This window comes from Hyperoodon ampullatus (genome assembly GCF_949752795.1).
Source record: "Hyperoodon ampullatus genome assembly, chromosome: 6".
Lineage (NCBI taxonomy): Eukaryota > Metazoa > Chordata > Mammalia > Artiodactyla > Ziphiidae > Hyperoodon > Hyperoodon ampullatus.
In genome coordinates, this window is record NC_136919.1 from 63,629,435 (window position 1) to 63,773,613 (window position 144,179).

The window sequence follows — 144,179 nt, forward strand, 5'->3', positions numbered from 1 at the left end:
TGGCAGCAATCAAACTTAAACGATGGCTAACAGTACATTTATGGCCAGAGGAGAATGGTTTATTGGCTTTTCAGAGAAAGTATTTAAGTAAGCATTGGGCTGTCACATTCACAGGAGAGTGGAGCAGGAATATTCAGGTGGTCAGAACTCAGTAGGAAGAAACTGAGCCATTAGGCATGCCTTGGTCAAAATGAAAAAGAACATTATTTTAAAATAATGTGTGTACATTCAGAATGGAGATGCCATCTTGAAACTGGTGCATTGTTCAATATTCAATGCTAAAATGATTTCAAATTGGTAATTACCATATTACCTGGAATGGCACAGGTAGTGGTGATCGAATCCTGTGTAATTTCTCTAGAACAAGAAGGAATAAACTGAATGATTGAATACAAAACTAATCACGAGAGACCAAGGTAGAAGGAACAGTCTTTCTGAAGTCAGGCTGAGCTCAGCTAAAATCCAAGTTTGGCCATTTGCTAGCTAGGTGATTTTGGACGAGTTACTTTACATCTCCCGGCTTATTTCCTCATCTGTAAAATAAGGACAGTGTAAATTCCCTTAGGGAGGTTTGAGAAAGGATTTTTTTCCTGATAAACTTAATTTTTTTAGTTTTTATTGAAATATAGTTGATTTACAATGTGTTGGTTTCAGGTGTACAGCAAAGTGATTCACACACAGACATACACATATATATGTTTTCTTTTTTAGATTCTCTCCCATTAAAGGTTACTACAAGATACTGAGTACAGTTCCCTATGCTATACAGTAGGTCCTTGTTGGTTATCTATTTTATATATAGTAGTCTATATATGTTAATTCCAAAGTCTAAAATTATCCCTCCCCCACTTTCCCCTTTGGTAACCATAAGTTTATTTTCTGTGTCTGTGAATCTGTTTCTGTTTGATAAATAAGTTCATTTGTATCATATTTTAGATTCCACATATCTTACGGTATTTGTCTTTCTCTGTCTGACTTATTTCACTTAGCATGATAATCTCTAGCTCCATCCATGTTGCTGCAAATGGCATTATTTCATTCTTTTTTATGGCTGAGCGATATTCCATTGTATTGCCAAGCACAAGACTGGCATATAACAAGTACTTAAAATATTCTTGTTTCATCTTTTCTTTTACTTTCTCTTTACTAATTTTCCATGGAAACAGAAAACCATCAACAGCATGCACTTGTTTCTGGTCTATGTTGCTTACATTTATATACATTGGTAAGTGATTTGATTAAATTTCTCTAGCGTTATTCGCAGCCAAATCGTGCCTAAATCATTTATAATAGTTGTACATGTATCTTTAATTATCACAACAGAAAAGATGTCTGGGAAAGCAAATTCCACAATTATCATCTGGACACAGGATTCTGCTACCTTACTGTCACAAATATTTTCAATATTATAAGACAGATGTTCTTTTGTCTTCATTTAATCACATTTTTCCTCCTCTCATTGGTATTGATGTTGGTCAGTAGATCCTCAAACCATATAATCTTTCTCTGTTTTTTTCTTCAACAACTTTCAAATGAGAATGATAGAGATCACCTCATTCATTCAAACAGAGGCCATCAGAGTATTTGTGGAAATTTCAGGTACTTACTTGATGGCCATCTTGTTTATAAAGTATGCGGACTCAAAATTCAACATAGTTTCAATAAGGAATTAAAATGAAATTTTAGCTATAGGAATAGCACTTTTAGTATTTTTGTGACTACTGATGTGTAAGACTATCTCCACCTATAAGAAAGGTGTTAGCTGCTGTAGAAAAGCAATGGAAACAGAGAGAAGAAAATCAGCTTGACTCAAAACTACAAACGTATACTGGGCTCAAGGAGCCAATGAGTATTCCTGAGTTGGGGAGATAAATTACCAGAATCCTACTTTCAGAAAATGATTCTGAAAAAAAAAGTCTAAAATTCCTCAGGTCAGGCAGAGCCTGATGCATTGTGAGCTCTAGCTAAAATATCAGGAGCTAGAATCAACCTGAAATTAATTTTTTAATGTAGAAATTGCAGTTTGATCCAAAAGTGGATTGATATATCCTAAAAGGACAAAATTCTAATGTATATGATGGAAAGAAGTGTGGTAAGGCACCACTTCTTCTTCAGGTTCCTTCTCTTAGAATTTTGCCTCTTCTCTCTCTTATCTCCTCACCTCTTCTCTTTCTCATGAGATTGTTTGTTTGAAGTGTCTCTGAATTACTGCAGCAGAGAAGCTGAAAACTCTTGGAAACAACAATACTGTTGTTTGATGGGTGCCTCTGGTTGGTCTGACTTCAGGTCCACCAAATTTAACATCCGAGACACTGCAGCCTGAATTGGGGAGATCTTACTTTCGTGTGGGCTCTGCAATGCAGGCAATACCTGATGTCGGGAAGGGAAAATAAGCAGACATAAATGACCAAGTTTATTTTGGCAGGATGTGCAAAAACACAGACTAAATGCCCAGCCAATCTGATAGGGTTAGGAGAAGTCCCTATCATTTTTACAGTGACCCAAAGGAAATAGGAACCTGACATGTAGGAAGCAAGAGAGGAAAAAAAGAGAGGTGGAGAGGTAGCAAAACATGTGTACTCAGCGGTGCAGAAAAATATTGCTTTATGTGGACTTGTAGAGCCTTGGTTTGAATTAGTCACTGACCAAAACGCTCTAGTCAGAAAGCTAACTCTTTTACATCATAATTTGGTTGAAGTTCTCTGCTACTGAAATAAGCCACAAACTCCTCACAGGGTTTGTAGGCAAAGTTCCTTTTTCAACAATGATTATGTTCAAAGACAAACATGAGCATCAGACTCAGGGAGGAAATCTAAATGTCAATCAGGTCAATCCATTCATTTTACAGATGAGAAAATCCAAGTTCAGAGAAGGTAAATGCTACCTTCTCTCCTGCTTTGCTAGCTGGAGCCAAACAAGGTGCAGAATCCAGGAGTACTGGTTCTCACTTTAGAACAGATTCCTGTTCTCACTTTAGAATAGATTCCCATTTTCACTTTAGAATAGCTTCCCCTTCACACATCTTCCACTCATACTGCACACGTCAGTCGCCTAGTTTCCCCTCCCATTCTTCCCCTTCTCTCTTTTTACTGAAACAGAGATTTAAGAGCATTTCCCAGGAACCTCCAATTATTTTTTTTTTCTATTTTTGAATTTTATTTTATTTATTTTTTATAAAGCAGGTTCTTATTATCTATTTTATACATATTAGTGTATACATGTCAATCCCAATCTCCCAGTTCATCTCACCACCACCACCCCTCCCCTCCACTTTCCCCCCTTGGTGTCCATATGTTTGTTCTCTACATCTGTGTCTCTATTTCTGCCCTGCAGAACGGTTCATCTGTACCATTTTTCTAGATTCCACATATATGCATTACTATACAATATTTGTTTTCCTCTTTCTGACTTACTTCACTCTGTATGACAGTCTCTAGATCCATCCACGTCTCTACAAATGACCCAATTACATTCCTTTTTATGGTTGAGTAATATTCCATTGTATATATGAACCACATCTTCTTTATCCATTCATCTGTCCATGGGCATTTAGGTTGCTCCCATGACCTGGCTATTGTAAATAGCATGGCAATGAACATTGGGGTGCATGTGTCTTTTTGAATTATGGTTTTCTTAGGGTATATGCCCAGTAGTGGGATCGCTGGGTCATATGGTAATTCTATTTTTAGTTTTTTAAGGAACCTCCATACTGTTCTCCATAGTGGCCGTATCAATTTACACTCCCACCAACAGTGCAAGAGGGTTCCCTTTTCTCCACACCCTCTCCAGCATTTGTTGTTTGTAGATTTTCTGATGATGCCATTCTAACTGGTGTGAGGTGACACCTCATTTTAGTTTTGATTTGCATTTCTCTAATAATTAGTGATGTTGAGCAGCTTTTCATGTGCTTCTTGGCCATCTGTATATCTTCTCTGGAGAAATGTCTATTTAGGTCTCCTGCCCATTTTTTGATTGGGTTGTTTTTTTAATATTGAGCTGCATGAGCTGTTTATATATTTTGGAGATTAATCTTTTGTCCATTGATTCTTTGGTAAATATTTTCCCATTCTGAGGGTTCATTTTGTCCTGTTTGTAGTTTCCTTTGCTTTGCAAAAGCTTTTAAGTTTCATTAAGTCCCATTTGTTTATTTTTGTTTTTATTTCCATTACTCTAGGAGGTGGATCAAAAGAGATCTTGCTGTGATTTATGTCAAAGAGTGTTCTTCCTATGTTTTCCTCTAAGTTTTATAGTGTCTGGTCTTACATTTAGTTCTCTAATCCATTTTGAGCTTACTTTTGTGTATGGTGTTAGGGAGTGTTCTAATTTCATTCTTTTACATGTAGTTATCCAGTTTCCCCAGCGCCACTTATTGAAGAGACTGTCTTTTCTCCATTGTATATCCTTGCCTCCTTTGTCATACATTAGTTAACAATAGGTGTGTGGGTTTAGCTCTGGGCTTTCTATCCTGTTCTATTGATCTATATTTCTGTTTTTGTGCCAGTACCATATCATCTTGATTACTGTAACTTTCTAGTATAGTCTAAAGTCGGGGAATCTGATTCCTCCAGCTCCGTTTTTTTCCCCTCAAGACTGCTTTGACTATGTAGGGTATTTGTGTCTCCATACAAATTTTAAGATTTTTTGTTCTAGTTCTGTAAGAAATGCCACTGGTAATATGATAGGGGTTGCATTGAACCTGTAGATTGCTTTGGGTAGTATAGTCATTTTCACAGTATTGATTCTTTCAATCCAAGAACATGGTATATCTCTCCATCTGTTTGTGTCTTCTTTGATTTCTTTCATCAGTGTCATATAGTTTTCTGAGTACAGTTCCTCTATCTCCTTAGGTAGGTTTATTCCTAGGTACTTTATTGTTTTGTTGCAATGGTGAATGGGATTGTTTCCTTAATTTCTCTTTCTGATCTTTCGTTGTTAGTGTATAGGAATGCAGGAGATTCCTGTGCATTAATTTTGTATCCTGCAACTTTACCAAATTCATTGATTAGCTCTACTGGTTTTCTGGTGGCATCTTTAGGATTCTCTGTATATAATATCATGTCATCTGCAGTGACAGTTTTACTTCTTCTTTTCCAATGTGGATTCCTTTTATTTCTTTTTCTTCTCTGATTGCCATGGCTAGGACTTCCAAAACTATGTTGAGAGTGGCCAGAGTGGACATCCTTGACCTGTTCCTGATCTTAGAGGAAATGGTTTCAGTTTTTCACCATTGAGAATGATGTTTGCTGTGGGTTTGTTGTATATGGCCTTCATTATATTGAGATAGGTTCCCATTATCCCCACTTTCTGGAGAGTTTTTATCATAAATCGGTGTTGAACTTTGTCAGAAGCTTTTTCTGCGTCTATTGAGATGATCATATGGTTTTTATTCTTCAATTTATTAATATGGCGTATCACATGGACTGATTTGCATATATTGAAGAATCCTTGCATCCCTGGGATAAATCCCATTGATCATGGTGTATGATCCTTTTAATGTGTTGTTGGATTCTGTTTGTTAGTATTTTGTTGAGGAGTTTTGCATCTATATTCATCAGTGATATTGGTCTGTAGTTTTCTTTTTTTTGTAGTACCTTTGTTTGTCTGTTTTTGGTATCAGGGTGATGGTGGCCTCCTAGAATGAGTTTGAGAGTCTTCCTTCCTCTGCAATTTTTTGGAAGAATTTGAGAAGGATGGGTGTTAGCTCTTCTGTAAATGTTTCATAGAATTCACCTGTGAAGCCATCTGTTCCTGAACTTTTGTTTTTTGGAAGAATTTTAATCACAGTTTCAATTTCATTACTTGTGATTGGTCTGTTCATACTTTCTACTTCTTCCTGGTTCAGTCTTGGAAGGTTATACCTTTCTAAGAATTTGTCCATTTCCTCCAGGTTGTCCATTATATTGGCATTGAGTAGTCTCTTAGGATGCTTTGTATTTCTGCGGTGTCTGTTGTAACTTCTCCTTTTTCATTTCTACTTTTATTGATTTGAGTCCTCTCTCTCTTTTTCTTGATGAGTCTGGCTAATGGTTTATCAATTTTGTTTATCTTCTTAAAGAACCAGATTTTAGGTTTATTGATCTTTGCTATTGTTTTCTTTGTTTCTATTTCATTTATTTCTGCTCTGATCTTTATGATTTCGTTCCTTCTACTAAGTTTCGGTTTTGTTTTTTCTTCTTTCTCTAGTTCATTTAGGTGTAAGGTTAGATTGTTTGAGATTTTTCTTGTTTCTTGAGGTAGGTTTGTATTACTATGATCTTCCCTCTTAGAACTGCTTTTGCTGCATCTCTTAGGTTTTGGATCATCATGTTTTCGTTGTCATTTGTCTCTAGGTATTTTTTGATTTTCTGTTTGACTTCTTCCGTGATCTCTTGGTTATTTAGTAATGTATTGTTTAGCCTCCATGTGTTTGTGTTTTTTACATCTTCTTCCCTGTAATTGATTTCTAATCTCATAGCACTGTTGTTGTAAAAGATGCTTGATATGATTTCAGTTTTCTTAAGTTTACCAAGGCTTGATTTGTTACCCAAGTTGTGACCTATCCTAAAGAATGTTCTGTGTGCACTTGAGAAGAAAGTGTAATCTGCTGTTTTTGGATGGAATGTCCTATAAATATCTATTTAATCTATCTGTTCTATTGTGTCATTTAAAGTTTGTGTTTCCTTATTTATTTTCTGTCTGGATGATCTGTCCATTGGTGTAATTGAGGTGTTAACATCCCCCACTTTTATTGTGTTACTGTTGATTTCCTCTTTTATAGCTGTTAGCAGTTGCTTTATGTATTGACGTGCTCCTATGTTGGGTGCATATATATTTATAATTGTTACATCTTCTTCTTGGATTGATCCCTTGATTATTATGTAGTGTCCATCCTTGTTTCTTGTACCATTACATAGACATTTATTTTAATGTCTATTTTATCTGATGTGAGTATTCCTAGTCCAGCTTTCTTTTGATTTCCGTGGAATATCTTTTTCCATCCCGTCACTTTCAGTCTGTATGTGTCCTTAGGTCTGAAGTGGGTCTCTTGTAGACAGCATATATAAGGGTCTTGTTTTTGTATCCATTCAGCGAGCCTGTGTCTTTTGGATGGAGCATTTAATCCATTCACGTTTAAGATAATTATCAATATATATGTTCCAATTACCATTTTCTTAATTGTTATGGGTTTGTTATTGTAGGTCTTTTCCTCCTCTTGTGTTTCCTGCCCAGAGAAGTTCCTTTAGCATTTGGTGTAGAGGTGGTTTGGTGGTGCTGAATTCTCTTAGCTTTTGCTTGTCTGTAAAGCTTTAGTTTCTCTGTCGAATCTGAATAAGATCCTTGCCGGGTAGAGTAATCTTGGTTGTAGGTTTTTCCCTTTCATCACTTTAAGTATACCATGCCACTCCCTTCTGGTTTGTAGAGTTTCTGCTGAGAAATCAGCTGTTAACCTTATGGGAGTTCCCTTGTATGTTATTTCTCATTTTTCCCTTATTGCTTTCAATAATTTTTCCTTGTCTTTAATTTTTGTCGGTTTGGTTACTGTGTATCTCGGCGTGTTTCTCCTGCCTGGTACTCTCTGTGCTTCCTGGACTTGGATGGCTATTTCCCTTCCCATGTTAAGGAAGTTTTAGACTATAATCTCTTCAAATATTTTCTTGGGTCCTTTCTCCCTCTCTTCTCCTTCTGGGAACCCTATAATGTGAATTTTGTTGTGTTTAATGTTGTCCCAGAGGTCTCTTAGGCTGTCTTCATTTCTTTTCATTCCTTTTTCTTTATTCTGTTCTATGACAGTGAATTCCACCATTCTGTCTTCCAGGTCACTTATCTGTTCTTCTGCCTCAGTTATTCTGCTATTGATTCCTTGTAGTGTATTCTTCATTTCAGTTATTGTATTGTTCATCTCTGTTTGTTTGTTCTTTAATTCTTCTAGGTCTTTGTTAAACATTTCTTGCATCTTCTCGATCTTTGCCTCCACTCTTTTTCCGAGGTCCTGGATCGTCTTCACTACCATTATTCTGAATTCTTTTTCTGCAAGGTTGCCTATCTCCACTTCATTGAGTTGTTTTTCTGGGGTTTTATCTTGTTCCTCCATCTGGTACATAGTCCTCTGCCTTTTCATTTTGTCTGTCTTTCTGTAAATGAGGTTTTCCTTCCACAGGCTGCAGAATTGTAGTTCTTCTTGCTTCTGCTGTCTGCCCTCTGGTGGATGAGGCTATCTAAGAGGCTTGTGCAAGCTTCCTGATGGGAGAGACTGGTGGTGGGTAGAGTTGGGTGTTACTGTGGTGGGCAGAGCTCAGTAAATCTTTAATCCACTTGTCTGCTGATGGGTGGGGCTGGGTTCCCTCCCTTTTGGTTGTTTGGCCTGAGGTGACCCAGCACTGGAAGCTACCGGGCTCTTTGGTGAGGCTAATGGCAGACTCTGGGAGGGCTCATGCCAAGGAGTACTTCCCAGAACTTCTGCTGCCAATGTCCTTGTACCCCCCCCACACACCTCTACAGGAGACCCTCCAACACTATCAGGGAGGTCTGGTTCAGTCTCCTATGGGGTCACTGCTCCTTCCCCTGTGTCCTGATGTGCACACTACTTTGTGTGTGCCCTCCGAGAGTGGAGTCTCTGTTTCCCCCCATCCTGTTGAAGTCCTGCAATCAAATCCCACTAGCCTTCAAATTCTGATTCTGTAGGAATTCCTTCTCCCATTGCTGGACCCCCAGCTTGGGAAGCCTGACGTGGGGCTCAGAACCTTCACTGCAGTGGGTGGACTTCTGTGGTATAAGTGTTCTCCATTTTGTGAGTCACTCACCCAGCAGTTATGGGACTTGATTTTATTGTGAATGCTCCCCTCCTACCGTCTCATTGTGGCTTCTCCTTTGTCTTTGGATGTGGGGGGTATCTTTTTTGGTGAGTTCCAGTGTCTTCCTGTTGATGATTATTCAGCAGTTAGTTGTGATTCCGGTGGTCTCACAAGAGGGAGTGAGCACACGTCCTTCTACTCTGCCATCTTGAATCAATCTCTCCAGTTATTAATTATTAGAAGTTGGCCACCATTCTGTACACTCTATCTTCTCCAAGTAGTGAAATCCGACTCAAGTGGAATATATGCAAATTACATTGACTTGATCTTACAACCATCTGCCATCTTGTATTTCATACCCTTTGGTAAGGAAGTTACCCTAGAGTGGTATGCATCGTTACTGTACACACAAGTGCTATTCTGGTTTCCCACTTCACCTCCGGTGAACAATAATACTTGACACTTAATAATAGTGTCATAATAACAGCAACAAATAATATTCTTATGATTCAATTCAACTCACAATTTCAGGAACTTCAGCCCTTTTTTAATATCTCCCCCTCTCCCAGGTATTTCTGGAATTCTCCAATGAGTACATGTATGTGACATATGGAGTTCATACTACCCACTCTCCTTCATTCATTTTAATTTGGGAGAAGTTGTCACTCAGCCCCTCTGAGTGGCTCCAAACTCCAACTTCTGTAGCTGATCTCTATTGAAACTTCTGGGTCTGCTGGACCAAACTTGCCAAGGCCAGCCCAGTGCTAAAGCTACCACGTACTCCCCACCACCCCCTAGCTCTGTTCCATGTTCTCTCAGTGTCCTCCCAACTGAAAATTTTTTGTTGAAACAGCTCTTTCAGTTTGCTACTGACAGAGTAGCAAACAATCTAGGGACATACACCATGCTGCCTTTGGAATCTCCCAGACTAATCTCCTGGGATGTGTTGCTCTTGGATTCAAGTTGTCTGCTTCTAATGTCTCTTCCCTTAAGATGATTTATTTAGCAGAAGTTTTATTTTTGGCCCTTTTTGCAGCTAAGATTCCCAACAGACATATCCTGTAGCTATATAAGTTATGATGTTTCATCTCCATAAGATATGATGGAATCCAAAGCACACAAAGATTGTGTGGGGCAAAGACAAAAGGGCCAGTGAGGGCTGAAATGCAGCCCACACTCCACTCACCGAACTACGCAACCTAAGATATGTTTGCACCAAACTACGCAACCTATGTCTACCTAAGATATTATCTTTTTCTAATTTACTTATTGGCTATGGCCCTGCTTGAATTCTTAGACTGAGGCTTCAAATAGGAACTCCTGTTATATGGAGAGCAGGGACCATAACTTATATTTCTTTTGTATAGACATCATCATATGGCTGAGCAATGAGCATAGGAGTTACTTTACATGTATATGCTAGATAAAATCTATGAGGAGGCTGATGGTTCCTACCTAGGTAAAATCTCTGGCCCTGGCAGTCTTAGAAAACAATATGGAGATAAGAAAAGTAAAGGGTTCTTTAGAGTGCAAAATGCTGGCTTTCTCTCAATTTCTAAGATCAAACTCAAACCCCATGGCATTTATTTCCTCTTCCTGTACTGAATCATTGATACAGCATTGTGGTCAGGACCATATTCTGGTATTCTTCTATCAGGCAACCTTATTCCTCCAGGCATTAAGTGTTCCTAGAGCAGTACCATATAATTCCATGCCCCTCCTTCCTTAACGTGTAATCATTTCACAAAATAGAGGTGTTTTTCACAATTCAATATAAAATTCTAGTGCTGTTGTGATTGTTGATAAGACAGCAATGAGATGGGAAGGGTCCGATGACTTCCCCATAGTGAAAGCCAGAATTTCAGAACACCGAGTGGTCCAGCTCCTATTCCCTTCTTCCTCCGGTCTGTTGGGCAGTGCTAGCTAAGTAGTGAGGACTATCAGAATTCAGAATTGCATCTTCAATTGTTTGACGGTAAACAGTATCTTACTGTATGTACTCAGCAAACCTTCACTTTCATCTTCTTGTTTTTTGAAAATCTATACTTCACTCCCCCCCAAAGTTTTTCAGTTTACTGTCAAAGTTCATTGATTCAGCAACTTGCCCTTCCCAAAGTCTTGGAACCCACATACAAAGATTAAACCCTGCTGCACAAAAAGTCAGACAATCCAGCCATGGAGCTGAAGTGGTTCCCACCCTTCACACTTGCCACACCCCATCAGCCAACAATAAATCCCCTCCCAACATAAAAGTCCTCTCTCCCCCACTCACTCAAGAGTAAATCCCCTGTTGGCAGAAAGCCAGACTGAACAGATGTGTCTGCCACCACTTCCTGGGGTGGGGTCAGGCCGCACCAGCTTTGATCAACGAAAAGGAGGAATTTCTAGTGTCAAAGACCCTCTGCAGAGAATGCCCCAGGGCCCACTGCAAGAAGTAAAGGGACCCAGGATTAAAAAGCAAGGAGGAGCATCCCAACAGGGCAAAGCAGCACAAAAGACTCGTGCATCCAGAGAGGTGATGTCTTGGTCATTCTTCTCAGTTCTTGGACAGTAGTCCAAGTGCAAATAAATCCGCCTCTCATGGCTAGAAGCTGTCTCTAAAGAAAGGAAATGCCTTAGTGATTTTGAGTTTAGTCCACCCTATTATTTAATCATTCTTGCTAGTTAAAGACATACAGGAAAGACTCTTAACCCTTAACGCAACTCAAAGATGTGTTACAGTAGTATTAATTTGTATTAATATTTGACCAGACCTGAAATATCTCCATAAATCAATATGCTGGCTCATGTGAGGGACCATCACTGTTTTCACTTTCCACTTTCTACTAGGGTCATGTTTCACATTCTCCAGATGAGCCATTCAGGTTGGTCATATCTGAGTGCTTCACTGGGAACTAAAACTCGAGAGCGTTCAAAAAGTATTGCAACATTACTCACAGAAACTGAAGGAAACTTTTACGGTGAAACAGATAGCTAGTGGGAAGTAGCCGCATAGCACAGGGAGATCAGCTCGGTGCTTTGTGACCACCTGCAGGAGTGGGATAGGGAGGGTGGGAGGGAGATGCAAGGAGATACGGGGATATATGTATATGTATAGCTGATTCACTTTGTTACAAAGCAGAAACTAACACACCATTGTAAAGCAATTATACTCCAATAAAGAAGTTTAAAAAAAATTTAAAAACATTTTGCTCGGTCAGCCAAGATTTGCTATCCACTGCCACTGAGGAAATCTGTCCATCAGTGAATACTGTTTGTGATTTATTCCAAGTAGGAATCCATATTGCATTCTGTTTTGGAGATTTTGTTAATCAGAGTTGGCGAAGTATTTTAACAAAAAATTCCAAAACTCACCCACCAATGTCTGTTGCTTGCACACTTTGCAGACCTGTGCAGGTTGGGGAGCATGGGAAAAAAGGGACTCTGCTCCAAGCAGAAGCAGATTCTTTCCCTCCAGTAGCTCTGCCATCAGGCTTGGAGTCCTTTACTGATGCTGTGAATCTGGCAGAGTATGAGGGAAGACAGAGAACAGGAGCATTGCACCAACACTTTTATGGGCTCAGCTTGGAGGAGATTGGTGCACCTCCCTTTCACTCAGGCTGCTTTGGCCTTTGTAACTGCAAGGGAGCCTGGGAAATGTAATAGAGTTATGTGCCTAGTAAAAAAGAAACATTACAGGTTAACAGTTGCTACACAATTAAATCTTACTGTGGGTCAAAATTTGCGGTAAGAATTTGTGCAATGAGAGAAGGGAGCCTTTTCATTCTCAAGAAAAAGGTCTGTCTATTCTAGTTTACAAAATGCAGCATACAGCCTTTTCTTGACAATATGGTTTTTCAGCATTGATTTGTTTTCAAAATTTCAGATGGTAGAAGTTGCAGGTAGAAGTAAAACTGAGCAGTCATACACATACACACACACGCACACGCATACACACACACACCCATCCTATGACCTTGCCTGAAGTATAAACCCAAAAGCCTGCATTTACCTTCATACATTTAACTTTTACTGGCATTTGAAGAGCTTTGAAGGCAAGGTCAAGTTTTTCTTTTTTAATTAATTATTATTATTATATATTTTTTGGCTGCATTGGGTCTTCATTGCTGCACTCAGGCTTTCTCTATTTGCGCGAGCGGGGGCTACTCTTCGTTGTGGTGCGTGGGCTTCTCATTGCAGTGGCTTCTCTTGTTGTGGAGCACGGGCTCTAGGCATGCAAGCTTCAGTAGTTGTGGCACTCAGGCTCAGTAGTTGTGGCTCTCAGGCTCTAGAGCACTGGCTCAGTAGTTGTGGTGCATGGGCTTAGCTGCTCCGCGGCATGTGGGATCTTCCTGTACCAGGGCTTGAACCCGTGTCCCCTGCATTGGCAGGCGGATTCTTAACCACTGAACCACCAGGGAAGCCCAAGGTCAAGTTTTTCTAACTCCACATTATTTTCTATATATTTTATTTTATTTTATTTTATTTTTATTTTTTTTTTTTTTTTTTGTGGTATGCGGGCCTCTCACTGTTGTGGCCTCTCCCGTTGCGGAGCACAGGCTCCGGATGCGCAGGCTCAGCAGCCATGGCTCACGGGCCCAGCCGCTCCGCGGCATATGGGATCCTCCCAGACCGGGGCACGAACCCGTATCCCCTGCATCGGCAGGCGGACTCTCAACCACTGCGCCACCAGGGAGGCCCTCTATATATTTTAATAAACAAGTCTTGTTCAGTTGTTTATAGCTACTGTCTTTGATTTAAAATGCAAAAGGTTTAGGGGATCGTGGAGGATGGAGATGGGTACATATAGGGATTAAGCTTCATTTTTGAAAAGTACTACTATCTTGAATGTTCAGAAGTGTACAACATGTGCAAGAGAATGCATATTAATGAGTGCTGGTGTGCTTTGGGTTGAGATGTCCCTCCTTTGGGACAGGTGCAGTGTGAGAAATACTATGAGAAAGAAGAATGAGGGAAAAGAGGTTTCAAAAGTGTTGTTGTTCCTTCTCTCTCCATTTTCCCTTCCCTTTCCTTCTCTTCTCTGAGGCAAAGATCAGCAAGTCAATCAAGGAAACAGGCTGTGACACGGAGGAGCAGAAATGGCCATTGTGGTTGGAAGACTGATTACATTGAGTAAATAAGCAAAATTGAGCAAATAATTCAATATATTGAGGATAGTGATACACACATAGATGTATGTCTGTGACAAATACATACACACATAGATATAGAAACAAAGATGAATGAGGGGACGTATTTACATAATATGTATACATATATATTTATATTAAATGTATATATTTATACATACATTTCTTAATTCTGTCCACTGAGAGGGCATAGAAACAGTGGCATCCCAATATAAAATACAGTGCGTATACTAAGCATCTAGATCTTAGCTTTCCTATACCTACCTCTACTAAAAAGGAGTAGGGCTCCTTTAAGAAATTGTAATTTCCAGGATTGGGATAGGAAAGCATAAAATAAGCCTGGAACATGTGGTTTCTCCAGAAAATTGGGAAATGTTCAATAAATGATGGGAACATATCAAAAGGACATAGAAGTTCAAATAAGGACCTAAAAAGTGTAAATACATAAATAAATCAATGGGGGGTTGAGTGGGGAGAGTAAGCTCTTCCTTACTGTGAATGCCAGTAAATAAATGTAAAAGGAAGAATGTAATTAGAGAATCACCTCTTGAGAAATATCACAGCAGGGGTTGATTCAGACAGGAGTCTTCAGAATATGCTAAAGCTGATGGGTGGAGATTTGATGAGGCACAGAATGTTGGCATAATCTCATGATACTTCCTTATCATATATTAGTAGTCCATTTGTAAAGCACAAAATCTAGAATTTAATTTGGAGAAAGTTGACAAGAACTAGTATAATGAGGTGACCACAGTTAAGATCCCCAGAGATGGGTATGTTGGAATGGTGTGCCTCCTCTTTTGAGGGACTACGAAGAGAACAGCATCACTTCCATGATTTCCTGTCAAGAAAACATGATCTGGGTCTGGTCATGAGAAGTAGCAGATGAACCCAGGCTGAGAATGAAGATATAAAATCGAAAATCTGTACTCTTTCAAAGTATCAAGGCCATGAAAAACAGGGAAAGACTGAGGAAGTGGTCCAGACTGAAATATCTGAAGACACAGAATAACTAAATCCTGAAGTATTTCTGGATAAGATCCTGGAACAGAAAGGAAAATATGGTATTACTGGGGCGATAGCGGAAATGTAAATGGCCCCATGGAAGGATGGTAGTGTTGTATCAGAAATGTAGATTTTCTGATTTGGAGTGTTGTATGCTAGTTATTTAGGGGAACGTCCTTGTTTGGGTAACACATCCTAGAGTGTTTCAGGGTTATGGGGTATCATCTTACAGTATACTTCGGAAAAGTTAAAAATAAACTAATGATAATGTGTAGATAAGTGACTGATTATGGAAATGCAATAGTATGTTAACATTTGGGGAAGCTGGGTGAAGCGGTTACAGAAGTTTTCTGTACTATTCCAGCAAATTTTTTTAAGTCTGACAGTTTTTTCAAAGAAATAACGAACCAAAAATAAAAGGAACCTTCTCCATTTAAAGTAAAGTGTCTGTGAATCTCAAATTGGGTACACTTTGATATTTTTTAGTAACTCCAATTAAAATGTAAATTGCTTCTAATTATTTTTGTGGCCAGACCATGTTTTATATATGCAGTTCCATTTCAAGATTGGACTCATAGAATCCAAGCTTTCATTCAAGTTATAATATCCAACTTTTATGAAGTGCAAACTAAGCTTTTATTTAGTGATAATATCTAACTTTTATCGAACATAAAAATGCTTTACCTGTATTATTTCATTATAGCCTTATGATAACCCTATGGTTAGTCACTGCTTTTGTCCCCCTTTCCTAGATAAACAAACTGAGATATATTAGTTAGGATTAGGTTTGGCTGCACATTACAGGAAAGATCAAAATGACAAAAGCTTACGCAAATTTGAAGTTTATTTTTCTCTCATCTAAAAGACGCCTGAAAATATGCTGTCCAGGGCAAGTCATGCCCCGCCCCCGCACTTCTTTCTTTCTGTTCTTCTTTCTTCAGTAAGTGATTTCCATACCTAAAATCAGCTCATGACCCAAGCTGGCTGCTAGAGTTTCAGTTTCATTTGCATTTCCAGGCAAGAGTAAGGAAATGAAGTAGAAATCAAGGGCACTGCTTTCTTTCCTTCTAGTTAGTGTTGCCCAGAAGTCCCAAAGATCATTCTGTCATGGCCCAAATTGCCACATGATCACACTTAGCTACCCAGTAGCTTGGTTCATGTCATGTTTCTGCTGAGCACATTGCTCTGAATTCCGTGAAGAATTCTACTGATGGTGGGAGGCAGCTAGCAATCTCCAAAGAGAGTATTTATCTCAGGTCCCCCAGCTAGTAAACTGAGGAGCTTCGGTTATCGAAGTCCAAAGCTTGAGCATTTCACAGGATGATAAACTGCTCAGTCCTGCGGGAGCTGGCACCCTCCTGCAGGTAGCAGTGGTCTCTGCATGGTCAGCAGTAATTGCTGAACTGACATTGGCCCTCAATACGGCTTCAGGGTCATCAAAGGCCTTAGTCCAACATCACCACAGGAGCCAGAATTAGAAAGGAAAAAACTACATGAGTACTGTGTGGGAAGTGAGAGGACTCTATACCTGACTGTACATGAAACATTCTCAGTAATAATTGGTCAGGAGATCCCACAACAGGGAGTGAGGATTGGAGTTCTGAGGCTGTCATGGCCTCTCTTATTCCCCTGTATCCTGAGGAGTGATCTGTGATGCATGGGAAATCTGTAGATGCAGTGGAAATCTTCAGAATATTTTCTCAGTGTCTGAGTGGGTTGAAGGGAGATAAAGAGGTGGATGGAAATTATTTGGACTTATCCTTCCTTCTCACACTTTTCCCTGTACACACAAAACACTCTTCCCATAGTTACAGTAGTCTCACTTTCCTTGGAATAAATAACGGACATCTGTACCTACTCCTGCATTCTCTAGAAAGTAAAGTTTTTTACCTCTCTTCCAAAATCCTTTAGAAGTCTCTATGGGAGGCTACCAGATGCTAGTTGCCTAAAACTAGACAGCAAGTTTGGTCCTATCAAATTATCTGGAGGACAGTGAAGACCCTGTCTGAAGTTCTACTCTGCATGCCACTGTGCCCCCAAGGAAACAGGAGACAACTGACTAGTTGCCAGAAATGGCAGTAGATGATATTTTACCCCTCGAGCTTGGGGATAAAAAAAAGTTTTGACACTTTCTTTATTCACTGTCTGTATAATTTCTCTTTCATAATGAAATCTTTTTAAGCCAGAGGAGGGAAAATAAATTCTCCCCAAATATTCCAAAGTAAAATTGCTTTTGGCTATTTCCAAACCTAAAAGAATCAGCCAAAACAATTTCAAGCAAATCTTTTTTTTTTTTTTTTTTTTTTTTCCTTTTTTTTGCGGTACGCGGGCCTCTCGCTGTTGTGGCCTCTCCCGTTGTGGAGCACAGGCTCCGGACGCGCAGGCCCAGCGGCCATGGCTCACGGGCCCAGCCGCTCCACGGCACGTGGGATCCTCCCGGACCGGGGCACGAACCCGTGTCCCCTGCATCGGCAGGCGGACTCTCAACCACTGCGCCACCAGGGAAGCCCGCAAATCTTTTTGAAAGCACAATAACAACAACAACAAATTTCCCCTGAGTGTGATGTTGTGAAGGTCAAGGTCTAACCTGATGTAAACAAAAACATCTCAGTAGAATAGAGTTAGAGGTTAAATAAATGTTTCTAACAACAGGGATTTAAAGCAGCACCATTAAAAATAGATTCTGTAGCCTGTAAAAAAAGAGAAGAAGGTAATGACTGCCTTTAATCTTTTCTCTGAGTTCTGAATGAGAAATACAGATTCAGAAACTCACTCTGGAGACAAAAGAAGGATAGATTTATAACTAGAAATGTGAATGAAAATATCTGTACAGCAAGTAAGGAAAATACTCCATTTAAAGCACATTATGTCCTAGTCATTTTGATAGAGAGTAAAGTCCTTAAAATTTTATTTTTAAAATATATTCATCTTTTTCCAAGTCATATATGTCATTAATGAAAACACGTATAACCAAAAAATAAAAATCCCTCCTAAATCCCAATACCCATTAAATGTTCATTGTTACTGATATCTTAGAGTATCTGTTTCTTTTTTTTTTTTTTTTTTCGGTACGCGGGCCTCTCACTGTTGTGGCCTCTCCCGTTGCGGAGCACAGGCTCCGGACGCACAGGCTCAGCAGCCATGGCTCACGGGCCCAGCCGCTCCGCGGCATGTGGGATCTTCCCAGACCGGGGCACGAACCCGCATCCCCTGCATCGGCAGGCGGACTCTCAACCACTGCGCCACCAGGGAAGCCCGAGTATCTGTTTCTTTTCTGTGCATATTCACACATATATTTTTAATTTTTTCTAATTTGTATCATATTGCAAAAACTACTCAGTAGCACCTTTTCTCACTTAGCAAGTCAAAAACAGCATTAATCTGTATCACTAAATATTGTTCTAAAGCATGTTTTTTAAAATTGCTGCAGATTATTCTTTGTTATGTCCATACATAATTTCTTTCTTTCACAACTCTTTTATTTTCACCTGAATACATACTATTTTCAATTTTCTGTTATTATACTCAGGCCTGCAGTTTACTTTTTACATTTTTCTACATGAATATTTGTGTAAATCCCAGATTCTTTCCTCAGGATAGTTTTTTAGAATGAATTACTGGACCAGGTAGCAAGAACATATTTAGGGATTTGGAAGCCTATTTCCAAAATGGCATCTGGAAGAGTTGTACTGATATCATTCTCACCAGCAGGGTGAGTGCCCGTCTCTGCCCTCACAGATATACATGTGGATAGATCATTTTATGTATACCTCCATTTTAATAAGGGAAATGTCTTTATTTCCCTAATTTCTAATACAGTTAAATATTTTTCATATACTTAGAGTCATACTTTTCTTTTTTGGTTCATTGCCTTTTCACGTTCTTTGACTGTTTTCTCACAGTCTACTTGTATTTTTATCAATCTGTTAGGACTCACATATTCAAAGTGGTGAATATTTTTGCCAGTTTTTAATTTGCCTTATTATTTTGTTTGTGATTATTTTGTTGTCTCTGCTGTTATACAGAAAGCTTAAATTTTTACGTAGTCAAATCTATTAATCTTTTCATTAATATGCTTAAATGTTTATAAAGGCCTATCCTATTCCCAACTGGGTAAGTGTTCAGTCTTGTTCAGTTGTAGCTTTTAAATTTAGATTACATTATAGCTGAAAGAATTACAACATAAGACTAGCTTAGGGATTTTTATGTGATAATACAGTCCACTCGGTGGGGACATAGTCAAGTGAAATAGCCAAAATGTCCAGGCTTCTGTATGCAGAGGGGATTTCTGACACTGTAATACAGGAAATAGAATGGAGTAAAAGATTTATGGGCAATGGGGGAAATCATCCCTTTCAGCTGAAAGTCAGAGTGGTCTTTATGACTGTTCTCATAGGCAGCCCATAAGATCTGAGAAATAGGATCCCTTCTCAAGGAACAAGCCACTTCAGTAGATGCTGGTAGAAAGTGAATTCTGCACATATGTGCAAAGGCAAATAGAAGCAATTACAGCTGTGTAAGAAGTTGGTGAAGCAACTATATTTCAAGGCTGAGCTTTGAGTAATTGCTTTTAAAAAGGCAGAGGAATTGCCTCACTTGCTATAGACACCCTGACAGAGGAACACAACATTTAGATCAGAGTGGAGTCACAGAGCAAGAAAGACACAAATACCAGGGGAATTTTTTTTATAGGACCAAGGAAGAGATAGAGAGATTTTGCAGCCACATTTGGCTAGCAATTTTACCAGCTCTTAGTGGGTTATGGCTGTGCTGTCTTTCAACCTGGTTTGTTAAAATTTTGCTCAAGCTTAAACTTTAGGTTATAGCATTCATCCTCAATTGGTTTTTCTGTTGTTTTACAATCTCTCTAGATCAAAGATCTCACTCAAATATTGTGAAAGGCAGCATTCTAACCTGCATGGTCTGTGTGACAACTGTGATCTAGAATTAGGTACCCAGAGTGGAAGCACTAGGTAGAAATCTCCTTTCAGGAAAGTGCAGAGGCAACGCTGATTACCATCTGGGGGTGTCATGCATACCTGACAGTAGAACGGGACTCCCCTGGACTGGGTTGTGATCAGGCAGAATCACTAGTTATGTGAAGACAATATTGTCGGAGAAAATTATCAAGATAGCATAGGGTACATATAGGGTAGTTACTGAAAGCTCAAGCATAGGTCTCAGAACTGGCTTTAAATAAAGCCTTCCCACCTTCTAGCTGCTAAACCTTGTGCAAGTCATTTAATTTCTCCGAGTGTCAGATTCCCAGTCTGTAAAATGATGTTAATATTCTCAACATCATAGAGTTGAAGTGGGGATTCAAGGAGATAATGTATATTAAGTATTTAATCTCCCAGTCACAGAGCCACATTTATTTATTGGCTCAGTAAACTGTTCCTGTCCTTATAAACAGCAAACAAGGAAAATTAATAATGTGTTTCTAGAATAGTCCCTACATAAAAATGCAAGTAAAATGATTATAACCTAATACCTGCCTATAAACTATAATTGATTATTATCCCACCAATTAGTATCAGTGAAATTTTAAAGGACAAAAGAAATGCATGTAAGAGTAAAAACTCTAATGCAACATGGCATTACCAAATTAGTGAGAAAACAGAAACATAATATTGCAAATCATTAGCAATCTCATCTAAAGATTGGTTACTCATAAGGTTGGTTAAAACCTTCTATCATTATACAGCAAAACCAGATATAAATTCACTTATGGAGCCCTTATCATGTCCTAGGAGTTATGATAACTGTTCTCATTTAAATGATCTCATTTAACCTTACATTTTATTACAAAAGGAAACTGAATCACTAGGGATTTAAGAAAACTGTAAAATCAAACAGCCAAGTAAAGAGTTAAACTGGTATTTTCACTAGGCCTTCTCATTTTCAAGGTTGACATTCTATTCATACACCATGAAGCAAATAGGAATTAATCTGTTGCAAACTGCCCAAACTCACAGCTTTCCTTGCAAGTTTATCTGGAAAAAGAAAAACATATAAGCATACCCACACAGTCAGAAACTAATTTCAAAGCTTTGGCTTTATACAGCCAGAGGAGGAGTCATTCATTAAGAGGTATTTGGAATTTTTAGTTTGTTTTTTGTTTTGTGTTCATGAAAGACTTGAGGAGTTGGGAGGGATCAAAAGAAGGGAATTGGTTATAATAATATGGTAACTTGCAGATCATAAGGCTAGTCAAAAAATTTTTGTTAAGGACTGATTGAAAAATCTGAGAATTAATGGAGAAGTGTGAGTTTGACATAAGAGTTCCTGTTGGATATTTAGGAGAATAAAAGAAATATCTAAAACTTTCCAAGGGCCACTTTGGCCTGTTCTAGAGAACCTTGGAGTAGCAAAGCCCGCTGGGTGCTTTACTCAGAATCGGGAATGTGCTATGGGTGGAATGAGACAGATGGAGGGCTAGACCAAGAGTGTGTGATGGGGCAGAATGGAGTTTCCTTAAGCTAAATAAGGAAGTCACAGACCTGAAGGCAGCCCATCAATATTTGGATGCACCCAGGAGAGGATGCCAACAGATTGCAAAGGCTTTAAACTGTCTGGGTTCTGGTTCTCAAACTATGAGAATGATCATGTCATGTACAATGTTAAATACCATCATTCATATTGTAATGCCTAAAATAATTTTGTGGAGTGGTGAGAGAGTGTGGATGTATCCGTAAGAGCAAAGAGACCCACCTCATATTCACACACTTTTTCTGGGTCCTGTATAGCAGCAGTCCTCTACAGGACTGCCTGTCACAGTGCCCCTTGGCTGAGACAGGACACAAGGAGGGAGAAAGTCTACCAGTCTAGCAGAAATAAGGCAAACTTCTTTTCCCCAAATATTTTTTGAAGGCAGGTCACCTTTTTGAGGAAGGGTAAATTGAGAATTGATTTATTTAACAGAAAGCTGACTACTACTGACTACAAATAATTCTGCCGCCTTCTAGATTTGAGAAATGCCACCTGCCAATTTAGTGCCCAGGAGGGAGTTTTTACAGCAATTACTGTTAATGGGAAATAAAGTTCATTTTCAAAATTGCAAACTGAAAGGAGCAGTTGAAAGTTGGATTCTGGTTTTCCTGAACTACACAGTGTTTTTCTCCCTCATAAAAGACAACAAAGTTGACCCTCTGGTCCCACTGAACCTAAAAGGCCATCTCAGGGAAAACAGGACGTGGTTGAGAACAATGACATCTCTGCAAACCGCAGGCAGAGCCAGCAGACGAATAAAGCCCTGGTGTTTTTCAGAAAGTCGGAAGAAAAGCATGGATTCAAAAGGAAAACAATGACTGTGGAAATACTGTTGTTACTTTTGCCCACAAACCAAAATTTCCACCTTCCTCCTCATACTGGTCCGTTTTCACCTGAATATAATGCCTAGGAATGACCTTCTCTGTATCAGATGCCCTCTTGCCCATGCTCTGAAGCCCACTATGTGGTTTTTATGTCCTTCGTCATTATTGGGATCTTTTAGATGACAAGTTTGTTCAAAACTTCTCAACAAGGAATCCCTAGTCATATGAATCACAGAATGTGTGTATGTATATATGTATGTATATCATATATATATATACATATGATATATGTACATATGTTTTCAACCATAAGCATTGAAATTCAATAAGCTAGGAAGAATAACTGGGGGGGGGGAAGAATTATGACCAGCTCTCCAAAACAATTCATATTTGGTCTAAGACACTTTATAGCCAGAGTTGAGATTTCTGCTAAAATACCGAAATCTGTGAGTAGGAGATATTTTGCAGTTTTCACAATTGCTGTCACAATGAGAGCACCTATGAAAATGAACAAGAGAAAAGATCAGTTTCAATCAATAAAGCAATAACAATGCATTAAGATATTTGTAACACTCAGCCCGTTCCTCCTGCAACATTTCCTTTCAACGTCCTTAATCTAGGTACAAGGATTTTTAGAATTTCAAGCAGTTGTAAAGGAAGACATAATCATTTAAACCTAACTAATTTAGAGGAACATTAGCTCAAGAGCAAAATATGAACCACAGTCTATTAAATTTACTATTTCTGCTATTCATCAGTTTCACTGATCGTTACACATAAATACAATAAAAAGGCAATAGCTGAGGCACTTAAACTACATGAAAGAGAAAAATGAATCTATGTCATTTTTCAAGAGTTGATTTTTAAAAGTTCTTTTTCTTCCTTACTGGCCCCCTTTTGTATCACATTTAAAAAATAATTAGAAATGGTAAAAGTCGATATAAAGGTCCAGATCCCTGCGTGTGAATAAGCTATTCATGAAAAAGTTGGCTTGCTCCTTTTAATGGTCACCAAGTACTTAACAGACACTCCTGTTAAATTTGTGAGGAAAATGATGAATATCTCTTCTTAGATCATGGGGATGCTTAGGCTGCTGGTCCCATAATTTCCTATTATATGATCTTCATCTTCATTTGAATCTTGCATTTTTAAAAAGTTGTTTTAATGTTTCTAAACACAAAAGTACTAAGTTATAAGATCCTTGAGGGCAGGACCTAAGTTTATTCATCTTGTTTTTCTCCCTAATGATTCACAAAGTGACCCATATCATTAAAACTGCTTAATAGTTGACAGATGAGAGCTTTAACCTTTGCCCAAAATAGTACCTTTTTTGTCTGATTCTTGATTTTGACTTGACACGTTTTCCTTTATATTTCCAACTTAACTTGCTTTACTTGGGTAACTAAAGAGCAGCTTACTAAGCCAGAATGGCATCTCCCGATAATGAGTTTGGTTATCCAAGAACACCCCTAATTTTGAATTATGTTTTGCTCTTTACCTTATTTAATGTTATGTTCCATCTTGGCACTTGAATATCCTGTCTGTATTTTGCTAAAGTGATGTTGCTGACGTAGGTAGAAAACCCTTGAAATTTATGTGTTCTGCAATTTCTTACATTTTGTTGCTGGAACACCTTGAAATCCTCTGATTTTGTACAGAAACTGTCAACATAAGGGACAAACTGGTGATTTATAGATAGAAATGTGAGTCAAAATTTCTATGTTGCCAAGCTGCTCATTTTAAAAACACAGTGAATTACAGGAGAAGTAAATCCACAAAACTGGAATGCTTCCCCTCATTTCTCCAATGAGTGATAAGCAACGTTCCTCTTCAATGAATAACTTTTGTTTATCTCATTGATCATTTGCACTGAAAAATGTCTCATCCAAGTTTCTAGTCATCTCTTTCTTTAAAAAGAAATAATTATAGTAATCTTTGGATGATATTGCATATTAAATACCTGATTCTTTCTTTTGCATTTTATGACAGCTTCTAAAATTATATGCCAATTGGTACTGATGTTCTGGTTTTGGAGAATAACAGCTCAAAGAAAATACGAACTCGATCCAAATTGAAATTATTTTAAAAGCTACATTATATAATAATGCTCGGGATATAAATGCTAGCTAAAGAAAGGGAAGTTATGCTTACCTTCTTTGTAAAAAAAGATCAAAAATTTAACTTAGGACAATGAACAAAAAATCTAAAGAACTATCATGAGAAGATAACATCACACCCACCCAGCTGTAGACTAAAGCCAGTTTTCCATCAGAAGATAACATGGACCTCCACAAAAGTAGAAACAGAAATTTACTGTCTTTCTCAATATTTCCCCTTCTTATACTGCCATAATCTCTGACTTTCCTTGTCTTCATTCCAAAAACAACAACCAAGTAATAAAAGCAGAAGTAGCACAAATTTCCTCTCCATTATCTAAGGCTCAGATCCATTCTTTCCTCTTCTGTAATATCTCTCTTGACTTCTGTGACCCATACTATTATTTTTTCAACTCTCGTTTCACATTTCAGCAGTGATATGCAGCTTAACACTAGCTTTTGGACTACTTTTTTCCTTCTAACTGAATTGTACATTGTCTAATATTAACAGCTAACTGTTTGCCTGTTTTACATGTGTCAACTCTTTTAATGCTCATACAACTCTATTAGTATTACCATTTTAGAAATGAAAAACAGCCTCAGAGAGATTAAGTAACCTGTTCAAAGTCACAGTCGGCAAAAAGTAGAGCTAGGATTTGGGTACTGGGTTTATATCCCTAAGCAGAATGCTGTACTCTCTCAAAAACATTTCTACCTGGAAACAACTTAAACCTCATTGATACCTAAGACAGTGCTCCCTGGTAGTAGGGATTCCAGGTATCCAGATTCTGGTAAAGAAGAGAGACTTAGTTGGATTTAATCATAGACATTTATTAAATTTGTGCCTCTGATTTAATTTTGGAAGGCAGAGTAATACCTTGGAAAATATGCTGTCATTTTCTGGGACCTTTCAAGATCGTTTTGCCAAATGGGGATGGAGGATAACGAGCAAGAAAGGTAAAGGATCAGGCGGGCAGAGATGCCTGTAGCTACAGACCAAGCATGATGTACAGCCAGCTGCCATCTTTTCAGACCTGGACACTCTAATACCTAAATTGGGATCTGCTTTTGACTTAAAATGACTGTGACACTGCCTGTTACTAAGAATGAGCAGACAAGTTATCAGCCTGTCAAAGTAGCCAGTCCACAGCCAAAAAAGGATTACTCTCACTACATAAAGTATAGAGGGTGGATGAGGAATAAAAATACAGTTTTATATGGATTGTAATCTACACAGTTGAACATACTGGTTACTCATATTCAAATACATGTTTGTGACTTTATTTTATTGTATTAACCCTATTACCGTCCTCTGGAATTAATGCTTTACAGAATGGATTTTGAAAAATGCTGTTAATTTTGTAAATGAGAGAGGTGTTAGGAGGATAAGATGAGGTAGTACGCCAAGAGGGAAACTCAGATTTTTTGAGGGCGTGTTGTGTAGAGTGCTCTCTGGCCAGTGATTTACATGGTTTGTTCTGATCTAGGTCTCAAAAGAAGCCTATAAAATAGATATTACCCCACTTTGAAGAGAAGGAAACTGAGGAGGACATTTTACCCTCAAAGTTTACTATGTACTCGCCAGTTTATCTTTTAATTTCCACTTTTCGATTACTGTTAAGCTTTGGTATTATTACCCTTATTTTTATAGTTGATGAAATTGAGACTTAGGTCACATATCTTATGCAATCTAGATTTGAACTAGATTCAAATCTAGTTCTAATTCCAACATCTGTGTTCTTAATTGAATGATTTAAATCCTTGAAATTAATTTAACTAAAAGAACATAAGTCATTCAATAATATTTCTAGTCTAGCGAAAGTTGTTCTCATGGCCCAGGGGCCATAGGGAAAAGAATGAAAATCAGCTCTGTGCTAATATCCAACTGCCTAGATGACATCTCTGTTTATCTAAGTAACATGTCTGAAGCTGGATTTTTGATATTTTCCCTTAAATCTGCTCTACTTACAACTTTCCTCACTTTGGCTGATGGAAAATCTATTCTTCTACTTGCCCAATCTAGGAAAAGCCGGGAATCACACCAGTTAACAAAGAGAATATAATATAAACAGTTGTTAACTGGATATAAAGTTGTTAACTGAGTAACTGAAAAGGCAAAAAGTGGTATAATGGACGTAGAAAGGGCAGGAAGCAGCAACCGTGGCGGGGGAACAGAGGAGAGAGGTTGGAAATATTAACACTTAGTAGCTCAGGCCTCTAAGGAGAGGCCCTGACCAGCAGGTTCCTCTGAGAGAGTGTGAGAAGGCTAGTTCTGTGAGCGCTAGAAAAGCTACAAACTGCTCTAAGGGAAGAGACTGCTGGGTTGCAGAAGCATTGCTGCAAACAGGAAGCAGACAGGAAGCCACAGGAAGCCAATAGGAAGGAACAAGTCCCTTCTTTCCCTTCTGCTCTGGCAGACCCCAGAGTCTAACAGGGGGAAAAAGCAGAAAGGTGGTTCATAGTTTCCCAGCCCCAGTATCACAAAGCCAAATACAAGAAGGGTGAGTTTGGAGTTGAGAGTTAATAGCTTATTAACTGGCACACCCATTTAAAAAGTGAATCAGATCTTGCCTTCCTTTGCTGAAAATCCTGCAAGGGCTCACTCACCATTTTCCAAAAGTGAAAGCCAGAAGCCTAACAGTGACCCACGGGGCCCTGCATGAATTGCTCCCAGATCTCTGTCCTTACCTCCAACTCCTCCATTCCTCATTCCCTCTGCTCCAGCCACTCTGCTCTGGCCTTCTTGCTCTTTCTCAGACATACTTAACATGGTACCATCATAATGGCCTTTCCTCAGCAGTTCCCTCTACCATTCTGGAATGTTCTGCCCCAGAGATCTGGATGGCTAACTCCCTCACCTTCTTCAAGACTTTGATCACATCTTACCTTTTCAAAGAGACTAGTGCTGACAGCCCTACTTAAATACAACACTCTGCCCTCCCACCCCCACCCTGTGTCCCAATTCTGTGACCCTCTTCTGTGTTTTCCTTATTTTAACAGCACTCATCACCTTCTATCGTATTGTATGAGTTAACCTAAATACTATGTTTATTGTTACAGCCTTTTTCTTGACTGCTATCATGTAAGCTTCATAAGAGCAAGGATCTTTGTTTCTTCACTCATAGAGCTCAGGCATCTAGAACAATGCCTAGCACATAGTAGGCACACATTAAATATTTATCAATATGAAAAGATTTCACTTTAGTCAGCTATGTAGAATTATTCATGGGAATGAGAAGAATGATTAAATTTTGCTGTCGTTTCCTTTTTAAGTACAAAGGACTGTGTTTTGCCTACCCTGATAGGCAGATCAATTTGCTTTTCTTGGGTTAAGCCTTGCAGAAGATGGAAAATAGTGCTAAAGTACAGCCATTTAATAAGGGGAGGTGGCCTAGAATAAAAAATTCCTCTCAGATAACCATGAAGTTGTTGCTTTACAGGCAAATAATTGAGTCGATTGCTCAGCAGAATATATGAACATAAAATAACAATTGCACTGTTGAGATATTAAAAACCAAGTCCATATTTTCACTTACACATTCCTCATTATTTTCCATAAGTCCAAAGGGACCAAGTTTTAGAGGACTTTTTTTTTTCCAGCCTGAATAAGGGAGCATTTCAAATAATAAACTGGTAGGTATGTAGCTTTATAATATTTCAGTAACCTGAACCAATATGTTTTATGTACTTTTTCTCAGTGCATACTGTATTTCACAATAGAGGAATAAAAAAATGTTTTAAAAATCATAGACAGCAGGACTTTCATGAAAATAGAAAACAAAACTGAGGTCAACACCTGATATCATTGTGCTTTGTGGATATTATTTATCCACCCGATAAATGGACTTGACAATCGCGAGTCCCCTAGCCCTTCCACCTCTGGGAGTTCTGGTGTGACGGTTTTGCTCGACCCCAGGGAGGGTGAGCCGGGGATGTTAGGAAGGCCCAGGCAGGAGGGCAGGGCTGTTTTGGAAGGGCGGGCAGCGAGGAGACAAAGGCGCTGCAGTGTTCCCTCTCAGACAGGACAGGATCAAACTCCCTCTGAGTGATTAGCCTCTGGGGTCCCCAGCAATAACAGACTCAGGCTGGTTCTTAAAACAAAGTAACAGCTTTCACCAAGGCAATAACTTCTGGCCTGTGTGAGCCCTGGGAACTTCTGCTTCCCAGAGTCCTCTGAAAGCCTGATTGGCCACAACCTCATGAAAAATTTAAAAAACAAAACAGAACTCTTCCTCAAGCCTTTGGAATAAGGAATAGATGATCCTAGAGGGCAGATGGGACACTCCTGGACAGCCCTGCGTACTTGAAAGCAAGACCAGAGGAGAAACTGCAGAGACAGAGGAGGCGATAACTTGCTGACTGAGCAGTGACAAAGCACTCACAGGAAGGGAGAGGCCCCGTTCAGCCCAAAGGCAAAATAAACTGACAACAGGGCCAGGAAGACGGACTGAGAGAGAAGTTAAAATCGGCATACCAGGAGCTGTCTCAGCAGGCCCGGGCAGAGAAAAATCAAGCCTCGTCACAAATTCATATTGGATAAAGATCGTCCGTATCTCCATTGAACAGGAGAAATGAATGAGAACCATAAAAATGCTGCACATAATCCTATCTGGGTCACCTACCGTAGCATAGCATGTACATATCAGAGGTGGATGTCAGTATTGGAAAAAAAAAAAAAGAAAATTCCACAGAGTATTCTCTTCCCCTACAAGAGGAACTCAGTGGTTTCCTGAACCATCCCACTTTACTGAAATTAATAATTTCCTTTCTACTCCCTAGAATCCAGGAGCCCCTCACCCCGTCTTTCCTCATCCTGTGTCTAAGATACATTAGGAAGAGGTTACATGGAATGGCCCTGGGAGGTAAAATTATAAAGAAAAGCTAGTCTTTATTGCCCTCCATAGCCTCCCTCCTTCCTCCCATCTCTATCTTTTTCTGCTACACACACACACACACACACACACACACACACACACACCACCTTTTGGGGCTCCATTTGCCCTTCTTGGTTCCCAGCAAAAGTTACTTCCTTAGATATAAGGAAGAAAGGAAAGGCCTATCTAAGCACATTGTTTTGAAATTTTGAATACATGAATCCCAACCTTTTAGAGATAAGTACACATCTATTCTCCATTTCAAGCTGGAAAACCACATTTGGAAGAAAATCTGCTGAGAGCATGAGAAGCGCAGTAGCTTCTTCCTTTCTAGCAGGCTCCAGCTTCTCCTTCCTAATGGTAAATATGTTTTGCAAACTTGGTAACTTTCAGACAAAAATCCTTTCCCAACAGAAATGTTCATTGGCAGCGGAGAATGTGGTCCTGAGAACAATTGCATCTGTGATTTTGGTTGCAAAACTGCTTCAGGCCATTCCTCAAAAGCTAATCTGCCGTAAAACTGTTAACATGGCCATTACCCTCAAAACATATTGCATAAACTCCATTTTGGATACTTTTGCTTTTGAAATATCTCCTACCCAGAATGCTCTCTTCTGAATTCTTGATTTATTTAAATTATGCCCCTTCCTTCAAATTTGAATCCAAGGTTTATCTCTTCATGAAGCTCAGTCACTGCAGCTGCATAGTTAACAGGTTTGGGGGGAAAACTAACCACCCATAATAATACTCTTCTCTGGGAACTCCACTATCCATATCCCCTGCTGAAGTTCAAGTTTGTTCTACCCGATCCATTTTTCTAGTCACAGTAAACTCAACCAGAGGTGAAAAACCTGCCCTAGCCAGTCAATTCATTTGCTGCCTAGAATGAGTTAGGCGACTAACTTTCACTCTGTCTTGAGTTTGAACCAAAAGACACGGAAACAGAGACTTCAGTCAAGCGTGCTTCTAAATTTTAATATTTCTTCTCATTCCCCAGGAAAATTTTATGGAGCTTTAGTTTCCATAATTTCCATAATAAAGACATTGGTTAGGTTTTAACTTTTCCAAATATAAAGTTTTTTATTGAAATATGAAAGATGGATATTTAAACTGCCCATGCCCTTCTTCTCCAACGCTAAAGATTGAGATACGCATGTCCCATCTGGAGTAGACATGCTTCCTCAGTTGAGGATCAGGGCTGCAGTTGGCAAATGGGAATAACCTATCCGTAAGATCAAATAAACTTGAGGTCACCATGTTGGACCATGTGTAAGCAATGAAAGCCAGTCTAGTGAAAGAGTACACAGACGGTATCAAGATAACTAGAGCTGAAATAAAGCATGCAGAGCCTGAGAGATGGAGTAAGGACATTATGTGACCCTTGGGAGACCCAGAACTGATTCTGCTTCTTACATCTACCCAGCTCCAGCTTACAGGAGAGCCAACTATTTTTTGATTCCTGTGTTTGGAAGCTTGCCTCACCATAGACTCTCCCTTTTCCTTGGCAGAGAACTAAAACGTTTCTGTTCCTTGAAGTCAAACCAGGCTTAATTTAAGGGACCAATAATAAGTGATCTGATCTTCAAGTTATTATAGCAACAGATCTAAAATCCACTGTCCTTTGACTAGAGTAATTTTGGACTCTTGCTGATTTTAACTATGTGTACATTTTGTCTAAACATACTATAACTTAAAGTATGAGATTTTAAAGTGATAATGACACATTAGATGAAGCATAGCTTTTTTGTATGGTATTTATTTTTTCTTCTTTTTTGATGTCTCACAAACATTTAGTATACATAAGGCAGATAATGCGGTCATAAGTGTTTGTGAACTGAAACTGTGCAGTCATCGTATGTATGGTTATTGAATAACATTCTTGGATGAGAGAAAAAAGATTATGACCTGCCTTTTTAACATTTAATAAGTGGAAGTAAGTGAGCATTTCACTAATTTGCCATGCTCACACTAAAACTATGCAACAATAATAAAAACTAAGCATTCATTCTAACCTTTAAAAATACCTTGGACGGAAAGCTAGGGAAATGTTTGGGAATCTTTCAGAAATCAAATAAATAATCAGTGGAAAGGCCAAAATTTAAATTCAACTGTCCTTACAATAAATCTAGTAATGTCTCCAACATTCCACAAAACAATCTTTATTTTGAAACAAGCCAAACTTGGTCCAGAGATATTGTGTTATTCTACATTACAATGTGGTTCCTGAAGTAGCCACTCACAGACTATTCTCCTAATAGGCAAGTGTTCAACATCTAATGCCAGGATGCCAAGGGTTGATCTGTGGATATCAGTGATGTCACTGTAGATGTTTTGTTTGTTTGTTTTGTTTATTTATTATTTTAATTTTATTGGAGTATAGTTGATTTCCAATGCTGTGTTAGTTTCTGCTGTACAGCAAAGTGAATCAGTTATATGTAAACATATATCCACCCTCTTTTAGATTCTTTTCCCATATAAGCCATTACAGAGTATCGAGAAGAGTTCCCTGTGCTATACAGTAAGTCCTTATTAGTTATCTATTTTATATATAGTAGTGTGTGTATGTTACAGCTGAACTTATTCACTGTAGTTGTTTTAATGGGCTCCTGGGGAGAAAAGAAGCCATGCCAGTTAAGACTTAAACAGGGCATAAATCACCCCGCTCCTTAATTTTTCCCCTTTTTTGAGCTATCTTCTGAGGATAATATGCTTTGTGTATGATCCTAACAGATGAGAAGGAGGCATTTTCTTTCTTTAAGTGTTTTTTTAAAATGTCTGTCTTACCTCCGTCCCTAAACACCTCCCTTCACGTTCTTCCTCACCATACACACACTTCTGTTTGATCCTTCATTCTCTTCTAAATGTTTCAATATCCGTATCATGTAGTAATTATTTTCCTTTATAATCTGTTAAATGATCAACATCAAAAAGCATTTTCTGAATAAAGAGTTATTTATTTTGGGTGTACAAAAGGCTTGATATTGGGCTGTCTGAAGGCTACTTCATCAGGGTACTTGGGTTAAGCCAAGATGCAGTATAGTGTGTCTACATTCAAATCTTGACTCTCCCATTTATTTGATATATGATATTGGGCAAGCTATAAACTTTAAGCTTCAGTTTCTGTATCTGTGAAATGGGGATCACAATGGTACCTGCCTCCTAGGAATATTGTGAAGATTAAATAAATTTATGCCTAGAGACAATGTAGAACAGTATTTGGCAAATAAGAGAAATTCATAATATGTTCAGCTATTATTATATTATTTAGCTACTAGAGCTTAGTTGGAAGTCTTCTAAAAACTGAAACAAAAAATAAAAAGATACAAATTTAATACTTTTAGTTTGGTTCCCCTTCCTTTAACTCTCATCCTGATCATTTTATTTGACTTTTAGATGAGCTAAGTAAATAGCTTCCTGCTAATTGAGATGCAAAATGATTAGGATTCTTCCTGATACCGATGACATGTTTTTGTTACTATGGACTAGCAGTGGCCTTACTAAACAAAACAGGTCCTACTATCTAATTATTAGCAGAAAGAATCATTTAAGATTAAGTATACTAAAACCAAAATTATCAGCTTCAAATATATTCTCTGGCATTTAATTGGCTTTTATCCAAAAATTTTATATGAGGTCCAATTATTCAATTACCCAAAGGCATAGTTTTCAATTAGTTAATAATAGAGGTCTCACAAATATCTAAATTGATTAAAATTTGACATGTGCTTATGTATCACTGATTTTTTTTCTCTATCGGTGGTAGCTGGTAATCATACCCATTTTTAATATTTTGTATCTAAAAATGTATTATGATAACATAATATGGCATATAAATATAGTCTCCATTGCTATCCTTTCATAAAAATGTTGAGCCTTCCTATAGACATTCCTCTGATGTGGAGTGATCATCCACTTTGGCCTGTTTTGGGAGTAGACTCACTAATTTTCCTTACCCACATCCCTTTCAACTGACTGTCAAATCTTATGGTTCTCCTCTCTCAATTGTCACCATAGAATATTCTTGCCAGGGATTACAGCCTTGCATTCTCTGCAAGCCCCTTTGAGAGAAATAATATTACTCTGAAGGTTCCAAATGTTATTCTTAGATTGAGCCAGATTATCAGAAGTATGTACCAGAACTGCTTTTTCACTGTAATGCCAGCAGACTATACTGAGAAAGAGAGGCTTTGAATTACGGTCTTTGGAAGCAATAACATTATTTGGGTGTTGGTGAGGACCTTGTCTATTATATCCATTATATCCACAAAAAGACAAAAAAAACTTCTGGTTGTAATGTAATTGTTTTCTCTGTCCCCTATGAGGTTACCAATTCATTGTAGACAAATTAGTTATTTAGGGTCAGTCAAAACTCATGATTTTTGGCTCCAGGTAAGGGGTCTAAATAAAAATCCTTCCCTGTAAGAGCTTTTTTTTTTTTTCTGTCAATTCCAATCTAATTTATCTAAAACATTTCTTAAAGCTCAAGTGTCTTACAAGCACCATCTAATGGGCTTCACTGTTTGGTTTCTTTGGCTTATCATAAGTGCTGATAACTTCTTGTGTACATTAACTAATAGGCCTCTTTCAAGGTATGCTGACATTTAGCTTAGTGTTAAATGGTTTTTAATGAGTTCCACCACAACCCCCTCCATCCTGCGTTTCTGCAAATGAAGCCCATTTTCTCTGTAATATGGAGAACTAATGGTACTGTGCATTCCAATGAATGAACCAAGTCTGGATCCTAACTGGATAACATCAAACAAAATTACTATCACGAAGACAAAACATTCTCACGGTTGACGAATTTTTTTTTTCACTTTTTAACCAGATAGTTGGCAACCCATAGACCTAGCCTCTGTGTCAAAGTATTTATTCCAAATGATGTGAAGAGTTTAATAATTATTTGAGAAACTGGATCTTTGGGACAATTCAGTCAAATTCTGTTTACTTGGAGTGTTACATAGATTTTATTAAAGATTTGGGGATGGTGGTGGTATTTATCAGCCCACATTTTCTCAACAAATGCCTCAGTTCTCCCATTCACATTTTTCCTTCATCTCATGGAGACTTCTCAGGACCTAAACCAAGTGAGAAGAGAGGATAGCAATTATTTGGCCAAGTTGGAGAGTAAAAAGTCTATACTCTAGGCAATCAAGCCAAATGAATGACTTGTTTTATGTCTTAGGGGCATGTGTGTAAGTGTGTGTGTGTGTGTATGAGCATGTGCGTTTGCACACATGTGGTCCTTCCTTTCTTCGAAATTTGGATGGATGTATATTGACTTTCCATTTCAGTCCTTCATGTTGAACCCAAAACACCTGATATCAGGTAGTCCTCAGCTCCAGGGATGTCTTGTTCTCTCAACCAACAGGTCTCTAGGAAGGTGAGAACAAGACCAACAAGAACAAAGGCACCATCTCTTCTTTCTGTTGCATTGTGTCTCCTTCTTTCCTGACACTTTCCTTGATTTCAAAATGTCCCAATTCACTGCATGCCTGTTCCAGGAAGGGGGAAAAAAGTGAATAAAAATAATGTACCATGTATAATATCTTTAAGAAATTCACATAAATATTTTACAGACTGTACAGTAAATAATGTATATGTTTAAAAAGGCAATGTAAATATATTATAGACTGCAGACTAACTGTTAAGGTCAAAATGAAATCACTATGTTTGGAGAAATACAGTATGCCCTAAATGGTACCACACAATTTTACTGTAACTTAGTGCAGTGCACTTCATAAATCACTGCATTCTGTGCATTACCTGGGAGTCAAGAATCCCAGTGGCCAACGGCACTCCTCCCACCTCTCTCTACTGCTTTGAAAGACTCCATCTCCCACCTTGCCTCTGAAGGCCCTGCTTTGAACTATGGCAGTGATCAATACCTGCTCCTTGAGAAACTAAACCAGGGCATGTGCATGAATTCACCCAGATCGCCTAATTTTCATGAGGAGAGTGGTGAGAAAACTGATGAGGAAGGGACAGAGAAAACACCCAATGAATTCCAGATGTAACCTGAGTTGCTGCATATTTTTTCAGGTGGCCCAAGACACATCATTTTGGTTTCCTAAAGCCCACTCCTTGTGAGTCTTGATTGGCCAGTCCAGGGTTCAGTTATACATCAATGCCCCTGTGATGCTTAAATATTATAATATTTACCAGATTGTGTGAAAAAGACACAGGTATGTTCTGAAAGATGGGTAATCCAAATATCAAAATCTTCAGAGGAAGGGTAAAATCGTGTCAGGCAACTCTTTTTCCAGCTAACTGAAACAATGAGAATCAAGAATAATGTGGTAATCTAAGTATAATGAAAATGTTTCTACAGTTAGTTACTGAAAGAGCAGAAGAGGAGCCTTGCCCCCTTTAGGGTTTTCAAAACGCTGCAGTAATAATGTCTTTGAGAGAGAAATACTCCAAACCTCTAACAGAAATGAAAACAAATATATAAAAAAGAAACCTATAGGTTTAAAGATTATATGTAGAGCTCTTTGATTAGTGAGTCAAATAATAAGAAACAAAGGAGACCTAAAGTGGCAGAACTCAGAAAAGAACTCAAGAATGATGGGAAAGAAGACATAAACTAGAAACCACAGCACATTAAGGCTGTTAAACAATATTAAAAAGAATCAAACTGAAATGCCATAATGTGGGGAGTTGGTGGGGGAGAGAAGGGGGATAAGAGCAAAAGACAGCCAAATGGAGGAGATTGGTTCAAGATGGCGGAGTAGAAGGATGTGCGCTCACTCCCTCTTGAAAAAGAACTGGAATCACAGCTAACTGCTGAACAATAATTGACAGGAAGACAGTGTAACTCACCAAAAAAGATACACCCCACATCCAAACACAAAGGAGATGCGAAATGAGACGGTAGGAGGGGCACAATCACAATAAAATCAAATCCCATAACTGCTGGGTGGGTGACTCACAAACTGGATAACACTTATACCACAGAAGTCCACGCACTGGAGTGAAGGTTCTGAGCCCCACGTCAGGCTTCCCAATTTGGGGGCCTGGCAACAGGAGGAGGAATTCCTAGAGAATCAGACTTTGAAGGCTAGTGGGATTTGATTGCAGGACTTTGACAGGACTGGGGAAATCAGAGACTCCACTCTAGGAGGGAACACACAAAGTAGTGTGCACATCAGGACCCAGGGGAAGGAACAGTGACCCCATAGGAGACTGAACCAGACCTCCCTGATAGTGTTGGAGGGTCTCCTGCAGAGGCAGGGGGTGGCTGTGGCTCACCACTGGGACAAGGACACTGGTAGCAATAGTTCTGAGAAGTACTCCTTGGTGTGAGCCCTACTGGAGTCTATGATTAGCCTCACCAAAGAGCCAGGTAGCCTCCAGTGCTGGGTCACCTCAGGCAAAACAACCAAAAGGGAGGGAACCCAGCCCCACCCATTAGCAGACAAGCAGATTAAAGCTTTACTGAGTCCTGCCCACCAGAGCAACACCTAGCTCTACCCATCATCAGTCCTTCCCAGCAGGAAGCTTGCACAAGCCTCTTAGATAGCCTCATCCACCAGAGGGCAGACAGCAGAAACAAGAACTAAAATTCTGCAGCCTATGGAAGGAAAACCTCATTCACAGAAAGATAGACAAAATGAAAAGGCAGAGGACTATGTACCAGATGAAGGAACAAGATAAAACCCCAGAAAAACAACTCAATGAAGTGGAGATAGGCAACCTTCCAGAAAAAGAATTCAGAATAATGGTAGTGAAGATGACCCAGGACCTTGGAAAAAGAATGGAGGCAAAGATCGAGAAGATGCAAGAAATGTTTAACAAAGATGTAGAAGGATTACAGAACAAACACCTAGTAGAATTAAAGGACACAAAAACAGAGATGAACAATACAATAACTGAAATGAAAAATACACTAGAAGGAATCAATAGCAGGATAACTGAGGCAGAACAACGGATAAATGACCTGGAAGACAGAATGGTGGAATTCACTGTCATAGAACAGAATAAAGAAAAAGGAAGGAAAAGAACTGAAGACAGCCTAAGAGACCTCTGGGACAACATTAAACGCAACAAAATTCACATTATAGGGTTCCCAGAAGGAGAAGAGAGGGAGAAAGGACCCGAGAAAATATTTGAAGAGATTATAGTCGAAAACTTCCCAAACATGGGAAAGGTAATAGCCACCCAAGTCCAGGAAGCTCAGAGAGTCCCAGGCAGGATAAACCCAAGGAGAAACATGCCAAGACACATAGTAATCAAACTGACAAAAATTAAAGACAAAGAAAAATTATTGAAAGCAATAAGGGAAAAACGAGGAATAACATACAAGGGAATTTTCATAAGATTAACGCTGATTTCTCAGCAGAAACTCTACAGACCAGAAGGGAGTGGCATGATATATTTAAAGTGATGAAAGTGAAGAACCTACAACCAAGATTACTCTACCCGGCAAGGATCTCATTCAGATTCGACAGTGAAATCAAAAGCTTTACAGACAAGCAAAAGCTAAGAGAATTCAGCACCACCAAACCACCTGTACAGCAAATGATAAAAGAACCTCTCTGGGCAGGAAACACAAGAGGAGGAAAAGACCTACAATAACAAACCCATAACAATTAAGAAAATGGTAATTGGAACAAATATATCGATAATTACCTTAAATGTGAATGGATTAAATGCTCCAACCAAAAGACACAGGCTCACTGAATGGATACAAAAACAAGACCCATATATATGCTGTCTACAAGAGACCCACTTCAGACCTAGGGACACATACAGACTGCAAGTGAGGGGATGGAAAAAGATATTCCATGCAAAGGAAAATCAAAAGAAAGCTGGAGTAGCAGTACTCATCAGATAAAGTGCACTTTAAAATAAAGAGTGTTACAAGAGACAAGGAAAGACAGTACATAATGATCAAGGGATCAATCCAAGAAGAAGATAAAACAGTTATAAATATATATGCACCCAACATAGGAGCATGTCAATACATAAGGCAACTGCTAACAGCAATAAAAGAGGAAATTGACAGTAACACCAATAATAGTGTTACACCAAGTGTTACATAACTTACACCAATGGACAGATCATCCAAACAGAAAATTAATACGGAAACACAAGCGTTAAATGACACAATAGACCAGATAGATTTAGTTGATATTTATAGGATGTTCCATCTGAAAACAGCAGATTACACAGCAGATCCTTTTCAAGTGCACACAGAACATTCTCCAGGATAGATCACATCTTGGGTCACAAGTCAATCCTCAGTAAATGTAAGAAAATTGAAAGCATATCAAGCATGTTATCCAACCACATCGCTATGAAATTAGAAGTCAATTACAAGAAAAAAAACTGTAAAAAACACAAACTTATAGAGGCTAAACAATACATTACTAAATAACCAAGAGATAACAGAAGAAACCAAAGATGAAATCAAAAAATACCTAGAGACAAATGAAAATGAAAACACGACGATCCAAAACCTATGGAGTGCAGCAAAAGCAGTTCTAAGAGGGAAGTTTGTAGCAATACAAGCCTACCTCAAGAAACAAGAAAAATGTCAAATAAACAATCTAACCTTACACTTAAATGAACTAGAAAAAGAAGAACAAACAAAACCCATAATTAGTAAAAGGAAAGAAATCATAAAGATCAGAGCAGAAATAAATGAAACAGAAATGAAGAAAACAATAGCAAAGATCAATAAAACTAAAATCTGGTTCTTTGAGAAGATAAACAAAATTCATAAACCTTTAGCCAGGCTCATCAAGAGAAAGAGGGAGAGGACTCAAATCAATAAAAGTAGAAATGAAAAAGGAGAAGTTACAACAGACACCGCAGAAATACAAAGCATCATAAGAGATTACTACAAACAACTCAATGCCAATAAAATGGACAACCTGGAAGAAATGGACAAATTCTTAGAAAGGTATAACCTTCCAAGACTGAACCAGGAAGAAGTAGAAAATATGAACAGACCAGTCACAAGCACTGAAATTGAAACTGTGATTAAAATTCTTCCAACAAACAAAAGTTAAGGACCAGATGGCTTCACAGGTAAATTCTATGAAACATTTACAGAAGAGCTAACACCCATCCTTCTAAAACTCTTCCAAAAAATTTCAGAGGAAGGAAGACACCCAAACTCATTCTACAAGGCCTCCATCACCCTGATACCAAAACCAGACAAAGATACTAAAAAAAAAGAAAACTACAGAACAGTATCACTGATGAATATAAATGCAAAAATCCTCAACAAAATACTAACAAACAGAATCCAACAACACATTAAAAGGATCATACACCATGATCAAGTGGGATTTATCCCAGGGATGCAAGGATTCTTCAATATACACAAATCAATCAATATGATACACCATATTAACAAATTGAAGAATAAAAACCATATGATCATCTCAATAGATGCAGAAAAAGCTTTTGACAAAATTCAACACCCATTTATGATAAAAACTCTCCAGAAAGTGGGCATAGAGGGAACCTACCTCAACATAATGAAGGCCATATATGACAAACCCACAGCAAACATCATTCTCAATGGTGAGAAACTGAAAGCATTTCCTCTAAGATCAGGAACAAAACAAGGATGTCCATTCCCACTACCATTATTTGACATGGTTTTGGAAGTCCTAGCCATGGCATTCAGAGAAGAAAAAGAAATAAAAGGAATCCACATTGGAAAAGAAGAAGTAAAACTGTCACTGTTTGCAGATGACATGATACTATACATAGAGAATCCTAAAGATGCCACCACAAAACTACTAGAGCTAATCAATGAATTTGGTAAAGTTGCAGGATACAAAATTAATGCACAGAAATCTCTTGCATTCCTATACACTAACAACGAAAGATCAAAAAGATCAAAAGGAAACAATCCCATTCACCACTGCAACACAACAATAAAGTACCTAGGAATAAACCTACCTAAGGAGGTAAAGGACCTGTACTCAGAAAACTATAAGACACTGATGAAAGAAATCAAAGAAGACACAAACAGATGGAGAGATATACCATGTTCTTGGATTGGAAGAATCAATATTGAAAAAATGACTATACTACCCAAAGCAATCTACAGATTCAGTGCAATCCCTATCATATTACCACTGGCATTTTTCACAGAACTAGAACAAAAAATCTTAAAATTTGTATGGAGACACAAATACCCAAATAACCAAAGCAGTCTTGAGGGAAAAATACGGAGCTGGAGGAATCAGACTCCCTGACTTCAGACTATACTAGAAAGCTATAGTAATCAAGACAGTATGGTACTGGCACAAAAGCAGAAATATAGACCAGTGGAACAGGATAGAAAGCCCAGAGATAAACCTACGCACCTATGGTCAACTGATCTATGACAAAAGAGGCAAGGATATACAGTGGAGAAAGACAGTCTCTTTAATAAGTGGTGCTGGGAAAACTGGACAGGTACATGTAAAAGAATGAAATTAGAACACTCCCTAATACCGTACACAAAAATAAACTCAAAATGGATTAGAAACCTAAATGTAAGACCCGACACTATAAAACTCTTAGAGGAAAACGTGGGAAGAACACTCTTTGACATAAGTCACAGCAGGATCTTTTTTGATCCACCTCCTAGAGTAATGGAAATAAAAACAAAAATAACAAATGGGACTTAATGAAACTTAAAAGCTTTCACAAAGCAAAGGAAACTACAAACGAGACAAAAAGACAACCCTCAGAATGTGCAAATGATTTAATGGACAGAGGATTAATCTCCAAAATATATAATCAGCTCATGAAAGCTCAGTATTAATAAAAACCAACAACTCAGTCAAAAAATGGGCAGAAGACCTAAATAGACATTTCTCCAAAGAAGACATACAGATGGCCAAGAAGCACATGAAAAGCTGCTCAACGTCACTAATTATTAGAGAAATGCAAATCAAAACTACAATGAGGTGTCACCTCACACCAGTTAGAATGGGCATCATCAGAAAATCTACAAACAACAAATGCTGGAGAGGGTGTGGAGAAAAGGGAACCCTCTTGCACTGTTGGTAGGAGTGTAAATTGATACGGGCACTATGGAGAACAGTATGGAGGTTCCTTAAAAAACTAAAAGTAGAATTACCATATGACCCAGCAATCCCACTCCTGGGTATATACCCAGAGAAAACCATAACTCAAAAAGACACATGCACCCTAATGTTCATTGCAGCACTATTTACAATAGCCACGTCATGGGAGCAACCTAAATGCCCACCGACAGAAGAATGGATAAAGAAGATGTGGTTCATATATACAATATAATATTACTTATCTATAAAAAGGAATGAAATTGGTTCATTTGTAGAGACATGGATGGATCTAGAGACTGTCATACAGAGTGAAGTAAGTCAGAAAGAGAAAAACAAATATCGTATATTAACGCATATATGTGGAACCTAGAAAAATGTACAGATGAACCATTTTGCAGGGCAGAAATAGAGACACAGATGTAGAGAACAAACATATGGACACCAAGAGGTGGAAGTGACGAGAGCGGGTGGTGGTGGTGGGATGAATTGGGAGATTGGGATTGACATATATACACTAATACGTATAAAATGGATAACTAATAAGAAGCTGCTGTATTAAAAAAAATCAAAAATTCAAAGAAAAAAAAAAGCCAACAAAATGCTCCCAAAGATAGTAATTCAAGCAATATGATCACCTGGGAGCTTGTTTTAAATATAGATTACTGGGCTGTCCTCCGCAGAATTTTAGTTCATAAGTTTTATAGGGCCAGGGACTGTGCATTTTTACAAGCTTTACAGGTGATTTTGGTGCAAGTAGATTGTGAGCCACATTTTGAGAATCCCTTGATTATCATGACAAAATGTGAGGGCAAGGAAGGATAGATGGAGGGGAAGGGAGGGTGTGTGCATCAGAGAGGGACCAGTTAAGCTATCTATCTCATGTCCCACGTCAACTATTGCAGATATGTGGCACCAAAAATCACTATCATTGTATATAATGAGCACCATGCATCTTTAAGAAGGTTAAATTTAGTTCAGTATTAGCAAGAAAAAAAGAGCAAGGTGCAGGCAGTTACATTCAAAGTGAATGCTCCTCTAAAACAGGGTACTGCTTACTATAAATCCTATCCATCATCCTATAGAAGCATGTGGTTTGTTAAAACATTATACCTTACCGATAAATGATGGATGGTCTCGTTGTCAATTAACCTTCTCTTGGACTGTTTGTATAATAAGAGGACTCTGGGAACAAAGAAAAGACATTTGGTTTGTTTAGTGGTATGGGAACAAGATAAATTAAAACCGTGAGAAAAGGGGAAACAAAACAGAGAAGAAGCATGCTTAGGTTATCAATTTCTGTGTAACAAACTACCTCAGCCTTAGCGACTGAAAGCCACAACCACTTTATCATATCCCACAATTGTGCAGGTCAGGAATTTGGGTTGGGCTCTGCTGGATGATTCCTTTGTTCCCCATTGTATCAGTGGTGGTTACTGGTGGTATTCAGGTTGGGATGGGCTGGTCTCGTGAGTCCAGGATGGCTTCATTCCATGTCTGCCTCCTTGGAGGAAAGGACTGGAAGCCTGGGCTCAGCCAGGACTGGAATATCTCAACATAACCTCTGCAGTATGGCAGGCTCAAGGTATCTGTACAGAAAGGTGAAACTGCCTGCTTCTCAAGGCCTAAGACTGGAAGCTGGCACAGTCACTTCTGTCCTGTTCTATTGGTCACAGCAGTCAGAATGCCCAAATTCAAGTGCAGAGGACAGACCCTACTTCTCAAGGAGAGGAGTGTCAAGGAATTTTCACCCAGATACCTTAAATCTACCACCGAAAATGGCTGTAGAGAGTCATGTAAATATTTCTTTCTTTCACATCAAGGATGAGTGAACTTGTAATCATTGCTTCCTTCCCCCCGCCCTGCCCAAGGTGAAAAACTCTTCAAAGGATAGTTAAACTTATAAAGTTAGGATTTGTATGATTCAATCTTTTTCCTTACTAATACTGTAAGGAGTTCTAAGCAAAGATCCAAAATTGTGTTTTGTATATAATGACTCACTGGTATATGTTAATTTGTTTTGAAGTGTATTACAAATAATTTGTTGCTGATAGTAACTAAAAATAATTTTCCAAATAATTTACTTGTTTTTTAAAATAGAGTTGGGTTCAATGTCACTCTCATTCACATGTAGAGTTACATGTAATTCCTAGAAGTCTCCCCCAGTATGGGATAAGCCTTTGGAGATGTTCCAAGTAGGTAGAAATTACCAGGCATTACTGGTGATGAGGAAAAAGATTCCTTTTCAGATGTAACTTTTCAGTTGAGACCCAAAAGATAAATGGGAGTTAACTGTGCTAAGAGTTAAGCGTGTTTCAGGCAGAGGGAACACGTGTAAAGGTCTTGAGGCTAAAACAGGCTTGTCTTAAACAAATAGCATGGGAGAAGATCAAGACGTAGGAGAGCTAAATCAAGCCAGGCAGTGACTTGGGAACACTAAGAATCACTTGGGCAGGGGTGGAATACTCAAAACAAAAAGAATAAAAAAAAGTTTTTAAAAAACACATGAAATTGAGTTAGTTTAGTCATTAATCACAACAATATTCTCCAATTAAGTCTTACCAGATTTGCAAACAATTTGCAGAATTGGCTAGGTTTAGTATCATCTTCTTTCATGTCTCCTGTGTAACTTTTAGAGATAAACATGGAGAAACAGCTAATAACCAGGGAGTGGATCAAGGTAACATAAGATCCTAGTACCATTAACAAAATGCTAAGCTGGGGGCTTCCCTGGTGGCACAGTGGTTGGGAGTCCGCCTGCCGATGCAGGGGACGCGGGTTCGTGCCCCGGTCCGGGAGGATCCCGCATGCTGCGGAGCGGCTGGGCCCGTGGGCCATGGCTGCTGGGCCTGCGCATCCGGAGCCTGTGCTCCGCGACGGGAGAGGCCACAGCAGTGAGAGGTCCGCATACCGCAAAAAGAAAAAAAAAAAAAAATGCTAAGCTGGTTTTCAGTTACTTTCAATATTTCTAATAAATTTCATCATAGAGTTGTAAAAACATTTTTCCAGAATATCTCCTTTGATTAAATTCCTTCTTATTTTATAGAAAATGGAGCTAAGAACCAGAGAAGTTGAAGGACTGCGTCCCACGGCCAGTTGAAGAGCAGTGGCTGGAGGAGACTCATCTTTGCCTGATATTTCCAGACCATCACGACCCACCATGTATCACTGGATGAGCTGATGACATTCCTGAAATACACCTTTCAATTTTAGACAAATGAAAAAAGAAATCAACTTCCATTGCAAGGCATCAGAGATTGGGCTCTCCACAAGTCAGATTGAGACAGAGATGAGCATTTATTAGAAAGTGCTTTTAGGATCAACACTTATGTGGGGAAAGAAACAGAAGCAGGATGAGCAAAGAGAGAAGTTCCCAACCCTGCAGGGAACTCTCGGACTGGAACAGCCCTTCAAAGTTGTCCTGCATTGGGTCAAGAGAGCCAGGTCCTTATTACCCATGCATCAACCTATCACTGCCCAGGGAAAGGAGCAGGTGGCTCTTTTTAGAAGATACCATTCCCAAAGATGGTTAACAGCTGGCTGCTGGCAATCAGACCTTCCCAGCAGCTGGAGTATAAATGCTTTCCGTGGTGGGCAGGGAGAGCTGAGCAATGCAGCACAAGGTCTGGAGCAGAAACACCACCACTTCTCACCACGCCACTGCGACTACCTCCACTAAGCCAACCGTGGGTCATTCCTGGACTCCTGCCATAGCTCCCGGATGGTCTCCTGGCTTCAAGTTTTGCCCTGTTCCAGTACATCAGCCACATCACAGACGGAGTCCACCTCTTAAAACGTAAGTGAGATCACGTCTCGTCCTCGCTGCAAAACCTGTGATGAATTTGCATCTCACACACAGTGAAATCGAAATCCTTTACCATAGCCTGTAATGCCCTACTTGATTTGGCCCTTCATCTTTATTGCTTTCTCTTTTGAACATACAATGTACAGATTTTAAGTGTACAGTTTGGTGGGTTTGGCAAATGCACACACCCGTGAAACTGCCCCAATTAAAATATAGAAAACTTCCCTTCACTGCAGAAAGCTCTCTTGTGTACTTTTGCAGTGATCTGTCCTGCCACCCACCCCCACCTCTATGACAGAGGTAACCACTGCATTCTAATTTGAAAGATCTCGCAGCAATTTAAACCAACAATAAATAGAATTGAGGAAGAATATCTAATTTTTCTAGTTACAAACTAAATGATTCCCCCGTCTCAGAAGGTAGGCAGAGAGGACAAATCAGCAATATTCGGAACCGCTTCCTTCCACAAAGAAACACTTTAAAGCTCTATCACCCCTTAAGCCAGGATTTCACATAAAGTGGTATAATAGTCATAATTAGCATTTTGCAATGGTTCCAACATATTCAAGTTTCATTTCCTGGTGTGAGCATGTATGCTTACATTTGTGCATAATAAGCATCTTCTGGTTTGAGTTTGCTTTGCTCGCTGGAATGTAAATTTAAAAGAATCTAATGTATTCCTTTAATGACAATCATGCTGCTACAAGTAAACAAAATGGATGCCACTGCCCTTAATTTTTAAGCAATACCAATATCTGTAGAGAGAATTACATTCACGCCAGTGCCAGAAATATTGGCTTTAGATAGGTGCAGATGTTTAAGGTGTTTGTTGTTATAGTTCTTGTTGGTGACTCTTCAGCATGTACCAAAATGCATCATTTCATAAGACTGATTTTGGCAAAGGTATTTATTCCCCTTTAGCTTTGAAGATTTTTTTACGAGGTACATTACAACTTAAAACTAATGAAGGATTTCAAATGCATCAACTTTATCCTTCTGGATATTTTTCCACATAGCAAATTTTTTAAAAATAACTTTGATTGCAACCAAGGGTATGTATTAGCCAAGCTTTATGGTGTTCAGCCAAAGATCTCCAAAGTAGCTTGAATAAATTGGGGAGAAGAACCAAGGAGAGGATGACAGGACTGGTGGTGGTGTTGAATTCTTGGTGCCCCAGCACCATGTTTGGGAAGTCACTGAGCTTCCAGTAGGATGGAATAGGGGACAGGTTTTGGTCTTCAGCTACCTATGAATTGGAAGACAGTGAGTGGTTATTCCTGGCAGACAGTATCTGAACTCACTTTTTACAGATCTGTTTCAGATGACTGTTCCATTTTGATGACCCCCTTTCATGGGGAATTCTGAGATGTTAAATAACATTCTGTTGTTTACAGGCAGCAAAGTTGTACCAAATCCATAGAGGAAACAAATCACATTTACCTGTTTCAAATGCAAACTGATGAGAACAATTTGTTGTATGTGAATATTCGAACAGTTCCCACCAATACACAGTTCAAACCAGTACCTGATAAAAGCATGTTTGCTATTACCACATTTGATACTGAATGCTTAAAACCATCACTCGGGGCATACTGGAACTCGGCAGGTTTCTCAGTATTGTCCAAGAGCATGGTCCTGAGAACAAAAGTGCCTATACGAGTTGACTGCACAGCCATTGACCTAGTCACATTGAGGTCTCATGTCAACATTGAATTCAACTAAAGAATGTTTAGATAGTTTGTGTATGTGTGTCAAGAGGACATTACAAAAACCAAACCCTACAGATTTAAAATGATTGAGCTTTGAATTTTATCTACTTTTATCTCATAAAGTTCATGAAACACTTGTAGGATATTATTTGGTTATATACTTCATGGTATATGGAGTATCATACGGCTTTTGCTACAGAGCCACTCCAAAAACTCAGTGGCTTAGCCATTTTATTATTGGCAGTACTGCTGGGTGGGCCTTTTTCTGGTTCAGGCCAGACTCCTGACCTCATCTGGGTTCCCTCATGTGTCTGCGGTCATTTGGTCATTTGGCAGGTTGTCTAGGGCTGACTGGTGTCAGATAAACTTGCTCACAGGTCTGGTGGTTATGGTGCAGTGTGTCAGCTGGAACAGTGGGGTATCTTGGCTCTCTGATTCTGATCATCCCATAGGCTAGCCCAGGCCTACCCATATAGTGGCACTGGCAGGGGTTCCAAAACCGAGTATGAGAAAGGACTTTTTCAAATTGCACTGACCAAAATATTTGTGGTTAAGCCCAAAGCAAGTTTGGGTGAGGACCATAGAAGGTCATAGATACAAGAACAAGTGAAAATTTCAGGACCATTGTTTCATTAATCTCTCATATATAAAATGTGTGAATTCAATGTTAATAACCTATGGAGAAAATGGAATTAAAAATTGAAGCATCAATTTGAAGTACTAATGCCTTTGAATGATATAACTGCCTCTAAGGGAGCAGCTTCTTTGAATAACACCATTGTTTTTTTTTCACATCATCCTGTATTGTTAGGGGTTCAGTCATTCCCTAGTCCAGTATGTTTGTTTTCATGTAGAAAGGGCTCCACTAGGATTACACTCTTGGCCTCTCGACAGCCCCTCACTCACTGCTCCTCGTGGGAGGAGGGATGGATTCTCTTTGACATTTTCAAGAAGAATCTACTGGGTAGCTCTTTTCTCTTAGTCATGTAGGTGAAGCTGGCTGAAGACAGCACATGTTCTTTGCCATGAGGTAAAAGCAGAGAGCTGCCCAGTATGATGGGTAGGTGAGTCTGTTTAAGTCTGTAATTTAACATTACAAAGGTCACCTTCCACAGATATAAGCCATATCGTCCAATGTGTAATAAAGATGATATTGTTATCTCCTATTTGCCTTAACCTTTTGTTTTATGTCTCATTTGAATCAGAACTTGGTCCCCTTCAAATCCTAATGTTGGTTGTGGGAATATATGAGATTAATCCTGTCCAGCTCAGAGTTGTAAATAATATGTGGAATACAACTTGAAAACTTACTTATTCCCTTCTGGTTTCTCAAATGCAGTGTCTGTTGTGCCCTCCACAACAGAATCATCTGGAGCATTTGTTAAAAATTCTTATTTCTGGGCTCCAATCCAGACCTACTGAATTTCTGAGAGTAAGGGTCAGAGAACTGATTATCTTTAACAAACACCCAAAATGCTTATTAATTTTAAATTGCTTTTTAATTATATAAGGAAAGAAAGTATGTTGTTTTCTTTTTAACTTTTTTTTTATTTTATTGGAATATAGTTGATTTACAATGTTGTGTTAGTTTCAGGTGTACAGCAAAGTGATTCAGTTATACATATACATATACATATACTCATACTCATTCTTTTTTAGATTCTTTTCTCTTATAGGTTATCACAGAATATTGAATAGAGTTCCCTGTGCTGTACAGTAGGTCCTTATTGGTTATCTATCTTATATATAGTAATTTGTATATAGTAGTGTGTGTATGTTAAACCCAAGCTCTTGATTTATCCCTCTCTCCCATGTTTCCCCTTCGGTAACCGTAAGTTTGTTTTCAATATCTGTTAAGTCTGTTTCTGTTTTGTAAATAAGTTCCTTTGTATCATTTTTAAAATTAGATTCCACATATAAGTGATATCATATGATCTTTGTCTTTCTCTGGCTGACTTACTTCACTTAGTATGATAATCTCTAGGTCCATCCATGTTGCCGTGAATAGCATTACTTCATTCTTTTTTATGGCTGAGTAATATTCCATTGTATATATGTACCACATCTTCTTCATCCATTCCTCTGTCAGTGGGAAAGTATATTGTTTTCAAAGTACCACTCTTGTCTTCTCTCCAGATACCAATATGTCACATTTTCCACCTTGTGTGTTAACCAAGTTAATGACCATGTTTTACTTTAACATGGATCCTTGCAGGCTTTTTCATTGATTTTACATATTATATGTGTATGACCAAGATAGTATTTGCTAGGTTTTTCTACTGTCGAGTTACATCATTTCCCCCTTTCCATATTATACTCTTTTGAAGCAACTCACTAAGTCCAGCCCACATTCAAGGGTTGGGGAGGGAGTAGTTAAGCTCCATCCCCTTGGAGGGGAGGGGGTACCATCTACAAAAAGTGTTCAGAAGGAAGGTTTGTCTCTTCTCTTCTACTTATTTATTTAGTCCATCATTTATCTGTATCAGTATGGACTCCTGTATATTTATTTTATACTTTGGGTTACAATCCAGTACTATGTTATTTATTTTATTACTCAAATTGTTCCAGCTTTGCCACTGGGAGCTCTTTTAGGTTGGTTCCTCTGTCTCTTTGACAAGCCATCATCATTTGCTTCCTGAGCACATCTTTGAGACACCACAAGATACTCTAGACTCATTTTGTGTTTTCCCCCTTTTGCTTTTATATTTGATAAATTTCTTTATATATTTTAGATGATTTTTCTTTATATATTTTAGATGTGTGCTGTATAAATATTTGAAAGTGTTTTTCCCAGTTCTTTGCTTGTCATATAATTTTGATATAATCACAATTATGCATATTTTAAGGGTTTTTTTTTGTTTGTGTAAGAAGACCTTTTTCAGCCCTTTGGTCATACAAACATGCTTATATGTTCTTCTAGTAAATTGACAGTCTTGCTTTTACTTTTTCATGTTTAACCCATCTGGAATTTATCTTTGCATATGACATGAAGAAAAGATAACCCTTAATTTTTTTCCATACAGATAGGCAATTACCCTAACATTATTCTCCACTGTTTGGGATTGTCACTTCTGTCATTTGCCACATTCAATCTCTTTTCTTCTCCCTTGATCTACTTGTCTGTTCCTTCATCAGTATCACACAGTTTCAATTACTGTAGCTTTGTTATATGTCTTGATTTCTGTTTGGCCATGGAGTGTCTTAAGTCCTCTAGGTTTGAAAAAAACACTGATCTCATGCAGGGTTTCTCAGCCTCAGCACTATTGACATTTTGGGCCACATAACTCTATGCTGTGGGGGCCTTCCTGTACATAAGATGTTTGGAAGCATTCCTGGCCTCTGAGCACTAGATGCCAGTATCATACTCCTCCCAATGTGACAATCAAAACTGTCTCCAGATGTTACCAAGTGTTTTCTGGGGAGTGGGGTCAAACTTGCCCCCAGCTGAGAGACACGGTGGCCTAATTGAGGGACTAATGTGATGGACAAGACTCTTAAAGGACCTACTGTAGATTAAGATTTTCCTGGGTATGGTGATTCTGGGGACACTGGAGAATTGCACTTCAGTGTCTCCTGGAAATTAGGCTTGGATATATAATTTACTTGGCAAATGAAATAGAAGTAAACATGATAACGTGTCCCCATTGAGGAGAAGTACCTAAAAGCCAATGTGCACATTTCTGTGTTCTCTCTCTCCTCTGTCATGGAGAGATTGGAAGCATGTGTTATATGTCAGTGTATCTTCCAGTGACTTAGTTGAGTAGCACCCCTATTAAGCCAAGTTGACTGTAGTGTAAACTAGAAATGAACTTAATATTTTAAGCCAATGGGATATTTGGATTTTTGTTTTCAAGCATAATTTGGTCCATATACTAGAGTCTGAGCAATAAGAGAAATATGGTGCTGCTACTATACCCTGACTTAACTAGAAAATTATGTCTCTCTTTCTGTGTGTCTTCTGTGCCTCAATTCTGGGGAAAAGTATGAGCAAAAAACTGTCTAGGTAAGTGAGGTTGGCAGAAACTTTTGTTCTTCTTTGTCTGTACTTCCAGATACCAGTTAAGGAACTGGAAACTAAAAATTCTGGTGATGTGGAGAGAGGGTCCTATTCTAATCTCCATTAGAAGCCAAAGCACAGGTTTTCCTGTATCCATTTCATGGTTTCACTTCTGCAAAGGAGCTTCATATAATTGGATGGTCCTTCAAATATTTTATCCCTAGGAAACTCTCAGAAGAAAACAAAGCAGGGTCAAAGGAAAACAGACAAAGGCCTTCCTAATTTCATGGGGAAAAAATCAACAGAGAACTGCATTTAGACTTGAAATTCAGTCTAAACTGGGGCTTGCTTTTACCAGTACTTGCTGTTATCTGTACTTCTAAAAACATTTCATGATGTAGTCATTCGTTGTATCAAATCTGAGACCTTGCTTAACGGCCATTTTTCTCCAAGTCTAGGAGATAAATCACATTCAACAAAACAGTACAATGACCTCTTCAGGTTATTTTCTGGTAGGAGTTTACAGTGTTTCACCATGTTCTCTGCAGAGACCTTCATACAGTCATCAAAGTCTTGCAGACTAGAGTGTCTATATTTAAATGTTCTGTATTCTCTGCAAATCATTCCCAATGCCAGTGAGACAAAGTCTAAGGAATTACTTTGTGGAGACTTTGGATTATTCAAAGAGCCTCCAGCTCTCCACATACCCTTTGGAGCCAATTCCCTGGAACGGAAACTCTAATTTTCTAAATTGGTAGGCGTGCACCATTACTCACCACGCAAATTTATTGCCTGAGAAAGTGGAAACAAGTGTAATTGGCTTATGCCAGGTAGAACTCCAGCAGGTGTACAGCTCTCCTGTCCAGCTACATGAACCCACCTCCCTTCAGTTCTTTGGCACCCATTTGCCAGAGACTCCTTATTCATGTCACAATCATTGGCAACCCAGTTCCAAGGGAACCTGCCAGGCAATGTCATTCTCACTTTAAATGACTTTGGTCAACAAATGAACTCAGTTCTATTGTAGAAGGCTTAATGGTATTAAAATTCCAGTTGCTTGAATATCAGCATTGGCACTTTTGATCACTAATATTGAATAGGTTCTTCATGGATCAAAACATTGGGAGTATTTATACCCAGGAGCAAGGTAACTTCTTTGAAGTTGTTCCTTGAGTGTTATGGACAACAAAAATGATTTTAATAACAGGAAAGAGTCAAAAAGCAGTCTTTCCGGACTGCCCCAACGCAAAAGTGCTTGGCCCATAGCTGGCTCTCAGTAACCTTCAAGTGAAACACCCAGCTCACGCTGACATCTTTGATGGCCAAAACAGAGACTTGGTGGTTTACAAAAGTATCTGTACTGAGAAAGTGAGTAGTCAAAGCTCCAAATACGCTTTTCTGGAGTGTTTCATACCATTATTTAAAATAAGCCTTCTGTTGCTCTTTGAAATGACGGCATGGAATATCTTCAGTAGGAAGTGTGGAAATGTGACCGGGCATACTTTTATTACAGTAATTATGATGATAATAGCAAATTTATGGCGTGCTTACTGTGTGCCAAGCACCGTATGCTAAATGTTTTCCTGGATTAACCGTGATGGGCTCCATGAAAGCAAGACATAGCACCCTGTCCCCAATAGCTGCAGACACATTGTGCTTGGTACTTGGAAGTGTTTCATAAGTGCTTGTTGAATGAATAAATTACTACAGAATCCCATTTAGCCTCATTCTATCACGAATTTACCTATAAGGAAATTAGGCTCAAAGGTCACACCTCTGCAATTGTTGTAGGAGTATGATTGGAATGTGGGTTGTCCATCCATAAAGCCTATGCTCTTGACCCCTATATGGTGTCCATCTAACCTTTCAATTTTAACCTGCAGAAGAACATAGAAAATTCAGGAAAGGCAACTTCATAAGGATTCACTGATTCCTAGGTTTCCCCACCTTATCCCACTAATTATAGAGGGGCCAGTATAAATCTCGTTCCCTCGCCCATTCAGGAAATAAACCTAAGTGTAGGGTAAATAAAGAATGTCATGTCTGGGAAACTAGGACGTGAGGGATTAGAAAATCATAGACATCTTGTGCAACTTTGGGGAGATTTTATTTGTAGTATCACACCAATTATACAGGTCTTTCTATTCACATAAAGGGCTCATGTAATCACTGACTCTTACAACTGACCTCTTCTTGGAAGATGACAAAGAATTCATTGTGCAGGGCTTTATTAGACAATTACAACAGGTGAAAACTGCATTCCTTTTTCATTATGTCTTTGGCACTTCTGGGAACAGGAAAGGCGCTGAGTTGCTTACATACCTGACCAGTGCCATGCAATTTTGAGCCGGCCAGGATAGCTGCTCTTGGGCAAAGCAGTAGAGAAGAATGCCTCCATTGTCAAGCCTGCAGCTGCCTTGCTGAAAGGTAAAGAGGAGAGGAGATTCTAATGCACCCTACATTTCTTGGACCATCACATCAAACCACACGTGGCATGAAAAAGTGCAGATTTCAATTTAGGTAATGTACACGCCGTTGAAGGTTAGCAGAGGACCATGACCAGGCCAATTCATCTTCAGTAGATTAATGTCTGGGTTAGGCAGGTATGTCATAAAACATGGCCAATGCAGGGAGACACACCAGGCTTGCCTCCTCTAATGCACTGCAATGCTGGCCTGTAAGAGAGCTTTGATACTGGTAGAGCTATTGCTTTTAAACCTTGCCTCTGACCCAGATAATGTCAAAATATCTGAATGCCTGTGATCCTCTTGTTCCACAAGAGCATCCCTAATGTAATGCAAATGCACATTGTAGGGGAAATTCCAGCTGAGAAAATGAGGCCTTATATTTCTAAAACCATATACATGTCAATAGCCCATTATTCTCCTGTTTTAAATGTAATTGCAGCCCAGTTTTGAATGAATTCCTGAAATAATAAAATACATTGAGTAGCAGTCACTGACTCTTGCAGTTATTTTATGCCTGCTCTTCCTCCCGCTGTCCCTCCCCAGCCTCAAGAAGCAAGCAGAAGTCGTGGAGAAGGAAGGGCAGGAGAGAGAAAAGTGGAAGTCAGGTCCCTTGCCTTGAATGTGTTATCAGAACACTATGTGGAAAGAAAATATGCCGCATTACAACACTGGTGCCTCTAAACCATTTATATAAATGTATTGTGCATGGTCCAATTTTGCATGACAAATCATTTCCAGGCAATTAAGAATACTTATAATTGTTTTCTTTGGTAGGAACTTCCTTCAATTTCCAATTTTCCTTTAAAGCTAATGTTTCCTGTAAAGCCTCAACAGCAATCACTTTGAAAGAACCCTTCAGAATGGCTTTCTTTCTTAGTCATGGGAGCTGTCTTGCCTCCTCTTGATAAATTTAACATGTGTGTAGTACAACCTTTATCACCAGAACCGGTGGATTTAAAGAGACCATTATTTCATTTGACTGCCCTCCTCTCTACCCTTTCCACCGACTTCCCACCATCTCCTTTTCTCAGGAATTGTCTGAAAAATACTTCTTATATGGTTAAAGGTAACAGAAGTTAATTTTACAGCTGGGAGACTCATAGTGATCTTCCTAATGTTTTTCTCTCTTTACAAGGTAATTGAGACCACTTCTCATTTTAATAAGTAAAATTAAGATGCCTTGACTTCCTGGAACACAGGTGTGAAACTTACCAGAAAGATTCCCAAAAATAGCAAGTGGGACCATTTTAGAAAATGAAATGGAATGTTATTCAGTGTATCCTGCATGTTTGTAGGAATTCTGACTTCTCAATTCCTTTTAACTTTCAAAAGAGCAGTGAAATATGATTTTTTAATCTTAAAAAGTTCTTGAACTCAACTGTTCCTTTACCTGTGGGTTAATTTTTACAAGGGGAAGATCACTGTGGTCCAAATTCTTCCCATGATTTCCTACAGGAAAACACTTTTGGGTGATCCCTGTGGTTCTTTGGCCCAAAGTTTTCAAATCTGTTTTCTATTCTTTGAGTCCCTGAGTTGCATGATGAAGTGTGTCACCCTCTGGCAGAAAGAGTCTATTAAGTTTATCATTTTGAATGCTTTTTGCTACATGTAACAAAATACTCAACCCAAAGTTGCTTAAAATAGAAGACACTTATTGCTTCCAGAACAAGAAGCCCAGAAAAGGTGATTCCTGAGTTGTGTTGGGATTTAATGATATCCCTAAGGGCTCTGCTTTTCCCAAGCTTCTGCTCTGCACTTCCACCATTAGGTGATGAGATCTCCCTTGATGGTTGCCGATGTACGAATCATCAAAGTTTTTTGGAACCACATTCCGAACAGAAGAGGGGAATGGGAATAAGGAGTGGTGACTGAAAAAAAAAAGCCTTTCTTCTTCATACTTCTAATATCACCCCATTGGCCAAAACTGGCTCCTATATCCACATCCATAGCAATAACTGGCAGAGGGGAAAGAGTTACCTATGATTTACGTGTGATAACAGGAGGAGCCTCCTGGGACAGAGCACCTTGCTATGAAACAAAACTGTTTTTTTTTTTCTTCCTTTAATAAGAAAGAAAGGTGGAATGGTAGACACCTCATAATATTTGTCGCATTAAGGGACAAAAGGAGTAAAGTACTATGTCTTCTTCCAATTAGCCATTTTGATTCTTACTGTTAAATTCACTGCCCTTTCAGGTAAATGCAGAGACTCTTTAATCAGATTGAAAAAACCTTGAGAATGCAATCTGGTTAACAGGCATTTCAATCTTCAGTCAGAATCAACTTTCTGCTCCATTGGGGGGAAAAAAATCTATAAAATACTTGCATTAAGTAAGACACTGGTTTGTTTTCTCTGGACCTGTTTGGCATTGCAAATCACAAATTGCTTTGGAAAACTAGTTAAAGTTGGTTGTATAGAACTTTGATTATATGTTTCAATAGAAATTATCAAAAATTATGATTGGTCTTCTAGCCAGCCCCCCAAACTCTATACCTCCCAGGAGATCCCTGGGGTATACTGCTGACTCTACCCCTGCACTTACCTCTTAATTGTTTCCTGAACGACAGTTACACGTTAAGCAGCTATAAGTCTTGGGTCACCTGTAAAAAGTGCTTGGAATTTACCCCCAAATTCTGGTGCTATGCCAAACAATTTATGTCCTAAAGCAATCAAATCAATCCTTTGCTATAGTTAAAACGTATTTCTTTGATGTCTCAGTGAGCTCATCCTTAAGTATTTGAAAGAGATGCAGTGCCCTTCCTGCAATTGTCACTTGGCTCAGAGCCATGTGGATTTGCTGCTTCTGATCATGTAATCCACATAATCAAAAGTTTTTCCACCTCAAGAGTCAGCCTGTTCCATTTTATTATTCCATGTTGATTGCATCAGCCTAGGAACAATGGATGCCATGTGACACCCCTTGCTTTGGTAGCACTCTTTTGGTGGTCAAAAATAAGAGTTTTATTTGTTTCTTTGGGGGCCTTCTTTATTTTACATAGTTTTAAAATAAAGGTTGAAAGTTTTAAGGATATTTACACGTTCCTTTTTTTCATGAACAAAATCCTGATTGTATAATGGAATGCTTTGAGAATCTGTTAGAAAGCCTTGACTACCAGTTAATAGGCATCTGAAAAAGTGGCCCCAACATCTTCGGGGTTATCGTTCCCTATCATAAAAGAGCTCTAAAGAAAGCCCAGAACTAATATCACGAGCATTCAGTGCATGTGAATTTCTTCTCTATTTCTGCTTCAGTTTCACTAGTTCTGTCCTCCGGTTCACAGTAAAGAAGTGGAGTATGATGAAAGTGGAGGATGAGGAGTCGCCAAGGAAAAGGAAAGGGGTCGGAGAAGAGGGGAATCCTCATGGGGACAGAAGGAAGGATAGGGTGGCATTCCCTGGTAGCTAGAGGTTGTAAAATTATATTGTTAACAAGTAGGGTGGGGCCTGCCCATCGTGGAGTCCTCAAACATTATTTACTGAGGTGTTACCGAGAACCTTGGAGCTTTCATCTTTCTTTAATCTATATCACAGATTGTATTCATAGAAATTCCATATCTTATCTGTTTCTCATCAAGCTGAATTTCTGTCAATGTTTGTAACTCTAAGGATAGACAAAACTCAACTTAGCTTCACTTCAGTCTGAAGGGGGAATTTTTTTTTTTGCAGGTGAAAAGTCTCTTTAGGTCTTCAAGCCTATAGTAGTTGATTAGTCCCTGAAGTAGGGAAAATTAAATTTTGTGGTTGAGACCCAGCATACTTGGATGGTTTCATAATACGATGGCCACCGTCCAATGGCTGACAACCAAGAACTAAGGTGCGCTCTGTACTTTACTCCCTCGTGCAACACCTGAAAATCCTGGGGTGAGTCAAGCAGCAAGTTAATGCTCAGACAACCCTCACCTGCAAACCATGCACAGTATATAAGGAACTCATTTTAATGGTTTTTGGCTGAAGTCATAGGGGATAGGAATACAAAGAATGGCCACGATGGAATCCTGGGAGGTGCTGAAAGCCCCTTAGTTTGTGGTATGTTTTTCCCCTTTCCAGTTTCTTGTTACCTTAACTGTGCTTAAAAAACAGTGATATTTTTTCCCTCCAAATTCCAGGCTGTACAAAGGCCAAATTGAACACTGAATAACAAAAAAATAAAATAAATCTTCTGAATAGTTGTATATATGAAGGGACTCTTTTGGAGAGCAGCATTTGGAATTTAACTGTGTCTGTGGAGCCCCTCTGGTCCTAGGCTGAGATTCCTTTGCAATGGACAAACCAGTGATTCATGATTCCACATATTCTCAAGTTGATGAGAAAAACCAAATACGCAAAAATACCACTTGCAAACAGATCTTGGATTTTTTTCTAAGTCAAATCTGAATCTTTTTTACAGACAGTAAAATGTTTGGTTTGATGCTATGTGCTTGTGTTCCCAAAGAAATCCCCCGAGAAAAGTCTTGGTATTTTAATTTGTTTATAATGGGTGTGGGTAGTGGGTTAGGGACAGAGATTGAAAATAACAATCCAAAAACAACAGAGATAGAGGATGTGGATATGTATTCATTTCCTATTATTGATGTAACAAATTACCACACACTGAGTGGCTTACAATGACACAAAGGTATTATCTGACAGTTCTGGAGGTCAGAAGTCCTAAAGTCAAGGTGTTGGCAGGGTTGCATTTCTTCTGGAGGCTCCATGCCCTTGCCTTTCCCAGCTTCTAGAGGCTGTATTCCTTGACTCATGACCCCTTCCTTCATCTTCAAAGCACATCACTCTGACTTCTGCTCACACCTTCTTTCCCTCTGATTTTGACACTCCTGCCTTTATCTTATATGGACCCTTGTGATTACATTGGGGCCACCTGGATAATCAAGCACACTATTCCCATCTCAAGATCCTTAATCACACCACCAAAATCCCCCCCCCCTTTTTTTCCATATGAGGTAACATATTTGCAAGTTCTCGGAATTAGAATGCAGACATTTCTGGGGGCCATTATTCAGCTACCACAGGATGTTTTAAGCTAAATTTCAAATTAAATTGCTGATTCTGGGATGTGTGATATAAATTCCTTTTCAACAAGGGATGGGGTGTGTGCTGTGTCTATACCACTGTGAGAATTCTTTTCTAAAACTCAGTTCTGAGATGAGAGTGGTTTTGCTACCAGTTCAGAAAACTTTAAGAGCTTCCCATAATGTAAAGTAAAATGCAGATATGTGCTTAGCAAACCATTCATCCAAAGTTTTTCCCATATGGTCCCAACTCCATGCTATTATTTCCATTTAAACTGCTCACTCACCCTGTGGTGCATTTTCTTCCCCGTGAACCCTAAGCTACTCCCTCAGCCAAGTCTTCCACTATGTGATCAACATGCAACCCATTCTACAAGAACTATTTTGTATCCCATCAACCTCCATAAAGTGTTTCCAGATATAGCTAAATTTGGAATGATCATTATTAAAATAAGAAATCCAAAGGTTGTTTCAATGACAAAGAGATTTCATATGCATGATGTCATTTGTTTTCAAAGCCTCTTAAGATTAATTTACTTCATTGCCAGATGAAGAATCTTAGTCTCAAAGAAGTTAGATTGCTTGGTGAAACCTGGGACCTCTGAAGCCATCTCTCTCTCCTTGATCTTTTCCTTCAAACTTTGTTTCTTTGTCATGATATTTGCTGCAGACTGTTTGGTATCACAGTTGTTTGTACTTGTCTGCTCATTTCTGCCATTCTGTAGGCTCTGAGAGCAGGAGCCATGTCTTTCAGTTTTGTATTCCATTTAGACTCCAAGAAAAAGAACTAGCATTTCTTGAGTGCTTATTGTATACCAAGCACTTTTCACTTTTTTATATTATTTATACCTCACAATTACTTTGTGAAAGCAGTGTTATTATTTTCATTTAATAAATTAGGGCATTGGAAGTTAGGAAAATTTCATAAATTTCTCACTGATGCACAGCAACTCGGCATGATTCTCAAGCACACATTCTCTCCATGTACCCTGCTGCATACACACTCAATACATTTTTGTTGAAGGGAAACAAATATCACTATAGTGTAACTATTGTGAAATATCTTTCCCTCAGGGAAACAGTAAGGTAAATGTGGAATATGCCTTAAGGTGAAGTTCCAGGAATACTTTCTGAATGCCAAAAACCATGGGAAGAAGGAGAACTTTGTGAGTCCACCTTATATTCTGAGGCCATCGAAATATCCTCCCCTATCAGAAAACTGACATTTGAAGCCAAAGCTCGCTTAAGAGGCATGATTTTTTACCCTTTGGTACATAAAAAGTACCTTACACTCAGTTAGCCAGGAGAAATGATTTCAGTTTTATTTCTGGACAATTGAGTAACACTTTGGTATGTGATTCACTGCCAAGTGGACGCCGTTGTTTTCACACAGCTGTAGTTAGGGATGGTGAGAGCTATTTACTGGGAAAATGATAATGCAAGTGGATGTTGTACTGAACCCAAGGGGAAGATCATTTCTGTTGTACTGTTTCACAGGATTGCAGTTAGAGTCTGTTTGGTCAGCCTATTGGTAGAGCCTATGTGTTTGATGCTAATTCACAGGATAAAGTTATAGAAAAAAAAAGAAGTTTACATTTTAAATTAAATCCAATGGGGTAAAGGTTCAGACCCAGTCAATTCATATTTTTCAGATTCATAGTATACTTTTCAACCATATAGAATGTATTCTTTCCTTGGGACCTATTTAACTGAAATGTTCACACTTTGACTCAATAATCTCATTCCTGGGAATGTACATGAAGGAAATGTTTTAACATAAGAAAAGAAGCACTAGGCCTATTTTTGCAATATTATTTGTAATCATGAAACACTGGAAAAAACCTAAATGTCCAGCAATCAATGAATGACTAACAAATTATGGCACATCCTCTTAAGGGAATCATTATGCTGCAATCAAATCATAATTATGAAGGTTATTCAATTTACAAAACCGTGTAGCAATATGGGAAATGCTGATGATGCACAAGTCAGTGAAGAACTAGATTGCAAGTTTAGCCAAGGTGTCTCATTTTATGGTTTGGGATGCAATTCACATACCTTTGTCAGGTGCCTCTGGCCAGTAATGTCATAAAGTCCAGGCTCGGCCACCAAGTCCTCAGCTCTCTCCTCATAGGATAACCAGAGATTCCCAAAAGTATTCCAGTGACTAAGATATGGGAGAAGTCTGTTCTACTTCAGTCATCCCTCCTTGTGCTCCCGAAGCTGAAGGTGGCTGCTTTCTGAATATAACACAGTCTTTTCTGGCCATGTCCAAATGAAAGTAGCTGAGGGGAAGCATCCTGCTCCAGTAGATGTCAGAGGCACCAAGATGATGTTTACTCTTCCATCACATGTGACAGTGGGAATTCCCCATCAAAATGAACAGAGCCCTTGGTCTCCAAATGCTGTTCATTATCCCACCCACCCATGCGCACAGGACGTGAAGATGCCCCAGAGTAGTGGATTCAGGAAGGTTTCTGGTGTCAGTTCCTTCATAATCCAGTGTTGATGGAGAAAGGGGCTATAGTGCAATTGTGGCAGACTTGGAGAAAAGCCTCCTGGAAACCATGGAGCCAAACTGTCTCCAGGAGAAAATGGAGGCTATGGGAACCAGTGCTGCTTCTAAAGCAGAGATGATTGAGAATTTCTGGAAACTCCGAGACATCCAGGTGGCAGGGAGGTAAATACTGTTCTCAGGATATAGCTTCATTCCCCTGCTCTGGTTCTGACCATGAAATCCCCATTGGAGCCCTCTTCTAATCATAACACGTTCTTCAGTGGAAGTCTAATCCCTATGTAATGCTCACCTAGGAGAAGTCATCATTAGGAGCCTGAGCCCCAAGTATACAAGTCCATTGCACATTCAGCTCTTTGTTCACATACACAGGCAGTCCCTTCCTGTGGAACAAGACCGAAACAGGACTAGTTCCTCCCTAATGTAGAACTAATGTACCCCTTCCGCTCTCCATCTTTGCTCAGACCAGGAAGAATCTTTTGGTTTCAGCTCTCATATACTTTTCATCTATCTCTACCCTCGTGGAAACAAGATTTTAGGAACTTATAGTCTTTAGGCCTTGGTTGTAGCTAACTTAACCCACCTGATAGAGCTCCCTTTCTCCAGATCTCTGGAGACAGATGTATAGCACAGAATTAAAGTCTAGAAAAACCAAGAAATCACCAATTTTACACCTCACCCAATGTTTAAATCCTCCAACTTGATCCAGAAGCCACTTCAAGGGAGCAAAAGGGAAAAAGAAGGAGAAGAAGAAGAAGGAAATGAGAAGGGGGTCTCTGCTATGCAAATTATGAGCGACTCCATGGAAGGAAAAAAGAAATTCTCCAACTGGAGCAACTCCATTGTCAGCCTTAGTGGATGTAGGAATTCTGCCTCCTCCACACCCCCCAGAAAAAATTCTGAGAAAAAGAGTTTTATTACTTTAAAATAATTCTGAAAACCTCTGGTCTGTAGTATGCTTGTACATCATCATTACGTATTTATGTGTGTATTAAATTATGGCATTCAAAACAGAACGACACCACAGCGTGACCCATTAAAAAGAAATAGTGGCCCTACGGATAATACCCTCAATACTTGACTCAGAGGGAGTTTTTTGCTTTGTTTTTTTCTTCTTGTTAGTTTGTCATTTGTTTGCAGCCACAAAACTTGTCTTCCTACCCCTGTATGGAACAGTTATTGAATGAAACTGCCCCCTGGGAAGAGGTGTAAGTGTGTGTGAAGCAGTGCCTTTTAGCTTAGAGCACACCTCAGAAGGGCCTCAGCTGTGAACCTTCAGCAGGAATGCTCATAGTGGCTGGAAAATGGGAGTCTTAATCCCGGAAGGGGCCTTGAAACACAGCATGTCCTATAGTTCACACCTCGCAGCCCTTAGGTCCCTTAGTTTCATAAAATAAATTTGCTCCATCTGGGACCACCTCTTCCAGGATTCTAGTTGGTCTCTTTTACTGGGGAAACTTACAGGAAAAGGAGAGTGAACTAACTGGGCCTGATCCTCAGCTTTTTCTGTCCTCCAGTTACAGGAGATGAGAGCCTCTTTGCATGCTACCAAAGTGCTCTGGTTTTCACAATTAGCCTTAAATTGATGGTAAAGTACTCGCAAACATTTATCATACTTTTTCCAATGCATTGATTGTTCCATGCGAGAGCTGTCTAATTTCTTAGTTGTTATAAGAACTACCCTCTGCTGTCCTCACATACTTAAGGTTGAATGCCAGTGATGTTGCACCAGCCTATGTATTTCCTCCCCTCCCAGTTCAGTACTGGTGAAAGTTTTAAAGATTCTACTGCTACCATATCCCTGGAGCTATCAATATTGCACTTATGGCCAGTGGTCAGGTCCTCATTGCTAACCAGACAGACATAGATACAACTTCAAAATCACATTCGGCGTCTGCTTTTAAGGACTACTCCTGGCACTGCTGAAGCTTGGGAGCCCTAGGAAATAGACTCTAAGATGGAGATTTATATGCAAGAAGTTAATTGAGGAATGCTCTTGGTAATAACAGCTGTCAGGAAGTCAGGGAAGCAGGGCTGGGCATAGGAACAAGTTGAACCATGATGCAATTCCAACAGGGAATGCTGAAGTGGGGATGGTCCTTCAGAGAGGTCCCAAACTGAGGCAACTGTACCCCCACATGAGCAGTCATTGGATGTGGGCTGCCCTGAAGAGAGGAAGCATAACTGTTAACAGCCCCCTTCAGCATAGAGCAAAGCTTAGGGAACTTCTCAGCTGTGAGACATTAGCCATTCCTCCCAGAAGCTGGTGAAATGAGGGGCTTCATTCTTGTTGGGGGGATTCCAGTGGTATATAACAGTATCTACTATAGCATCCATCTCATTCTTGCACTTTTCTACAAGGATGTCATCAGTGACCGAAATCACTGGTGATCTCCACTTAAAAGGATGGAGATTGGGAGTTTGGGATTGACATGTACACACTGCTATATTTAAAATAGATAACCAGCAAGGACCTTACATAAATAAATAAATAAATGGACAGAGAGATGGTAGTCTAGTGAAGAAAACACTCAGTCAAATAGTCACATGAAGATAGAGAAGTTTCAGAAAACAAGACTCAAAAATCATATTTATGAAGAATGCTTATTCCAGCACTCTAAGAGGAGTTAGTGGTCACCAGAGCCTTGAAGGGTTCTACCACTAAAATTAGTAACCAGCTGCTCATCATCACCCTAAGAAAACAAAAGATACTGAATTATCAGGAATTTCAACCCAAGAAGTAGGAAAAGTTACAAATAATGAAGATTGGATAACGTCACACTTAATACTAGGAGAGATTATTGAATATTTTGGAGATATTGAAAAATTAAGTCTATTTTCATTTGTGTGTTTGTACTATTACATAATAGCTACCATCTACTGAGTGTCTACTCAGTAAATTGAATGAGATATTAGCCTAGGCATTTAATTATACCATTTTAATTTATATGCTCTTCCTGCATTTTGCACATGTAATTTAATTACCACACACTCTAAGATATGTATTAAAACACTTCTTCTGTTGGATATAGGAGCATATTATAGAATTAAGTAAAAATAAAAAGCTTTGAGGCTTCCCTGGTGGAGCAGTGGTTAAGAATCCACCTGCTAATTCAGGGGACATGGGTTCAAGCCCTGGTCCGGGAGGATCCCACATGCCGTGGAGCAACTAAGCCTGTGTGCCACAACTGCTGAGCCTGCGCTCTAGAGCCCGCGAGCCACAACTACTGAGCCCGTGTGCCACAACTGCTGAAGCCCATGCACCTGCAGCCTGTGCTCTGCAACAGGAGAGGCCACCGCAATGAGAAGCCCGCGCACTGCAGCAAAGACTGGCCCCCACTCACCGCAGCTAGAGAGACCCCATGCGCAGCAGTGAAGACCCAATGCAGCCAAAAATTAAAATTAAATGAAAAGACAGCCCTCAGAATGGGAGAAAATATTTGCAAATGAATCAACATACAGAGGATTAATCTCCAAAATATATAAACAACTCATGCAGCTCAATATTAGAAAAACAGACGACCCAGTCAAAAACTGGGCAGAAGACCTAAATAGACATTTCTCCAAAGAAGACATACAGATGGCCAAGAAGCACATGAAAAGCTGCTCAACATCACTAATTATTAGAGAAATGCAAATCAAAATACCATGAGGTGTCACCTCACACCAGTTAGAATGGCCATCATTAAAAAGTCTACAAACAACAAATGCTGGAGAGGGTGTGGAGGAAAGGCAACCCTCTTGCACTGTTAGTGGGAATGTAAATTGATACAGCCACTATGGAGTACAGTATGGAGGATCTTTAAAAAGCTAAAAATAGAACTACCATATGATCCAGCAATCCCACTCCTGGGCACATATCTGGAGAAAATGATAATTCAAAAAGATACGTGTACCACAGTGTTCATTGCAGCTCTATTTACAATAGCCAGGTCATAGAAGCAACCTAAATGATGGACAGACAAATGGATAAAGAAGATGTGATATATATATACAATGGAATATTACTCAGCCATACAAAGGAACAAGATTGGGTCATTTGTAGAGACGTAGATGGATCTAGAGACTGTCATACAGAGTGAAGTAAGTCAGAAAGAGAAAAACAAATATTGTATATTAACGCATGTATGTGGAACCTAGAAAAATGGAACAGATGAACCGTTTTGCAGGGCAGAAATAGAGATACAGATGTAGAGAACAAACATATGGACAGCAAGGGGGGAAAGTGGCAGGGGTGTGTGTGTGTGTGATGAATTGGGAGATTGAGACTGACATATATACACTAATATGTATAAAATGGATAACTGATAAGAACCTGATGTATAAAAAAATAAATAAAATTCAAAAAAGAAAAACATAGAGGAGTAAGTCCTAATGACTACTCATGCATGCATAAATAATAAATAGCAACAGGCTCAAGGATGGGCACTTGACCCTAGACAGACCATTGTAAACTCATTCTGGAACAAATTCCTGATTTTCTTTGTCATCTGAGTCTAGCTGTGCCTGAAGTTAGGCCAATGATAATTAGTGAACAAGGGTCCTCCTGACGACTATATACCACGATTGCTTTCTGGACACTCATGCTGTAAATTTTGCTTCTTTTGCCTTCTAGAATTGATTACCATCTAAAAGAATAATTTCTATGCTTTCTATTTCATGCATTTTTCAAACTCTCAACCACATCTGAAGGTTTCTTTTACACAGGTGGTTTGCATACCAGTTGAAGGACTACATGATTCCCACTTAAGATGTGCTTGTTCTGAATAAAGAATCTTTGGGGCTTCCCTGGTGGCGCAGTGGTTGAGAGTCCGCCTGCCGATGCAGGGGACGCGGGTTCGTGCCCCGGTCTGGGAGGATCCCACGTGCCGCGGAGCGGCTGGGCCCGTGAGCCATGGCCGTTGGGCCTGCGCGTCCGGAGCCTGTGCTCCGCAACGGGAGAGGCCACAACAGTGAGAGGCCCACATACCGCAAAAAAAAAAAAAAAAAAAAAAGAATCTTCTTAACCTCTTAAGAATTTGTACAGCATAATTAGATACACCCTGATTCATCCAAATGCTATCCAAAGGCTAAATATCTGTGGCTTTAATTGAAAAAGCTCATTAACTTTAAATACAGCTAAAGTTATTGAGGGAAAAAAAATCTCAATAGAAATCCTCTATTGAATTGTCTAGTAAACTAAAAGGGAAAGGTTTGTATATTCTAAACCAATTAATCTTGACGTTGTTTCCACCATTTCACTGACTTTGGATCTGAGTCTAAGTACTTTGAGAAGAAAGCATATGCAGGCATGCTAGTTGAATTCTACTTACTTGCTAGATATTCAGCAGACTTTAATATTTTAAACTAAATCATCTCTCTGGGTAACCAAACAGTAGATGAGGGGAAATTCCTCGTCATAGAATCCTTCCAGCTAATAAATGAGGAAGAAATGACATAACTAGAATATTACCATACTGTAACCCCTCATGAATTCGTGCTTGTAGACTTTGATTATCAATAGCTCGTTGCATCACTAGCAACCGGAAGGAAGCGCTCAACACCACTGTAGTAGTCTTGCTAAAAAATGTGAGCCTGAATCTGATCAAGCCTCTAGAGCAGGGTTTCTCAGTCTCACCACTCACTTTGGGCCAGATCACTCTTTGTTGTGTGGGAGACGTCTCCACGACATTCTCCTGCAATTCTCAGATCTTTAGCAGCCTCTCTGGCTTCTACTTACCAGATGCCAGTATCATCCCTGTGTTATGAAAACCAGAAATGTCTCAAGACATTGCCACATGTCTCCTGGAATGGAGTGTGTGGCAGGGCAGGAGAGGGAGGAAATCACCCTCTGTTTAGGGTCACTGCTCTAGATTCAACTACCAATTTACAAGAAATATATAGGATAACCAGACACTGAGTAATTATTAAGAACAAATAGCTTTTCTGCTTGCTTGCAAGGGAAAAAAATGGAAGGGAAATCCCTAGATTTAAAATTGATTTAAGAGATATATAAACTAATCGCAAAGTGGACCTTATTTGGATCTTGATTAAAACAGACTTTACAGTAAAAATAATAAGTCATTTGAATACTGACTGACTTTGGGTATTTTAAAGAATCATTGTTAACATTTAACTGTTCAGATGCTGCAGTTATGTTTTTTAAAAAAAGAGTGTTTATCTCTTAAAGATACATGTAGAAATATTCAGAGATACAATGAGATGATACCTAGGGTTTGCTTCAAAATAGTCTAGGAGTGGGATAAAGTGGCAGGTGGGAGAATCAATGTAGCCACACAGATTGACCATGAGTAGATAATTTTAAAATATGGGTGATGGATACTTGAGTGATATTGAGACAATCCTGCTTATATTAGTAAAAATCTAAAAAACTCCATGACAAAAGTACAAAATAAAGTGAATTATTTCTAGGAAAGGTGGTTTCTTTAGAGAAAGGACTGTACAGAACATTTATAAGAACAAGAAAAAATATATCTGTGTAATATTCATAACCCTTAGAGGAAAAAACAGCTCTGAAAATGTTTTTTTTTAATCTTTAAGACCAATTTTTTTAAAGTGGGTGGGAAATGCCTTCATTGTACTGTAATGACCCCTCTTGCATGGGGGAACACCTGCAAAAATATCAAATATTGTAAACTCGTTTAACCAGATAGTCCTTAGGGCCAAACATATTTCAACTTTCTCACAATGTTAAAACCATTATTTAATTAATTCAGCTAAAAGTTTTTCTAATCAAATTTCCATCTCTGCTCTACAAATTCACAAGATAATTCTTAAGTTTTCTTTTTTTGTCCTTGTGTAAATGCATATCTTGGCACTATCACCACCACAGCAGTCAGTCAGCAACATCTGAATTGCCCCCCAGTGATCTTGCTTGCAGACTCTTCCCTCACCAATTCTTCATGCGCAAAGTCATGTTTAAAAGCACAGACCTTATTATACCACCTCCTTACTTAAACACCCCAGTGTCTTCCAGATTCATCCACATTCATTCTTACACCCTCAGTGTGGTAGTCATAGCTTGCTATGAGCTAGACGGTGGATATTTCTAATCATTACTCACTGTATTAAATCTGACACCCTTACAACACATTCACACATAAACCCTAGGCTCCAGGCGTTCCCTTTCATTGAATCCACTCTGCAGGTCCTTTCCTACTTAAGTTTATTCATTCTGTACCTATAGTCCCATCGCTCCCACTTTTATCTTTTTTTTTCACATGCATATCGCAATGGTTGACCAATCACCAACTATTCTATAAATCATTACCCATTATTACCAGTTGGGATGAATCAATCTCCTACATTCCTATTCCTCTGTACTTGTTCCACTAGTAGTCAATGCCTCAGTCACTTTGGACTAAAGTATATTTATCCAGGTTTGCCACTGCACTGAGATTTCCAGGAAGACAGAAACCATATTTTCTCTAACTTTCATGGTTATGGCAACTGGTTACATACATGTGGCACAAAATTTTTGCTGAGTTAAGTACAGTGATGTTTGGACTCCAGAAAGTAACTAAATCTATCACCCAAAGTAGAAATGCAGGCAAAAAGATCACAGAATTCAGAATGGTCATTTTGAAAGAAATAGTAGAGCAGAAATCCTTGTGAGATGATCTAATCACCAGAGGAGGGAGAAAGCATACATGATGAGTTTAGAGGTTCAGGATGAGGTTTGGTTCTTAAATCCTGAAATTCTCACCTCTCAAAGAAGCCTCACCTACAATAACTGGAACAGAACTGGCACTGGAATGCTCCCTTATGAATAGCTGGATAAGCACAGATATTCTTTGTCTTAGCCCAGTTTCTCTAGAAAACAGAAGCTGACGCAAGACTTAAGTGCTAGTGCTTTACTGAGAATTAAATTATTTGGAGCAAAGCAGCCAAAGTGAGAAAAAAGTGAGGCAGAGATGCATGAGAGGTAAATACAAGATGACCCTGCTCCACGCAGAGTCACGTGGCTACTTGGACACCTCTGGATGAGCTACAGAGCTTAGGAACAGTACGTAGGGTGGGGATGGAAAGGGAATTGTTCTGCCTCTTTTTTCCCATATACTGTTCCCACTGGGCAAACTTTGCCCCAGGTTATGTCACCTGGCTACTTCCACAGCTTCGGGGGAAGCCATATTCCATACCTTATGGAGCTGTGGCTCTTCATTTGAGTCTAGAAGTGGTAAGGTGAGCTAATATTTAAAATATTATGATCCTTCCTGGTAGTAACACATGGTTCCATGGTCTCTTCAGTTTGACCAATCAGATGAGCAACTCCTCCTACACCAGAGAACACAGGTGAAAGGCCTAAGTGTGGGGAAAGTGTAGGGGTTCAGTCCTCATTTCTAGCAGTCAGAATTTCGCAGAAGTTTCTAGTCGTGGTAAGAATACTAGCAGTCTCTCTGATGAGTCAGTCAAGACTGAGTTGGGGATGGTACTGAATTAAGATCAACTTCGGCAAATTCCCCCAACCCTTCTTCCAGACCCAGGCAACTATTACTCTATTTTCTGGTTATATAAACTTGCCTATTCCAGACATATCACATAAATAGAATCATGCAGTATGTGTCTTTGGTGAATGGTACATTTTACTGAGCATAATGTTTTCAAGGTTCATTCATGTTGTAGTATATGTTAGTATTTCATTTCTCTTTATTGCTGAATAATACCCCATTGTATCAATATATGATATTTTATTTATCCATTCATCAGTTTGTTGATATTGAGTAGTTTCCACTTTTTGGCCATTACAAATAACACTGCTATGAACATCCATGTACAAGTATTTGTGTTAACATATATTTGCATATGTATACACTTAGCAGTAGAATTGCTTGGTCATCTGGTAATTTAATTTTTTGAGGTACTGCCAGGCTGTTTTCCAAAGCTGCTACACCATTTTACATTCCAACAGCAATGTATAAGTGTTCCAAATTCTCCATATCCTCAGTACTACTTGTTATTATCTGTCTTTTTTATTATAGCTGGTCTAGTGAGTTTTATAAATTGAAATCTCAGTGTGGTTTTGATTTACATTTCCCTGATTACTAAAGATGTTAAGTATCTTTTCATGAGTGTATTGGCTGTTTGTATATCTTCTTTGGAGAAATGTCTATTCAGATCCTTTGCCCAGTTTTCAATTCAGTAAGAGTTTGTTATATATTCTAGATACAAGTGTCTTATCAGATACATGATTTGCAAATATTTTCTCCCATTCTTTTCACTTTCTTGATGATGTCCTTTGAAGCGCAAGTTTTTGAATTTTGATAAAGTCAGATTTATTTTTCGTTGTTGTTGCTTGTACTTTTGGTGTCATATCTAGGAAAACATTGCCTGATCCAAAATTTATGCCTATGCTTTCTTCTAAGAATTGTATAGTTTTAACTCTTACATTTAGGCCTTTGATTCATTTTGAGTAGATTTTTGTATATAATTTGAGGTAGGAGTCCAACTTCATTCTTTTACATGTGGATATCCAGTTATCTCAAGTTACCATTTGTTGAAAAGACTGTTCTTTCCCTATTGAATTATATTAGCACTCTAATCAAAAATTAAATAACCATAAATGTTAGAGATACTTTCTGGACTCCTAATTCTCTTTCATTAATCCATAATATTTTTCTTTCTGCTGGTGTCACACAGTCAAGATTCCTGTAGACTTAAAGTAAGTTTTGAAATTGGGAAGTGTGAGTGCTCCAACTGTATTCTTCTTTTTCAAGATTGCTTTGGCTATTCTGGATTCTTTTCATGTTCATATGAACTTTAGAATCAGCTTGTCAACTTCTGCAGGGAAGACAACAAGGATTTTGATAGGGATTGTACTGAATTTGTGGACCAATTTGGGGAGTATTATCATCTTAACAATTTAAATCTTCCAGTCCATGAACGTGGGATGTCTTTCCATTTGTTTACATCTTCTTAAATTTTTAAGGAAGATTCTGTAGTTTTCAGATTATGAGTTTTACATTTCTCTTGTTAAATTTATTCCTGATTCCAAACTCTTTTCATTAATAACGAACTTCCTAACATCTACTTTTTAGTTTGTTTTTGTTTTTTATCTCTCTCAGTCTAATCTCTGCATTTTGGTATGGCAATATGCAAAGCAGTTAAACCAGTAGTAACATATTTAATCCTCTTCAGAACCCATGAAGGCTGCACTGCAGAATTGGTGTGGTAGTAGAAAAAGCCTGAGCTTTCAAGTTCAGTTTTCTTCTTTTCTCCCATTCTTAACTGTATCACCTTGGATTAGTTATTTAATTTCTGAGCCTCATTTTTTATCAGTGAAAATAATAATAGCTAATGTTTTTAATATCTTTATTATATTCTAAGCATTCTTCTGAGTGTTTTACACATAGTAAATAATTTAATTCCTCACAACAACTCAGTGAAGTAGGTACTAAAATTTATATTTCATAGATGAGGACACTTACTCTCCAATTGGCTGAGTTATCTGTGCAGTCACATTGTAGATGGTGCAACCATGAATCAGACAGGCAGTTTGGCCTCTGTGGCCATTCTGTTAACCACAGTAGCATATTAATTCCTTCCTCATTGGCAGCAAAGGAAATTAAATAAGAAAAAAAGGCATAATATCCCTGACACATGATAGGCATTGTATAAAAGCTGTTCTTTATTAGATAAAATTTTTCCCAATTAATGATGGAAGACTGTTTATCTTTTTATTGAATATAAATGAGTAGATTGTCTTTATTTGTGTCAAGATAATGAATATAGAGGTAAATTAATAATGAAACCAACAAAATGTAGGCTTCATGTTCCCTCACTTACACTAGCTCCTTACACTGTCTGATTTGTAAACTTACAAATTTTTTAAAGAAGTTCCATCAAATTGTATAAGCTTTGGATTCCAACAAAAGGTTGGTCTGATCCTGAATATGTATTATAAAGAAAACTAGAGGATAACCCAGAGATTTCTCATTTGAAAAAGTAAAGGTGGGGCATCATATACAACTAAGATGATGGTGGTGGTGATGATGACGATGATGATGGAGAGGAAGAAGAAAAAGGAGGGAGAGGAGGAGGAAGAAGAGAGGAGAAAGGAGGGGGGAGGTGGAACTGGAGAAGGGAAAGAGAAGATTTAGGGAAAGAATAGAGTTTAGTTTTAGATCTGTTCAGTTATGGGTGTGAGAGGAACAGTCAGAGAGAGATGTCCTTTTATAGGGATGACAGAACAAAGGTATAAATATGGGAACCATTAGTAAGGATGATAGTTAAAGCCACAGTTATGAATTCTATCACCTCAGTGCTACCTCAGGAACATATGTAGCATTAGGTCAATGGTTCTCAGCTAGAGGAAAATTTGCCCCCCAGGTACCTGGGGATGCTCCTGGCATCTAGTGGGTAGCAGACAGAGATGTTACTAAACATCCTACAATGAAAAGGATAGTCCTCCATGACAAAGAATTACCTGGCCAAAAATGTCAATAGTGTGGAGATTGAAAAAGCCTACGTTAGATGAAGGCCAAGGGGTTGGACCAAAGCGGAGACCGAAGGAAACATTGTTGAGAAAGGGATGAGGAGAACCAGGGTTTCTGCAGGCAGAGAGGGACAGAGTGCATTCTGAAGATACTATACAGAAATACAGGAAGTACAAAATGCCTTTGATTATTCACCTTTTTTAGGTCACCCCAAAATAGTCCACCACACTTTCCTGTCAGTGGCATCCACCATCTTCCCTCTGCAACTGTCTCATCAGGGTGATGATTCTCAGATGAAGTAATGCAACTTAATTATGTCCAGGATAATAAGGGTGTGAATAGCATGCAGATGCTCAACACCTGCTAATCCCAAACTGAATAACTCTTCAAGTTAATGCCTTTTCATGGGCCCTGGTTCCAAATGTCTATTCTGCAAGTTTTGTTTTGCATCTAGTGTTAGGGTGTGTCTGGATGGATATTACACCATGACACTTATGGTTTATGTTAGTTGTTTAGATAAAGAGAAAGTGAAAATAAATTATCTCTGTGCTAATTTGCACAGATATTGGCAGTGACTATTCATGTGACTTTGTGATGGTTAATTTCTGGGAAAAGATACTTGTACTCACACAAAAATACCAGCATCAGATATCCTTTTTTGTCTATCCGTGAGCAGTTTCTTTAAACCTCCAGTGGTCTGCATTAAGCATTACCCAAGAATGCAAGTATGGGGTAGGAGAAAGTTGGGGGTGGGGAGGTGGGAAGGGAATCCTGACACATTCTCTCTGTACATATTCTTAGTCATGATCATAACCTTACACATCTTTCAACTCTCCCTTCTTCTCTGCTATTGCTCCAATTATCTTGTTAGCACCTTGTCTTCCATATTTGACTCATACCATTATCTTTCTTTTAATTGTGATCTTGGACTTTGCCACCCATATTTCTGATTCCCTACTGTCTGAGGATATCTAAGGTTTGGGGTTTTTTTAATGTTTTGTTGTTTGTTTGGTTGGTTGGTTATATTTTCTTCTCAGTATCCATTACCTCTTCTTCTGGCAACACCACCTTGATTTTCTTTTGGGGAATAAGCTGCTCAATACATATGGTTTTGGTGGGGTATCCCATCCTACAGAGTCTAGAGGTGAATCTTGGACCTAGGCCTAGCTAGTTTGTGCATTCTATTCCCTTAGTCAGACTGAGTGACTGGTTCATGGATGATCTTGTGCCACAGGTTAGCTCAGAAAGATTCAATCCCAGGGCATTTTCTAAACTTCTGAGGAGATGCTTTTCTTTCTGCTCTTTTATTCAGCTCTGAGGATTTCAGTCTGAGTATTTCAGCAGCCAGTTTTCTGAGAAGAGTCTGTTTGGAAATGAGGCTGACAAAGAAGAGCAGATCCATAAGATGGAGGGAAAGAGAGAAGAGAGAGGGAGGGGAAGTGACAGAAAAGGAGCAAAAGAGACAAAGACAAAATGACAGAAAAAATGAGTCATATAGAATTCCTAGAACATCATTTGAGCTCCCAGTCCACCTGGACCTGAGAATCCATCTCCACACTTTTTATTGCAACACAAATAGTTGAGTTTCTATTAATGGCATACAAAACCAGCCAGACTAACTGCTTTACCTATTTAATCAATAATTCTTAGAGGCACTGGAAATGGAGGGTAAAAAGGATGGAAGTGGTCCTCATGGAACTGGCAGTCTAGTTAGGAAGGCAAATTTTAAACAAGAGAACACAAGAGTAGTAAGTACTAAGGAATATGTACAGGGCACCTGGATGCATGAAGCATGAGGGCTTGATCTGGTTAAAAGATTCAGGGAGAATCTCTCAACTAAATCCCCAATTACACTGACATGCATTCTCAGATTGTGTACTAGTTATCTATTGCTCTATAGCAAATTATCCTAAAACTTAACAGCTGAAAACCACAGATTTTTTTTTAACCTCATAGTTACTGTTGGTCAGAAACCCACGGGCAACTTAGCTGCCTGGTCCTGGATGAGGTTCTCCCATGAGGCCGCAATCAAGGGTGCAGTCATCTCACAGCTCAACTGGGGAAGGGTCTGTTTGCAAACAGCTTCAGAAGATTTGCTTACAAACTCACTCAGCTAAACTTCCTCACAGAGCTGCCTTGCAGCACAGCACCTGGGTTCCCCTAGTGTGGATAATCCAAAAGAGAGCGAGAGAGAGCTCCCAAGACAGAGCCACATTCTTTCAATAACCTAACCTCAGAACTGACATACCTTCACTTCTGCCATATTCTGCTCATTAGAAGCAAGCTACTAAATCACGTTTACACTCGAAGGGAAGGGATTACACAAGAACATGAGTACCAGGAAGCAGGAATCACTGGGGGCCATATTAGAGATTGTCTACTATAGTTTGGGTTCTCCTAAAAGCAGGTCCTGAGACAAGGATTTAGGTGCAAAGATTTTATGGAAAATTGATCCCAAGAAGTATTGTGAGGAAACAAGGGAATAAGACAGGAAAGGGAGGACAACCAGTAAATGGTTGCCATTGACTGAAGGTTTGTGTCTCTCCGAAACGCATATGTTGAAACCTGATCCCTGATGTGATGGTATTTGGAGGTGGGGGCCTTGGGGAACTGATCAGGACATGAGGGCTCTGTCCTCATGAATAAGATTAGTGGCTTTGTAAAAGAGCTTCCGGAGAGATCCCTCACCCCTCTGCCATGTGAGAAAGCAGTGATTAGAAGGCCATCTATGAACCAGGAAGCAGGTCTTTACCAGACGCTAATCCGCTAGCCCTTTGATCTCAAATTTCCTAGCCTCTCGAACTATGAGCAATACATATGTATTATGTATAACCCCCCTCAACCAGTCGATGGCAATCTACTATAGCAGCCCAAAAGGACTAAGATAATGGTCTCTAAGGAGTGGATTATACCTCTGTGCCACTGGGGTCCATGCCTTTGGGATCCCAAGAGACTGAGTGGAACACTGCTCAGAACTCTCCCAACAAGGAGTAAGGAAGCTGGGAAATGTATTCATCAATTCCTGTCTCACCTTCCTTCAAGGTTACCTGCAACTGTCTGCAGGGATATGGGAGAGCACCAGCAACACCTGCTACAGTGACCCTAGGAACTACCCCTGTCTATTTGACCTGGCTCCGGGGACTTTTCCTCCTTGACACTCACACCCCACTCACAAGAGTCTGGTTGAGATCCAGTCACTTTTGAATACAAAGAATTAATATCCAACTCATAAATATCCACAACAGATCACCTGTATATATTTGATCCATTTGAAATTATAAAATGGATCAAAATACAATCTCAGCTCTTAAGATGTGTCTGCTGGACAAGACAAAGTAGGTACAAATTGGGCATTACATAAGAAAGTTAAATACTAGTGGTGTACATTAAATATCATGGGAGAGAAATGGGAAAGCTTTCTGCATAAAAACAATTTGTCTGGATTTTTAACTGCAAAAAGGTAATGTTTAGATGCTAGAAACAGCCAGAGATTTGGTTTGACAAGAGGCATCGTGTGCCAGAGAGGTTTATAAGAGAGGAGGTTGATGGCTCGGCCTAGGTACTGGAAAGCTTTTAAGTGCCATGTGATGAATTAGATTTCATTGGCAGCGGGAGATTAATTAAGGTGTTTGAGATAGATGTGACATAGTCATAGATTATAAAATAAATAATATCCCAATGAACATTTACATCTCACACTTAAAATGAACAGGAGGGAAAAAGGGATCTTTAAGGTTTTTTAAAATTCTGTTTGAAGTGAATTGCTATTGCAATTATTATTATATATTATGCACTATTATTGGCAAACTCCTAAGCATACCATGTGCTCCAGATCAGAGGTCACTGAACTTTCTGTAAATGATCAGACAGTGAATATTTTAGGCTTTGTAAGTCATGTGGTCTCTGTTGCAGTTACTCATCTCTTCTGCTGAAGAACTAAAGCAGCCAGAGACAGTATATAACTAAGTAGATGTGACTTTGTTCCAGTGAAACCTTATTTACAAAAACAGGCCAGATTTGACCCACTGGCCATAATTTGCTGACCCCTGCTCTAGATCAATGTTCCTCCAATTTTCATATGCAAAAATCACTGGGGATTTGTTAAAATGAAGATTCTGATGCAGTAGGTCAGAGGTGGATGTTTGCATTTCTGACTAGTTCCTGGGTAATGCTGATGCTGCTGGTCCTTGGACCACACTTTGAGTCCCGGGGGGATTATATCAAATTTTCAACTAAAAATGTTATTTCTATATTTGACTCTTGGTGTATCTTCTCCCACTTACCCCTAGGAATTTATACCTCATTTAGGGTGTAGACACTTTAAACCTGCATTCCCCAAACTTGCCTGAATTTAAGAGTCACTTGGAATACTTGCTATGTATACAGATTCTCGGGCACCTCTCCCTGGAGATCCTAGTCCATCTAGGAGTCTGGGACGGGGCTCCAGAGTCTGTGCTCTGAAAGCCCCAGAGGACTGTTATGATCAAGCAAGCTTGGGAAGCACTGGGAACACAGAAGCAGTGCCCAATTCTCCACACAATTCTCCCACAATTTTCCATCACTCTCGGGAGTGCATAACATTATTGAGATCCTGCTATGAATACAGTGCAGTGCAAGGCAACAAAAGGAGATATAAGATGCTGTCTCTGGCCTAAAGGATCTTTGGTTCAAGGCATCAGGGTTAGAGGCAGTACTTTCCCTTAATGCATTCAAAGGATCATACCTTTAAACACATATTATTTATAGAAACATAGTCACTCAGCTTCCTCCCTAGTGAATGTTGCTTTACTTTCTTCTTCAATTAAAGCCAGTCTAGAAAGAATTGGGGGTGATATTTACACTCCCCTAAGGAAACTGGGGGTAAACACACCTAACACTTTCTCCTTAAGAAAAACACTTAACTAATAGAGCCAGGAATTACAGTACACCCCTGGTACTTGGGGCAAGAGACTCCATGACCCACATCCAGAAAAAAACTTTCTTTAGAGAATGTCTTCTTCAGACAAAGAAGTGCTTTTGCTCACTAGTCAAATATTAGTACTGAAAAAAATACGTGGGTTTCCTTTAAGACAGCTCTTTCCATTCAAAATGCTAGGGCTTTGCAGAAAAGAAATGAATTGATTTAAATTATCTGAAAATCATTTCTTTAAAGAAAAAAGAAGGAAGAAGAAAAAAATGTATCAGTGGTACTTCTCAAAGACTACTGGCTCAAAGAAAGCCTGGGAAAAGAAAGGCTATTGCCAAAGTAGCTCCAAACTTCTTGTCGTATAAGGTTCTAAATTTCTGGGGAAAGGTGGCCTTCTGTTTTTGCTTATAATGCCTCTTCAAGGGTCTCTGATCACTACAGCTCCACCTAGTAACTGCTTGCTTATATACTCCAAAGGACAGCTCAAATGGCCACGAGTGCCCTCAGAAGGCTTTCTCTAATGTTGAGTTCATGTGGGTCCCCTCCTGCAATCACCCAGTGAGTTACCATCATCTACCTAATAAAATCTGCACTCCATAGATGGAGTGCAAGTGCCTCCGGGATTTCACCCTTCCCAGCTCTTCCAGTCTCATCTTTGGCCGGTCCCCTCCCCCGGAGACCACCAGCACATGTCCTTGAACGTATAGTGACACCAACTTCTTTGAAGTTTCCTGAGCACACCAGACCTGATCATTCCGCAGCATTTGCAGGTCGCCCTGCTTGGAACACCTGCTCCCGTGCCACTTGTCCCCTTCCCTCTGTGTGCCCAGCAAACTCTGACTAATGCTCCCAAATCAGCTCAAGTGCAGCCTTCTCTGTAAAGCAACTTCTGACATAGGATCGTGATGCTCTGTGCCTCCATTGAACTTCATATCTACCTCCATCAGAGCATTATCAAATCATGTCATTTATGTTTTAAATCTATTTCTAAGCAAAACTAAAAACTCCTTAAGAACAAGGACTATGCCGGTTCACCTTCCTGTTTCCAGTTCTCCTCCCAAATACAGTACTGGATGTAAAACATAGGCTCGAAACATGTCTGAAAATGTTGTGAGAGTGAAAGAATGAATGAATCAACAGGGTGAAGATATTTACACAGAAACAGCTGTCAGCACTGACCCTGGCTAATTAAATGATGAACGTGTAAGCTATTAGCCTATAGTTCCCATAATACCTCTACTTACAAATAAGATCTAGTTACCAGGCTTTTAATCCATTAAATCTATCCTTGTACCAAGCAGCTGGCATCACATAAAAGCAGGTTTCCAATACCTTCTGATTGGTCACAATCTTAGTTCTGAACTGCTTGTCCTAACCTACTTCATATACTACACTCCATGTGTGTCTGATCCTTCTGGCTTATGACCTCATTACACAATCTCCTGTTTACAACCTCACGTCATTCTTTAGGCCTGAACTTGGTCTTGCTTTTCTGTCTATGGCCTGGGTTCTTCTCCTTGATTATACATAACTTGAATTCTCTCTTTGCGTTCATGGTTCTCTATGAGTAGGTACCTCTTAATATCCAGCCTATTCTGAGAACTCCTTTGGTTAGTGCTCTTGCCGGACTCAACCCCAGTCTTCTGAGTGGAATGCAAATACAAGGGGTGACCCTGAAGCACTAATTGAGGGAAACTGACCTGTACTGCAAATGTTAAAAAAGAAGGGGAAAGTAGAGTCAAAACCATAATACAATATATACATCATGCCAACTGGTACATGTTATTCTATTGTAGAACCATTTGCATTCATCTCAGAAAAGATCTAACCTTTAATAGTCAAGTCATCAAGAGAAAGATGCATTGAAATGAGGAAAGAGAAAAACATTTTAGAAGAGTGTAGAGAAAGGTGATAAAGGGATGAATGAAAAAGGTAAAAGAAAAACAATTTGGTATAATTACCCAGGGTGGGATATTTAAGGTAGAAGAGTTTTGCACCTAATACTGAATCTACCTGGAATTCAGTCTGGTCCAAGTCCTACTGCAGAAGAGGTAGAAGGAAAAAGACTTAAAAGAAACTACCAGAGAAACAAAAGAGAAAGAGTCTTGGGCCAATACTCTGAATCTGTGTATTGTCTACGGCAGGGGTCCCCAACCCCTGGGCCGTGGACCTGTACCAGGTCTGTTAGGAACCAGGCCACACAGCAGGAGGTGAGCAGTGGGTGAGCGAGCGAAGCTTCATCTGCCGCTCCCCATCGCTCCCATTACCACCTGAATCATCCCTCCCCACCCCAGTGCCTGGAAAAACTGTCTTCCATGAAACTGCTCCCTGGTGCCAAAAAGGTTGGGGACCACTGATCTACAGAATCCTTGTATTTCACCGATACGTGAGAGAGAAGTAAACTTCTGTGTTGTTTAAAAAAAAAAAGAGTAAGAGAGGAAAAAGAAATTTCCAACCTTACATAGGTTGGCAATAGTGGAGGAATTAAGGTTTGACAAGTCATCGTGCTAGAAATGGGAAAGAGAGGAGGAGATACTGCTGGTTAGGAGCAGAGACAATTGGAGTCAGGGAGACCTGGGCTTGAATCTGAGACCTGTCGTTTTTAGGCAGGGAGACCTCGGAGAAGTGACTTGGCTATGCTATTAGCTAATTCCATCATCTATAAAATGAGAATAAATACACTTAACATTCAGGTTGATTTAAGGATTAATATAATCATGAAGAGTAGTTGATGCAACATTATTTGAGAATGCTCTCATGTCAGCTATGTCCTACGAAAAGATGGAGACTTAATTCCTACTCTTCCGGACAGTGTCCATGCAGTTTATAGGCTAAGAATAATGTGTGATTCATCAGTGGCCATAACTATTAGATTGTTACTGATGAACCAGAATATAAATTAACTGTTTTGTGGTTTCCTTTTCTTCAAATTACATTCCCTTTATTTTGCTCAGGAATTCTCTCTTGGATACTTTTATTGGCAACTCCATTGATGCCAATTATTTAGACCGCAAACTTTGAAGACATCATTAATTCCTCTTTCACTCTGTATCCAACCCAAGAACCCCCTCTGTCAGTTCATCACCTTCACTACTACCATCATAGTCCAAGTTGCCTGAATTATGGTAAAAACCTCCTAAATGGTCTTGCTGATTCTACCCTTGCTCCCCTATAGTTTATTCTGAAAAGAGGAGACAAAGTGATCCTCTAAAAACATCTTTCAGATCCATGCCTTTGTTCAAAATCCCCCTGGCTTCCTTTGTCACTCAGAACAAAGTCCTTTTGATGGCCTGTAAGGCCCCACATGATCTGGCATCCTGCCTCCTCTGGTACCCTACCTCTTACCACTCTTACTCCCCGGTGCCCACCCCACACAAGCTACATGGGTTTCATGTTGATCCCGGAATATGCCAACCTGCCTCACAGCATTTGCTCTTGTCTGGAACACTCTTCCACAAGATACCTGCCTGACTTCCTCCCTCACATTTCTCACGTCTCTACTGAAATACCACCTCATTACAAAGGACTACTGTCTTGGTCTGGGTTTCCCCAAAAGCAGAGCCTGAAACAAAGGTTTGGATGCAGGTAGTTTGGGAGAAAATTGATCCCAAGGAAGGGACTCAGGGAGGAAGGAGAGAAAGCTAAACCAAGGGTACATTAGTGAGCTGGTCGATGTTGTGGGCAGCCAGAGCTCAGTCTGGCTAGGTCCCTCTGTGGATCATGAAGAATGCTCCCCATAACTGTCTGCCCAGATGAGGAAGAGGCAAGTATGTATCTACCACACCCCTTTCCAATTGGTCAAAGGTTACCAAAGGGAATGTTACTTCTCTTGACCAAGTGAGTTCATGCATTTCAGGATGCTCAAGGGGAATCAATTCAGTGGGGCAGAGAAGCCTCTGAAAAGAGAATAGAGATCAAGGTACAACTAAGTTGACATGCTCTTAGATGATGAAAATCCGGCTGCTGCAGCAAAGGATGAAATAAGAAAGATGGCTAAGAAGATATGAGATAAGGTTCAAGAGTTATCTCTACTTCCCTAACCCCTTTATCCACAATAGCACTCCACCCCTACCCTGTCACTCCCTATCCCCTTATTACTAACCTCATGTATTCACTTGCTTATAGGCTTAAAATTCTTCCCTACTAGACTGTAAGCAGCATGAGGATCAGGAGCTTAGTGTAGTTTGTTTACTATAGTATTCTGAATCTGGAATGGTTTGTGATATACAGCAATAAACATTTGTTGAGTAAATGAATGGTTTTGTATCTGTAAACTGATATGTCTGAGACAGAGAGAGAGATCTAAATATCAAGTTGTCTTTACATAGTCAAGATATGTTGGTGTTTGGTTGTTTTTTTTTTGCCATTGACTTGTCTGCCCATCCAACTTTCCTTACAATCCAGGATTCTGCATTCCCCCTAGGGAAGTTAAATCAGGTTTAAGCCAACAGGCATCAACAGAAATACTGTTGATGCTCTAGATCAGTGGTTCTCAAATGCTAGTATATATCAGAATCACCTGAAGGGCTTGTTATAACACAGCATGCTGTGTCCTACACCAGGGCTGGATGGGGCCTGAGAATGTGCATTTCTAATAAGTCCTATGTTACTGCTGGTCCCGGGACCACATTTGGGAAACCACTTTATTAGACTGCTCTTGTAGCCCCTTGAAGTAGGCACTTTGCCCATTACATAGCCTGGCCCAGGATTGGTGAGACCCAAGAGAAGAAGGAGGCTTGTTTCATTTAAGCTGCTGCAAAGCCCAGTACAGTCCTGCTTCTTGGAGACTTTACAAGGTCACCATTCAACATGGGATTTACTTACTATGTTCAGCTAATCCTGATGAAGAGTTCAGGCCTGTGTAAGAGCTCTCTTTACAGTCAGCCCTAGGACCATATTTTTTAAATAAACCATATCTTTCTTTAATTGGCACATCTAAGTGGAAGCAGAGAAGCAGGATATGAAGACCAGAGTAACGACAGTAAAAATCTCAGAAATCATGAGGAAAATGAAAAAGGGCAATCCTGATTTGGGGGCAGAGTTCTTTTATGCTTGATAACTTTGGAGGAATCAAACTGATTTCCTTTGAAGAGGGGAAGAAATTGCAAGACAAGTAATTAGCTCTCCATTCCACAGGAAAAGGTAGTTGACTATGGGCAATGGTCGGCTGCTACTATAGCTTTTAATGCTGTAGTTCTCAATCAAAACCAGCTGTCAGCTGCACTGATTTCAGTGGGTAACTTGGGGACCAAATCAGATGTGAGAGAGAGACAGTGTGTCAATCCTGAGTCTTTGCCTTTGCTTTCTTTGGTGGCCATTTAGGAGGTGGTAGAAACACAAGATGCTATTCCAAAAAATTCAGCCTCTTGTGCTTTGCCTCACCCTCCCACCCCATCCCACCACTCTAAACAAACTGGGCCGTATTTTAATATAGCACCTATTTTGGGGTTAGATTTCATTGGAATAAGTATTTTTCAACAAGAAATGTCATTTGTCTCTTATGGCACGAGATTAACAAAGCTAATTATTAGAGAATATAAAATTAATTTACTAGCTGAATTTAACCGACTAGCTAATCTACCAGAGAGTTGAATCTCTCTCTAGCTGGGGCAGTTTTTATTCCTATTGGTTATGATAAACTTAGGAATTTTCCTCAAAGCTTATCCTAATTCCAAAAAGATCTTCTGAGCCTTTTGCATTCTGAAATTCTGGTGGAATTATGCATCATTTTGTATACTAAGGGTTTGAAATTGTAGTTCTTTACTAAAACTTTTTAAGTCTGAAGATGCTTATAGAATAAGGTACATATATACAGGTATATGTAGAGTATAGGTATATAGATGTAGATAAACAAAGATGCTTACAGCATAATGATGAAATTCTCAACCAATGACCTTTGGGCCAAATTTGAATCTTTACAAATAGCCTTTGCAAGTCATCTGAAATCTTTGCCAATTCTTGAAAGCACGTCTCGTTCTCAAAGTTTTATAAATATCATTACCCCTTTAAATAAGTGGGAAGAGCAAATAAAATTGTGTAATGATCCTTTTAGAATAATTTCTAGAATTCTTTCTTAGGCTTTATCATATGGCAAAATTTCAGAAAACATAACCTAGAATTCTACAAGACTTATAAAGATATTAATTTATCCCTATCCATTTACATTTCCTGCCCCCAAATTCTCCTGAGAATCTTAACAATATTGCTTTATTCCATAAGATCCCAGACTTGCCAATAGAATTTGCATATGTGGGTTGTGACCCATCCCCAGTTCTAGTTGCAGACGTGCTTATTGTACACCTGAAATTGAGCTGTTCGCACTCTTCTAAGCAGGAGATGATGAAATACAAACTTCCTTAGTTAACTACTCAGGAGTGACTATCTCCAGTTTAAAAGGCATTTTATAAATTGGGGACATCTAAAAAAATCCAAAAGGAAGTTTGGATCAGCAAGATGACATTCCTAGAGGTCCCTTCCAGAATGATGTGATGTGATGGTCTCACTGGGCAGCCCTTCCAAGGTGATCCAGTGTCAAAGATGTGGCCCAACAATCTGTAGAATCTTGTTTGGACCAAGAAGAAAATTAATACCTGGGCTCCGAGCACTGACGCAACTCTGTAATTAAACACAAACAAGATCTTTTTCAGTATTAAGCAAAATGCACGGACATTTAGTCTACTTCAGTGTAAAGCCCCACATGGCAGCAGCATTGACACTGAAGTGGTGTCTGAGGGCCTATTCAAAGCAACTCCAGAAAATGCTTCTCATGCAAAAAAGCAACTCTCAGTGCAGGGTAGCAGGGCTTTACCATCTCACGTTGTTGGTTTTGTGCTCATTTTGGCAATAAATAAGAAGTAAATTACAGATTGAACACTTCTACTAAGATGCATTTTTTTCCTTGAAGAACGTGACTAGTCTACATCAAAAAAAATGTGTGTGTGTGTGTGTGTGTGTGTGTGTGTGTGTGATTTACTCATTAGATGCATGATGGTTGATGGATTTTCATTGCACATTTAGAAGCCATATGGTAATGCTAGGTCAGTACACACTGCAACATGGCATGAGTCCCTTTGTCACAGTGCGCTGCAGAGCCCTTATCTTCATCTGATTCCACAGCAGTGTGGGTCTGTGCCAGAGGGCTGTAGAGGGCTTCAGAGCAGCTTCTTTCTGTGAGCCCATTATGGGAAGGACCCTCTGGTGGGCTGATGATTATCTAACATAAAGGACTCTGTATGGGCAAGTCTAGTGGATAATAAAGGGATAAAATTCAGAAGTGGCTTTGGTTTAGATGCCACAAAATGCTCATGGAGCCAATCATAATCTTGAGAATGACCTCAGAAATACCCTTTTCTTTAGGTTTTCCTTATTCATAGAGAACTACCGGGCTAAAAACAAGAATTCCGTAGTGTTTGTAGACTGGAAACTTTTTAACTATGGACAAAAATTAAAATTTCTGTTAACCAGAGAAAACTGTGTGGCAGCAAGAGGTTTGGAAGCAGAAACCAGAAGGAAGTTAAGTTTGGAGGTTCAACCAAAAAGTGATCTGGATAGCAAGGACACACTAAACCTTATTTTTATTTAATAACATTTGGCCTTAATGAATCAATGGGTCAGAAAATGGGAAAAAAAGACATTAGAATTGTGGCTTGTATTTTGGGCCCTTGTTTCTGGAGATAACAAAGGTTAAATTTTCTAGGTCCTGAGTTTCTCATCTACAATAAGGGAAGTTGATTAGAAACCTCCAGGCTTCCTTCTAGCTCTCAGATTCAATAATTACAACTAAATAACTTATGATTCTCTTGCTACCATTTTAAAGCACCTACACTGATTTCTATGGGAACCATAAATAAGGGAATAGAAAACATGTGTTGTATCTCATTTTCCTTTACTCCTTAATATTATGGTAGGGTCAAGGCTCTAAGAATACTTCTATGATCTGCTATTTACATGCCCAGCCAATAGGCCAAGATAAGTCTTGTGAAATCAACCATTTTGTTTCTATTACTGCACTGAATCACTATAGCTGTGAACTATTATGTCAGAATCATGGCATAAGACAATATTCAGTGACAAGATGAAAAGGTTCTTTGCCTTATTCAGGCCAAATATCTACTATGAAAATAACTAAATAAGATTTAGGGTGCTCAGGCCATCCAGGCTGTTGGTACAGAATCTCTGCAATTGATTGCAGCATTGAACAACCCTGTGCTTTCCCCAGTTGTTAGGAACCTGGTCTTTGAATCTGAATACGAGCTGTCTAAACAGCATTAGTCATGAGCAAAATGAATCCAACTCAATGGCCTTGTTAGTTGCTTATCCTGATCAACTGTAGGCTCTATTATATGATTTAAGTAGTCCTTCTGCTAGGTGAAAGTGAGTGGGAAAATAAGCATGATTTTTGAGCAGTGCAATCATTGTACATTTAAATGTGCGTATATGGTGTGTCTTCATTAACTGCATAAATATTAAATGCCTACTACATTCAAAGAATAGCTGAATCTATTAAAATGTTACAACATTTTCTTCACCTTCTCCAAACACCAAGCCCTGATGGATTTAGGGAGAAAGGAAATATCTTTTCATATTATTTAATCAGCCAGCCATGGATCTATCATCATTCTAAGCAAAGACCTTCTGACAAACTGCTGTTTCATTATTCTCCTGACACACATAAAGTGGGCTTTTCCCATGAAGCATACCTAAACCTCCAGAGCCCATGGATAACTTGTGCTTAAGAGACTAGATGCTGTTATTCAGAAGCACGAACACGTGATATTGCAGACTCTGCTGGTGCACGGGCCTGTGTGCGTGTGCGTGCATGCGCGCACACACACACACACAGAGTCAGCACTGAGCCCTGAACATCTCTGCGTTATTGGCCATGGTGTACATCATGCTCTGCTTCTCCACATTTTCATTCTGAGCTGCAGCTAATCGAAGCACATGCTTCATTCCTGGCACCAGCACAGCCCAGATGTGCAGCCCTGGAAGGCATCGCTCCAATGGTGTCACCTGCCGGTCAACTCCCTTGCCTGATTCTCCAGCAGATCCCAGAGTGGTGATGCTGGGTTTCCTGCCAGCTTCACCTACTTTCACACCATTCTCTCATAAGTAGAAGAAACTGGTTCACTTTGTATGTTGCTAAACTGAGAAGGAACAGATCACGGGCACAAGAATGTTCACTTCTAAATCACTGAGAAAATGGAAAGGTTTTTGCATGCCTCCATGTGTAGTAGAATGTTCTGTTCATATACGAGGGGCTGGGCTGAGCAGCAATCGACAGATGTATGACCTGTTCTGGAATGGAGCTGAATTCTTAATCATTCTGCTCTACATTGAAATCACACATGGTTGCGGGTAAAACCCCAACCATGGGGTCCCCTTAGACAAAGAACCATTGTTTGTGGTTTTGGCCCCGGAATTCTCCTGGACTTCTGTGGTTCTAGGCAAGAACGGTAATTCAATCAGTTCAACCGTACACAATATAGGAACTGATTCTGGCAGATTGCTCAGTTTTAAACATATCCAACCCCGTTTGAAACAATTTTGCCCGCTTTTCACGGAGGCTCCATGTTAATGGCTTGCATTACTTAGACATAAAGGCAAAGCCCTGACTTTCTCTACTAGTTTTGTTGTAAAAAGGAAGCAGTTCCCACCCAATCTTACCAAATTAGTTGTCCTACATCTTCATGGTTCTGTAGCTCATGGACAAAATTTACTCCAAACACCTGTGGAAGTTCTTTGAAGCAAGAAAGTAAAAGAAGGGCAAAACAAGACTGTTTTTAGAACAGGTTGGTGTAGTAATGGAACATCACCTTCTTAAAGGGACATCAGTAATATTCTTATGTATCAAGAAACAGTTTCTTCTGCACTTTCTCATGTTGTTCAGAGTGTAATGTTGTTGCCCAAAACAGTACGATATTCATAAAAACAACATCCTTTTTCTTCTAAAATTTTTCATCACTCATGTGGACGGTAAATGCGTAATGTCTGGTGGATAGATTCATAGATTCAACGGTGGGGTAGCCCTCAGCTCATCTATTTCTATGTTCACTGTTCCACGCGATTTGAATAAGATACCAACTATCCTAACAGTGGAAATGGCACAGATGTCATTAGGTGATTTGAGTTCTCGTTTCGGCCCTGCCGATAGCTAGCTCTGAGGTCTCAAGCAAAACACTTAATTTCTCTGAGCCTCAGTGTCCTCATCTGGAAAAGAGATCAGCAGTTTTCCAATTTCTTTAGCACCAAAATTCATGTATTAAACGTAATCTCTAACACATAAAACAGATGAAAGTAATTCAGATATTAACGTTTACTCTTATAAGTTTAGGTTCATAATGTGTTGATTGGCCCTCCAGTAACCCCTCAGATCATATATATGAGGGAACCTCATTCTAGGTGTAATGGAAACCTCAAACGACGATGATTTGCTGAAGATTTTATGCAACTGCTTTACCAGCTCTGAATGTCCAACGTCTGGGATTTTTATGAGAGAATAAAACCTTGAGTATTTAAGCCATAGTTAATTTCAATTTTCATTCCATGTAGCTGAATCTAATCTTAACTAAGCAAGTTGTGCCTCACCCCCACCCCAAAAGGCTGAATTACTATTCCTGTTTTCCACCAGATGTGCTCAGGGAGGAGTCCTGCACTGAAAGGACTGCAGCCAGAGGGATTAGGTGATTTCCTGTGCAACCTTATCTTCCCGACACTTCCTATTTTCAATCATATCTTACATCTCTGCAATTTTAAAAAGCCAAACTAATACTCACTTGTTCAGGGCTTAAAGAAGAAAGGTGAAGATAGAATTGGCAAAGAGATGGAAGAGGGCGAATGCTCACAAAGGAAATAAATCATATATCATCTGAGTTGGGACAGGATTTGGGGGGTTGTACATTGTATCCATTGCCTAATTCCCTGTAGAACTTTCATTCTACACGCTTAGATGAAGCACTACCATGTAGTAGGTAGTAAGTGTTAGCCATGAAGAGATGAATGAGACATTCCCCAGGTTCAAAATAAATATATAAACTAATGGGATACCTAAGCACAGAAACATGTAAGTGTAAATACTTTATACCTCTCCAAATTGGTTATCCAATCTCTACTGGAACATTTTCTATGATGAGCTCTTATTATCCCATGCCTCCTACATGGTCTCTTCCATGAGCAGATAGTACTAATAGACTTCTCTATCTAAAAGAGCACCCTGCCACTCTATCCCCTCTTCCTTTATAGCACTTAATCACCTCCAGATATATTATGTATTGTATTTTTATTTCTCTGGTTAATGACTCTATCCTCCTCACCCTAGAATAAAAGGCGTGTGAGAGCAAGAACTCTATTTTGTCCACTGCTTTCTCTTCCAATGCCTAGAAAAGTACCAGGTACCTAATACGTTTTCAATAAATACTTATTGAATAGATCCATTTTAAGAAAGTTCATTTTGCTAATGAGCCAAAACATGCCCTAATGACTTAAGTCTATTTCACTTCAGTTTATTGTTGGATTCACTTTGTGTTATATTTCACTTTATAATGGTGAAAGAACACTATCTATATCTAATGCTAATATCTTGACAGTAAGATGAGACACTAAAAGACAACTTCTTTCAATTAATCCTTGATAAGCATCCTGGAATCACATCAAATAACTTTCATGTCTTTTCTATATGACAGCTCATCAATTACTAGGAGACAGTTATCCTACCCTACCCTCTTGCATCCTCACCGATAGTCTCTTATTCCTCCTGAAATTTTCAGTTCCTTAAACTCTTTCTCATGTGGCTTATCATGTCTCTTCATTCTTGTTACTCCCCTTCAGTTGCACACTAATTGGTCAAAATTCATTCTAAAATGCAGTGCCCAGCACAGTATAGCATAGCACTCTCAACTCCCTTTTCTAGATACCATGTTTTTATTAATGCCTCCTAAGAGACATTTGCTTCTACTCTTAAGTCATGTCTTCCTCTTTCTTGTATCCTAAACATTATGAAATATTTAATGTGAATAGAAAAATGACTATTTAATAGTTGGCTCAGTCCAATTCCTACCAGCTAAGCCAGGAGGAAGCAGCCTGACCCCTGAAGGGCAAGCCTGGGGGAAGCAGGAAGGAACTAGCCAGCCCAGGAAGGGCTCCTGCTGGGAAGGAGGAAGCTTTGCTGCACAGAGTGTAATCTTATGCAAATTATGATGTCTTCTACAAACACATCTTCCAGTTGTAACTAGGCTGCTCATTCAATACTGACAAGAGTTTAAGGCTATTTCTACTAGGTACCAAAACATCTGGGAGAAGAGAGGTAAAAATCACCCAGATGTTTGAGGAGTGATAGAGTTGAGATGGCAGCTAGTTGCAACCGTCATAGTCCTTTTTTTGGCACTTCTACAAGACCTCATTGAACCTCTTGTTTTTCCAGTGTGTCACCCTTACACACACACATACACAAGCACATATATATACATGCACATATACACACCTGGAAGTTTGTGAAGGACTTCCTTACCTTTTACAAGGGAAGGAAAAGGATTTAGATTTTTATCTTCAAGGTCTATATCAATGAAACTCATCAGTTTGAGGTTACTATTTATACTTGAAAGTTGTAGTAGAATTTGGATTTTAATTTTGCAGTGTCTGTGATCCTTCAGAACTTTTTTGTCTTATACCAGAAACGTGTTGGTTCCCATGATGACAAATATCAAGTGCCTGTTTCTAGCACTTTCAGCTTCTATTTTGTCAGTTGTCTCATCTATAGTTGCCTGATCTCAAGGTCCTCCTGTGTTCCATGATTCTGGGAGTCCATGATACCATGACAACAGAATCATGACCCCATCATGCTGTCGTTACTGCTTTTTCTATAAATCTAACACCATAAGATAGTTCATACAGTGAAATATTAGATTAAATATTAAAATTATGTTCCTCTATGGCATTCCCATTAGTGGAAAGACTAGGAAAAGAAAAGAGACCACAGAGAATTATATATGGGTCTGTTTCCATAAATATACTTTTCTGCCAAAAGTTATATAGATTCCTCGCATTTTAGTTCACACACTGAGTTATAGTTGATTTTCCAATGGAAAAGAGACATATCACTGTGGCTAAGTGAATGGGAAAGTCAATGCAGGCATTTTCTTTTTTTCTTTTTGCACTGAAAAATTTTACTGTGATAAGTAGGGAAACTTCTAATGCCACTGAGAAATGGGAAAATAAAAGAGCATATTGCAAAATATAGAAATTTATAGCACCACCTATTGGTTTCAAAATAAATATTGAAATTGTTTCTACTTTTGCTAATTATGAAGACTAGTATAAAGAGACATTATTATAATTTTGAGTCTTATGAAGATTAATAGTTTTACTTCCCAGTGAATGATGCTATGGAAATTTTTTGAACAAAACTCATATTTAGGACTAATGTAAAGTGAAGCTTTTATATGCCAGGGAAGTAAAACAGAATTGAGATTTGTGCTCATGCATTACTTGTGCCAAGTTGTATTAAGTTTTTAAAATCACCCTTTCAGTGTTACTTCTAAACCGATGAAGTTGCATTTTCTCTACTGGGCAACTGGAACGGTTGGGTTAAAACTCATCTGGCTTTTAATTTCACCATTCATGCCTTCCCCTAAAATCTGGAAAAGGTGCTGAAAATCTCTCATTAAATTCTTATAGCATTGGCTGCTCCAGACTCTCATTCAGATGTTCGTTACCCTTTTATTCAATCCAGCCTTCATAACAGTGAGGGAGGCTTTGCGGGAATCTTAGAAATGCTTGCTTTCCACTCTGCTTTCAGAATGTTCCCGTCTACAGCTTTTTCCAGAATGCATGACCCTTCCTAGGAGCAGGGAAGGAAAGAACCATTTGTCTCTTTCCCACAGCATATGGACAACACTCTCCGTGGAAACTCCCTTCCCCACCCTTGGGACTTCTGAGTTTACGAAAGGATCACTTTAAGTCTGTAATAGAGCTTATGAACATATTTGCTCTGACCCTATTTCTTTTGCATGGATTATTTTTAAAATCAAGTTTCCCTTTGTAAGACTTGAAGTGAAGTAAAAGCCTTGAGGCCATCAAACATGACATCCTGCCCCTGATATTTGTAGTGGGCGAATGATCTGGAAAACTGAGCTATATACAGAGGGCCTCAGAATAGAACTGAAAGAAAAATAATCCCATTTTGACCCCACATTAAACACTGGTTTTAAATGGTTTCTTTTCATTTAACCAACCATTCTCTAAAATTTCAACAGGCATTAAAATATGAAGAATGACTAAATTTGAAAGCAGGGGACAAGAAAGAAAACAATACAAAAATAATAGTGGACTCTAAGATGAGTCAATCAGAAGAAAATAGACACATTATCTTCAGGGAAAGAATTGTTAGGCCGAACTGTATAAAATTAAAGTTTTTTGTAAGTCAAAAATTGTCAAATGGTATAAATTTCACATGATTCAATCAAACATTAAGTGAAGGAAAAAACAATTCAATCATGTTTAGAAATGAAAATGAAAGCGATAGAGGAAAAGAGCCAATAATGCTTCACATAATTCAGAGAGTACAAATTAGCATTTGAGCCTTTCTTCACCAAAACTGTCCAAGTGGTTCATCTTCGCTCCCTCTATGACTGACCTGGTGCTCATTTCTAATCATGAGCATTTGCTACTACTTTCTTTCAAATGCTGCATCGCTTCTCATCCAGTTTCTAACAGGTAGTTTAACTGTTTCCATATTTGGGTCTACCCGTCTTTAATGGAGTAGAATTCAAAATGGGATCCATGATCTTATTTAGGGATTTTTTCATAAAACTGTTATTTTTGCCTTGTTTTTTAGATTTTTAAGATGGTTGGAAGCAGCCACAGCCTGATTAGACTCACTGCACACTCCCCCCACTATTCTAAACAGGCTTCACACTAGGCAGCCTTCACACCCTCCCTGCAGGTCTTACTCATAGAGCAAGTCATAATAACAAGCTTCTATGCCCTGGCTGGCTTTTTGGCTCAATGGGACGGTTCTGTTGCCAAATCCTGCTTCGAGGGCTTCATGGGTTTATCCTTACATGCACCTTCGTGACGTCCTATATTTTGTCTCTTCGAAGCTCAGCTTCATTTTCTATGTCTTCTTATTGCTATATGGGTGACCAAATGTCTACATCTGGAAGGAAAGAAACCCCTCATATATTTTTGTTTTTTCCTCTGAAAAATATCCTGTTGTGCATGTGGGGAGAAGCATGTTAGTAATAAGAGAAGGAAATGATGGGGTCAGCAGGGCTGTAAGAGACAGTCCAGATGAAATTTAAAGAGGGAACTGCGGTGACGGTTTTTGAGAAAACTGGGTGATGTGAGTTTCAAAACCTACAGCCCATAATCTGGACTCGGCCAAAACATACCAAAAAGCTTAGCTCAGACCTGTAAGGTTCACTTCTTCTAAACATAAAACAAGGAAACGTGGAAGATTTGCTCTTTCTCTTTAATACAGAACGTTAACAACCTGCTTTGGGGAACAGGAATCTTTTTATGGAGTAAGAACTAGCTCTTCAAAAATGGGAAATACGTGTGGGAATGGTGTTTATTTATGCACACGTAAGTATACACACATGCAATGATTATTAATATTTACATACACATACACGTATGGAAATAATTGTCTCAGAAAGTGGTTTAGATCTAGAAACAATTGGCAGACAAAGAAAGGAATGGTCCAGTCTACAAAACCATCCCAAAGGACAACAGTCCTAACAATGGGAAGGCTGATAGCATAATAATCCCCATAAAACAACATGGGGAGGAGGGAGTGGAGGATTCTTCAGTATTTTTATGGATTCATAGGAAAGGTTTTAGAACCTAAGTTCTTTTCAAATTAACTTTTATTTCCTTATGCAAAAATAGATTGACAGCTTCAAAGGAAGGTTAAGTGGGTGTCAGAGTCTTGGCAATGGGTGATAACTGCCACACTTGGGTGGGTGTTTGCTAGATGGAGGGAGAATAAAACAGAAAATAAGCCCTCCCTTCTGAAAAGCTATTCCCCCCACGAATACGCCACTGTCCACTACAGAGGATGTGTTTTGTTCTGTCTGTGCAGGATTCGGGTTGATTTTCATCTCTGTACAACACATGCCATGGAATATTTACATGTTTGGGTACATCAACAAAGGGAAAAAACAAAACAAAACAAAAAAGACCCACATGCCACACACACACACACACACACACACACACACACACACACACACACAATGGGATTGTGCTTCTTTGTTTTGCATTTTCTGTAACCCAGATTGCGGTAATTATCTCCCTGGCTTTACAAGCCTTGTCTTTCATTCTAAAGGCAGTTTTTGGAATCGCGTTACACTTAACTCAGTTTAACAAATAAGAGTAGTCTGGCAAAATGGCACCATGTGCTTTCCACAAATATTTGTGGTATAGGCAAGCTCTCAATGTTTTCATTATGCCCAAGGTTCTTTGATTTGAAAGCAAGTGGAATAATGTAAAGAGGGAGAGAAGCATGGATTTGGGAGCTGGGTGTGTGTTGGATGCACTTTGCAGATTCTTCTGTGCCAGAGAACTGAAAGGAGGGAAAAGATACATTTTTAAAATAACTGGAAGAATAAAAAGAGGAGGGTTTGGAGGCATTTAGCAGAGCACAGTTTATACTGGCGTGAGCTCTGGGCTAATGATGAAATAATAACATTTGGCCCTTGGAGCCCCAGAGGCTGACAATGCGTGCACTGTAGCCTGTGCACTTCACACATTTGCCGGGCTCTGTAGTCGGGACAAAGAAATGTAGCACAGAGACAAGGAAAGAAGGGGTGAGAGCGAGAGTCTGCATTCAGGTTGACTGTAATATAAATATACATATACTGGGCTACAGATGTTCCTTATTGGCGAAGACTGGCACACATCATTACGCGCTGTGCTTCATAATATTTTAATAAGTTTTTCTCCAAATAGCAACAAAAATGAACAATAAGAAGCTCTTAGGGAGGGAAAGTTGGTGTTGTTTTTGTCCCTGGGGAAAAAATAAATTATCATAATAGGTTATATTAGTAATGGCAGAAAAAAAGCTCGTCTGGGTTTAATAAAATGGAATCGAGTTTAAAATATGGTTTCTGAAACTAGTTTCCCTTTTTTTTTTTCTTCAACTTTCACAGTTCATTCTGGCTAAAGGAGTAATGCTAACGGGTTATAGCGTAATTCTGGGTGATTGTTTCTCTCGCTCTCTCCCTTTCTCTCTCCCTCTCTTTCTCTTTTTAGGGAAAAAAATATTCTTAAGTGGAACTGTTGCAACAATGCTGTTAATATATCGTGCCAATTAAAGTCTTGAAATAAATAACAAACCACTTAATATGTGTTGTAAATGTCGTGCTGATTTAAGCATTGTTACACATAGATTACATCTCTTCAGGGGATGGATGGCTGGGTCCTCAATGGAGGTTTTGTCTTTGAGCGTGTGTGTGTGTGTGTGTGTGTGTGTGTGTGTGAGTGTGTGTACACTCACATGAGGTTGTGTGTGTTCCCCATTGTTCTTTTTTATTTTCTATAGGGTAAATTCCAAATAAAACTTAAAGACTAAGGGAAAGTTTGATACCTGCAATACCAGTTTTTAGCATTACTGCATTACTGCCCCTGCAAGGAAAATAATTATTTCTGGCCATGTTCATTTAAAAAAAGAAACAAATCTATAGCAAAATTAGAGTGTGCCCGTTATTTTAAGATGTAACACTTTGAATGGATTCTTTATACAGACCTTTTTATTTTAATGTAAGGTAAGAGAGTTTAGTTTATGAACGTGTGAGTAGCAAAATTATAATAAATATAATAGATACCTAATAACCTCTGGATGTTATTTGTTGAAGGCCAACAAATTTCCACATACAACATATTGTGTATTCAGGTATGAAGCACAGATACTGTCTTCCTAACTTGTGGATTAGACATCATTGATTATTATTTGGAATGTCCATTTCTCATGTAAACGTTCTATCATTTACCAAGTTTGATATTTTTTATTGATGACAGAATATGCCCAAACCTCTTCCCTTTTTTGTAAATCCCACTGTGGTATATGTGAGGATTAATGAGAGAGGGAAATCTCATTTCAAGGGATCCATCAGACGACTAGGCTTAAATAACTCAAATTTATTTTGACTTTTTGCATTTAGACATTAGGAAATGACAGACAAAAGCAGTGGACTCCAAGGATATATTTGCGTGAAGTAACTTTTAGGAAAGTTCCTGAAATATTATTTAAGACAAATTAATTGTCAACCCCTCTTATATACCTCCTTCTTTGGAAAGTAAAATGCTATTAATAGGGAAAGCTGGAGACACTACAAAACTTGTCATGTCCTCCAAATCAGAATTTAAATGAAATTGAATTATGATGAGTACAGTTTTAGTGTCAAGTTTATTTCCATTTTTTAAGAAGTGGATATTCTATGCATGACAGTTTTGTTAACTTAATTGGCCAGAATACATTAACAATCTGAATATCACTTCCTGCTATCCTAGATAAAGGCCCTGGATACAGTAGCTCTCTCTTTCTCTCTCTCTCTCTCTATATATATATATGCCAATTCTAAAAAAGTTTTCTGTGAACATAGATAAACTAATATGAAAGGTACAAAATGGGCATGTGTGGCTTTCGATGAATTCTTGATTTCTAATAAGTAGCCTGAAGAGTTAATGATTTTTTTAAGAAAAACAGATGAATAATAATGAGTTAAACTATATGTGGGCTGAAACAGCTAATTAAATAAGACGTTGTATAGTATTTGAAAGCCTGGACTTGGTGGTAGCTGGATTATATGGACTCAAATCCTCGCTCTTCCACTTAATATCTGGGTCCTTGAGCAAGTTTATTAACCTCATCATGCATCGGTTTATCCATCTGTGAAATGGAGATGATGGTAATACCTTCCTCACAGTCTCGTAAGGATGACAGTAGTTAAGAAATACAAAGTGTTTAAAACAGTGCCTGGTACATAAGTACTGAAAAAGTATTTGCTATCATCATCATCATTATTATTATTACTATTTAATGAATCCAGTATGCTACTATTAAATCTCTCCACTTACCCTTTGAACTAGGCATTAGGAGTCCTGGGTCTCAGATTCAGCTCCACATTGACTGGCCTTGTGATCTTCATTTAGCCTGTCTCAATCTTCTATTTCCTTTAGCTGTAAAATTAGGGAAAGTTGAGAGATAATTGATGAGTCTAGTTACATGTTAGAACATAAACCTTTTAAAATAATTCAAAAGTTGACTGGGGATATCTAATGATGCTACGAAGAAAAAAAGTGATGCAGGGGAACTGAAGTCAAGGGCAGAGGGAGTGAGAAGCATGGAACCTGTCCTCCACATCACGCCCAAGAGAATTTTTCCTCCCATATGTAATGCCACAATATCTAAGAGGCCACAACATAAAATATTGGGGCCACCATGAACTACCGAGGGTCACTATGGTCTAAGGCTGTGTTTAGAGTCCTTAGTCTTAGCTCCCAGCTCTCTTCGGAGAATAACTGTTACTTAGAATTCCAAACCCGGAATGAGATAGACCACAAACTTGTCTTCAGAGATCTTCGGCTTCTTCTCTCTGGACCAGCAGCCTTCTTGGCTCACTAGAGTATTTTAATCCATTCCATAAAATTAAATTAATATTTTAAAAAAACAAGCAGAGTCATATGGAGTTTTCTCTTGGGAGCTGAAGTTGCATTTTCTTTTTTGGGGGAGTCTCTCCTGTCCCCTGACCACTACTGGTGACCCCATGCAAAACCAAGTGCTTCTCAGCTGGAGTCAGTGTGGAAAATAAAATACCCATGCACTACACAGTTTCCCTAGATGCCAGCTCTGATGGTTTCTACTTATGAATGTTGCAAATATTTGACATTCTATCTGCTTAATGATAATAACACCTAACAGGTCCTGAGGACTTACTCTGAGCCAAGCTGGTTTCTAAGTGCTTTCTAGGTATTAACTTGTGGATTCCTCACCAAACCCTCTGAAGGCATTTGTCTTCCATGTCTCAGATGGAAAATAGGACAGGGAGGTGCAGGTCATACCATGAGGAAGTGGCACAGCTGATGCTGGCATCAAAGTTTCCTCTGACTGGAGCACCCAGGGCTCTCGCAGTTACACCAGGACCCAGCTCCAACAATAAGTGCAATACAATAAATTTAAAAAGTGAAGTCAGGAAAGCTTCCCAACTAGCTATTAGGATTTATGACTACTAAATCGGACTATAAGATATATCTATCTGCCATCCGCCAGTTTTAAAAACAAGAATGCTTTATGCTTTGAATGGTGACTTCACATCTTGTTCTGATTTGAATTTCCCAATGACTTTGAGATGTAAGGAAAACACCCAGGTTTTGGAAAAGTACAAGTTAACACTTCCTTCTCTTGCTCGTAATTTCTACTTTAGGTCGTTTCTAAGGAAATTTACTCTGTGCTACTTACATACTAGCAAGCTGTGTAATAAAACCCACTAGCTCCTCTTAGGATACCAAGCCCAGATCTAATTTGGTAACAGTGGGAGAATCTCTGGCTGGTATGGATCTTAGAGCCCTCCTTCAAGTTATATTAGGGGTGTTTCTATTATTCTACCACTGTGGCTTAGAACCTCTAATTCAATTAACAAAACGAAGTCTAACCCCTTCACAGTTGGCCAAGAAACAAGTGACTCCTTCATGGAGGGGAGAGTCCTAGCTGTCTGGTCTAGCTGCCCTGCCTACACTTTGATTCCCGCTGCATTGCCAGCCTTGGAGGACTGATATTTTATTTTATTAAGCAGGGCCATCAAGCGCATATATCCACTGGACCAAAAGGGAAAGGGAAGCTCAGAGTGATTTGAAACTCCGGGTGAATTTTGAAATAGTAAATGGAGTTGAAGCTGGGTTGACTCTGAATATACATACTGTTTTCTATTTTTAAAAGTTGAAAAAAGAATGTTTATGTCTAAAATATATTTTGATATGTAATATCTTTTTAATCTTTGCCTCAAGAAAACAAATGACAATGCCAACAGCATTAAACAGAATTAACAAATTATGGTTCTCTATTGCTATCAATTATAGCTCTACATATATGCATCCTTTTCATCTAATCAGGATGGCTTAAATCAAGACACTTATAACCAAAATCTTGATCACTATTAAAATATCTTAAAAGCTCAATATTTAGTGAAAAGAATTCCAAATTACCCTGGAAATAATGTGAGGTATACATACACACTACAGCCCGTGACATCGTAAGATAGTATATTAGGCAGTCATGCAGCCAAGTCTAGATTACTTTCTTCCAGGTGTCTCAAGCCCAGGCTTTTCTCTTCACTTCTTTACCTGCAACATAAACTTTGGAAGTTAGGTCAAATGGCTTTGAACCCTCACTCCACCATTTAAGAGCAGCCCAAACTGGGCAGAGTTACTTAAACGTTTTGAGCCTCAGTTTCCTTATCTTTAAAATGTGAGTAATAATTCCTGCCTTACAGCATTGCCAGGATTTAAGAAAATGTATGTGTCGTTCCCATCAGAAGGCATGGTTCATAGTAGTTGCTCTATAAATAATCTAGCTGCTGTTTCTGTAATTATTTCTACCTTACTTTCTCTAATTTTCTGTATCTGTTGCTGATACTATCTCAAATCCAGTCAAGCTCTTCGTGATGAGATTGTACAGTTCTACCTTGGCCAGAAAGCAAATAATCAAGTGAAAAAAGTATGCAGAGGTCATTAGGGTATAGGGAGTGAGAAAGAAATCATGAGAAGAAAGTTGAGCTATCTCTTATTGTCTTCCTGAACCTGATATTTGAGGGGTAAGGGAGTAGCATGTGATGGTTTCATTTTCAGCATCAAGAGGCGGCATATTGTCATGCAACTAAAGAGAAGAAGTGATACTCAGGAGTAAGATGTTGGTTGCAAAAGAAGCCCTTTGTCAATATGACTCACTGGCAAATATCCCAGGATGTACATTTCTAATTCCCTTTTACTCAATGAATGTTTATGCTTATGAAAAGAGCCTATAAGCATTGACTTGATTTCCCTACAAAACAAAACAAAATTGCCATTATGAAGATGATCTTGTTTTTGTTGAGTAGGTTAATTTCAGCACCCCCATCTGAAGGCATGCTACTCTAGCACATTGAAAAAAAATCTCACTAAAATTTAGGGAAAATCTTGTAAAAGAAGGACTCCCTCGAAAACCTAGTGTTGAGCCATCTGCCATTTCTTCCCACTGTCAGGGGAGCAGGGAAATAGTGCATATGGGTGTGTCCCTAGACAAGCAACCCAAGAACGGAACTGGAGAAAGCTGAGACACAGATAGCAAATGTCTGGGCTGTCCTTCCTGGCACAAGTGTGTTTGTGACGGGCTCCACGTCTCATGCAGTGATTTCAGCTGGAAGGGAGCCTGGTCCATTACAAATGATGGAGGGAATGGAGAAAGTTGCTTCCCACGGAGAGGATGAAGTTCAGAAGGCAAAATGAATCTTCAGGAGAAACTTTCAGGCCTGCGTTACCCTGGAAATATAACACAATCCTATTCAGCCCATAGGAGGATCCTCTTAGGCTCCACCATGTAGTTTATAGTTCTCACGGTGCTAAAAGGAGGTTTTTAAAGAAAACCTTATAGATATTTTCCCACTAGAATGGGCCTCAGAAGCAAAGAAGATTTTCACTGTAATTAGAGAATATATTTGGTGTTTGCGTGGGGAAGAGGAGTGAGGCTTAATTCAAGTGATTCCAAAACATTTCATGGTGAATGTTACAAAGAGGTCAAGTTCAGCTCAATAGAAGAAAAAACTTTGACAATTACATCTATCCAAAAACTGGAATGGACTGGAGGTATTCCAGCAAAGGCTGAAGGAGTCCTGGTTGGGCATGTTCAGAAAATCTATATTTTGGAAAAGTATTGGGCTAGAAACCTAAAATTCTATAAAAATATTCAATAAAAGAGGAAAGTCTTGATATCAGAAAATACTGAAAAACAAAGTTGCGTCGATTCTAAAATAATACATAGAAAGTGAAGCTAAACTGCCCTGCTTTCCTCTCTACCATTCCCACTCAAGACCCTGCCATTAACTTGGTACTTGGTGCCCAGAAGACAGGAGCATGCACTGGGGACAGTGCTTGCTTCCAGTGACTTCAGGAGGAGGCTAGCTGCAAGCTAGCCACGTGTTTCTAAACCGTGTGTTTCTAGTGGCCTAGAAGCATCCTGGTTTATCTGGCTGTGGTGGGAGCCTTCCCATAGCTCACCAGGTCTCCTCTGCTGATTTGTACTGTGGAACAGAGAGTATATTTCTCCAGTCTGTAATCATAATGTCTCTGCTTTACCACTCTTAAAGAGGATGACTTTAATTACAACTATGCCAGAACCGTGTTTAATATCCTTGATCATAGGAAATTCTGTTGGCCTTTGCTTCTTGGTTTTCATTACCTGAATGCCCCCCATCCCCTTTCTTCACTCTGTAAACTCTGACTGCTGCTTTAATTCTTATCCCTTGAACCCTTCCCTGACCGTTGCATGAATTCTTACCTGGATATTCTTCTGCCTCTTGTGCTTCCATGGAGCTGTGTATAGATCCCTACCGTAGAACATATGACCAGGACCTGCCACAAAATTTACACAACCCAGTGCAAAATGAAGATATGGGTCCCTTGTTTATAAATTACTAGGAATTTTTTAATGGTGGCACAGAGCGTTAAATCAAGTGTGGGGACTTTTGTGATTGCACAGATGACATGTGTATGAAGCCAACCCTACTTCTGATACTGTAATCAGATTCTGTGTTACATATTCTGTGTTGATTTCAGGTTACTAATCACCAATCACCCTTTTTTGTGGTAGTATCAGAGTTCCATTGGGGGGTTACTTCTTCCCCAATGTATATGTCTCAGTGCACCTATAAATCAAGGCCCCCAGCCTCTCCTGCTAAGGAATAGGCACATGACTAAACTCTATTAACTCCTCTCTCTCCTCCCCTCCTTCCCTCCCTCCCTTCCTTTCTCTTTCTCCCTCTTTCCCTCTCTCCTTCTCCTAAGTCTTGAATCTTGAAGAGAAAGATACAAGAACAGGGAAAAAAATTGGAATGCATTTGTTCACTGGCAGCGCCCTCCAAGACTGTTGAGAAGTTCTTGGTACTTAAACCCTTAGATATGCTAGTTCTTCTATTTTCAAGCCTGATTCTCCAGCCTTCTAGTTGATCCTGTGAGTGTCCCAAGAGCTTTCCAATAAATTTCTCTCCTGCTTAGGCAGCAAGAATCTGTTTCTGTTGCTTGCAATCAAAGAACTCTGTGAGTGATAGTATATCTCATTCTCTCACTGGACTGGGAGTTCTTTGGTCTAATTAAAATTATAGCATACATGCATTAACATACGTACAGAAAAGTACAAAGTGTTTCACACATGGGATTTCTTTTAATTTTCAAAATGAGCCTTCAAGAGCTGTCGCTATCTTCACTTCTCAGATGACACCAGTGAGGTTCTGGGAGATCAAATAATTTTCTGAAAGTGTCCCGTTTACTTAGTTATGGAATCAAGCTTTTCAGACTAAGTTTTTTTCTGACTCCCAAGACTACACTGTCCCATGATGTTTTGTTCTTTTTGCATCCCCATTGTCTGACACATTGCTGGGCACATCGTATTCCTAGTAACTATTAAACAAGTGAATGAATAAAGAAAAGAAGGAATATTCCCACCCATGTCTTCATCCAGTAGCAGTTCGTAACCCATACCTAATGGTCGACAATTATAAAGTCAGATTTTTATCTTTTGCCTCTCTCATCAAAATATTTTATTTGCCATTTACTACTATGAAAACATTGGCAGATTCATCACTTATTTCTAAAACTAGCTTAGCATATCTCAATATCTCAATTTATTTCATGATTTTTTTTTTTTTAGCGGTTCACTGTGACTGCCACTTTCAAGATCAAAGGCACAATGATTGGCTCAGATATATATCAATTCTTGACTGCCAAGGAACAAACTGCAACTTTAACTATTCTGGCCTTTACTTTAATAGAGACATTCTCAAATGATTGCCCTTTACCCATAAATCTCTGCAAAATCAATAATGTGGAAGGGGTAAAGGTATATAGAGTCCGAGAGTCTGCCTGAAAATGTAATTGTGCCATGGTCCGACAGCCTTGAGGAGAACCAGACAAGAAGGTAGCTAGAGCAGTTCAAAATTCTACATGGGATCTATCTATCATATAAACAGAGCAAATACATCTGGCAGGTAAAAACAAAACCCATTATTTCCCCCCTTATGTGTGTCTAAACAATTCATTGTAAATAAGATGTTACTGAGCAAAGGATTAATCTTTACTGTTCCGTGTACAGGTTCGGAGGTAAAAAAAAAAAAAAAAAACCAGTTAATTACAAAAGCTTCCAAACAATGTAAACAGCATTAAGCGCAGTAATTATAAGATAAGCACTGAAGCAATTTTCAGTTGATTGGGGGTGGATGTACAGAGGTAAACCTACAGTTTGCCTGCTGGTGCAAGAATGGCTTACGTGCCAATTAGTGGTTATTGCTACTAATTATTAAAAACATTTTTAAGAGTAATTAAAAATTAAATGCACCTGTATGGTGTCTCATAACTGTGTGGTGGTAAATTGCTCTGATTTTCCATATCTATCACACAGGAACTGCTCAGCAAGATGGAGAAGCATTATGACACCTAGTATCAGAAGCTAAACTATATATGCATATGCCTTCTCTGTGCAAGTATTGCTGGAACTCAGTTTTTCTGCTCAAAAGTTTCTATGAGTGAATGCTACCAGGTCAAGGTCATTACAGTGCTAATGAGGACAATAGCTGAGGGCTTAATCCCTTGCTTCTGACATTAGTTATATCCTTGTTGTGATAAAATACTGTTGAGAAACTAAAGAAGTTAAGGAAAGATAAAACTTAGCCTCTCTGAGACCTCACTTTCCTTCTTAAAAGCTGTGCCAGAGAGGACAACTTCAGAATTCTAGTACAAATACTGGGATCTCACCATTAACTCTGTGACCATGGGTAATCACTAATCCTCCTGGTATCGGCTATTTTACCTTGAAAGCACAGAGATGGATTAACTACCATTGCAAATTCCTTCCAGTGATAAAAATCTGTGTCCTGATTGGGCTGATATTCGTATGACATGAACAAGAAGAAATGGATAATATTTACTGAGTGTTCATCCAGTCTCAGGCTTTTCCATCAGTGGGTCAGATCTTTGGCTGTGCTCTGGAATTACCTGGAGATCTTTTCAAAACTATGATGCCAAGGCCCGTTCCCCAGAGATTCTGATTTAATTGAATGGAGGTGGGAACAGGGCATCGGTAGCTTTTCAAAGCTCTCCAGGTGACTATAATATGCTTAGAAAGTTACAAATTACCAACATGCTTTCCATACATAAGATCACTAGTTCTGATATTTTAAAATACTCTGTGAAGTATGTATTTTTGTCCCCATCTTACAGATGAGTAAATGTATTTAGGGACTTTGTGTCTATCATAATATAAATGTGTCAGAGACAGGATTGAAATTTTGGAAAACTGACATTTTCCGAACTTCTCTGATCCAAAGATCCTGGCTTCTCTTAACCTTAAATATACTAGCAATTTTATATGTTGTTGATTGACTCTCTGCGGTCTCTCCTCTTTGGTTACTATTTGTGTTATCATAGCACACATCATTAAATGCCTTTTCTTTAAATTTCCTTATAGTTCTTGGATATGTAACTGAATCATACACAAAATAAGGGTCATGAATTTGCTTGTCATTCCCATAAAGGATTCTTTGACACACTGGAAACAAAATGTTAGCAGTCCAGGTGTGATGTTCTTAAAAGAGCAATCAGGGCTTCCCTGGTGGCGCAGTGGTTGAGAGTCCGCCTGCCGATGCAGGGGACACGGGTTCGTGCCCCGGTCCGGGAAGATCCCACATGCCGCGGAGCGGCTGGGCCCGTGAGCCATGGCCGCTGAGCCTGCGCGTCCGGAGCCTGTGCTCCGCAACGGGAGAGGCCACAACAGTGAAAGGCCCGCGTACCGCCAAAAAAAAAAAAAAAAAAAAGAGCAATCAGCCTCTTCCAATAGCTGACGGAGCCCGAAAAAAGGTCTCCTCTCCTCAGGAAGAGGAGACCTGAGAGACTTCTGCTGTCTCACTACAGCCAAGTACACAGGAGGTGATGAAGGAACACACGGGTGTGAGCAGCCAATGGGAAATGAGGGGAATTTCTATTAGCCTCTGCCTCAGGCCTTTTAGGTTTGGTTTGTGTTGTGTTCATCTTAAGGCCATAACCTCTATTTCTCATGATTATCTCCCTGGCCCCAGGACATCCCTACCACTTATTTAGTTATTATCTCCACTGGAAATCTACTTATCTTTTAAAAAGGCAGGAAACAATTTATGTTCCACCATCATTCTATTTACAATCTTAATGCTACACAGCCAAGGTAAAGAAAAGGAGTCATTACCTGTACATATTGGTGAGTCTACTATCTGATACATTATTGGAGCTTAAAGATACAAATAACAACAACAAAAAACAAAAAGCACTTCACACAGCATTTACTGCTCTTCTTTTGATTGGAGCTCCTGCTACGTACCTGAAAGCAAGAAGGAATAGTATTTTCACGCCAGCATATAATTGGCAGATCCATATTTTGTTTTTGCTTGTTTCTTTCTTTCATCAAAATCAGCCTGCCTTCTTTCTGACTTTCCCTGCCAAGCATATCGAATTGTGTGAGGTTTATGGCTGTACAGTCATTCCTGGGCAACCTGAAAGCCAGGGGGATGACAAGGAGATGCTGCAAAACAAAATTTAAAAAAAAAATGGTGAAAGTAGGAGTGAATAATAGAAGACAGATTTGAGATAATTATTGGAGAGATGACAGAGTATATCAGCCATGATTTGTTTTGCCAGGTTGTCGTTTCAAAGATAATGAAGAACTATTAAATCAATTTTTTTTCCCTCGGGGAAATGAGTACACAGATATTAAAGAATAAATGAAATGAATACACAGATACTAATTATAAATACTAATTATGATAAGTTTGAACAGCTAGCTACTTTAGACAACACTGGAAATATTCGTTATGCAAATGCATAAACTCTACCCAACGGCTTTATAGATCCCTGGCATTAGGTCCAGAACTATTGTGCAGAAACAGGATGGTGGCTCAACTTGGTTGGGGGTCATTTTTATTGCCAATTTAACTCGTGTTAAATTAGTGGGTATTTAACTATCACTAAAACAATTTAGGGCTCAATTCACCAAAGTATCATTTTTACTAATATTTTAGTGAAAAGTGAAGAATTACTCCTCCCCATGCTGTCCTGTGATGCCAGAGGCACCACTCTCTCTAGTCTATAGTAATGAAACTCGCATTGCCAAGAGTGGGCTGCTTGCCTACCAAGGAAAACAATACTCTCCTTGAGAGCTTGGTATCCTGCTGTATTTTATTGCTGTAAAACCGTTTTACCATCCCTCTTCACTGAATGATATTTTTTTAAAAATTCCTAAATCATGAGCCAAATTAGCTTAATCCAATCCAGTATTTCATGGAAGACCTTCAATGTAGGATTGTTACATCAAACTACCAACTTTTCGGTTCAGGAAAGAAAAAAAAGAAAAACATATTTCTCTACCAACAAGAAACATGATCCACTCCACATTCAGAAAGATTTACAAATGCCACAACACAGTTATCTACCAGCAAACATATCATTTCTTTGTTTTGTAGGACACCAAGGATGAATTATTCATGAGCCCCCATTTCAGATGCTTATTGTGTCTGGTGGCAAAGGCTCCGCCCCGCTCAGCCTCAGGAAAGCTCCAGCACTTTGCTGCAGGCACAGTGCTCTGTGCCATCCAGGGACCAGCCGCGCGCTCTCGAGTTACTGGAGCAGCGCATGCGGTTCCAGTGGCCTCAGCTGTGGAGACAGCTGTTTGCCCACAGTCTGTGATGGCAGAAATGTGTGGTAGGCTTCCCCCTAACAGCATGCCCCCCCCACACACACACATTCACTCACACACTCCCATGCCGTGCATCATACACACACCACCACCAAGGGGATGCAAAGAAGCCCCATGATTTGGGAACCAGAATGAGCAATGCACCACAGTTTAGAATAGCTCTTTATCTTGTATGGAAAATTATTGGATAGTAGGCTGTACAGCCTCAGAATCTAAACCCTTCTTGTAATTTATGTATCAAAAGGTTTGTGCATGCGTGAAATTCAAAATGATTTATTGTTTAGTTATTGCCTTATTTACTTAATGGATTGATTGATGTGCCAGGATCCCACAGACAGCAGAAGCTTTTTTTTTTTTTTTTTTAAGATTATTTTAAAGGGAAGAGGTGGTCATCAGGACTTTCACCAACACAGTCAACGCCTCCCTACTGGTGTGTGTTCACAATGAATTCCTTTTGGCCCTTGCTTGCTACCTGTCTGTGGCTATTCGTTGACACAAAATACTGCACCTTGCACACAATAGGAAGTGTTAGAGATGAAAAAAAATATTAGGTGTGGAAGGGTAAAATACGGGGAGAAAATCTGAATGGAACACCAGAGTTTCAGCCAATATAAGCATCTATACTAGGCAATCCCTTATGTGGAGCTTGGGCTGCAAGCGATAGAAAAACTCCACTACAATGGGTGTTATTAAAATTCCATCTGGCATCATTTCTTCACAGAAGAGGGAGGTGCAGACAGAAAAGTCCCACAATTTGAATTCCTCTCGTAGACCTCGGGTCATCTGTTTATCTTTCGGACACTGACTTACTTTCATTTTGTAAGGACATGCTACACCTGAATTAGTCAATGTAATAAAATAAAATTCTCCATAAACGTTGAAAAGGTAGTTACAAGAAAAGTTTCACAAACCTCTTACTAGCACGGCTCTTGAATTCTATTTGTTACTTTATAAGGGGGTTCAGGACAGGAGAAGGGTGTGGACCCGTTTCTAGAAATGGGATGTTGAATTTCTCTAGACTTTTATTCACTCAGTGTTCTATGCGTGCAGTGTTTACGTAAGATCTCTGTACCCTCATTCCCAACCGAGCTCTAATTTGACATAATGCGGCGTAGAATGGCACCAGTCATCGGGCTTGCATCAGAAATGCATTTTATTTGGATTCAATTCAGACTCTTAACGAACTGATTCCTGTAAATGCAGCAGATGGGAGTGAGGCAAATGGGAGCGTGTGTGCGGCCTCACACCCAGCGTCACTGCTGCTTCCCTGTGCTAAAGCCTTTCCTGAGTTAGCTGGTTAGTTAGTTAGCTAATTAGTTAGGCACACTCCAACTGAAACTTTTCATTATAATTAACACATTTATCCTAACAGTCCACCAAACTGAGGCATGAAAAGCTACCGTCCAGCCAAGGCAATTTGATTCTTTCGTTTGCTTTCTCTCTCCTCCTGATAAATGCACTGAATGTTGCCAGAAGATGGTCTGACGGTTTATAAACCTGGCAAAGCTGTAGCCAGAGCTTCTTTTCTAAAAGTCAATTAAAAATGCTAGTTGCACTGTAAACAGAATTCTCCATAGAAGAATGCCACGCAGTGCCCAGAGTGGTCTCTTAATACAAAATATCAATCTGATTTTCCTCAGGAGATTTGCTCTCCTTTTGCAATGCAAATATTTTCAAGTGTACTAAACACGTTTTAGCACCTCAACATAGGCACTAAAACTATTTGCATGCAAAATTACCCAGAGTAGGCAGACAGGCACAAGCTTATGCTAGCACCATATGTGCTGAAGAATTTGAGCCAGGAAACAACTAGTATCTGGACGTTATTTACAATTTAAATTTAATTTTACATTATTATTCAAACCAGAGCTTATATATAAAGTCTCTATTAAAATTAATGTTTCACATGGAACAAAATTTCACCTAAAGTTACATGTTTAATAGTACTGGGCTTTTTTGTTCCAGCTGTCTAAAGCACTCAAGAAGGACAATATGGGCACTTTTGTCCCTTGCCTTCCAACTCTACCTGCATGCGTGGTTCATTTTTCCCTCGAACAAATTCTCTCGGAAAGAGCAGCAAAATTAATGTTGATTGGAAAGCCCAGAAAGCAACACAAAACAGAGACCAAGCCAGACACATGGAAGCGCAGAAGTGATTTGAAGAACTACACACCACTTGGAAATAGCGTAGAACATTGTTCACATTCAGATTTAAAAAAAAAAAAAAATCTTTTTTTTTCTTCCTAAGAAACTCCCTTTCATGTTTTTTGAACATGAGCAGTGACTCCGGTTTAGCATTTAGTTTGCAAATTGCAATGTGTCATAGTGTCCCAAGAAAATGGCACTTCTTTATGTGCTCAGGAATACTGTTAACCCTTTATCTCCATTATGCTTTTAGAGCACCTTGATGGAGAAATCCGAAATCTATTGGCAATGTTTGGATGGTGTATTTAAAAATTACTTGTTAATGCAGATCAAAATAGCACTCTACTTTCTTCTTTATCTCTTCAGGTAATTTAGCATTTCAAGTTTGGTGAGATTTCATGTCTTTCATCTCATTGTTTTAAATGTTTACTAGTTTATTTTTATGTTCATTTTAGGAGAAATACATTCAGCTGAATCAGAATGAGTATTTCTAACCCGCAGCTATAGAAATAAATTTAGAGTGGAGGGAATATAAGAAAAATCAATATGCTGTATTTCATCACAAGGGCCACGTCAAATATGCCCAGAATCTTAACTACAGAGAGTTCTTTCCCTTGGATTAGAGATACTCAAATTTTTTGTAAATCTAGCATATATAATTTTTCTTTGAGAACTTCAAGTATTGTTCTCAGTTAAATAGCTTTTTGCTTTCTCTTTCTTTCTTCCTTTCCTTCTTCCTTTCATAAGAAGAAGAAGCTGCTTTCTTTCTTGACTTGCAATCAGTCTTAGAAATGTTGAATCATTGCCTAGGTGCATGAACTCAATTCTGAGTAGCTTTAATTTAGAGCTGCCAACATTTCTATAACATAAGCTCTCTAAAAGAGGCCCACAGAAGAAACAGAAATCTGTGGTTGTGTAGAAAGTTGAATGGGAATGGAAAAGCTCCACGTTTACACGTCTATCCTTGCATATTAATATCATTACATTTAAAGGCTGGTTTGATTTCAAACATTGAATTAATTAAGGGAACTTCCAGGTCGAGTTATAAGGCCAAATCAAATGCCAACAGCTCCCTCTACTGGCTACTGGAGGAAATCATTTGATCTCCATCAATGAAAAAGAAATTTGCTATTTATTTAAGAAGCATCTTCATCAAATTAAATTTTTTGCAAAACATAGAAGCTTCTTGGGAAAGCTGAAAGATGTTCACTTGTAGTGATATAAAGAAAAACACTAAGAATTATAGAAACAGAAGTTGACAATCATGTGAATTTTCTGCTATCAATAAAGAGTTCCTGCCTCCACTAAAAAAAATCTGCTTATTCTCTTGCCCAGCACTCTCTATTATATAGAGTTTGGGTTAAGGTTAAAATATAATTAGGGCTAGGTTTAGGTTTGCATTTTCCCAAATCTAACACAAATATTAAATTTATTTTCTGGAAGTTGAGAAATCTTAATAGAAGCTAAATGTTTTTCATGATATTTCTTTGTCACTTGCTGAATTAAAAAAAAAAAAACCAAGACTATCTTGATTGTTATTTCAGTGAGAATAAATAGAACACTTTTAACTAGTATATCATTTGGAAGTAAAAATGTTGGCTTCTTTTGTTTAAACTCTAACGTTTGATATAACAAGTAGCTTAATTAGAGCAATAAAAGTAAAACATGTAAAAAATAAGCTGCGTTTTCCTCCCAAACTCTGTGCCTCATCCTTCATGGAGACTACTGTCTTCCACCACCTGAAATAATCAATCTATTGGGTTTCACTCATTTAGAGCTGTCTCTCCCTTAAGTCTCCCCCAACCCCTCTGCAACACTTGGCCTCATTTTCACACAGCCATATTCCCTGAACATAAATGGAAAATGTAACAGCATACTCAGAAGTTTTCAAATCCCACTCATTTCAACAAGTGAGACTTGACAAGGTTGATATGATAGGCGCATGCGAGAAGTCTTAGAATTTTGACGTAAATGCTCCGTGAAGGAAAAAAGCCTTCTTTTTTAGAAAGGAAGAATACAGCACTGCAGAGGCATCAACATCCCATTCTGTGGGTGGGCCTTAACAATGCTGTCCCCAACCTCCAGCCCAGTTTGTCACATAATTTGAAAACAAACATGTAATTCTTGAGAGATTACCAAGATAGAATAATTATTTCACTCTCTCTACCAACCTGCCATTCCCCCTTCCCCCTCCACCCACCCACACAGCCTCGAAATATATGTATGTATCCTTCATCTTTGGGAATAGGGCCATTTCTTTTAAAAGAACCATCCTGCATCTTAAACTTGATATCTTAATTTAGGAAATCACACTTATTTCCTAAAGCATCCATAATTGGTGTCAAAAGCCTCAGAGAATCTTTTTATGATAGGTTCTTTCTTGTTTAACAATATAATTATTGTTGAATTACAGTACATATTGGCATGCAGTATTTTTTGGGATTTTCTTATTTCACTAATTCTCTTCTAACACTAATTCTATTTTAGAAGTTGAATTTTTGAAACATTCAGTTAAAAATGTGGTTTCGGAGTCAGGCAGTTCTCCTGGATTCAAATCTCAGCTCTGTCATTTACAAACGTGTAACCTAAGGTAAGCCACTTAAACTCAGGGAGACTCAATTTCCTCTTTGGTTAAGAGAGAATAATAATACATCTCTACCCCATTGGGTAGCTCACTGAGGTTGCCTTGAGATAACATGTGTAAGATGCTCTAGCAAAATGGTACATAACAAACAACCAACGTTGCTATTCCTGCTTCATAAACAAGAAAAAGAAGTCTTATGTGAATGAAACAATGTAACTGGTCATTTGATTTCCTGAAAACAAATGCCACCATGGTCAACCAAGGGAGCATTGAATACCGATGGCTTTGACTAGAAAACTGAAAAGAAGACATTATCTAAAACAAGGATTCAGATTTGATGAGTGAAGCAACCATGCTTCTTACCTGGAGAGCACAGCAGAGTTCTTCCCTGTGATGGGACAGGCACTGGTTTGCAGTGGGGCAGAAAGTTAGAACCTAGAACCAGAGAATAAAGTTGTCCTTCAGGGGTCATCTAGAGAGAACATCTACTGGACAATGGGTCCACAAAAGATGATGAATCATTGACAGAATCCTTTGAGAATCCAAGCTTTGGAAGTGGATAGACCTTGTTCCAGTCACTCCACTGGGCAACTTTGAGCTGTGTGATCTTAAGCCCATTTCCTCACATGGTCTGAGCTTCAATTTTCAATTCTGAAAAAGAAGGATATTGTCTAATTCACAGAGCTGGGTGAGAATTTTGATCACAGATTATTGTAAAAGATTCTACACGGTCCGGCTCCTCCTTTCCTCTGCAGCTCTTCTGCTTTAGTCCTCATCTATGCTCCTTCTGCAGACGAAGGGGCCTTCTTGGAAGCCTGAGGTCCTCATTCTTGCTGTGTCCCTCACGGTGCATCATCTCTTTAATGGCAGCTCCTTCATCATATCTTAGCTCAGTCATCCCTTTCTTGTGGACGCCTTCCTTGATCTTGCTGAGTGGGCCAAAGTCCTTCTATGTCTTCTTCAACTACCTTATAGTTCTCCTCCATCTTGGCGCTTATCACAGGTTTAATTTAGTTTGATTGACTGTCTACCTACTAGACTATGAGCCACTTACTAAGGGCAGGAAGTGGCTGGGTTTTTTTTTCACCATTACATCCTCCATGCCTGGTCAAGAATAGGTAGCTAATAATTACTGTTGAACAAATAAATAGAAATGCAACACATAAGAGATACTTGGAAAATGGTAATTACTACTACAAAATCTTAGCATCAGAGGGAGCTTAGAGGTCCTCTAGAGATTAGTCCAAATCACTTTTGCTTCCACTATGTCTCCACCATGTTCACACCCTCTTTAGATCCATGAGCAAGGAATCAAGATCTCAAAAATCAATGGGTGCCTACTAAAATCTACACTTATTATTCAGTGGCATCCACAGTTCCCTTGGTTCTCCTAAATCACATTCCCTTTTATAATTAAAACAATGTCTCAGTTGTAAAGAGCTATGAGTGTGATGACAGTAACTCTGAACCATGCCCTCCAATAGGGGATTTTATGCAGTGATGGAACTGGAAATTATTTACTTTGGGAAGAGAATCCTGTTGGGATTTCTACACAAGCCTTTGTATACTGAGAGATGCTGTGCATATTTGTGGGGCTGGGAGGTCCTAGAGCTGCATTTTCAGATGTTCCTTATTTCTCTATTTGTATATTTATTCAACTCCCCACCTCCTGGGAATTCTGTCACTGGGTAGAAATGGTGATAATGCCTGGGAAACATTTTAGCACCATAATAAAAGTCACTGGAAGTGTGGCAACGCAAGAAAGAAAATGTAGTGGTAAAACTGTAGAAACATTAAAAAAATTTTTTTCCACTCATTAAAAAAAAATAACCCTTGGAGACTTGAAGGGCAGGAAATGCTGCCACTCTATTGCCTTTTTAGTCAAATGCCTTCATAGGCATATCCCTTTAACATATATTATTAATATTGATCCCCCAGGGCCTGAAACAGTTTCCACCTCATCCCTGTTCTGACTACCTCAGGACACTCTGACCTTCTTTCTGAATTCCCATTATGCCTCTTTGCACTCTTTACTCTTCTGTGAATTGTTTTTGATATTCATTTTTCTCTCTCAACTAGCTTGGAAGTGGGGACCCCTTGGAGGAGGGCTTGGTAAGAACACCAGGGACTTTGGAAACACATATGGATTTTGGAAGAGCAAAATCCGATTGGAATTCCATTTCTTTACCCTTACTACCAGGATCTATGCCTCATTTAGAGATAGCTTACCAAATTATTAGAATGAAAATAGACTAAAATGTGGTGAAGTAGCAATAGTTTACCTTATCACCCTGCCGCCCATCATGCCGTTGGTTACAAATTTAGTTAAATTAATTTCAATACTTCTTATAAAACTTTTGTATATTTGTTTTTACTTTCTGGTTAGGAAACATAGACAAGTTCTTCTAGAAAATTTGAACAATTCAGAAAACTATAAAAGAAGAACTTACAAATCAGCAGCTGCCGTATTTGAGGGGTTACTGTGTGCAGAAACTATGCTGTTTGTTGTATATTTATATTACCCCTTTTAATTTTGGCAGTAACACAGAAGGTAGATACTAATATTATTCCCATTTTACAGGTGAAACAACAAAAGTAAAGGATCCCTGAGGGTATACAACAAGTGATGGATTTGGAAATCAAATCCAGCTGCTCACTCCATAGCATAACCATAATACTAAAGTAGTTACTAAGATTATCCATAAATCAACCATGTCCCCTCATAGAGGAAAAATCCATGCTATTCATGTATTGTAGATTTAATAGTATTTCCTTCCAATTACATGTACACACACACACACAAGGCATACACACACATATGGGGGAGCTGTGCAGTATTTTTTAAATCAAAATTGGGATCATACCATATGTACAGTTTTTGTCATTAATGTATATTTGGCATTTTCATGGCATAAAATTTATTCAGATATACACCTTTAGTAGTGACTATGTAAGCATTTTTTACCCTCATTGAACCATCTTTCTCTTGGACTTTCGAATGGTTCCCAATCCTTAGCATGTAAGTTTTCTCCAGGTTAAATTTACTGCATATTAGGATTATGTACATTATAATCTCCAATGTATAAATTAGTTATCATAGGAAGGAGATAATTATGTAACCTCCCAGATGTACCACTTGTGATTTAGACCTTGTAAAAACAAAAGACTTTTATAATAATCCTCCAGCCCATTCCATTATATCATTCCATTTCTTAATAATGATGAAAAAAAAAAGACAATCCACTAATCCAGTTCTGCCCACAGTACCAAAGTGCCTGGAGACCAAGAATGAACCCTCATACATCATTTCACCAAGTTTGGTCACTGGGCTAAGAAAGGCAATGTGGTGTCACAGAGAGGAGTTGGACCTGTAGACAAAGGTCTGAGACCCTAATCATTGTCACCATTGATTACTGTGACTGTATTTTGAACAAGGAAAATTGATCATTGTAAGCCTCAGTTTCCTTGTTGTAAATTAGAATAGCAATACATTCTCTACTGTCTTGGAGGGTGGTGGTGAGAATTAAATGCTAGAACACTCTGTACACACTGTATTTTATGATTTATTTATTTATTATTATTATTATTATTATTTAGGTTTGTCTAAACAACCATACACTTATTTAGAAAGAAAAATCACAGAAAATTATTGGGTCCATCCTTTTCAATGCATAGAAATGTCTACAAAATTCACAGAAGCTCCATTTGTTCTGAAAAAAAAAAAAATTAGTGGACCATTTGTGCCCCATGGAAGAGAGGAATGTATCAAGAATGGGAATTGGGGCTTCCCTGATGGCACAGTGGTTGAGAGTCCGCCTGCCAATGCAGGGGACACGGATTCATGCCCCAGTCCGGGAAGATCCCACATGCCGCGGAGCGGCTGGGCCCGTGAGCCATGGCCGCTGAGCCTGCGCCTCCAGAGCCTGTGCTCCGCAACGGGAGAGGCCACAACAGTGAGAGGCCCGCGTACCGCAAAAAAAAAAAAAAAAAAAAAGAATGGGAATTGACTTCATTTTTAAATTAATTAATTTATTTATATTTGCCTGTGTTGGGTCTTTGTTTCTGTGTGCGGGCTTTCTCTAGTTGCGGCGAGCGGGGGCCACTCTTCATCGCGGTGCACAGGCCTCTCACTGTCGCGGCCTCTCTTGTTGTGGAGCACAGGCTCCAGATGCACAGGCTCAGTAGTTGTGGTTCATGGGCTTTGTTGCTCCACGGCATGTGGGATCTTCCCAGACAAGGGCTCGAACCCGTGTCCCCTGCATTGGCAGGCAGACTCTCAACCACTGCACCACCAGGGAAGCCCCTGGCTTCATTTTTAATAGAACACATTTATTATGATCCTTGATTTTTTTTTTCTGTTGTTGAATTCTATTAGAAACTTAAAACCACTTCTGTGTTTCTAATCATCTCTACTTTTCCTCTTCTTGGGCCCATAACACAAAGCCTCATGCTCTTTAGAAGACAGAGTAAACAAAAATTAGAGTTCCTCCCTTTAAGGCAGGCTTGATGCCCTCTCTGGTTGTGGCTCGTATGGGTTCTTTGTGACTTAGAGCAGAATGTCTGCCCTGGAAAACAGAAGGCTTTTAGCTGGCTCTCGGCATGCATGTTTTGGGACCCTTCTCTGCTCATCGTCACTGTCTCGGTCACCCTGCATTTCTCTTGACACCTGGACACTGACCTACCATGTAACTAACCCCATTGCATAAAAATCCAGTGAAGGGTGAACCTTCTCACTAGTATGAGTTTCTAGGATCCTTCTCATAAAAAACTTTGGTCAGAGAATCATACCACAACTGTTGTAGGAAGGGGGGACCCCTTCCAGGGCCCGAGAGTGGGCTCTGGTCTAACACTCGGAAATGAATTGTCCGAGGAGACACACATGCTGACAAAGCAAGAGACTTTATTGGGAAGGGGCACCCGGGTGGAGAGTAGGTGGGTAAGAGAACCCAGGAGGACTGCTCTGCCACGTGGCTCGCAGTCATAGGTTTTATGGTGATGGGATTAGTTTCCAGATTGTCTCTGGTCAATCATTCTGACTCAGGGTCCTTCCTGGTGGCGCACGCATTACTCAGCCAAGGTGGATTCCAGCGAGAAGGATTCTGGAAGATTGGTAGGACATATGGACTGGCATCTCCCTCTGACCTTGCCTGAATTCTTCTGGTTGGTGGTGGCTTGTTAGTTCCGTGTTCCTTACCAGGACCTCCTGTCGTAAAATAACTCATGCAAATGGTTACTGTGGTGTCTGGCCAGGGTGGGTGGTTTCAGTCAGTGTTTCCCCTAATACAACTGGTATGTTAGCTGTAATGTCTGTTCTCTTATTTTTTCTGAAAAATTTCCTTGTCACATTATTTTCATTCTCTCAGTGATTATTTGGGAATATAACGCTTGAGTTGAGAATTCTCTTAGGGTTATCAGAATGCCAATCTGGGCCTGCACGGTGTGATATGGGCTTTATTGCTTTCTTTATTGAATTTCCCCCCGTGTTTTATTTCAAGAGTTTGTATCATGGTGGATATGGTTCCATAGGCATGTATTTCCAAAATGATGGACTGCTAGACAGATTTTACTTTCTTTCCCCTCTCTTTTGCTCTTAAACATCAGATGTTTCCTTTTTAGCAGGCTCTTAAAAAATGAATCTGGTTCTCTAGAGTCAAAACTCTTAGCAGCCTCTGCCCTGCCTATCTGTGATAATGGGCCTATAATCGTAGTTTTAAACTTGAGCCTGAAATCCCAGAGAAAATATTAGTCTTATACTGTGTGCTCCATGTGTGGTAGTATGATTCCTGCATCAAGAATTGAATAATAATTATGGTTTACTTCAGTAATGTAAATGTTTACATAAAATAAAAAGTGAAGAAGAAGGGTTGGCTTTCCATTTGGCTCGCAGCTACCATGCCCAACTGCAGGTTGTAAGCCACCTCTGGATGAGAATTTCAAATCCTGTGGTTACCTGCCCTCAAATTTCAAGACATCACTCTTCAGCTTTCTGTTATGTTTAAATGAGGAGACAGTCAAATAAAACCTGTTAAGGCAACTTTTATCTTTAAAAGTAGATTTAAATATACTATACTATCTACCTCTTCTCCCTTGTTTTAAAAAGATCCGCCAGCCTGTCATACTTAAGAAATTGAACCAAGACATGTATGTGTTACTGTTACTGAACGCAAGTTCACGTGCCCCACGCACAGTGAGGTCAAACAAAACCTAGCAGAGAAAGGTTCACTGCAGGTCCATGCTAGGAGAACAGATAGCTCATGCCCCCCAAAACCCAGAACTCTCCAAAGGGTTTCAGCAAAGCCCTTTCTTTTTTAAAACATCTTTATTGGAGTATAATTGCTTTACAATGGTGTGTTAGTTTCTGCTGTATAACAAGGTGAATCAGCTATACGTATACATATATCCCCACATCTCCTCCCTCTTGCGTCTCCCTCCCTCCCTCCCTATCCCACCCAAGGGCCAAGTGAGGGAGGGGCGTCCCAGGGTATGTGATCGGCTCATGCACAGTTCCCTAATAGGTTGATGTTAAAAGAACAGGGCAGTTGATATTTTTTAGCATCTGAAAAACTCGGGAAATATGCATGAGATACTATTATCTGGGTACTTCAGAGAGGAGCTACAGCAGAGGATATGGAGGAGGGGTGTGTCCCGGAGAGACCGCAGAGGGGCCTGTTCCATCACATTATGTGAAGGAATAAGTGAGAAAGTGGTGTGATGGGAAAAAAAAAAAAAAAAGAATTTGACCTACTCTAATCCTTACTCATGAGATGACTCTGGGTAAGATAACTAATGTCTCAGAATCTCAGTTTCCTCACTCATAAAATGGGGATAAGAGCAGTGTCTGCCTCCCAGGGAGGTTGTGGAAATTACATGAGCATCTAAGTGCATGACCTCCTAGCCATGGGCAGTTTTAGCAGCTTGGCCTTTTGCACCCCAGGCCTAGCAGCGCCTCTGAAGTTTGCCTCTTGGAGGGCTGCGTGTGTTAAGGTTCCCAGTGCCCAGCAAAGGCGTGGGTAAGGGAATGCAAAAATGAACACAAGGAGGCAGCTTAACAGAGTGGAAATGTAGAAGTAAAAATACTTCGCCTTTTGAGAAGTTGAGCAAGGTGAACAAGTGACGGCAGATGAGAGCTTCTCGGCCATTCCTCTGATTGGTTACAAGCATGAGCGGAGGACCTCAAAACGAGCTCACACAGAACTGATCAGATATTTTTTGATCACTTGCCACAGAAGATTTGATGCCCTGTATTAACCCATATGATGTTTTTCGTCCTATCTTAATTTAACAGAGTCTCTGGCAAGTGGTGTGCAGAGTTTACCACTGCACACCCATTTACACAGTGGTGTGTAAACGGGTTTTGAAAAAATATATATTTTAAATATCTCCAAGCGATCGATGTTCTCTAAGTACACCACAGTTCATTTTTAAAAACAGTAATTAAGTTTTACTATGTGCAAACACTGGAGTGTGCTCCTCTGTAAACACAGCTCTTTCACTAATTTATTTGGAGGAGAAAATATGGATGCTACCAGTGGTGTGCTGGGGCTGACTGGTGCCTGCTGGGGAAAGCCAACTGTTAGACTCAGGAATTTTGTGGGCCAGTTGTTAAAGATAGCCATTATTAAAAGCTAAATATTAAATCAAATTTAGATTTAAGCAAAAAAGTAATAAATACTCAAAATTAATCATTCCTAATTATTTTACTACCTTATACTACAATCTGTGCTCTTGAGGTTATCGGCATCTATTGTATCTGAATGGTGAAATACTGGATAATGGTGTTTTACTGCACATCTTTCCCAAGGCTGTGTTTAGTGATGTTCCATCAGTAGTTTGCAGTCTGCCAGGTGGGAGTATTTGCACTAAGGATGCTACGAATCAGAATTTTTTTTTTCCTGGCAGGCTGATGGGTTAACCAGCATACCACTGGCTTTATCTCAGTAGAGTGAAATAAGAGTTTGGGGTAGTATCATATGACATATTTATAATATCTAAGTTCAAAAAATATTTTCATACATGTTACATTATTTCAAATAGAACCTTCAGTTCATACAGCTATGAAGGGATGCAGCCAGAAACAGAACTGATGTTTCCAGTTCAGTTTTGCATCATCTTTACCCACTTTGATTATTAGTGGAACCCTGTCTTGAAAAGTCTGTGCAGCATCCTGGTTCAGCAAAGAGTAGGAGAGAGGTTGGTTATTGACAGCTCCAGGAATTAGAGAGGGGCAAGGATGGCCTGATTTTCTGGTCTTTGACTTTTTGGCTTACTCCTTGCTACCTTCTATGAGACTATATGTATTTAATTGCCTGGTGAATGATATAAAGAAGTCTCAGCTGCACTGGGAATATATTTGATCTTGTCTACATTAAATAGAAGGGAAAAAGTAGTTTAAAAATTTTTTATTTATTTTTGACAAAAATTGTATATAAGGTATACAACATGATGTTTTGATATATGTTTACATTGTGAATGATTACCAAAATCAAACTAATTAACATACCCATCACCTCCCATAGTTACCAGTGTGTGTATGTGTGTGTGTGTGTGTGTATGTGTGTGGTGAGAACTCTTGGGATCTACTCTCTTAGCAAATTTCAAGTATATAATACATTATTATTCACTGTAGTCACCATACTATACATTAGGTCTCCAGAACTTATTCATCTTACAACTGAAATTTTGTACCCTTTGATCCACATTTCCTGTTTTCCCTCAGCCCCCAGCCTCTGGTAACCACCATATGTTACTATGAGTTTGACTTGTGGGGAAAAAAAGTTTTCAGGGGAAAGGATGGGATTTGAATAGAATCCTGAAGAATGGAAAGGATCCATCTGGATGAGAGAAAAAGTCAAAACGTCAACAGATACACAAAGGGAAGGAAGGGCAATGACCATACCAGAGAAAAGTAAAGAATCCAGTATGGTTGGAGAACAGGATTTATAGACAAGTGTAGTGTGGAAAGGGACTTGAAGGGTAGATGGAGCCTGATTACCTAAATGGCAGTATTGAACTTTGATGCTAAACTGAAGTAGGTTTGGGAGAGAGGGAAAGAGTTGAAGAAGAAAAGGAGTTTCAGTGTTTGCTTTAAAAAGTTTATTTTTATTTTTAATAAATATGCTTGTAGTATACACTTAATTGATAATATAAGGCAACTTAATTTACCTTTCTCTATGCAAATTGGATCCAAAATCATGTTGCCTTTAGTATATTAAGAATGTGTAAAAGATCCTCTCAAATGCTGCTACATCAGGCATCAAGAACATGAGAAATTTACCTATGGTTACTTCAGAAAATATATACACTACACATAAATTTTACCATAAAAACTTAAAACTTCATGAAAAATAATGTAGTATGTCCATGCCACTTTACACAAATTCAATATCTGTAATGTTATCTTGGGGGAAATAACATGTGCACATTTGAAACAGTCACAAAAGCTAGCCGTGTTCAATTAATAGTGCATTGTAGGTTATAGATTTACACCAGCCAATACTTAAGAAATTGAATCTGAGTGATACTATTAGCTCAACTAATCATCTTGAATAAACAAGGAAATTTAACACATTGGTGGTCTACTTTTCTGATCATATAAATATATAATATACTGATATATATTAAATACATAACATGAATATATAATATATATAATATATGAATGAAATATTCAGTATCATCCTTAGCTTTGCAGAATTGGTAACTATACCACAGCAAGATGTTATTTCTACCGTCAGTGTACATGGGATGACATGCCATCAGTTTCCTTGACTTTGAGTTGACAAGCACTCAATTACAATATATACCCTATAGAAGCTCCAGACAATCAACTTTTTTTTTTTTTTTTTTTTTTTGCGATACGCGGGCCTCTCACTGTTGTGGCCTCTCCCGTTGCGGAGCACAGACTCCGGACGTGCAGGCCCATCGGCCATGGCTCACAGGCCTAGCCGCTTCACGGCATGTGGGATCTTCCCGGACTAGGGCACGAACCCGTGTCCCCTGCATCGGCAGGTGGACTCTCAACCACTGAGCCACCAGGGAAGCCCCAGACAATCAACTTTTTAAAAAAAGAAGGTGGTCCCTTGGAAGACTAAAGCAAAATGTTTAGCTGGACTTTTAAAAAGTTTTATCAATGAGAAGAAACACCCAAAAGGAAAATACAGCTTTAACAACAGAGGAGGGAAAAAAAAACTTAAACGTCTTGAAAACCAAAGCAAAATGCAATTTAAACAACATTTAAAGAGAAATACATTTTATGAGACTAATAAAAATTCGATAGATTTTAGGAGTTCATTACTAGTAAGTAAGCATAACCTTGCAAGTACCATGTCCCTTTTTTTCCCCTTAGTCAGAATTTAAAGTGTTAGCTTCCATTCAGTCATGGCCAGAGGTGAGAGGGTAGGGAGGAGCTGATAAAGTAAAGGATCCAAAGACATTTTACATGAATGTCACAGACTTCCAATGAAAAGGAATACTCAACAGGACCAAAAGTTCATATTACTGATATACTCTTCACTGATTCAATTTTTAACAAGTGAAAATAAATGGTATTAAGATACAAAATCTTAATATATAACTCTTACTGTCATATCCTTGTTTTCTGGAAGAAAAAACAAGATCTCTTGGCCTTCCCTGGTGGCACAGTGGTTGAGAGTCCGCCTGCCGATGCAGGGGACACGGGTTCGTACCCCTGTCCGGGAAGATCCCACATGCCGTGGAGCAGCTGGGCCCGTGAGCCATGGCCGCTGAGCCTGCGCGTCCAGAGCCTGTGCTCCGCAACGGGAGAGGCCACAACAGTGAGAGGCCCGCGTACCGCCAAAAAAACAAAAAACTGAGATCTCACCCAATTTCCAGTAACATACAAACGTATCTTACAGAAGAACTTAATAATGGAAGGGTTAATAAACCCTTGCTGCCTTTTTTTCAAAGGGGATTTTTAAAAGGTGTAACATGATCAATAAGTGGCCATGTTCAGAATAAACTGGAATGAATGGGGTAGAGCGAAGAAAAGCAAGAATATCTAGCAAAGCCAGATTATCTTCCTGTGTCCCAATTTTTGTGCAAAGGAAATCTTCCTGAGGGCAGGCACTCACATACAGCTCAGACCTGCCATCAGCATGGTATGTGCATCTCATCATGTCATCGGTCACCATGCCCCATTCCTTTTACTAGGTCCTAGTTGGGACACAGCTAAAGAGGAATACAATGGAAAGGCTTAGAGTTTAGGCTATGGGGTCACGCTCTCTAGACTGAAATCTGGGTTCCACTGCTCACCACCGTGGAGACTGCATAGGTCACTTAAATGCTTCAAGCTTCTCCTTTCTGTGAGATGTTGATGATAGTACCTCCCTTAGAGAGTAAGAGGAGTAAGCATATTAATGATTGTAACACGCCTAGCACATGTCCAGGCACATGGAGAGCAAGTTAACTATTGTTAGTAGTATTTTACTGATGTTAGTAGCCAAAGAAAGTATGATATCAACAGTTTGATCTGACCACAATAAGTAATTATATAACTTAACAGAAAATGAAGTCATCTGAGGCTGTGTGGTTGTGTGTGTGTGTGTGTGCGCGCGCGCAAACCTGCATGTGCACCCACCCCTGTGTGTAAACCTGCGATGGTCATGTAACTCCTCTATACAATTACTCCAATCCTCCTCATTGCCCACCTCTCAAAGGTACCATATTCTAAGGTAAATCAGAGGTCCATCAGCTACCACTTTTCATTCTCTCACAAAGTTCCCAACTTAAGCTCTGACTCTGCTGGGGAGAAGACAAGGCTGAGAAACAGCTGACCCCACCTGGAGTGTGGGTATAAGGACAGCCAGGAAATCCAAGAGAGCAAAGCACAGTCAATGCAGGGAATGCTCTTGTCCTGGAAACTGAAGGGCAAGGACAGAGGGAAACCTTGGAGACCATTCTTCAGTAGTTTTTACCCAATCACGAGAGAGAAAAAAAGGACAAAATGAAAGCCCTTCTGAAGAGAATGTAATTATCTTTCTATTCCACCTCACTTCTAGCCTTAGACTTTATATTGACAAACTAAAGCATTTTTTTGCATTGAGATAATTTGACTGGATCAGGTTTTTTTTTTTTTTTTTTTTTTTTAAAAAAAAAAAGAGCTTTCCTACAGTGTTTGATCCAGTGAAGCTTCATGAGAAGATGGATGAAATGTGAAATATTTGGATTCCTGGGTCAGCTGCTGCTTAGGTATTTACCTGCCTATTGTCCAGGAACTCATAGAGGATGCCTCCTACCAAGATCAAAGCATCACTATTTACAGTTTAAAACTGGCTGATTGTGGAAATCAACTTTACTTGACAGAAGCTTCAGGAGGAAATTAAAGCTTCCATTCCAAAAATGGTTATTAGGAGGTAGTCTCCTAATTTTATCTGTTAAGTCACAACTGGTAAATTTCTTCATTGACATATATGTTGAAGATACCACAATGGAAGATTTGTTTTTTTAAGTATTTCCCACATTTTCATGATTCCTGGACTTTTGTCAGGAGCAATAAATTTGTCAGAGCAATAAATATAATTATTTATACATTATTACTTACGATATTAGTTATTATTACTTATGATTCTATTCTGTGTCGGTGACTATAAACACATTCCTTCTAAATTCTATAGCAAAATTATAAATGTGCTATTTTCCTTATTTTCACAGGTAAGGAATCTGAGGCTCTAACCTAAGGTCACATAGCCAGTAACTGATGGAGTCAGATCTCTAACTCATATTCATCAGATACCAAAATACATTTTCTTTCCAAAGATGTCACATTACCTTTGGTGTTTAAGAAACATTTATTCTGTCCATATTTGCTCCCACAGTGAACATTAAACACTTATCAGAGACCAAGTAATGGCTTGGGTATAATACAAGCCATATTATGCCATGGGCATTTAAATGTCAATCTTTGAAATGAACTTACAGAAATTTCCATCCCTGATTGCAATAATGACATTACCCAATATTCTCACTCCTGACTCCACATTTCCTGTGTATTCAAAGAGAAAGGTGGCAGCAAAATGCAGAGTTCTTATTGGAACTGGTGAGATTTGAAGAGCTCCAGTGGATTATTTCTATAGTATAAAGTATTTATCTTCCAAATTTGAAGAACAGATGTTAACATATTTCTGAGTTGCTCCTGTTGCATGAACAGATGCTTAACCATAACCACCTAAAATAATCTATAGTAATTAATGGGCATTTTTATACTTGTAGTTATTGTTCTATTTCTGCAATAATTCATACCTTTGACTTTAGCAAATTAGGTACAATTTTGAAACAGTTTTATGGAACTCAAAAATCTGAAACCTGCTCCCAGAATATCAAGTTTTGGGTTTTTGGTTTTTCATTTGCTATATTTATATGACTAGACCCCAAATCCCAACCCCACTACCCACATGGTTCGTATATTCACTGCCAACTTTTAGGAATAAATATGGGACATAATTCTTCTCACAACAAGCTTCTGCAGCTGATAGCTTTAGAAATCAGAGTTGCATACAAACGAAACAATGGTACGACTGGTTGAAGAGTTCCAATGACCGTAGTTGGTGAAAATTAAAGGAAGTGTTTCAGCACAGATCACACGTCTTGGGTTGCTTTCTCCAAATATTTGAAAGCAAAATAACTTTATTCAAAAACTAGATATTAGTTTGAAGGAATTTTTACTTTATCTGGAAGGAAAGAAAGAACCCCAAACTAACCCTTGTCAAGACCTACTCTGGGCTACAGCACAAAGTATTCAGCCAGAATGCATTTGGACGGAAGGCAGTTCTCTACTACTGGCCTCCATTTTGTCAGAATCAGCATTTGTTCTGGCTGGTCAATGCCAGTATACATGAATTATTAAATATTTTGAATTGCACCCCTGACTAGTGCTTTGAAAATGCTGTTTAATTTTTTTAATTGTATTGAAGTATAGTTGATTTACAACATTGTATTAATTTCTGCTGTACAGCAGTGACTCAGTTATACATATATGTATTCTTTTTTCAGATTCTTTTCCATTGTGGTTTGTCACAGGATACTGAATATAGTTCCCTGTGCTACACAGTAGGACCTTGTTGTTTATCCATTGTATATATACTAGCTTGCATCTGCTATCCCAAACTCCCAATCCATCCCTCCCCCACCTTCCCTCCACCTTGGCAACTACAAGTCTATTCTATGCCTGTAAGTTTGTTTCATAGATATGTTCATTTTTGTCGTATTTTAGATTCTACATATAAGTCACATCGTATGGAATTTGTCTTTCTCTTTCTGACTTACTTCACTCATTATGATAATCTCTGGGTCCATCCTTGTTGCTGCAAATGGCATTATTTCACTCTTTTTTATGGGAGTAGTATTCCATTGTATATATGTACCACATCTTCTTTATCAATGGACATTTAGGTTGTTTCCATGTGTTGGCTGTTGTAAGTAGTGCTGCTATGAACATAGGGGTGCATGTATCTTTTTGAGTTATAGTTTTGTCTGGGTATATGCCCAGGAGTGGGATTGCTGGATTATATGGCAACTCTATTTTTAGTTTTTTGAGGAACCTTTATACTGTTTTCCAAAAATGCTGTTTAATTTAATCCTCACTGCAAGCCGTCAAAGTAAGTATTATTATCCCAATATACAGATGAAGGAACTTTGAAATGAGGGGGAACGTTCATATCCACCCTGGTTTGAAAGTGTTTCCTCTGGGGTCAACTTTTATTACAAAACAAGAGCAGAGCTATACCTGTGTCATCTCTGTGTGCTAGTGTCCAGGAGAGTCCTGCCATGGACTTGGTGCTCAAGAATGGTTTACTCCATTGAATTGAACAGACAACTGTTCATCTTTGTTGGGATGAAGAATATCTCACTTGTTGTCCAAATTCCATGGGGAATCAACTAAGGATTTAACAGCTTTAAGAATTTGAAGGTTGCACTATGTTTAACATATCAATAAATGCAATTGCAGAAAATGTACTTACATTAATCTCTCTCCCTATTATGGTGTAATTTCTTCTCAGGAAAGGGGCAAATACTTCTAGAACTCTACCCCAAACAAATGTCATACAGATGAATATATAAATACAAATATATTCAGAAAAGTATTATTTCAAATATTAGAAAGCGTTAAACTGAATACCTAACAATGGAAGTATGGCCTAATTCATCATAATGAAGTTTTACAATAGAATGTTATGCAGTCATTATGAATCATTTTTCAATTAATTCATGATTTTGTATTAAATAAACTTTTTATTGAAGTATAACATACAGAAAAGAAAAATACAAAAAACCTTAAGTATGCACTCAATGAGTTATCAGAGAATTACACCCTGTAACTACCATCCAATTTAAGAAATAAATTATTCCCATTATCCCAAAAATCTATTTCGTGATCCATCTTAAACGCTACCCTCACCTTTCTTCTTAAAGATATCTATTATCTTGACTTCAAATCCTATATGAGGAAACACCTACTAAAACATAAGTGAAAAGGCCAGAACAAATTGTATGTGCAGTATTCTCCCAGTTATGTGATTATTGATATGTAACTAAATGTGCAGGAAATTACTAGAAGGAAATAACCGAAATGTTCTCAGCGGTTATCTCAGCAAGCAGATTAGGCGTGATTTTTATTTTCTTCTTCCACAGAAAAAATATATTATTCTAATAAATAGTTAAAGGACAAATATTATGTAAATGGAGTAAAATATATTACAATCAATTATAAACATGATTTTTTTCATATTTGCTAGGAGTTGGCATTATTTTTATAGTTCTAAAATGTGGAAGAGCTCAAAAGTTTGCCTAGGAAGTTCAGCTATTACATACAATGATATTTAAAATAATATATCCCCTATTAGAATGTAGGCAATTATGATATGCCTTTGGTTACACCATGGACACCAATTACTGTGAACCCCAAGCACATACCGCGAAGCCACATGTGGTATGGTTAACCCTCCTAGCCAGTGTGAGTTATGATTTGCTGCCAGCACAAACCTTGTAAGATTCCCATTATGCTAGCTTTACCATCTTCCAGAGAATTTCTTTCCCATCCTATGGCTCTTCTTGGGAAAGAAAGAGTAGAAAATGATGCTGGATATTATAAAGTCAGACTAGCAGGAATTATACAGACAGGGCAGCAGAAGTTTCTGAGAACAGATGTAGAGTTTTGGAAATCGGTCGAGATCCAGGAGCGTGTAGATGGCATTTTCTACATCTTGCTTAAAACTAACAAGAAAAAAAATGTATCTGTTACCTTTGTTTTTACAGATGGCAGGTAACATATTGATGAGGGGGTAGAGATGTGGAGAAAGATATAGTTCTCAAATAAACATAAATTTGCAATCAAGATTAGCTGGATTCTTTTTCATTCCTCACTTCCTCTTAATATTTGTTTTGTCAGTTGAGTATTTATTTTGAAAACAGATTAAAATTTACTATACAGAAGGGATGGATGAGGCCTAGAGGGAATGAAACAAGAAGTAAATAGAAAACAAATGGAAAGGAATTCAACAGAATAATTCACAATATGATTTACCCAAGAGAGAAGTTGAACAATTTCCTAATCACAAAAACTTCCTTCTTGGGAAGTGAGTTTTTCCAGAAGGAGCTGGAAAAGGGAACAAATATTTGAATCATTGATGGTAAAAGCCTACTCCTCCATCCAAGCAGAAGACCCTGATTCTGCTCTGTACTGTGAAGAATATTCCAGACTGAGTTGTCCACGTTGCTGAGAAATTGCAAAATTTGAGTTGGGGGAAGGGAGTGGAAATTGTTAAGAGTCACTGTGGCTTAAACTTCATACATAGTAATGAAGTTAGCAAATTTTAGGCCTCAAACAGCTCTCTCTATCATCCAGGAAGATACTATTTTTCCTGGAAAGAAAAGTCCAGGACAGTGGAATTTCTAAAAATCCTGCTCTAATAGCCAGCCTGTAGAATTTAGTGGCCAGCGGTGACCCAAAGTGGTAATTTTTCAAGCCCTGACATTTATTTAATGCCTTTAATGTGGTTATATAAAAGTATTTAACATACACACTATTAATATTTAAGTGGCAGGTGGCTGCTAGGCATAGTGGTTTATTATTTATGAGTCTTTCTCTTCTGGTTCATGGGAAGATGAGTGGCTGCCATTGACCCAAGAAGGATTCTTTTAATATCACCCATTAATTTATTCAGAGAAAGAATACCATTACCTTGCAGCTTGGAGGTGTTGGAAAATATACTAATGTACTAGACCTGAGGTCAAGAGAATTGCATTGAGGTTGTGCATCTGTACCTAGGGAGAACTGTAAGCTGGTACATTTGCTTAGCCTCTCTGAGACTCAGTTTCCTCATCTGTCAAATGGGAATGTTAACAATGTTTTTCTTAAGACCACATGCTGTGTGCATATCAGAGTGCTTTGAAAATAGAAATTGCTTTAAATTCATTTCCTACCTCCCATTAGGGGTTTCAGTTCCCTCAGTGAAAAGAAACAGTGGATTAAGTATGGAATGTCAAATAGCTTCATTTCATAAGATAACTCCAATCAATCGATATGAATTTTCTAGAGGGTATCCCTAAAAGGATTTCAGATCCGGTATATCTGAAAATGATAGATAGATGATTCACATCTGCCTTGGATAAAGAAAGAAGAATTGCTGCCCATGTGCTACCTATTTCTCAGCTCCCACCCCCACCCCAGACTCAAAAGTCTCTGATTTTGAACTTGGCCTTTGTGTTTATGAACTACCTTGGGTAGAATTAAGGGAAGCTAATTAGGATCATTGTTACTAGATCTTTAAAACAGCCCTAATAAAATTGGGCAGAGCCTGGCAATTTCCCTACTCAGCTTAGGGCCTTTTACTCACAGACATTGCACAGAAGCTGGCCTTGCCAAATTTTGACCAGTGAAGTTCTAAGTCAAAGGCTGGTATTTGAATATTTGCCAGTAAAAACAACTCCGGAGTTTTATTACCTTATAATTCCCAAAGGAGTCGTGATAAGATCTCTGCTTATCTTATTTCTTTAAATCATTCCACTCACCTTACTCCTTACTTCACTTCTCTGAATTTCACGGGAGGAAGACAGGGAGAAATGTGACTGGAAGAAATGAGATGTAGTCAACAATTTGATCATTAATAAACATAACTAAAAAGTAATTTCAGCAATTAAGTGCATCCTCATGTATAATTACTAAATTCGTTAAAACTAATTTTTTTAAATATTAAGTTCTATTTTCATTAGTTTTTTACTTTTATGTAAAAAAACTTTTGAAAAAATAATTTTAACTGCCCCAAAAGGTCACAACCCTAATGCAGCTATTATGAATACAGTTTATTCTATTCCAGGTTTTGTATATTTACATATGTACAGTTACTCTTAGTGGTTGTAAATATAATACACTTATGATTTTCAATTCTCATTATTCATACAGAATTTTATTATAAATACTTTCCTGTGTTTTTCATCTTCATTATAAACAGAAGTGGTCATGTTAATTGCAGCATAGTATGTCATTAATGTTTGGATCAGAATTGATTAGCCATTTACTCCTCATAGGGTTTTATATTGTCAGAGCCATATTATAATTTGAACTTTTGTTTGTCTACACATTTCAACATGGTATACCACACAGATTGACTGAGCTTTGCTTTTGTTTCATTGAAGAAAAATATTTTGTGTAGAAAAACAAGTTCCACAGTCCATCATTAAGTTTTTTAAAAAACAATATGTCCTAGGTGAAATATTTTAAATATATCACATTTTGAAATAAATACAGTTTCATAGTTTCCAGCTATGTCATAGAGTTTGAATAATATAATAAATATAATGATGTTCCCTTAAACATTGTGCCATAAAAAATGACATCATGATATCTGAAATGTTCATCATCATCTTAATTTTTGTCAACATGACAGCCAGCACTAGGTCATACCTTTAAGAATATGGACTTCTACTGGGCATACACGGAAAACTAGTGGAATGAGGTCACCAGGGCTCTCCCTGGTGTACAAGGAACCTCCTAAGTGAAAAATCTTTAAAAAGAGTTGAAATATAGTTGAAAAGTATAATAAACTGGTTTTTAAGTAAGACAGCTTGGGTAATCTTGCTATGTGACCATGGTAAAGTCATTTAACTTCTCTGTTTTTGTTTCCTTATCATATGATTGATACAAAGATTCAACTGCTCTTTGAACAGTGGCTGACATATAACCTGTCAATAGATTTTAGCTATTATTATACACATTTAGTCCAAAAACAATGTCAGGATTGGAGGGAGGTAAGATTCTGAATAAGGTGTGATGCTTGTCATTCTGATGGTCTTCTAGCTCACATCCTAGGAACTCATGACAAACTCTGAGGATGGGAATCTACTAAAATAAATAAAAAATGAAAACCAGAAGAATCATTTTGTGAAAAGCTTCAGCTTATGAGAAGAGAAAGTAAGAAGACAAAGGCTCCTACGTGGTAGATGATGACACTGGTAGCCTCACATTAGTCAACATGTCCATCTTTGATGCCCTCATTGTCTAAAATCATCAACAGAACAGCAGTGCCTTGAGGTGACAACTAATGACACATGCCTATTTGCCATTGGTAACAAAGGAGACATGATCCTAAAAAAGCTGGAGAGAAGACAAAAATGTAAGAAAAAGCCTGGAAGAAATTTCCCAGAATTCTCAAAGGAGAAATTTAGAGGGTCTATTCCTGATGGTGGGGGCAGTACTACAGAGAATAATGTTTTGCGGCCCTTACTTCACCCACAGGCAGTTATGATATACCACACTCAGGTTTTAGTGGTGTGAATAATGATTTGCTACAAAAATCCAGAAATCGATTCATTCCACAAACATTTATTGAAGAGCTATAATGTACCAGGCATTGTTTACTATACCAGTGAGGGTCAGACAGATTATATCGTCATAACAAAGTACCCCCAAATCTCACTGATTTACAACAACAAACATCTTTCCTCATTTATGCTGTAGTTCTTTCATGGTAACAGTGGCTCTCCTGCATCATGATCTTCACTTAGGAGACCCAGCCACTGGAGGAGCTTCTCCGTGGTATATCAATGGTCTTATAATAGAAAAGAGAAAGGGTGAAGCACTAGCTGAATGATGAAGCACTTCTGTGCTCAAGTACTACATGTCAGCTCCTCCCACGACCTTCTGAATTCAACAGAACAGGGATACGTAATCTCTTACAGAGTGGGACACCAGGGGGAAAAAATGAATTTTCAGCCAACAGCAGCACAATCTACTTGCCATGAAATCTATCCTCAGTGGTTGTACTGTCTGGTAGAATTTCATTTGGTCAAATTAGTCTTAAATATGATACTTAATGGAGTAAATATTCAGACATCGGTGAAAGCACAAATGTGATAGTACAAAGTCAGTGTGCTTTTAAGTGTTAGTTGCTTGAGATTATTTGAAATTGAGGATCATATGAGTTCAGGGCTCTAGGATTCAGAAATGACTCCAGATTCTTTCATCATTCCCCAAAGGAAAAGCAAAAATAAGTAGGATACCAGACATTTATGCAATCCCTCTGAGATCATAAAGGCTAACAAAGGAAAGTTTTCAAAAGGCAAAAATACTTTACAGTTTCTTTGCAATAGACATTATTCAGTAAATACAACATCATTCATGGCCTGGAAACATACCACCTTGGGTTGCCATCCTGGCAGGTATCATAGATTGTACAAGGTTGGGCAGGTTAAATTCTTACAGGGAAGACTTTTTTGGAACACCCAAGGATTAACAAAAAGCACAGCTGTCTTTCAGATGAGGTTTTATTCTGAGTGTTTCTTGTTCAGTGACCCTTCCTAACTGCATATAGGATACTTTTCATTCATTTGCTTTGGCCAACTTTATCTTCGATTTTTGTAACCGAATTTATCTTGCCCTTTACTGCATTTAAATAGATGGAATGGTCTCACTTTAGACTTCTGAAACTATTTGTAGACCTTCGCCTTCACATGTTTGAAATAAATGTGAGGCATTAATTTTAGTCAGACAACACTGAGCCCAATTCACTTGGGAAAATGCATTTCAATGTGTAATTTATCATCCAGGACCTGTCCACTAGTTCGTTACTCCCGGAGAGTAAATTAGGTGCTTTGATAGGTGCATTAAACTCCTCCTGGCTACTAGGTACCATTTAGGGCTGTGGGGCAATAATTTACTTAATGGTACCTTGGTGACCTCAAAAAGTTTATGTTATTTTGAAAGTTCTTAATCTTCTTCCGCAAAATAATTTATGCACCAGGAGGCTGGGTATGCTTATAAATATGTTTCCAGATAGGCAACAACTATTGAATAGAATAAATAAGATAACATCGTCATGCTGATGCAGACGTGAAATGTTTCATAAATGCGTTATCTATCCTATCCACGCAATAGATGTGTATCTCACAAAACAATTATTTCTTTGGGTTTCTTTTTTTATTTACAAGACTGTCTTCCATTTTATTGTAATTTGTAACGCTTCATAGCTATAAGGATTTCCAGATCCACATCACTGCATTTTTCCATCGTACAAGACACATTTATCCAAAATTAGAATAATGTGCTAAATATCCTGAAAGTTCTGACAGCAACTTACATCCTGCTTCTTCCTTGATTCACAGCAGAGCTTCATCCATATTAAATAAGTTGCTTGTTAAGTTTTGATACCTCCTACTTCCATCACTTGTTTATTAAATTGCCTCAGATTAAGCTTGATCCACCAAGTCAAGTAAAAGCTCTGGATTTTGCTTTCACCTGGGGGAGAGAATGACTGATAAAAAGAAATATAGCTTTCATATTTTAATGTCTCTAAAATTTGGATATGTCTTATAATTGATATTTGCCTAAGTTTCTTTGGTAACATTTTTTTCTCTCGTCATAAAATGATGGTACATCTTATAACTGATGGATATTGGATTTTTGAAATATAGTAGGGCAGTTTATTTTAGAATTTTGAAGATAAAGACCTGGGTGAAAATAGTTCTAAGAACATGAAAATATTGCCATTAAGAAGAGCAGAAGCTGATAATGTTTTCATACCCATTTCAGTTACACTGTCCCTCTGAAGATGAATTTATTCCCACCAATCAGTTTTGAAAATGGGGCAGACACCACCAATTACATGAAAGTAAAACCTGTGTGAAATTTTAAGGGAATGTGTGAATGCCATAATAAATCAGCAGAAATACCTGTTTAAACAATTAAAGACTATTCCTACTACTTTCCAACTAATGAAGTTGCAGTAGTGACTTGCCAGTGAAGCAGAGTTTTGGAAAGAAGCACTGACCCAACAAAACTTGTGTTTACAACTAATATAATTCTTTTGTCAGAAGAAACCCGTAAGGGAATGTCTTTTTCAGAATAACTGTACTCAAATCATCTCAGTTGCAACTTCTCTGGACCTCTTTGGATGGACCGTGAAGTTCACATGTCAGTGACAGTGGAGAAAGAGGATTAGAGTCATAGGAAACAAGAAAAAAAGGGGAAAAAGGAGGAAGGAAGAAAAGGAGGATAGAAAGAAAGGAAGAAAATAAGAAATTTTACAATTAATCAAGATATGGGATTCCTGAAATTATATCCTTAATGTTACCCTGAATTAAAAAGGTATTTGCCTAAATATTCTACACATTTTTATTAACAAGTAATAAAAGATAGAACAAATGTGCTTCATTCTCTTAGTAAAATGTGATGCTTATTAGAGTTTGTTTGCTGTATTATCCCAAAGTACCAACATACAACTGGGAATCCCGCTTCTAATATACAAAATGTCAAAATTCCAAAATGTGATTTCATGAGTACTTACCAAGCTCCTTGAATTGGGCACTTTTCAGGAGAGATTTCATTCAAATTTAAACAAGAGCTATGTCATAATTAAATTTTCAAATGGAATATATATAGTTGAATACCATTTGAATTTAAGTCCTGGAGTACAACAGAACTGTAAACTGTTACATGATAGGAGTTTTTTGTGTCTGAATACCTCTAGAGAATAAACTCAATTTTCTTTGTGAAGGGAGGAGTTACGATGTGATACACATGACAATGGTGAGAGGTTCTGAGGTCTCTGCACTGTTCCAGCCAATATCACAACACAGCTTCACACTGAAGTTGAATGTCAAACATGTGTTTGAACTCTGAAAACTCTAATAAGATTGATACATCTACAAATTCTGTATTTGCCTGAAATTACTCTTTAGAGTCTCTTATTTTTATAATCTTTAAATTACAGAAATAATTAACATGATTAAGAAAGTCCTAACTTCTTTGGAAATTAGAGGAAATAATGTAACTAATTTTTTTCTTTGGATTCACTTCTATTACTCTATTGATCCATCTGTACCTTGTGAGTATGACCAGGGTCTGGTGGCAGGAAGCAAAAATTATTAAGTTTGAAAGACATGACATTCAAACTCTTATGACCTTATGACCTTTCAGACATCCAGGAAATTACATTACATTCATAAAACAATGATACTGATATTTACTTTTATAGTCATCAGTAAGATTAAATGAGCTCATGTATGTAAAGCACGTAGCACATCGAGGATGTTCAATCACTGGTTGCTTAAAATAAGTCCCATAGTAACCAAAGAGTAGTAGTAGCTTACTTTTTAGTTATGTGGTTAGAATCTATTTGATGATTTACTTCTAATTTCTCCGTAAGTTTCATAAGCATTCAGTAACTCAACTCAATAAATATTTATTGTATGATGTGATAGGTCTAGAGAGGTAAAGTATCTCCCATAGAAGTTCTCATACAGCATGTCGACATGTCAATAAACATTCACATGAGAAGAACCCTGTACACTTATTTTGCAGTCCTAGCAAGCAGTGTGGGATGCCCTGTGACAAAACTGTGGTGGGGAAGATGAATGATAGCGGGTATCATAAAACCACTGATGAGAAACATCCAGAAAGATGAGCTTGAAATTACTACCTAAAACACAGAAATAGCATCCATAAAAAGACGGGGAAAAAACTGTAAAAGACATATTAACACTCAACTTTTAAGGTAGCTTAGAAACAAGAAGAATCAGCAAATTAAAATATCTGGAAGAAATAGAATGGAATGGGAATCTTGGTCGCCTTGCTGGTTTGGTAGGTTAAAAGACAGATAAGGTAAAATCCACATTATCTTTAATGTAGCAGACAGCTAATCACATATCTAATTTTAGCTTTGTTCATATATTAGGGTCAATGGTCTTTAGGGGTGAGAAACTATTATTTTTTGCTTGAAGTCTTAGGTCCATGATGCATGAGATGATTTATTTTGTTGATCAAGAAACATGGGATGGCCTTGAGGGAGACATAAAATGACTCAAGAATGTATGGGTCATAAGGAGACTCTGATCACAGTCTTTCAGTGGCCCTGAACTCCCTCTTCCATTCTTCATCTTCTCTGCCTTCCAAAGTCACCACGTCTTCCTCTCATCTCCTACAGGACAGATGATCTTTCACATTTGGTTCCTTTAGAATTATAGCTGCTAACCCAAACAGGCATATCAGTAACTTTTCCAAAGAAGACATTTTTTTTTCTCCATGTAAGAGAAATTCTTGTGCCAACTGTTAAGAGAATACTATGTTTGAAACAGAGTAATAGATAAAGAGAACCAACTGGTGGTCGCCAGAGGGGATGGGGTTAGGGCTTTGAGCAAAATAGGTGAAGGAAATTAAGAAGTACAAACTTCCAGTTATAAAATAAATAAGCCATGGGGATGTAACATACAGCATAGGGAATATAGTCATTAGTATTATAATAACTTTGCATGGTGACAGATAATTACTAGACTTATCATGGTGATCAATTCATAATGTCTCCAAATGTCAAATCACTATTTGTACACCTGAAACTAATATAACACTCTATGTCAACGATTCTTCAATAAAAAAAGAAAAAAGAAAAGAAAGAGAATACCGTGTTCTCTATTTGAGCACTCCACAATACATTAGATATTCTAGTAATTCACGCATGTTCCTTTCTCTGCTTGCATAATCATAAAGCTTTAGAAAGTAGGGGATGAGGAGCAACTGAAGCGCAGCTATAAATCACGTGACCATCTATCATCAACTTGTGAATCAAGGTCATGACCAGAATGTTGTTTGGTAACAGCATCCTTGATAACGATGCACAAAATAGTCAGTTACTTTTCAAAGATCTGTCATCTTCTGTTGCCAAAGGGTCATCCATTTTTGTTTTTGTTTTTTAACACAGTATTACTTGTTTGCTACAAGATAAAAAAAAATTACCAGCATTCTAACAAGGGTTTATAAAAACAGGAGGGCTAGTTTTTACCCCCCTAAAAGAACAGTTGATATGAAGATTACTTTCTTTTTTTTTTTTTTTTCAGGAAAATCATGTACAGTAGGGAAGATGGTGGTGGAAGGGAGAGCACAGTGGTGTAAGGGACCATGGGGATGAGAGAGAGGTAAAGAGGTTCAGTGACTATTATGAGTGGGAAATTTGGAGAGGGGAAAAAGTTCCTAAAGTACATGTGTGCTGTCTAAAAGTCCTTCAAGGAATCTTTAAAATTTAAGTTTTCTTCACAGAGCCAGTAAACACTACTGTTTCTTTATATGTTACACCACATAAAGATTAGACTATATGGCTCCTCAGGTGTTATATGTGACATAAATTTATATATAAGAAGGTTTATATATATGTATATATATGTTTTTTTCCATGCCAAGTCTTATATATCTTTACATCTTCCACAACACCAAGCATAGTATTTTGCACATGGCAGGTACTCAATAAATATTCGCTAAAGCCACACAAATAAGTATGGTTCTCAAATTAGTGTTTACTAACCTGGAAGCACTGTGATATGTTGGAAAGAGTATGTGTCTGGTTACGTGAAAAATTTCAGCTATACTCCCTGGCTTATTAAACTCAAGGGCTTTGGAACCTTCAGCAAGTTCTTTCTCTTTCCTGAAATCACATTCCTTCTCTGGATCATAAGGGCATTGACTACGTCATCTCTCACTGCCTGTCCAACATTCTAAGTCCAACACTGTAACCTTACAAGTTTCCAGGTACTTTTATTTGGCATGGATAGAATAAGCATTGTTTAGCCCCAGATTCTATCAGTTCTGCTCTGCAGTTCTTTAAGGCTATATTTGATTGCTCATTGTTTATTGTTTTAAGATAAACAGCTGAGAGTATACTCTGAAAGAAGGGTGATGAGAAGCACACATTTACAACTCATGCCACCATTGTCTAAATGACTAGAGGTGATAGAGTAGCCCCAGTAATAATAATAGCTACTGTACATTCAGTATTTATTGTGTGTTCTAGGCACTGTGCTAGTCATTCAAGAAACATTTTCTCTTTTGCTTATAATAATTCTGATAAGTAGGCCTCATCTTAGCCTATGCAGTTTTAGCTGCATAGGTGTCTCTACTAGATAGCACTCCTTGAAATCAGTATAACAATCACAAAAAAGAGTGCTGGTGGTCAGCTGGGATTAGGGGCTAAGGATGGGTTCTGTTCTTCCTTAGATGGTGACCCGTAGACTCACAGCAAAGATACTGTGCAAATTTGCATTCACAAATTTGTATTTGTAAATATGCTACTATTAGTAGTTTTTTGTAAGGAATTGATATCTCTAAAGGAGCAACTTTAGGAATATTTGAATGGATCTTACTTGCGCTAATGAATTTTATGAGATATATACTTCGTCCTATTTTCAGCTGGTTCTATTGGAATTGGCTCTTCCTTACAAGTAGAGGAACTAAAGATTTATTTTCCTCAGAACATGTGGAAATTAGAAAATGGACTAATGGAATCCATTAATATCCTTTCAACAATTAGATGAATTGTAGATCAATACAGTGTATTAATAGAGTCAAACTGATTTATATAAATATCCCATCAGGACAGCCTCAGGAAGATAGCACTAGTCTGAATTGTCTTGAAAAGAACAACAACAAAAAAATCTTATAGGACAAAGGCCTCTTTCCCACCTTGTATTTTAATAATTTTGAAGTGAGACATGAAACTAAAATAAGTTAGTCTATATGGCTTAATGAAAACATACCACATCGGACTGAAAATTAAACCTCTAATAGTAGCAAGGTGAACAGCATTCTTGTAATAATAAATTAGTTCTTTGTCATGCATTCCACAGTCAAATGTCTGTATTGTTTTTTTAAAATGATTTTATATAATAATTATTATTTTAGTTTAGATGTCCTTTTCATTTTCAGGATGCAAGAAACTCTGAATAAAGGGACCAATTAAATATGATTGATATAACAGTTACCCTCCCCGGTACACGTTCTCCATAAACCTCAAAGCCTAATAACCTCAAAGATAAAAAATAGAATTCCAAAGGAAAATTACTGCAAAAGTACTTTGTGCTAAACTGGCATCAAACATAAAAGTAAAATAATGTCCATAAAGCTTAAGGGACTAATTAAGATCTTAATGTGGTCTCATTCCTAGGAAAATATTAGGACTTGTGACTCGAGAAACCTTGTGTTTCACAAATTAAAACAAAAACAATTGAGGCAGTACGTCTATCAAAATGTTCCAGGATTGAAATTTAATGAAAATCTTTAATTAATTTATATCTGGACCACATTGTCTCATTATCAGTGACAATCATTAGGAAAATAGAGAATGGTACGAACTGCCCACATTCCCATAAAAAAAAAAAGGAGCTCAAAAGGTAGAGCATGGCAGTTCAGCAAGAAAAAGAAAACAAACTATAAATTATCTTCTGCAGAAGGACAGCATGTTCAGCCAGACAGGTTTTATTTTTTTTATTGCTCATGGTACTCCGGCACCCTTGCTTATGTGTTTAGATTTAACAAAAGCATAGCTGGGCTTTGGGAACACTCACCGCCAAATAAGGGGTGGGACACATCCATTCACATGTTCCTAAAAGGAGATGGGCACAACCGTAGTAGCTATCAGACCCTGTACAATTTGGAGCAGGATCCAGAATAAAGAAGTCAGCTTTAATTCTGGAAGAAAGGTGGAGAAAAGCCCAAACATCCTTTTCCATTAACATTGACAGCATGCAGAAATGAAAAGCAAAACGGAAGCATAGGATAAGGAGAAAGCCGTTTCTTATTTTTCTGTCTCTGAAGAGGAAAAAAATAATGTATATTGGGTCAACATGAGGTATTGATTGTCATATCACTGATTATGAATTTAACTGCCATTAACATAGACGCTAGAAGAGCTGTCACTGGTGTTCAATAACAATTCACTGTTACTTAAATGCACCTTAAATTCCCATGTTGCTTCCAAAGGCAAGGTTTATGAAATTTTATAGGGCATATTGGAAAGCATCAGATAGCTGACGCCTGCTGGTCAGTAAGGAAGTAAATTTTTCCTTCACAACTGGTCACACCATTCTAAGACCATCGCTATTCATACACCTGAACACTCAGTGATTGTTCCAATCCTTTGGTAAGGCTGGAAAGAATTGAGGGCACAAATCAAGGGGTACAAACACCAGCTCTTACCAAAATGGACCCACGGAGGGGGTTATTGTTCGTGAAACTGACCTTTGATGATTTCACCACAAAAGTCTAATCATCTCCACAAATGCCTTACAGGAAACATGAAGTTAAAACCAGAAGTAATTCGATCATGGCCAACTAAGTGTTCTATGGAGAATTTCCACATTCTTAAATTTTTAACGATAACACAAAATGAAATAGGAAGAAAGGAAAATGTTGAGAAGAAGCAAAGAGTGTTCAGAGGGAATAATATTAACTTAAGGAAGCTTAGGTCCCCGATTCCCAAGGTTCGCTCAGGAAGGATTTTTCTACCTCTTCAATTCTTGTAAAACTGTATAGGTGTTCTTTGGAGAGAAAAAAGGAGGAGGACTCCCACCTTAGGTTCTGAATACATTGTTTCAGCATCCTGATTCAGTGTCTAAACCATATCTCTTTTTTAAAATCAAATCTCTTAGAAAATAATACCTAATATGTATAACAAGTGTAATGTCAAAGGCACCATGCCAAGTGTTTTGCACGGATTATCTATTTTACTCGCCCCAAAAGTCCTAAGAAGAAGGTACAATGATTGTCCCTACGTTATAAAGGTGAGGTAGAATATCCTCCAGGAACAGATTTATTAAATGACAGGTCAGAGATATATCTTCAACTTTTAACCAGTCTCTGGGCCCCTGTTCTGGTCACATTACTTCCTGGGACTGTGCTGTGAATACAGTAGCCACTAGCCACATGTGGCTCTTTGAATTTAAATTAATACAACTTCAATAAACTTAAAACTCATTTCTTCAATCGCAATAGTCACATTTTAAGCACTCAATAGCTACTGTATTTTATAGTCCAGATAGAACACTTCCATCATCACAAAAAGTTCTATTGGACAGCACCGTCTTAGGACATTGGTTTTCCCTTGATGACGCTGTCAACTTTCTCTTCCATTCCCCACACAGTAGCCTAAACCAGCATTAAATCCACAGAAAATACATGCGCTGTGATGAATCTTTTCTTCCCACCTCCCAGGAAAGGGCTACCATCCTCTCAACTGGAGAAAACTGTTTGTATCCCACTTCTCAAAACAAAGCTGTTTTAATTTTTTAAAAATGATGAGGAGTAAATGTTTAAAATTACTATCAAGTAGAAATGCGACGGGTACTCTATGGGAGTCAATGTGGACTTTTCACCAAACCATCTGTATGATCTTTGACGGCTGAGAAAGAAAAGCAAGTAAGATTATTATGAAGCATATTTTATGGTGATGATGTTATTTTGGCACCACATAAAGTACCAATGAAAATTCGCTAGGGAATGCAGCTATGTGCACTTCTGCCTAGAATGCTATAGGAGGACATTCTGAGTCTAAACACACATCAGAGAATAATCAGAATGATTCAGTGCTAAACCATGACAAAGAATTAGCCAGTCTTGGCCTGAGTCCTATAGGCAAAAAGAAGATGTTAAGGAGTATCACAGAGGTAAATGAGATCCAGAAGGGAGCAGAACAAGTTATTGCCAATAATCTTCCAATAATGGCAACTCAGTTTATTGTTGTTAGTAGTGTAAATTTCCAATCATTAAATTTGGAATTAAAGTGTTAGGCAGTATATTCAAAATCAAAGTTCAAACATAATTAAGAAATCAATCCAGGTAGAACTTCAGTTGTGCTTTTTGAAGGTAGAAAAAGAAAACATCCCAAAATACTGACAGAATTAAGATAATGATTTCAGAGGATCTAGGAAAATATGTGAGGAATGAAATGAAGACTCAGTTCTGTTGGCTAACATACTGGCTTACTTGTAGTTTTCATTCCTAAAGTGAAGGGATTGTACTATCTAATTAAATAATATGCTATATTCAGGTTTTGCGTTGTCTTTTAATACTGGCACAACTTCGTCATGCACATTCAAAACAAATCTTAGACTCTTAAAATGTTCTTCTTGAAAGAAGCTTTGGGAAGTTCTCTAGTTCATCCTCTAAATTTTATAGATCAGTATCCTAAGACCCAGAAATGTTCAATAATTCAACCATGGTCACTTAGTTCATTGGCCACAGAGTTGGGACTGAAACCGTGGCACCAGGTGAATAATTACAGCCAATGAAGTAGCCAGCAGCAACAACATTTCCATATGTGTCTGAGGACCCAAGAAGTTTGGATGAGATAGATGATCTCTAGGGTCCTTCCAATGCTAATATTTTGAGAAGTCTTCTTCAACCAAAAATAAACTTCAAAAGTTTTATTTTAGAATAAAAATTTTTTTTAAACAGAAAAGAACAAAATGTTTAAAGTCCCATGAAGTCACCATCCAAGGAAAACTACCATGCCCATCATAGATCTTGCTTTAGAAGGCACAGATATTACATACTGGAAATGCTCTGTGCAGAACACCCAGCAACCATGTCTTTAAAAATAGTAGCCATATCTCTTTCATCTTTGTATCCTAGGTCCTGGAACAATGTCTAGAGCGTGGGAAATGTTTATTGAATTGAATTGAATTCTTAATTTTAGAGATAAAGAAACTCAGGCCCATTCTGGCTAGGAGCTTGCCTTCTATTTAATAGATGCATTCTCAACAGAGGCAATATTGCCCCCAAAGGGGTGACAAAATCTTACTCTTGTTATGTATAAAACAAGGGCATCCAGAGAGTACATAAAAAGATATACAGTATAGCTGGGTATTAAGATTGCATAAGGAAGGGACAGTTAAGGGAAAAAAACCTAAAAAGGCCTTCTGTGGGGACAAAAAAAATTTTTAATGTTGAGAAACACTGGTCTAAGCCTATAGAAATTACATGAAGTAAAGAAAATATACATCACAAAATCAGAGGACAGTTACCAATTTTTTCGATGGATCCTCTTTGGCCCTCACAAATGTTTAAAATGTTTCACCTTCTGTTTACTGGCTCCAAGATGATATAAGTTGAATATAGTAAGCTTTCCTTTTCCCCCTGAGTAGGAAATTCCAGTAATAGATCTGTCCAATTTCATGGACAGTTATTTAAATGGCTTTATTGTGTTCTTATGATTCAGTCATTCATTTTAGAGCTTCACTCTCACATTGTAGTCAAAACCACCTTCTCTCCAAGCATTCATTGCTAGTTCCTTGGGAAACTCTCCTTCCTCCAGGGGACCCCAGTTCTCCCTGTGATCTGCCAGCATCAGTGGCCCTCTGTTTTCCTTTGCCCCATGAGCTCCTCCTTCCCATTCAGGGTATGTGGCTCCTATAGAACCCCTCTTCCTCACTCCTTGGAAATCTCCGTGTCTCTCTGCAATACTGTTACCCCTACACTAGAAGGCAAATGAAGGTAACCAAGCTGGTGTCTAAACAGAAGGCCTGTGGGGTATGATACTATAGCTCCCCCAAATCTGGAAGCCTCTCTCAGCTGACTTCGATGAGGGGAAGCAATCCTGTCCTTTCTTCCACAAGGAAGTGAGATGAGGGAGTGGCTTTTCCTCACCAGCATTGCACTCCCATAAAACACAGCTGCCACTTCCAGCTCCTCCCCTGTCGCCCACCCTGGCCTCCATTCAGAAGTGAGCCAGCTTCTCCTAATACCTGAATGGGAGGTGTCAGTCCTCTACAAATAATGCTTCTCTAAACATTGAATATGGAGCACTGCTTTCTTTAGTCTCAGCTGTGAGTCTCATTTTCTAAATCAAGCCCTAGGCCCCTAACATCATATTGTTAAACCTGCCGCCATTTAGCTCGGGGACTAAGCATTTGATACATGTTATCTCATTTATTTCTCTTCACCAACCGGTAAAATATTATTCTCTTCCTTCTAGAGATGAGGAAAGTGAGTCTTCGAAGTTAAGCAGCTTTTCTAAGGCACAACTATTTCTAACAAGTAAGTGGTTCAACTACTAGTGGACTCTAGACCAGCAAGACTCTAAAATCCAAGCTCTTAACCAATAATTTTTTTTTAAGTGAAGGTAAATTAAAATTAACTTGATTGGAGGCCTCGTTGAGAGATACCCATTGAGGGACCTAATACATGGCCAGTCAGGAAATCTGTGTCTAAAGTTGGGGCTCAGGAAAACGATAATTTGTACCATCAATTTTACTTTTTTTTCCCCTGGGTACATCAGATCTTATTTTTTCAACCTGAACTGAGAGAAGTATTTCATATGCACAGCTACATAATAGAAAATAACATGGTACCACCCAGGCATTTGGAGGAACACTTAAAGAACTAAGGACACTTTTCCTATTCTTGATTTTTTTTTTCAATTAAGTGTTAAGTGGAGAAGCAGAAAGAAGATAAAGGGCTCTTCCTAAGTAATAAGAATAATTCCAAAATAGCCTAGCCCACATTTGGGGCCACCATAGCTGAATCAGAGCACTGCATCGTTGCTGGTTGATAGATGAACAATCTGTTGTAAGGCTGGCCAAGAATTCTGGATCCCTGTGCCATCTCTGATTCATCTATGTCACCGGAGTCTGAATCACAGCTGTGTGACCTCAACCGATTGATGAAAAACAGAGAAGAGAAAAGAGAAAAAGATTTGGAGGAGATTTGACTTAGAAGTTGATATGCTTTATTTGTTACCTACAAATCCTTGTAAAATCATCTCTATGTGTATAGTTTCTAAAATTCATTATTAATCTCACAGATGTTTATATGGCAAACTTTGCAGATCTTGTCTGTTCTCTACAAAATATCAGTTTCTTAGGGATATATTTTTAGCTTTCTAGTCCCCAGAGATCATCTCTGAGAGACTGGTTGACTCCAGTGATAATCCAAGGATCTTCTGATGGGGGCTATGGGAACGTCTCAGTAGCTGCCTGACTAAGTCATTAAAAACTCCAGTTTTTCTATTGCACCTCTTAACAATGGCATTGGATGTTCTTTGTCCAAAGACTTCTTACTGGTGCAGAGATTTCTAGGAGCCATAGACTCTCCCAGCCTACCTCCATTAAAAGCTACACGGGAGTGATTGAGGCATGTTGGGCTTTCAGTTACCAAGACAATTGA